Below are 144,179 nucleotides of genomic sequence, written 5' to 3'. Positions count from 1 at the left end.
ACTTTATAAATTAATCTAAAATGTCTGACACACAGTGAAAGTGTTTAAAAAAGTTGGACTAGCAAGTTAACATTCCATCCAAGTTATACATTAGAAAAGTTCCATGAACACCAGTTTTACATTCCATCCAGCAAATGTTTGCAAAACATTGAAAGTTATTTAAATATGTGCTCCAAAAATCTGTCTAAAGTTGGTACATGCTGGAAATAAAATAATAGCCAAGTGCAGCAGCTTGTCATCTTATTGGACCAATTTAGATTCCTGGCTTCATGTGCTCTTTGGAGCTCCGCTTGTTCTTAATTGTCTCTTCACACATTTGCACTCTCTCTATATTGGTCCAACAGCAAGTCTATTTTCATATTGGCCCCAGCTGGCATACGTGCTATTGTAATCATTATTGGGCCATTATAACAAGGTCTAAATTGTTTCAGTTTGTTTGGAAGTGTTTGAGTTGGAAGCCGGTCAGACAACTAAAGACAAACCTGTCACACCTTTTTTAAAAACAGTTACATTGCAATTTGCTGTGTAGTTTGTTTAAACTTGAAGACATGACATTTAAACCAAAAATACCTCACAATCTCTAACCATAGCCATCCTTTCATTTTCTGATGCAGTACAAGGTCATGAGGGCAGCAACCTTCTTCGAGCTGCCATCCATTTCCTAGCATATTCATGCACTGGACCAGTTTAGTGACTTGTTGTTGAAGAGTGTGTGCATATTGAAGTCCTCAGAGAACGCTAAAGTGAACAAAAGAGGAAAGGTGAAATGTAGTGTGACAGAGGACCTTGCCCCACCGGGACGCTTGGAGAAGCAAAGGTCTGGGAGAGGGGCAATTACTTCCCTGGGATGCAAGAGGACAACCCTCATGGATTGCATGGGGGCCACGGAGCTTGGAAGCTCAACCCTTTGGGGGTCCGTGGCCAACCGCCAGGAGGCACCTGGATGGTTCCGGAGCCATTGACTGCAGCACTTCTGCCACACCAGGAAGTGCTGCCGGAACAGGAACCAGGTACACCCGGATTGCTTCTGGGTGCCCACGCAGCACGTCCACCACACCAGGAAGTTCTGCGAAAAGGTCATCAGGGACCTGGTGCACAGCCGGGTGCATTATAAAAGCAGGCTGCCTTCGAGAAGCCAGAGTTGGGAGACAGAGGACAGATCTTGCTGGAGAGGAGTAGAGGTGGCAGAAGAGAAGATGAAAGGAAAAGAATAAAGAAGAAAAAAATGACTGTGAGCTGTTTATGGTGCATTGTGCTGTGTAAACTGTAAAATAAAAGCATGTGTTTTGATCAATGTGCCTCTGGTGTCTGTCTGTGTCGGGTTAAGCGCTGGTATAGTGCCATCTGTTGTCACAGTAGAACAGAGAAAATCTTAGCTGGCACTCAAATGGAGATGTGGTGGTAGGGAAGCATAATATTGTAAAAACCTGTCATTGCAATATTTTTTTTCTGTAATATACTGTATATTGTGATATTAAAAAAAATTCAAGAACTTTCACCAGATGACCTGAATAGCTCCATTTTCAAAGAATAAATCATGTTTAGGGTGATTTTGGAAGGGGAGTGCATGTGCTGTATACAAATTAAAAAAAATTACAAAATGAAAAATGACTCTTAAAGCATTTCATATGTGTGGCCCTCCAGCCTTTATCTCTAATCCTATATAACCTGAATATTTAGTGGAGTCAGAAAATACAGCTCCATTTGCCCACCACTAACCATCTGTCAATAAAGCAGGATGCTGTCTAGAAGGTATAAAGAAGATTACAGGAGGCTATATATCTGTACTCCTGGTTAAAATAGAGCATTAAATTAAGAGGCACAAAAGCTTCATTCTCACATAATGACTTAACATGAGTAATAAAATATGGTATTTAACATTTTATTTCAAAATGAAACCTCTTTTTATGGTAAACAGCAAAACAATAAATATATTTTAAACAAAATTATAGAAATACAATAGTAGCTATACACCAGTCCCCTGAGAGATTTTCAATAATACAACTTAAAATAAATATAATTTATAAAATGTTAAACTGAACTAATAAATATCAATATCAGTTCGTAATAACAAATATCAACACAGAACCATTTTGGCATACAAACTCTTTTTAAACTTTAATCTTAGCAAATGTGCCAAAGCTAAACAAAGTGTTTGTCATCATGGTTAAACAAGGTGAAATCTCAATTGTATGACATCTGGTTCCTTTCTTAACAGACTGCTTAGCTTACAGGTTTCTCTCCAAGAATACCAGCCTATCTACCATTGCTGGCTCAAGACAAGAACGTTGACAATTGAAATTGTTGCCACTTGCACTGAAAATCCTCTCTGATGGGGAGTTTGTAGCCTGAATACATGGATACTTGTGGGCAAGCTTGGCAAGTCATGGGAAGTTCACATTGTGTAACTTCCACCATAAAAGTGGGCCTTCTTCGTCTATTAATTCAGCTTCCTGATGTGTCAGAGAAGAATCAGCCTTTGCTGCAGCTCCGCTTTGTTTAAAGAAACTTCCCAAGGACATCTTGGCTTTCGTTGGCTAGGATGTGTCAGCAACTGTGGGCTCAACTTCAGTGCTGCAATTTGAGGACTCTTGGCATTCAATCATTTCTGATATCACTATAGCATTGAATTTGATCTTGCTGTCTGCACAGATGAAGTCCATTTTGAACCGGGGGTCCAAACAAGATGCCATATCTAGCATCCCCTGAATAGCTTCATCTTTGCATTTCTCATTAAGATAGCAAAACATCTATCTATCTCTTCAACTTCTTGGTCAGGTTTGTGTCTTCTTTTTGCATTAGTGACACCAAAGTGTTAAAGAGGTGAGGAACTGGCTTTACATAGGTGACACTAACATAGTCTTCTCCTGAAAGTGCATCTTGGACGTCATGACTTGTTGATAGCCTCCAAGAAATCTATATCTTGCCAGGTTGGAATTAGATGTTGCACCTTCTTGTCTGCAGACAGGACCTGAGTTCAAGCTTTCTGCTGCTGTAATATTCTGCTGATCATCACCTGTCTGGAACCCCATCTTGTTTGTTAATATGAGGGAATGTAATGTTAGATTGAGTTCCTTCTGGGCTTTCTCCAAAAAAACCTCTCGCCTTCCAGCTGTGAGAGAAGTGACCCACCAGAAACTTGCAGACCCCTGTTACACAAATGGTGCAATGCAATTTTTTTCAATGCAGGAAAAAAAAACCAAAGAAAACATTAAATAATATAAACATTGATTCTTAACTTTAACCTCCTTAGCGTTAGACCCGAGCGTCATTTGGGCTGTCAAAGTGCTGACAGTGTTAGTGCCGAGTGTTACTCGGGCATCGGTGTAGGCATGTCTTGTATATCCGTCAGGTCCGATCATTACCTGGTCAATGGTGAAGACAAGTCTTTTCCTAGCCTGCTAATGGCGTCTTGTCAGCAGTAATGACAAAGTGAATCTGTCTTCAGGCCATGAAATTGAAATGGATAATGAAGCTGAAACTGATTCTGGTGAATCTAACAGTGACACTGGCGCATCATTCACACATGTGCAGTGTGCTGTTCATATTATTATTATTATTTGTATCATTATTATACTTTCTACACTTCTGACTTTTTATTTTTAGTGGTTTGTACGTTTTAAAGTAAAAAGGTGAGTTTTAATAAAAATGTCATTTTTCAAGCCAAAAAATACAACGCTTTTTATGTTTTTTTTTTTTTTAAACTAATGCTAAGGAGGTTAAACAATATACTTATACTTACAAATAACTGTGTTTCTGCAATTGAATAAACTACAGGTTATTTAAAGATGAAATACATAGTGTGACAAGGAATACACTCCAGACATTATAAAGGTTTGGGGCAGCCACCCGTATATTATATCCTGGCTGCAAAAGTTTGAAAATAATTGAACAGAGATGTTCACAAAACTGAGTCCAAAACAAAACTGCCAGACTGGAGGTATGATGGCGGCTTTAAAGGCCCAGAGAGGAAGTGACGTTATCAGGGCCGGAACTGGAAGTGTCGTCATCGTGCCTGGAAGTGACTTCATCATCGGCCCTGGAAATGGAAGTGACATCATCGGAACCGGAAATGACGTTATTGAAGGTGCCGGAACCTCATGGGATTTCAGAATCAGAATATTAGAATATCTTTATTGTCATTGTAACAAATACAACGAAATTAGGTGCAGTTCCTGCGGTGTCAAAATATAAATAAAATATAATTAAAAAAAGCATAAAGGATAAGAAGAAATAAGGTAGAACACAAACATTCAGCATAAGACCTTAATTGCACGTGAACACTATTGCACAGATGTCATCTATTGCACTGCTGCATTGGAGGCGATTAGGTGGCATTCAGTGCCCTAATAGCAACAGGGTAGAAACTGTTATTCAGTCTGTTAGTCTTTGTGTTGAGGCTCCTGCATCTTTTGCCTGATGGCAACAGTTGAAACATGTACATGAGCGGGGTTGTGAGGAGTTTTTTAAGATATTTTCTGATTTCCAGAGGCAGCGAGAGCTGTGCAGTTCATCCAGAGAGGGTAAAGAGCAGCCGATGATCTGCTGGGCAGTCTTTACGATCCGCTGAAGTGTTTTCCTCTGTGTTGTTTTGCAGCTGGAAAACCACACGCAGAGGCAGTAGCACAGGATACTCTCGATAGAGCAGCGATAGAAAGACACCAGCAGTTTTTGGGGGATGTTATTTTTCCTGAGGACTCTCAGGAAATAAAGTCTTTGCTGAGCCTTCTTCACCAGCTCAGCTGTGTTCACATCCCAGGACAGGTCTTCCATGATGTGGACTCCCAGGAAGCGGAAGTCTGACACCCTCTCCACACAGAGTGGTTTGATGTCCGTTTTCTTTTTCCTGAAGTCCACAACGAGCTCCTTGGTTTTACTTGTGTTCAGGAGCAGGTTGTTATCAGTGCACCATGCTGCAAGCTGCTCCACTTTGACCCTGTAGGCAGATTCATCCTCCCCAGAGATGAGCCCCACCACATTTCCAGGGAATGGTCTGCAAGGAACTGAGAAAGACAGTCAGCACACGCTGCCGCACCCTGGTTTGATATGGTATTACCATTACTCAAGCCCTTTAGCTGCCTCCTATTCGCACATGTGTGACAATAGTTTCTGCCTGCTTTCTTCACATGTTTTAAAAATCTGTGAAAACCCAATCACTGTCAAAGAATACTACTGCCTTTTGAGTTTTACATTAGTGGTGTGAGCTCAATTTTCAATTTAATGTGTCTTTAAAAATTAATTGTTAATGAAACTAACATTTCAAATTTCACATTTTAAAGTCTGACTAGATCCAGATTGTGCTAATTAAAAGAGACGATTAACAAAAAAGGGAGTTACATTAAAATAATCTAGTTATTAAGCAAGTTAGAAGACAATGTCATTGTAAAAAAATATATTTTTACAATATGGCTAATATACTGTATGTGCAATTAGCAGTAGCAGAAGTATAATACTGTACATATATAAACATTGTGACAATACCGGTATGAAGCTGATACAACAATTTTATTATGTTTAATTTTAGGACAAGTTGTTTAGTAAAAGAGCTTAGTAAATATAGCAAACTTACAAACCGTGAGATGCAGTCTGTGGCCAAAGCAGCAGCCTGGTCCACTTGTTAAGAAATGCAACTTTCAGCACGTTCACCATGTTGTCTGTTGTTATACAGATTGGACGTCTTTCTTCTAGACCCCAAGTAGCGAATTCTTCTCTCAAACCTGTTGTGATGTTCTCGCTTGTATGATACTGTGTGAAAAATGCTGTTTGCAAACAGTGACTTTTTAGTTGAAAGTCCTCATTAATAAAGTGGATGGTCAGACTTGTTTAGGGCTCCGTTGGCCGGCTGGACCACAAATTCATTGTTGCTGCAAAATATTCCATTTTTGATAACTCTGATTGAACATATGCCTTGTATTTCTCATATAACTCTGTGATGGAGACATGACAAAAACAATTGCATGATGGTATTACATACCACTTATCAAGTGACTGAATCCTTTTTTTTAAACCCTCTTTGTTAACTGTGTTAATTGGCACCTTGTCTTTTGTGAGGTGAAATGTTATTGCGTCAGTGATTTCTCTCTGCTGTTTGGAACCCCTCTTCTATGGTGTAATACAGAGTTCTGTGGTGCCAACTTAAATAATCAAACAAATTAGCCCTGTTGCCTGATGTCGTGGCAATAATTGTAAGGCAATGTCAACAAAGTACTTGTTTTTGGTATGCATCATCCTTTTTGTAGCCAAAATAATGGCATATGACTAATGTTGCATTTCTTCTTGCAATCAAATCTTCCTTTACTATGTTCTTCTCATGTTTGTTGGTCATTTTTAGATCTGTTGTGAATTGTGATTGACGACATATGGGGCCGGCTTTATTTATTTGAGATAGAGGTCCTCACTGTGGGAAGTTATGATGAGGCAGAGACAGAGCTCAGGGAGGCGGGGTGCAGAGCTCAGGGGGGCGGGGCGTAGAGCTCAAAGGGGCGGGGTGCAGAGCTCAGAGGGGCATGCACATAAACAGACTGGTTTAGGATTTTAGTCCCACCCATGTAACGTTATCTGCATTTGCATAGTTAGATGTGGGCGGCTCAGAGTTTGTGACTCCATCCCATCCTGTTTGCTGCTACAGCTAGATTTACTTGATTTGCCAAAGCACTTCTTCATTTTCATTTTCCTTCTGAACTCATCAGTTCATAAAATGCTGTGTAAGCTTGAAAATATTAAGTAATTATACATTTTAGAATGAGTTTCCTTCTGTTATCCCCTGTTTAAATTAACTGTTAACGTGTCATTACATCATTGCAGCTCATGTGCTTTGAACCAGGGTAATACCTAACTAATAAAAAAAGCAGCAAAAAGGTTTTGCTTTGTTTTTAATTTTAATTTACTTTACTTTACAACACAGCTCTGTTATAAGTATCTGTATGTGGCTTGCGATTTATTCTTTCAATTCTGTTCATATATCTCATCCACTAGGCATTTTGTATGTACGTATGTGTCACTTGTTTGTACAAGTTATTCTTGAGAACTGGCTTTGCAAAAAATAAATAAATAACATTGCAGGCCATGCAATGTGACTACTGCGCATGCACACATTGCAATGACAATGCTGAAACAATATATTGTGCACCCCTATGTGGTAGCGTTGAACTTCTGTAACTCCTTAGCAATAATCATAACATTATTAAACTTGTTTAGTTAATTTTATTTTCACAGGGAGTTGGAGTCTTTCCCGGTAGCACTGGAAAAAGCAATAGTCTAATGCAAAACACATACAAAAACAGTACAAGGAAAACGTAATCGATTAACTTAAAATTCAAGTGTTTGGGAAGAAAGCCATAATAACTCCATTTATTACTCATCCCCTGGTAAGACTGCCTCAGCTTCCAGTTTGATTTACAATCATCTATACTTTTCTACTGTATACCTACAGCAAAATTAAGTTCAAACCACAAGAAATGTGCCAACACTCCGTAGGAGATAGTTTGGATCTTTTAATAGTGACCTTCTCTTTCTCTCTCTGTCTATGCCAAAGGCTGCCTCTTCAGCATTCTTTGCCCCAGTGTATCTTCTACCACGGGCAGGAATACTCTTGGGGAGGTAGTGCTCTGTCAGAATCAGAGTTACAGTCGCACGACCATAATGACTGGTGTTTGTTTCAGTTTCACCTGATGCTTTGAAGACACAATGCATAAACTTTACAAAGCAAAAAGGCCAATACAAAACACAAAGTAGAGCATTTTTTATTAACAGAAATATTATTTTTTTCCAACCATCTATTCATTAGTGAGTTTAATCCAGGGTTAGGGGTGTAGGTAGGAGAATTCACTGAACTGAGATCAAAACCAGTAATTTCTTAGATTTTTGGCATGAAAATTGCTAAACCTCTCTTGGAGTGCCTGATGCTATCAAAACAAAACAAAAAAAAAACTGTTAACAGCAATAACATCATTAATAAAGGTAAAAACAAAAAAGCTTCTAAATAGGTCTGTGGACTTTTTAGCAAAAGAGAATATTTTGAAATTCTGGAACGGAATTTTACCCAGATGTTCATTTTCAAGTGCCAGACACCTTCTCCGCTATGTTCTGCTGTCAATTTTGTGTGTATTTTTTTCTTTTTCTTTTATTATTCCTGTCTTCTGTTAGGTAAAATTCTCTGTAAATAAAGAATATTCAAGAGACACCGTTAGCAGATAAATTCAAGATAGATGTCCTTTGTTACATGAAGCTCAGTGCCGCACAACAAATCTGACTAAAATGACAAAGCAATGATCTTGCATAAATTAGGTTCATTTACATAAAACAGACAAAGAGGCAATAAATACATTACTGTGTCATTCAGTACTCATTACTTAGCTTTAGTTATGGGTTTGCATCCCATTTTAGTTTTGCTCTTTTGGTTTTGGGGTATTTTGACCATTTAGTGTTTTGCCTTTTAGGTGTTAAGTTTTGGTTTTGTATCTGTGTTTTGAAAGTAGGACTTTGGAATTCTTGTTAATTTCTTCTGTAGTTTTTACCCTATTTTAAATTTTTTGTCCTTTTTGTAGTATTTAATATTAGCTTGTGTTTCCTTATATTTGTTGTTCCCATTCACCTGTTTTTCCCTTCTGAATTTTGGTATGGTCTCCTTTTGGATTTCTGCCCATTTGTGAATTTTGTCTCTTTTGAAATTTTCAGAATTATTCTTGTATTTGTCTTTCAGTCTGTTCCCTTCCCTTTTTTATTTTGCTATTGTTATTGATTAGGTACATTTTCATAAAAGATCTCTTTGAGGAGTCAGGGTGTTTTGTTTTTTTGTTCTATGGTTTCCCATTCCTTTTTGAAATTTTTGAAGAAATCCTAACATTCTGTCCACAACTCTTTAGTAATGTGAATTGTATTCAGAGGCTACTGTGTCAGGAAAAGACAGAGAAGCACAAAGAAATAAAGATATTATGTACTGTTACAAAAGTTGATTTTTTTACACTGGCTGAACAAAAGGGCAACTAAAAAAGAGAAATAAGCAAAAGTATTGCTCTTAAAATATCTTTAGATTTTAAGCCCACCAAGGATACATTGTAAGCACAAGGCTCAAAGTCTAACAAAGGACAGTTGTCAATACGCATTCTTCTATCTAGATTTTAAATATGTACTGGAAGCCCTTTAATAGTCTCTACTTAATAAAATAACTCAAAGTATCAAAGGTTAACATATAAGGTCATTCATCTTAACAGCTTGGTTTCTGTCCCCCAATAAGCTCAATATCTAGCAGAAACAATTTTAAAGGACAATTTAGAGGTATTAAAGGTATTGAAATAATGATAAATTCAATGTGTATAATGCATGTGCCTGTGTCAGGTGTCACTAAATGCTGTAATGCATGATGGAGTGCCAGGTTAGCAGCGTTTGCAACAAACCTGTTACAGTCGTTTCACGGGGAAGTGAATCCAGCAGGAGGATAAGAGATGGAAATAATGGTGAGTCAGAAGAAGAGACAGAGAAGATAAAGATGACTTCACATTAGCAAAGATTAAATCATTAATGGCCACAAAAGTAAATAAACTTTCTGTTGCTGAGGTATTCTGCTTTAGTAGACTTATGAAAAAAATGAATGACAAAGTATTTAGAATTTGTGACAGAAAAATAATGTAAAGACACTGATATAAACTGATCTAAACCTGCCATCCCACCTTAGGTTTTCTTTTGTTTTAAAGAAGAAATTATTGGTTAAGATAATTACAAGGAGAATGGTTTAAGGGGATTTGTTGTGGCTAACAGTATAATACAAAGACTATAATTGTTCCAGGTGGTCAAGCACTGAGTTTCCCAGAGCTCTTTACTACCAGTCTAACACTTTTCCATTAAATGGTTCCTCCACTTTACAAACCTAATTCATTTTTGGAAACCCAATCAGGTCCTCCAACTTTCAGGGAACACTTGGGGTTTGATGGCAGGATTGGCACTCCAGCCACTGCAAAAAACCTCACAATGTTCCAGTGTGGTGCTGAGGTGTCACCCATTGCAAGGCTGCACTTGGATCTCAATCCAGGTAGTTTTCCGTGAGGTGGGTGCAGCAATGCGCTATAATCTGCTCCAAACCTCTCTAAAATAAACAAAATCATTACAATAAAAATAAATGAGTCTTTCAATAGACATATCAATTTAAGAATAACAAATTAAATATTATGCATGCCGTACTGCAGAATGATACGTAAATCAAAGAAATTTTGGCATCTGCTCAGAATAAAAGAAGTTGTGCGTGACACACACATTGGTGGATACTCTAAGAATACAGTAAAGTGGATTTGTATGTTTGGGGGGCGGTTAGCCTATTCTAAAATAATATCGGACATACAATTCTAATACATGTACGCATTCTCAAATAAAGCCAAACTACATTCATAAAATATGGGAATAACGCCAGAGGTATTGGAAGAAAACCCACATGCAGTTAGTAAATATTTTCACTATTGTTATTTTTTCGTGGTGACTTACAACATTTGATTTGATTTGAACTGATTACATTTCTTTTGCTTTTCCAATTGGAGCACAGTCAGGTCAAGTGACTTATTCATGGTCACACAGTGTCAGTAGCAGGATGTGAACCCACAACCTCAGGGTTTGAAGTCCATAACGTTAAGCACTACACCACACTGCTGCAGATGTCTTTATTCAAGGTGATGTATAAAGCAAGATATAAAACATACAGGAATGATTTGAAGGTGCAAGCATCAAAAGCAGCCAATAACAAGATAAAAACTGAACAAGAGAGAGTCGTAGTACTACAATATAAATATATCTGTAGGTAGATTAAGACACAAATCAGTATCCTAAACTCTTTGTCATCATAACAGCAGCTATCATGTAGAAGAGTCTCTAAGCAATTACAAAACATTTAATGAAAATGTGTGTTTTAAAAAGCCACCTAAACATACCGCAAGTAAAGTGGGTACAGTTCAGATAAACAAAGGTCAGATCATTCCACAGCTCTGGAGCAAGAATGGAAAAGCATTGTCCAGTTTTGGCATGTCTGACAAGAGGAGGGATGATCAGCAGACAGGCAGAATGGAGACTTCTTGATGGGACATATGGAGAAACCACAGACTGGAGGTATTGAGGAGCAGAACCATTCATAGAACTGTATGTCAACACAAGACATTTGAACTGGATTCTTGCAACAACAGGAAACCAGTGGATAGACTGAAGCAGAGGAGTAGTAGGAGTGAAATAAGGAACAAAGAACACCAGCTGAGCAGCTACATTTTGGAGGAATTACATAGGTTAGGCAGCAGTTGAGGGAAGCCCAACCAGGAGAGAGTTGCAAGAGTTCAGTTAAGAGAGAATCAGTTCCTGGTTAAGGTGTTATGTGGTAAAATTAGTGAAGAAGGATTGAATTCTCTGAATTTGTTGAAGAAAGAAACAACATCATTGGGTTATTGAAGAAATATATTTAATGAATGAAAGTATGGAGTCCAGAATCATATTGAGATTCCTGACCGTGACTGATGGGGAAATGGTGACATCTTCAAGAACAATGATCACAGACAAATCTGAAGAAGGAGAATAAGAAGGCAAATACATGATATATAACTTTGAAGGGTTTTAAGGTGATGAGCATTCATCCATGATGAAATGGCAGAGAATACAGCTGGAGATCTGGGCTGAAACCTGTAACTTATAAGAGGGAAATGAGAGGAAGATCTGTGTGTCATCAGCAAAGAGGTGGTAGCAGAAGTGATGAGAAGAAATAGATTTGCCTCAGGAGTGAATGTAGAGAAAAAAGAGAAGTGGACCTAACATTGATCATTGAGGCCTACCTATGGAGAGTTTCTGTGGAGAAGACAAGGAGTTAGACCTGAAGTCACAAGCGCATAGGTCACAAAAATAGGACTTGAATCAGTCCAAAGCAGAACTACAGATTCTGGGTTTATTAGGAAAAGAGATAAGGCTTAACAATATTGGAAGCTGATGAAAGATCAAGCAGGATAAGGACATAGGAGAGAGAAGCAGTGTGTGCAGATCCAAAAGCATTTGTGGCCAAAATTAGTGCATTCTCAGTAGATTGTAGAAGTTCTAGTAGATTGTTATCAGACAGAAAAGAGGAGAGTTTTTTGTGGACTTCACATTTTAAAGTCTTGGACAACAATGGCATAAGGGAGACAGGACGAAGGGGATTTAAACCCCAAGCCATAAGGTTTGAGGCAACAGTGCTAACCTCAGTACCACCATGAGGCAAAGATTCACACCATCAATATGACAGTGATTTATTTATTTTTTAGGTAGGGATCCCAGGGGCCTCATGTATAAACGGTGCGTATGCACAAATATTTTGCGTAAGTCCGTTTCCACGCTCACATCTCAATGTATAAAACCTAAACTTGGCATAAAGCCATGCACATTTTCATGCCAGCTAAATCCTTGGCGTAAGCAAGTTCTCTGCTCGGATTTGCAAACTGGCGGCACCCAGCGTCAAAGCAGTGCTTTTGTTCCAGTGTGGTTTCCCTTTCTTTTTTAGAGCCACATCCCTGATGTGGCTTTATAAATACACTGAAATTAACCACATATTCTTTATTAGTTTTAAGGCATCTGATTGTAATTAACCTGTAACAATAGATAGAAAATAGGAGCGTTTTTTTTGTGGACTAAACATTTTAAAGTCTTGGACAATAATGGCATAAGGGAGACCGGACGAAGAGGATTTAAACCCTAAACCATAAGGTTTAAGGCAGCAGTGTTAACCTCAGTACCACCATGAAAGCAAAGATTCACACCGTCGATATGATGGTGATTTATTTATTTTTTAGGTGGGGATCCCAGGAATGCACCTAGCCCTGGCCCAACTCAAACACACTCCCTCACAGGACAAAAAAGCAACCAGTAATCAAACAGAAATTAAAGAATGTATTAAATAATAATAAATGACATACATATATGAAACTACAATGATCCCACGCCAGTTCCCCTTATGGCAACATACAATAAACACAAACTCATCAATAACAAACCACTAACAAAAACCACACACTATGAAGTCCATGAAAACGGCAACTGATGTAATGAAATGATGGAGGCAGATAGTCCAGAGATCAGCTTGCTGTATGTGAATGTAAAGATCAGTCCTACTGGTATTTCCTAATGAGATGGTGACATGTGATGGAATCAGGAGCGCTCATTCCTTTGCAGGATGACAACAAATCCTCAGACATTCCTCATGCAGCAGGAAGACACCAGACAGTCAATACACTGACCAGGAGACAATTCAGGACTAAACAAGAACCACAGGTAGTAAAACAGGAAGGCAAACAGACAGGCAACTCCAGACATAAAACACAAAAGACTTCTTTATTTCTCTACAGAACTGGCCTCCTTTTAAATGTTGCATCAGCCTCCTTGTGCCCAGCAGCCCCTGCACCCTCGGCAGATGACCAATCAGAGCCACCGCAGGGACTGATGGGAGTTGAATTCCCCAGTAGCACTGCTACAAACCATGCTGCCCAAACTGTAAACTAATATAAAATTAGAAGCTAAATATTATAACCTGCCCACATTTGTAGGCTAACTTGCTTTAATTAGTGGAAGCACTAACATTTACTTGGAAATGCAATGAGGATGTGGTGTCACAAAATGAGAGGACACCGTGGGGTAAAAGGACATTGAGGTCTTAAGAGGTTATAATAAACCATTTTCTAAATTACAGGACCAGGAAATTTTTAAGGTACTATAGCTTGCTATGTGTAGTCAAAAGATACTCGATACATAATTGAGCTTTTAGCACATTTTGGGCACAAGCTGTACAAAACAAGACACATGGAATTTGTTGTTGTCTAAAGATGGTGAAACATTGGCATGATGAAGACATTTTAATAGATAGATACAGCATGCAACCTGCAGCAACCATTTAGCTTTGTGGATGGCCATCGGAAACTAAACGGATTTCAGGTTCGAAGAAGGTATTGCTCCTTAAATAAAACTATCATGCATTAGTAATGTGATAGATTGCATCCACATATCTAATTAGCTTTGAACTTGATTTCCTGCATTTAAAGGGAAGGAAACAAGCAATTAATTATAGTCCTAGGACCCAAACTGACGAAAATATCAATACTTTTGCTGCAATTTTAACAATAAATCTTCAGCCGTACCATTTGATGCATATATTCTAGTACTGCGACAGGCTTTATGTCCGTTTACATAGAGACACCACATTGATTACGGGGGGCTGTGGCTTTAATGAATGTACTCATCTGGCAGCATTTGTGGGAAGCTCACATTAAGAATGCTCTCGTCTTAATACATTTTGTCAATAAATCTTGGTGATTTAAATGTTACTTGTTTTTGTTTTCTTTACTTTGCAGTAGAAAGGATTTCTCCCCTTTTTTTTAAAAAAAAAAAGCTACTTGACAATGTTCTGACCTTGTAGTGACCCTCGTGCCCCAACATGGCTACAAAGACGCCACATTTTGTAACAAGCTAATTCTATTCTAGGAGTGTGACAAGAAGGATTAAACACAGGTGGCCTGTCTTTTTTGGGGGGTGCCCTCTCCTTCCGTGTCTCACTGTTCTCAAACTGCACTTTTTCATTTTCACTCCCAGCTTTTTCCCCCTGGCCACACTCTCAGATCCTGTGGATTCATGTCATAATAAAGCACAGAAATCATTTTAAGTCAACAAAATACCAACAGAAAATCTAGAAATGTCCTATTTTCAGGTCTGAGCCACCAAAACTGACACAAACTCCAACTCAACAGGCAGGCATCAGGCCTGTGTAGGCCCAAAATGGGGAACTGTTTTATGGAGTTCAAAAATACCTTAAAATATGATTAAGAAAGGAAAACACTGCAGCCACAATAATAGAACAAACACTTCTTTATAATTAATTTATTTTGAGAATTTATAATAAAGGAGAACAAAAGGCAAGTCAGGACGGAAGGAGCAAAAATAGGCAAACAAAAGTCCTAAAAGGTAAAAATTTGCAGCAAACAAATCCAATATCACAAACCAGACTATGCTCCTTTAATTTGGGAATTGACATCCTTTACACGTTCTACAAGTCTGTAATGGTGCTGAAGAAAATCGCACTTCGTTATCTTGGACTCTTGGGCTCACGAGGCATTGCTAACTGTGTTAAATAAAGAACCATTGCCCAAAGAGATGTACCTGTTGTCTAACTAACCCTTGAAAGGATGCCATAGGAATACCGTTACAACAAAGGCACTTTATACTGACTTTTGTTTATCTACTTTAAAGTATGCAGAGCTTCTCTAGGAAGCAGCATTTGATCTTAAGTGTCAGCACCATCAACATATTGCTTTCTTCATGTTTGTACCAACCTACGTTTCCTTTTTAAGTAAATGTACTTGCCTGAAATTTGCATGTTATCGGCTATATGCCAAACATAAACTTGTGTATCTATAGCTATAAAATGTTTGTCTGAACAAACAAACGGTAGCGTATCTGTGATTACAGAGAAAGAAAAACATGTTGCTTAGTTTGCTCCTGAGATGTCTTTCATGAATAAATTTCTTATATACTTGCTGGAGTCTTGGGAGCCTTTTATTCTATCAACGAAGTAAAAAAGGGGATCAAGCAAAACTGTCCACTAACATCACTTCAAGAGAGGCCAACCAAATCCATATGCTAAATAAGAAGGCAGGCTCATTTATGAAACACACTCTAACCTACTAGAGGTAATAGTAGTAGAGGAGAGCATGAAAACAAAATTGGGTGCCATAATGAAAAATGCTGCACATCCTCTCTCTGACACACTAACACTGGGGACTTTCAGCCAACAAATTATTCAGCAGAAGTGTGTCAAGCAATGTGACTGGAGCTCCTTTAACAGTAGAATTCCTGAAGCCTACAAAAAAAATCATTTTTTTATTATTCAGTTTTATTCTCTCAGTGATGTTTACATGATACAACGAACTTGCCTCTCCCTCTTTGAGTTAATGGCATTTATCTCCATTCTTTACATAAGAGCAGTGCTGTGGCTGATGCCTGCTCGCAACTGTTTGTTCAAAGATACAATGTCCCGTGACCACTATCAGACTGGACAAAGGCAGGACTGTAGCAAAGTAGTAGTTCATTGGCTAATAGACTGCTCTGCACCACAACACAACTCTGCTTGGCACCATAAGTAAAATGAGACTTCCACCTGCAACTAAAGTCACTTCAGTACGCGAGCAATTTACTACGCTAGTGTTTAGATCTGACAGTGCCGTGCTGACAGTGTATGCACTCAAGGCAAGTTCATTGTACCACATGAATGTCACTGACAGAATAAAACTGAATAATAAAAAAACAAGTGCTAACTTTTACAAGTAGACAAAATTTACACCGGGTGTTACAGATTCAAATCAAATGTATATTTTTATTATATTGTAGAAGTAATAATAATAATAGCAGCTCACTACTCAAAGCACAGAGTGCCCGGTCTCGAACCTGGGACCTTCGAGTAATAAGGCAGTGGTTCTTGCCTCTGCACCATTCCAGAATATGTGTAGATTCCTTGTCAATTGACATTTGAGCTTGAGTTTTTAACTCATTGACAGCCACATGTAAGTTGAATGGTTTTTTTTTTCCATTGGTTATATTCTTGAATAAAAGCACACATGTTTATTTGATATTTGGACTAAGTCTTCACAAATTATACACTTCATGTCATTATTAGTATAACATGGAAAACGTTTCTGCTTTAGGTATGTGTTCAGCATTTCTTGCATTTCCTTTCATCCTACACTTTCCAAGATCTTTGTAGACACGGAAAACACATGAAATGCATGTATTCCAAATAACGATATACTGTATTATTTACCGTATACAACTCCAGGCAAATCACACGCAGATAAAGAGCCTTGGCTTGAGCTGGGAGACCTTTTTGCCCGAGCTGGACTCCGTCAAGGCAGGGGATGGGACAGCAGGCTGCTTGCTGCTTGTGCTGATCAACACATTTACAAAACAAGACGTGATGGAGAGGTGTAAAGGGATTTAAGGTCGGCCGGGATTACAAGTTTTTTCGTAGGCTTCAGGAATTTTAGTGTTATACCAACACCAATGTGCATGAATAATGCCTCATTGGGGCAGCTCTTTTTATCTTTTTTTAGCAATTCTGGTGGGTATTTATTTATTTATTTATTCATCCATAAAGCTTCCCTTTTGGAACAAAGTAATTTTCAATCTGTATGTTTTTTGGAGTATGTTGTGACATGTGAGTCCCTGTCTTGCACGTTAAAACACGAGGCTGAGTCTCAGTGCTTTAATAAAACCAGCTTTATTCAGCTTGAAACAGGAACAGCATGGTTATTTATTGTAGTGGGATCTTCCACTCTCGTATACACAGACGCAGCAGTCAGGCAGGGTCGTGGCCAGGTCAGTGGCCAAGTAATACTGTTCCCTGCATTTTAATGTTCCTTGCATCACCCATTGACGACAGGCGCTTATAGCTTGAACACGGTCGGCTCGGATTTGCTTTCACTGCAAGCTGCTACAACGCTGGGAGCCTGTGGTCGTCCCGGCAATGGATAAGCTGTCTTCCACAGACACGACGATCGCGCTTTGGGACAATCTTCAACATGTTGTCCCTTTGGGGGAGACCCAAAAGAGTTTAGAAACCTTACAATGTAACATTTTCCTTGCACCTGTGCTGCAAGCCTGTTTCTATGTTGCTTGAGTATGCTGTTGGATCCTGCAGTGTTCCTCACATTTGTCTTACTCAGGTGTGTACCTTGGGAACTAAACAGAGGAATAGACATTAAGAGATTTTATGCTCAGACTATTTAACTCGCTAGCAAGATGTCATCTGGAGTATTGTAATCAGTTCTGGTCACAACACTACATGAAAGACATGGCAGCATTTGAAGTTGTGCAGAGGAGAGTGACCAAGTGCATCCCAGGACTTAAGGACATGTCGTACTCTGACAGACTTAGAGAATTAAACCTGTTTAGTCGAGCAGAGGAGACTGCATGAGGACCTAATCCAGATCTTCAGCATTGATACAGTAGATCCAGCAGATTTCTACCAACTTAACGGAGAATTATGTACTCAAGAACAACAGTTGAAATTAAGGGGAAGTGCATTTAGGATTGAAGCCAGGAAACAGGTCTTGTCTCAGAAATTTGTGACATAGAGTTGAAGCAGAAACCTTGACAACTTTTAAGAAGAATCTGGATGAGATATTGGGACAGCTTAGCTATTAGCTAAACACACAAGCCAGGTGGACTAAATGGTCTCCCCTTCTTCTTTTGGCTGCTCCCGTTAGGGGTTGCCACAGCGGATCATCTTCTTCCATATCTTTCTGTCATCTGCATCTTGTTCTGTTACACCCATCACCTGCATGTCCTCTCTCACCACATCCATAAACCTTCGCTTAGGCCTTCCTCTTTTCCTTTTCCCTGGCAGCTCTATCCTTAGCATCCTTCTCCCAATATACCCAGCATCTCTCATCTGCACATGTCCAAACCAACGCAATCTTGCCTATCTGACTTTGTCTCACAACCGTCCAACTTGAGCTGATCCTCTAATGTACTCATTTCTAATCCTATCCATCCTCGTCACACCCAGTGAAAATCTTAGCATCTTTAACTCTGCCATCTCCAGCTCTATCTTCTGCTTTCTGGTCAGTGCCACCATCTCCAACCCATATAACATAGCTAGTCTCACTACCATTCTGTAGGCCTTCCCTTTCACTCTTGCTGATACCCGTCTGTCACAAATTACTCCAGACACTCTTCTCCACCCATTCCACCCTGCCAGCACTCTCTTCTTCACCTCTCTTCCACAATCCCCATTACTCTGTACTGTTCCCAAATATTTAAACTCATCCACCTTCACCAACTCTACTCCCTGCATCCTCACCATTCCACTGACCTCCCTGACCTCCCTCTCATTTACACATATGTATTCTGTCTTGTTCCTACTGACTTTCATTCCTCTCCTCTCTAGAGCATATCTCCACCTCTCCAGGGTTTTCTCAACCTGCTCCCTACTATTGCTACAGATCACAATGTCATCAGCAAACATCATAGTCCATGGGGACTCCTGTCTAATCTCATCTGTCAACCTGTCCATCACCATTGCAAATAAGAAAGGGCTCAGAGCTGATCCCTGATGTAATCCCACCTCCACCTTGAATGCATCCGTCGCTCCTACCCAGACCTCACCACAGTCACACTTCCCTTGTATACAGTATATCCTGTACAACTCATAAGTACTTCTCTGTCACTCCTGAATTCCTCATACAATACCACAGCTCCTCTCGAGGCACCCTGTCATATGCTTTCTCCAGGTCCACAAAAACGCAAAACAACTCCTTCTGGCCTTCTCTATACTTCTCCATCAACACCATCAGAGCAAACATCGCATCTGTGGTGGTCTTTCTTGGCATGAAATCATACTGCTGCTCACTAATCATCACCTCACTTCTTAACCTAGCTTCCTGTACTCTTTCCCATAACTTCATGCTGTGGCTCATCAATTTTATTCCCCTGTAGTTACTGCAGTCCTCCACATCCCCCTTATTCTTAAATATCGGCACCAGTACACTTCTTCTCCACTCCTCAGGTATCCTGTCACTTTCCAAGATTCCATGAAACAATCTGGTTAAAAACTCCACTGCTATCTCTCCTAAACACCTCCATGCTTCCATAGGTATGTCATCTGGACCAACAGCCTTTCCATTTTTCATCTTCTTCATAGCTGTCCTTACTTCCTCCTTGCTAATCCATTGGACTTCCTGATTCACTATCTCCACATCATCCAATCTCTTCTCTCTCTTGTTCTCTTCATTCATCAGCCTCTCAAAATACTCTTTCCATCTGCTCAACACACTCTCCTCGCTTGTGAGTATGTTTCCGTCTTTATCCTTTATCACCCTAACCTGCTGCGCATCTTTCCCAGCTCAGTTCCTCTGTCTAGCCAATCGGTACAGGTCCTTTTCGCCCTCCTTCTTGTCCAACCTCTCATATAACTCATCATACACCTTTTATTTAGCCTTCACCACCTTTCTCTTCACCTTGCGCCTTATCTCCTTGTACTCTTGTCTACTTTCTGCATCTCTCTGACTATCCCAATTCTTCTTTGCCATCCTCTTCTTCTGTAAACTCTCCTGTATTTCCTCATTCCACCACCAGGTTTCCTTTTCCTCCTTCCTCTGTCCAGATGTCACGCCAAGCACCCTTCTTGCTGTCACCCTTACTACATCTGCTGTAGTTTCCCATCTGTCTGGTAACTCTTCACTGCCACCCAGTGCCTGTCTCACCTCCTCCCTAAACTAATCCTTGCAGTCTTCGTTTTTCAACTTCCACCATTTGATCCTTGGCTCTGCCGTCACTCTCTTCCTCTTGTTGATCTCCAACGTCATCCTATAGCACCACCATCCAATGCTGCTTAACTACACTTTCCCCTGCCACCACTTTGCAGTCTTCAATCTCCTTCAGATCAACTCTTCTGCATAGGATGTAATCTACCTGTGTGCATCTTCCTCCACTCTTGTACATAACCCAATGTTCCTCCTTCTTCTTAAAATACATATTCACAACAGCCATGCCCATCATTTTGGCAAATCCACTATCCTCTGATCTTCTTCATTCCTCTCCTTGACACCATACCTACCCATCACCTCCTTGTCTCCACTGTTCCCTTCACCAACATGCCCATTGAAATCCGCTCCAATCACCACTTTCTGTCCCTTGGGTACACTGTTCATCACTTCATCCAACTCACTCCAAAAATCTTCTTTCTCACCCATTGCACACCCAACTTGCGGTGCAAATGCACTAACAACATTCATCATCAAGAGTGGAGGAAGACTACACTACTTCCGGTTTGAGTGAACGCTGGCGGGACTGGTCGCCGCTGCTCACTGGTAACTAGACTATTGATTTTGCTATGACTAGTGATTTTGATGGTATTTTTTGCCATTTTTGCTGACATCTCTGTGTGGCTGTATATGCTCTGTATGCATTTAGCTTCAGCCTAACCCCCGTTTCGTTTGAAACTTACCAGTTTGTTCTCTGGATGCCTGAGCTGCCTGTGGCCTCCTCGCCTACAATGTGGACTGGTAGGATATTCACCTGGTTAATGTTTGTTTGGAGTCTTCTGTCACTCGCTATCCAACCTGCAACTGGCCTCCTCCAGTACCCAGCTGCTGAGCTTCTTCGACTGCGTCTTCTCCAGTCTGTGCCTCTGCTGTCGGTGCTGTATTTCAACCCAGACGTCATACTTCTCCCTCGTCGGAGATTCATTCATCGTGGGTCCCGCCGGAGATTCCGAACGGATGCCTCGAAAGGAATTAACTCTTTTTGGTCTGATTTTCGGCACCCTCTACATAACACAGATAGGAACGCTGACCATAGCGTGTTGGCCAGCTTAGTTCGGTCAACTAACACCACTGTCAAATGCGACAGCAACATTGTCAGCTTTGGTTTGACTCTCTCTGTTTAACTGAGACTTGGCAGCAACCTCAAGACTTTTCACAACTTAATGAATGCATGCCCCTGGGGTTTGTTTACACTTGTCAACCCCGTGCCTCTGGCTGTGGAGGAGGTGTCATGATAATTTATCGCGAGAAGTGGAAAGTCCTGCCGTTGTCTGCTCCTGCTGTTAGCTTTTTTGAATCAACTGTGTGTCAACTGTCTGGGCCAGTTCCAACCATCATTGAACTGTCTACCGTCCTCCTAAATCAAACAACGATTTTTTGAACGATCTTGCTACCTTCCTTACCCATTTATCTATAATTACTCCAAATATAATTCTGCTGGGAGATTTTAATATACATCTGGACAATATCAATATCCCTCTCTCTAGAGACTTTTTATCTTTCCTGGAGAGTTTTGGATACCAGCAGCACACTGATGTTCCTACCCATTGTAAAGGACATATCTTGGACCTGATCTGTTGCTCTGGTGTTGTTCCTCTCGATCTTACAGCAGATGAACTCACTATAACCGATCATTTTCTCCTTTCATTCAATGCCAAACTTACCTTTTCTGTTCCTAAGCTCCTACATCTAATAGCCTTTCATAACATTAAGAATATTAACTTGAATTTGCTGTCTTCAAGAATTGATTCCCAAATGGACTTTTATAATTTATCAACTCCCATAGAACTGGTCTCACATTATAACACTTGTCTTAATGGTATTCTTAATTCTGTTGTTCCGCTAAAAACTAGATCTGTTTCTGTTTCTTTTTTCTGCCCCCTGGTTTACGCCTGAACTTCGGTTTCTGAAAGCTAAGGGCAGGCAACTTGAAAGGTTATATAAAAAATCCGGACTCTTTGTCCACAAAGAGATGTATAAAAATCATGTACTCTATTACAAGGATTGTATAGCTCAAACCTAATTATTACACTCAGTTAATTACTTGTAATACAGGTAACACCAAGTCTTTGTTTTCTTTACTTAATAATGTTATACAACCTCCAGACTCTTTACCATCTCACCTTTACTCAACTGCTTTCTGTAATTCTCTTATGCCTTTTTTGAATGAGAAAATCCAAAAGATACATCAGCACCTTGGTCCAGATCCTCTCTGTATTCCTTCTGAACTACACCCGCCTGTTCACTCTTTCTTCTCTTTCCAGCTTCCCACTTCCTCTGAAATCTCAGATCTCATCTGCAAATCCAAGTCATCTACTTGTCAGCTGGACCCCCTGTGTATAGTTCTGGTTAAAGCCTGCCTCCCCTCTTTAGTCCCTCTCCTTTCTGCCATCATTCACTCTTCTCTTACTACTGGTATTATTCCCTCATCTTTTAAAACTGCTGCTATAACCCCAATACTAAAAAAACCTGGTGCTGATCCTACTAATTTCAATAATTTTCGTCCTATTTCTAACTTGCCTTTTATCTCCAAAATTCTTGAAAAAATAGTAGCTATCCAACTTCACACCCACTTATCTCACAATAATCTATATGAAAAGTTCCAGTCTGGTTTTCGCCCCCTTCATAGTACAGAAACGGCACTTGTTAAAATTGCCAATGACCTCCTTATGGCTGCTGCTTCTGGTCTAATCACTGTTCTCATCCTCCTTGATCTGAGTGCGGCCTTTGATACTATTTGTCATACCACTTTCCTTAATAGATTATCTTTGATTGGCATTACTCACACTCCACTTGATTGGTTTAGATCCTACCTCTCAGGCCACACTCAGTTCATACAGCTTAAAACCTTCACATCCCAACCCACCGCTGTTTCAGGTGTGCCCTAGGGCTCTGTCCTGGGGCCTCTTCTTTTTATTATTGACCTTCTTCCCCTTGGCAATATTTTTTGTAAATATAACATTAATTTTCACTTATTGACTGCATTGCTGAAATTAAATCCTGGTTTTCTTCGAATTTTCTTAAATTAAACAGTGATAAAACTGAGGTCCTCCTCATTGGTTCAAAATCATCATTATCCAAAACCAATAATCTTTCTCTTATTATTGATAACTCTGTTGTTTACCCATCATCTCAGGTCAAGAGTCTGGGTGTCATCCTCGACAGTACTCTATCTTTCCAATGAACACATCAATAACATCACCGGTCTGCTTACTTCCACCTATGTAATATTAATCGCATTCGCCCCTCCCTCACTCCTCATACCACTGCCATTCTTGTTCATAGTCTTGTCACTTCTCGGCTGGACTACTGCAATTCACTCATCCTTTGGTCTCCCTAATAAATCTCTTCATAAGCTTCAGTTAGTCCAGAATTCTGCAGCACGTATCATCACTCGAACCCCATCTATTCACCATAATACTCCGGTCTTGCAGCAGCTTCATTGCCTCCCGATCAAGTTTCGAACAGATGTTAAGATTCTGCTATTAACATTGAAAGGCCATTCATAACCTCACCCCTCCATATCTGTCTGACCTTCTTCATGTTGCCATTCCATCCCGTAACCTTAGATCCTCTTCCTCCACCCATCTGATCATCCCTCCCGCCCATCTAACCACCATGGGGAGCAAAGCTTTCAGCTGTTCTGCTCCCAAGCTCTGGAATTCATTACCTGTGGAGCTCAGAATCATCAAATCATATTCATTTTTCAAATGCAAACTTAAAACGCATCTGTTTAAAATGGCTTTTTCTTTTTCCTTATAATTACAATGGTTTTGTTTGATTTTAATTTTTAGATTTTCTGATGTTTTAAGTTGTTCATAATTGTGTCTTTTATTTACTTATTGTTTGTTTGGTGTCCTTGAGTTCTCTGAAAGGCGCCTTGTATAAATAAAATGTATTATTATTATTATTATTATTATTATCATCACACCCCGAATTTCCAGCTTCATAATCATTACTCTGCCTGACACTCTTTTCACCTCCAAATCCTCCCATCCACACCATGACAGAACAATTTGAATCCACCTCCGATCCACCTGGCCTTACTCCCCTTCCATTTAGTCTCTTGCACACACAATATATCAACCTTCCTTCTCTCCATCATATCTGCTAACTCTTTCCCCTTACCAGTCATACTGCCAACATTCAAAGCTTCTACCCTCAGTTCCCCTCTTTACTTTCCTCCTCTCCTCCTGCCTCCAGACACATCTCCGCCCTCTTCTTCTCCTTCTTCTTCTTCGGCCAACAGTAGCCCAGTTACCGCCAGCACCCTTTAGGCTAACAGTACTGGTGGTGGTCGTTGTTAACCCGGGGCTCGACCGATCCGGTATGGAAATTTGTATTGTTGTCCGCATATTGATTTGGCTAAATTGTACACTGGATGCCCTTCCTGACGTAACCTTCCCCATTTATCCAGGCTTGGGACCGGCACGAAGAAACACACTGGTTTGTGCATCCCCTGTGGCTGGGTTGCATCCCCTATGGCTGGGTTACTGAATGGTCTCCCCTCATTTATCAAATTTCTTATGTTGTAAAGATTAAAGTTCTTTTAAATGACCCATTGGTTGTTTTTTGTGACACAATTAATAGGATGTGTGAGCTTGCACATCTTGCTATTTTGGAGTAGTTTTCATCATTATCATAAACGAATGTTCTTACAGCATTATTTACCTGATGTTGTATCATCACAGGTGCTGATAGCCTAACACGTTGTGAAACACTGTGTCTTTTCTTCACCTGCTCCCAAGAGGTTTTTTTACTGGAGGTTATGTCCTTCCCCAGTTGCCCTCCAGTGCAGGTTCTGCTGCTGTAATCTTCCATGGCTCATTTCATGTGGCTTCAATGAACTTTTCTCTGCTGTGTCCATTGCTTGCACATTCATACTTCCAGCCTCACCTTACTCTGTTCCCTTGGGGTCAGAACCAACGCCATCTTCATCCATTGTCGTCGAAGTCCATGAGCCGATCTGGGCTAGCATCCTTCCCAAACCTTGTTAGTGACCTTGTACCCAGGCCAATGGATTAAAGCAGAAGCACATGTCTTGTGAATTCTACTCTTTAACTGTTTATTTAGTTCTTTCTGTCTCTCCATCACACACAAACACAAAACCTCTGCATGGCTTCTCAGGATGCCTCTGGCCTACCTGACAGCATCTTTCTTCCAGATCCTTGTGGTCCTGTGTATTCCAAAAATACAGTTCGATCAAAGAGATTCTTTTTACAGAGAAAGTTAGTTTCCAAGCCAATCTGCTAATTAACAAATTAGCCAAAACCAGTTGTTTTAACTGAAATAACAGCTTTCAAAGAACATTGCAGACTTGTTAAAATAAAAAAGACATACTGAATATAATTAATTTCTTTCATGTGGAGTGACAAGTGCAGTGCTGTGCTCTGTAGCTGTTTGTTTTTGCACCTTTAATGGTTGTCATGGTGAAATGTATTATTTATTTTTTGTCACAATATTTCATTTCACAAATAAAGAAATTCTGAAGGTGGCGAGGATGGCAGGGAGCTGTGTTGCTGTTGGTTTTACTTAATTTCAATAATAAGATGGCCAAAAACCTATCGAAATGTCATCCTTCTGTAAAATATATGACGTTTGCATTTGCATCTGCAGTGCATGGCAGTTCCGACAGTCAGACTCAAAGATATGGCGCCTGTCAAAAGTATTCACCCCCTTGGAAGTTTTCACATTTTATTATACAATATTGAATCACAGTGCATTTCATTTGGCTTTTTTTGACACTAATCAACAAAAAATGACTTTTTAACGTCAAAGTGAAAACAGATCTCTACAAAATGGTCTGAATTAATTACAAATATAAAACACAAAATCATTGACCACATAAGTATTCACCCACTACAAGACAGTATTTAGTGGTTGCATGACAGACAGCCATGACAGACTTCAATGTGCATGCACTCCATCGGCTTTGCACATTTGGGGCCTCATGCATAACGCCGTGCATAGAATTGTGTCACACTATAACATGGTGTAAGCACAAAAATCAGAAATGTGCTTACGCACAAAAAAATCCACATGCATAAATCGGTGCGAACACCAACTTCCACGTTCTTCCGCTATATAAATCCCAGTCAGCGTGAAAGTAATGCATGTTCACGCGCCTGCTGTCCCGCCCCAACTCCTCCCAGAATTACGCCTCTTTGAATATGCAAATCAATATAAATAGCCCTTAAGCTCAGCCTTCTGTGAAAAGACAATGGCAAAAGCAAGAGGGAAAATAGAAGAATTTCAGCAAATACCAAGTGGAGGCAAGGAAAAACTTACTATTTGATGGTTTAAACAGTGGTATAAACAACAAAAGGAAGTTGATCAAGTGACATAGAGCGTCGGAGAAACTCGAAAGCTCAAGTTCACAAAGTCGCACAGTGCCCGAAATAAAAAAGAAGTTGTCAGATATCAAAGTCGCCGTGAAAAGGCGAGTCGTAGCCCACCGTCTGAGTGTCACATGAAGGCTTATTAGGGTACAGAGAAAAAAAAAAGGCACACAGTGGGAAAAAAGCACAAAATGTCAACTTTAATCTCGAAATTTCCACTTTAATCACATAGTTTATTTTGTCATTAAAGTAAAACATCATAAACTTCATCCTAAATGGTTTAATTTACTAGTTTCTCAATCCCATCGTAACTAAAGTAGCATGTTAAATGCTTTGTTTTGTATTTGATCTTCTATGTACTCTATGTGCACTACGTGCTTTCGGGCTTTCTATTCCTCTGACAGGACACAGAATCCATTACATTCGTGATATTACAGCTCTCTGAATAATTAAAATACTGAGATGTATACGTGATATCATTTTCATGATGATAGGAGTTAAAGCATGTTATTAAACATGGGAACACAGTGGCGCAGTGATTAATAATAAAGAAGGTTAAGAAATTTAAAGGGTTGGAGGTGAAACCTAAAATGAATATTATTATAGGCAGATATAGTCATGTTGATCTACTATTGATCTGAATTGATGTATTGTTTACTGCCTGGCTCATCATGACAAATATTCCTGTTTATATTTGTGTTCAGAATCTGTGTCTAATGGGAAGGAAAAGAATAAAAGGTGAATGCTTTTAATGGAAGGATAACATGTTAGGCGATAATGCAGGATCTTCTATAATATTCCTTAAGACTGTTAAATTAGCCAAAACACTGTTTGAATATTAAAAATTGGTATGTATTCTAGTACATTTGAATATAGGTCACAACATTTGGGTACTACATTTGCATTTGTACTCTATGTACTACAAAGCATGATATGCCTATGACTTGTGCATCCGTGAGAACCCTAACTACAAAGAGGACTATTTTCATTTATGTTGGGTAGAATGCCCAGGTGGGACTGGGCGGTCTCGTGGCCTGGAACCCCTACAGATTTTATTTTTTTCTCCAGCCATCTGGAGTTTTGTTTTTTGTTTTTTCTGTCCACCCTGGCCATCGGACCTTACTCCTTTTCTATGTTAACTAATGTTATCTTATTTTAATTTTGTATTTTGTCTTTTATTTTTCTTTTCTTCATTATGTAAAGCACTTTGAGCTACTTTTTGTATGAAAATGTGCTATATAAATAAATGTTGTTGTTGTTGTTGTTGTTCATGTGTCACGCAAGATGCTTGCTGCGCCATGTGCGACCTTCGATGAAATACTTTATTGTAGCAGTACTGTCTCTTTCAAACGTATCTAACCCCCAATTCTTGTCCTTACTTTTCTTTCTCCAAATACCAAATCGCCACACAATCAGCTCTGTAATAGACGTTAAGCCATCTGTAAGCTTAGAACGCCGATTCTTCAAAACTTTTAAGGAACATCGAAATATCTTCGTAGTATGTGTTTAATTATTCTATCCATCTATCCTTCCAGTGTCGCGTCAGCACCAGAAAGAATACAGCGCGAGGCAGGAACAATCTGTGGACGGAGCACCAGCGGCTGCTAGCGCTGCGGCACCTTGTAGTTATCTGTATAAGTTTTATCTGTATAACATAATAAACACATTTTGCTGCATTTCATCTTAAAAATGATATTGTCGTCATATGTAAATATGGGCTTTATAAAGTGGCTCAGGTTGTGAAATATTATAACTGTATCGCAAGTTTACATTGAGGTAATTGTACTTATAAGTACAAACAGTTCTACAAGGCGCACTTGATGGACTGATTGAGTGTGTTTAGAGTTCTTGGGATGAAACTGTTTCTGAACTGTGAGGTCCATACAGGAAAGGCTCTGAAGCGTTTGTCATATGAGAGCAGTTCAATAGACAGCCTGGCTGAGGCAGCGTGTACTTGATGCTGTATAGCAATAATTCTCTTTCCGATCAGCTGCTGTACAGCTGTGATTCACACTCAGATACAGTGATATAAATACTCCGAGTGGTGCAGTGAGAGTAATACGAAAAAAGATGATTCAATGTGGCAACACCTAACGGAAGCAGCTGAAAGAAGAAGAAGAAGGTGCAGTGAGAGTACTGTAAGAACGCTAAAGCAGTTATGGTATTTGGAATAGTTTGACCATTCTGTGGACCATTATATTGTTACAGGTTAATTACAATCAGATGCATTAAACTAATAAACAATATGCGGTTAATTTCAGTGTATTTATAAAGCCGTGTCAGGGATGTGGATCTACAAAATAAAGGGTAACCACACAGGAACAGTAGCACTGCTTTGACGCTGTGTGCCGCCAGTCTGCAAAACCGAGCAGAGAACTTGCGTACGCCGGGGTATGAGGTACCGTGGAAATGTGCGTGGCTTTATGAAAAGTTTAGGTTTTATACATTGCAATTTGAACGTGGAATCGTTCTTACACAACATTTTTGTGCGTATGCACCGTTTATACATGAGGCCCCTGGACACTACCATTTCACAATACAATACAATTTATTTTTGTATAGCCCAAAATCACACAAGAAGTGCCGCAATGGGCTTTAACAGGCCCTGCCTCTTGACAGCCCCCCAGCCTTGACTGTCTAAGAAGAAAAGGAAAAACTTCCCAAAAAAAACCCTTGTGGGGAAAAAATGGAAGAAACCTTGGGAAAGGCAGTTCAAAAAGAGACCCCTTTTCAAGTAGGCTGGGTGTGCTGTGGGTGTCAAAAAGAAGGGGGCCAATACAATACAATTAACAGAACAGAACACAAGTAATCCTCAATACAGTATAAAAATAAAATTATTACAAGTAGGGAGCAGAATTTAACAGTAGATGATATCACATAATATGATTTGGATTTGTTTAGAGTCCTGGAGACCTCAGCCATCAAGCTACCTCCCCCAATTGGCCATTCCACAGCTGAGACAGCCAATCCGATGAAAGGATCCCTATACCTGATGATTCCTGTGATCCTTCATCAGAAATGACTTTACCTTAGGCAGGCAAAATAACTTGGCAGGTGGGCCGTGGCACCAAGAGCCACATTTGAGTACCAAGAAGAGAAACAGAATAGGTGAGGGTTAATAACAAATTCTAACTATCATGTTACTTATGTTTTAGTGCTACTGACCAACAACAGAGATGCAGTCTGTACAGTTATTCAACAGCTCTAGTCAGGATATGCTAAACTGAAGTAGTGAGTCTTCAGCTGGGATTTGAAAGCTGAGACCGAAGAGACATCCCTTATAGTAGCAGGCAGACCATTCCACAGTTTAGGGGCCCTGTAACTAAAAGCATGACCTCCCACTGTTATTTTATTAATTCTTGGAATCTTAATCAGACCGGCATCTTGAGATCTTAATATGTTAAAAGGAGGATTTTGAAATCTGCCCTAAACTTAACCGGGAGCCAGTGTAAGGATTTAAGAACTGGAGTGATGCTGTTCGTATTTTCTTTTTCTTGTAATAATTCTTGCCACAGCATTTTGGATTAACTGGAGGCTGTATAAAGAACAATTTGAACATCCAGTGAACAGCGCATTGCAGTAGACAATCCTACTAGAAATAAATGCATGAATTAATTGCTCAGAATCCTGTTTATTTAAAAAGCGCCTTAAAGCACCTAATTTCACCATATTTATCTTTGAAAAACTGCTGAAGCTCTGTTAGGTTGTGTATTGATTCTGAGTGAACAGCCTTTTTCAAGTCCTGCCACTAATTCTCCACTGGACTGAGGTCTGAACTCTGACTCAGCCATTCCAGGACATTTATATTGTAGTCTTAAGCCATTCCTGTGTAGCTGTGGTTTCACACTTAGAGTTGTTGTCTTACTGGCAAACGAATCTTCTCCCATGCCACAGATCTTTTGCAGACTGCCTCAATTTTTCCTCCACAATTCCTCTGTTTTTTGATGCATTCATTTTAACCTTACAAGCCTTCCAGAGCCTGCTGCAGATAAATATCCCTACAGCATGACACTGGCACCACCATGCTTCATGGTGGGGATGGTTTGCTTTTCATAATGTGCAGTGTTCAAACACAGCATTTAATCTCACGTCCATAACGCTCAATTTATGGTCTCTTCAGCCCATAGACCCCCTTCCAGATGACTTCAGAGTCTACCATGTGCCTCCCAATAAATGCTAGCTGGGCATTTTTTTAACAGTGACTTGTTGTTTGATCATGTTATCAGATCACCTGGAACCTGCTGCCAGCAGAAAGGCTACCAATCCAACCTGTTATGTTCTTTTCTGAAAGGGGGGTAGGAAGAAATGTCAAAACCAGGTAGGTACCTGTTACCTGTAACTTCTTACCTGTCTCACTGTCTGTATCGTACCCCGCATATTCAGCCCATGGGACCTTTAATGCCAAGCTGTCTTTTATTTTTATTCCTTTAATTCAACCCAGTTTACCACCAATAAGTGATTACACAAAGCATTCTTTGTGTCCTCAAGGGACCACAGCTAGACAAGAAATGATCAATACTCACAATGTTAGTAATCAATAATCAGACAGAAACACTGAGCTCACGGTTTCACTTTAAAATTATATTTATTTGCATAATAACCAATAGCAGCAATTGTAAGGAATATAAGGAATTAAACAAGACTGGGAGAGCCTTACACAATCTTCATACAGTCTCCATTCAGTCCCTTAGTTATTGATTTTATATTCTTAATCGAAAAGTGAAAAAAGAAAGAATTCTTGTTAGAGACAGAGCTCATTTTCAGTTCTGTAGCAGCTAAGCGGATAGAAAACTCCATTTAAAAATCCATGGTGTTTCTCAAAGTATCAGAAAGGCAGCAACCAAACACTTCATTCTTGAAACAAAGGACCAATTGAACTAAGGCTCTAACTGAAAAAAAATGTAATCAAAGGCATCCACTGTACTCCCACCTTCTCATCCAAATTAAACACACACACTTGGCTTATATGGACGCTATCTAGTGACCTGTAACAATGATTGTAGTCTTTCAGTACTGTGTCTCTTCAGAGAATCTTTGGGTACCACTGATTTGACTTTGTGTTGCTCATGGGGTCCCGAATGAGGCACATTGCCTGCATTGTACTTTTACACTTTTAATTTCATCTCGCCAATGTAGGTCATCTGATCAGATTTTCTTCGTAGTACAGAGCTCTCAACTACAACTTAAAGGTAGGCTCCTGGGCTTTGGAACAAACTATGTGCTACAACTGTGGCCATTTTTAAATCCTGGTCGAAAATGCTTCTTTTCATTTTGACTTTTAATTAGAATCAGTTCCTTTAATGTTTTTACCGTGTTTAATGTTTTTTTTAACTTTATCCTGTCTTTGGATGTAGTTCTTTTTCCTTATGTATTCTATTGTGCAGCATTTTGGTCAATGTTGGTTGTTTTAAATGTTCTTTCTGAATAAATTAAACTAAACTAAACAAACATTAACGCAGGAATCCATTCATCGTTTGAGTAATATCTATGAAAGCAATTTTAGCCATATTATATTGTAAAATGATATTAAAAACGTATTACATGTACACCTCTAGCGCATGTAAATACACTCTGTTATTAATGTTTTGTAGAATATAAGAAAAATCTAGATGAGAACAGGCCATTCAGCTCAACAACGCTCGTCAGTCCTATCCACTTAATTCCTCTAGTAAAACATCAAGTCGAGTTCTGAAAGTTCCTAAAGTCCAACTGCCTACCACACTACTTGGTCACTTATTCCAGGTGTCTGTGGTTCTTTGTGTAAAGAAAAACTTCCTAATGTTTGAGAGAAATGTACCATTAACAAGTTTTCAGGTGTGTCCCTGTGTTCTTGATGAACTCATTTTAAAATAACAGTCCACTGGAGTAATTTCTTTCATAATTTTAAACACTTCAGTCTTCTTTTGTTTGAAGTGATAAGGCTCTGCTCTTTTAATCTTTACTCATAATTCATCTCCTTTAACCCTGGAATCGGCCTTGTCGCTCTTCTGTGGACTTTCTCTAGTGCTGTTAAGTCCTTTTTGTAGCTTAGTGACCGCACATAGTACTCCAGACGAGGCCTCACCAGAACCTCCTGTGACTTGTACTCTACACATCAAGGCGCTATATAACCTGACATTCTGTTAGCCTTCTTAATTGCTTCTGAACACTGTCTGGCAGTTGATGGTGTCGAGTCCACTGTGACTCCTAAATCCTTCTCGTAAGCTGTACTTTCGATTTTTAGACCTCCCATTGTGTATTTAAACCTAACATTTTTACTTTCTACACGTACTACTTTACATTTACTGACATTAAATTTCATCTGCCACAAATCTGTCCAAGCTTGTACGCTGTTCAAGCACCTCTGTAATTATTAAATGTATTCTAGGTCATCTGCCAGTCTGCCTAGTTTGGTATCATCTGCAGACTTAACCAGCTTGTTACTTATAATCCTCTCCAAATCATTTATATATATTTATATATATATATATATATATATATATATATATATATATATATATATATATATATATTAAAAATACCAGTGGCTCTAGAAATGACCCCCGTGGAGCACCACTTTTAACATCAGCCAATTCTGATTGGGTCCTTCACATCATAACCCAAAACAGAATTTTTGAATATGACTCACTAATTCAAAAATAATAATGAAACGTAATAAACAGAATTGTAATAACAAACTATTGAATGAAGAGATTATCAAATTAAAAAATGCTCCAACTTTCAAACCAGCTCACCATACTTCTGAACGTTACGCAATGTACACATTTTCTTACTTGAGAAGTTAAACACAATGTGTGCCCTACGGTTTCTTTACAGCACCCATTACCAAAAATGCCCTCTATGCATAACCTCGATTTGTACCTTATATACTATTATTCTCAGAAATTACAACGGCAGCAACATTATTTCAGATTACCCAAAAGAAGCCAAATAAAAATAATCACATAGAATTTAAGAACATGAAACAAGTAGAGCAATTAGTACAGCTAGCTGCACCTTTTCTGTTTTTTTCCTGAAACTTTGCTAAGAAGATAAGATTCTGGATTGGATTTTTCTTGCCATCTGTGAGCTGCTTGTTAACAAGCGTTTGCCACAGTTTCAGCAGCTGCTTGCCAGAATGCTGTAGTTACATGTGAAAAGTGACCTTGCAGAAGATTTGACAGATTTCAGTTAGGAATCAAATGGTGAGGAGCTTTAATTAATAGCTACTTTTTTTTTACCTGACATTCTGTGTTAAACTGCTAAGGTAAACTTAAGGAGTCTGCAGAATCCATTTGCAGTGAGGTGTCAGCTTTGTGTTCCTGGAGCTACAAACAAAGTTTAAACAATTAAGGAGAAGGAAGACACAGCCATGCTTGACAGAGAAAGAAGGACTGTAATATCTGTTCTTTTTAGGTTGTGTCTATTTTAAGACAGTAACAGTTGGTCTAGATTCCTTGGATTATAATTAATCTATGAAAAGACTAAGATATTAAACCTCAAAGAGTGTTATAAAGGAGGCAGACAAAAATTGAAGTGTTATTGCAAGAGAAATGTAAATGCCAATTTGTTGTTAAATAGAAATAATGATCAGGCCCAAATAAATGTTGGGACTCCTTCTGGGTCATCCCATTTAATTCAATAAAGAAATTATAAACTAAGCAAACACGCAATGACATTAAAAATTAGAAATGCAGGCTATAGCCTTCTCTTAAGCTGCAAATGCTGCTCGGTTGAGGAGGCCTTGAGGAGCTCGGTCTTCCAGTCTGGCCTGAACCAAAGTGGGGTGCCTCCTTCTAGGGATGCCTGACTTTATAAGTCTTGGTTCGGAAGGACCGGAGTCAGTTGCCCTCACTGGATGTCTTATTGGTGACGTGGAGGAAAAAGGAGGTGATAATGTTCACGACAGCGCCCACTCTTGTCCCGGTGTGGTATTACATATCTCTAATGAGCTCAGAAGGTGATCCTCTAATGCACATGCCTGACACATGACTTTATCTAGTCACATTTTTCTTCATAGAGTTCTATCCAAAGAAAGAAAATAGTAAATATGTTATACTAAAAGTCAGCATTTTTAAATATTCATCCCCAGGGGTCATTATGTTGTTTAACCCCTCTGTCAACAATATTAGGCAGAAATGTTCTTCAGGAAGTCTGTGTGAACTTTTGCTCATCATGGTGAAGTAATACTTGACCATTCCTTTTTTAAAAGTCAGTATGGAATAGTTCCTCCAGGACTTCCATGTAAATTGCAGTTTAAATTTCACTCAATGTTTTATAATGCTTTAAAAGCAATAGTACTTGACAATAATACACAATCAAGTATAATAACTTATATAATGTTTATAATGTATACAAATAAATGTAGAAAATTTGGACTGAAAATTGAATCAAATGAAAACTTAAACAATATTTAATTGTTAGTTGGGGAATACTGGATGGAGTTAAGATTAGGACTAAGACTCTGAAAGTCTAGATCATTTTTTTTTTGTTTTTATTTCAAGCCATGGCACAATCGCTCATGCCGTTTACTTTTGATCACTGTCATGATGGAGAACATAATTCTTCCTCAGTTTGATATTTGTTGTGGAAGGGTTCTGTCATGTTTGAGCCAGGATATGTCCACTAGCTTATGTCTAATTTTCTTTTCTGCATCTTCTTTGTTTGTTGTAAAGCATTATACAGGGTGGCTCAGGGAAACGGGAAGTTACTGAACTAGGTGTGGCGACCCAGGGGCTTTGGCAGTTGTTTGGGACCAATGCAACCTCGTTTAGAACCCCTTGCCATTATTTAGAATGTAGCGTTGGAGTGGTGCGCAGCAAGCGTTCACTGTGAAAGCCTTTAATAAGAATGGTGATAGTGTAGAGAATTCACTTGAGCTCCATATGCGCAAAGCATACAATTATTCATCTCAAAATTATATATCAAACACATCTGTCTCGCTTAAAACTGTCCAAAATGTTTCCAGGGCAAGATCCAACCGCCGAATGCTGCAATCAAGTTCCAGCCTCACTGGGTCACATGTTTTGGGCCTGTCCCAATCCCTCCTAACCCATTAATAGTTGTGTTTGGTGGGCTCACATAGGGGCTTAAAGTGGAGAAGGACAAACAAACTGTGATTGCCTTCACTACACTATTGGCACGCAGACTTATTTTGCTAAACTGGAAGAATCTGGAACTCTCCTCTTTTAAGTCAGTGGGTAACTGATGTTTTATATTATTTGAAATTGGAAAAAATCTAATTCTCACTTAGAGGATCTGTGCAGAACTTTTTTCAAAACCTAGCAGGATCTAATCAATAATATTTTAGAATAATCTCTTAAAGCACAGAGGAAGCAGATTCTCTTCCCATTTCTTTTTCTTCCCCATTTATCTTTATCCACATATTAAATTAATCAATTTATTTATTTTTACTAGCTTGAAATTTTACTCTGTTGACTATGCTCTCTTTCTCAGGGGTGGGGGTTGATTTGTTTTCAATCCTAGTTTTTGTAAAAATTGATCTATGTGTATGGAATGATTATAATAAAATCAATAAAATAAAAAAAAAACAGAATGGTGATAGTATGACTGCTGCGCAAAGGGAATTTTGGCGCCATTACCAGTTAGGGCGTCATGATTGTGTCCTGTATGCTCATGCGATTACAATGTAGGTGTGTTCTTTCTCCGATGTAGAACTCTCGTCATCCTCTGAGATCACCTCTGTTATAGCGCGTCTTTATGTGAAAACAGCAGTGTCAGATGAGGGAGCGTAAACGTGACAGGGAGAATAAAACTGAATTAAAAAAAAACAAAACAAAGCTAACCTTTACAAATACCATAAATTTACACCGGCTGTTACTGACTCAAATCAAATGTATGTTTTTATTCTAAACATAGTAAGAATAAGAGCAGCTCACTTCTCAAAAGTGAGTTGTCCAGGGTCAGACCCGTGAACGTTTGATTACCAGTCGGTAGTTCTTACCATTATGCCACCAAAGCGGTCATATCAAAAGCGTGTCAATGTCGCACCCTAATGCGGGTTCTTTTTCTGCAGTTATATTCTTGAATAGAAGTGCACTTCTTTTGTTATACTTGTACCTTTTGTGAAAGTGTTTATTTGATATTTGGACTCCAGGCTTCACACATTATATGCTTCATGTCTACATTTTGTCATTTATTACTAAAACATGAAAACGTTTCTGTTTTAACCATGTGCTTACATAGATTTTTGTAGACACGGAACACACATGAAATGCATCTATTCCAAATAATGATATAGTATTTACTCTATACAACTTTAAGCAATTGATTCGCAGGTAAACAGACTTGAGCTGAGAAAACTTTGTGCCCATTCTGTGGCGGTGGAGGGATGTGGTAGCAGGCTGCTTGCTGCTTACTATCGACACATTTACAAGACAAAAGATGCTGACGGAGAGGTGCAAAGGGATTTAAGGTGGGACGGATTTATGAGTTTTTTCATAGGCTTTGGTAATTCTAGTGTTAAACAGATTTAACATAAGGCTGCAACATAACAAAATGTGTAAAAAGTGGCTGGATCTAACTACTTTCTGAAGGCACTTTATTGCAAAATTTATATTTCTCTGAAATTTCATGAGAGCTGACACTCTGCCTTGATTAACAACTATACTCTTAAAAATAAAGGTGCCAGAGCGGTTCTTCAGAGCGATGCCACAGGGGAAAAGTTTTTCATCCACACAAAAGTTCCAGAAAGAGCCTTTATTTATTTTGATTGTTTAACAATCTTCATACATTAAGTAACTCTGAATAGATAAAAGATTTCTCGGGTGGTACAGTGGTAGCGCTGCTACCTCACAGTAAGGAGACCTGCGTTCACTTCCTGGGTCCTCCTTACATGGAGTTTGCATGTTCTCCCCATGACTGTGTGGGTTTCCTCTGGGTGCTCTGGTTTCCTCCCACAGTCCAAGACATGCAGGTTAGGTAAAAAAATAAAAAAAGATTTCTGAAACATCAGTGGCTCATGATTTTAAAAGGCTTCTTGCGCATACAGTAACACAGGCCAGCTCCAAGTTTGTTTTTAATTTGTTAGTATCCTGCCTTCCCATGCATTAAATATTTCAGTTTTTTTTCATATACTAGGAAGTTTTTTAAAGAACCATCTTCATATGCAAAAAAAATTCTTAGAATAAAGTAGTGCTTTGTCAAGCAAACATTCTACTAAGAACCACACAACCCAGTAAAGAACCATAAAATGCTATTAAAGTGTGTATCTTGTTAAAGAAATCTTGAGATGAGTCGCAGCATATGGCTTTATGGCATCTCTGGTCTGTACCAGGAACTGAGAAGGACAGCTGTGAGGGCTCTGAGCGCAGATAAGGACATGTTTGTTAGAAGAATCTGTGAGCCAGTGACACACTATCTATGGTCTAGTGACCCACATCCTGCTTACAGAGGTATCAAAGCTTCTGTTTCTCAAAGAGGTGCAGTCAGGGCAGGTGATGGAGTGGTCCTTATGGATGATGCTGCAGTTGTGACCCACTGTTTAAAGCTGACCCTTCGACTAGAACATTGGACATCTCTGGGTTCATGGTTCTTGAGGATGATCCTCCAATTAGCTGTGAACCACCCAATATCAATAAAATTGTATGGGTAGTGAACCAATTGAGGGTAGGGAAGGCTGCAGGGATCTGTGGTATCTGTAGTGAACTTCTCCAGGCTGGTGCTAAGGCTCTCCTCCTGGCATTGCAAACAATCTTTGCTTCCATTTTGGAGACGGGAGTCAATCCCAACTGACTGGAAAACGGGACTTGTCATCCCTTTTTGGAAAGGGAAGGGTGATCGCCTGGATTGCGGTAACTACAGGAGGATAACACTGGTGTCAATGCTGGGTAAGGTCCTTGCTGGGGTCATCCTCAGATGGATCCACGATCACTTGCTCACCTACCAGCAACCGGAGCAGTCTGGTTTTTATGCCTAACAAGTCGACCATCGGCGGCAACCTGGCACTGAGGATTGAGTGCAAATGCAAATATCTTTGCAGCCTTTGTCAATTTTCATAAAGCGTTCAGCTCAGTTGATGGAGGTGCCCTGCTAGACATCCTGAGACTTTGCAGGATCCCCTTGAAGTTGCTGGATATCATGGCTGGCCTGTTCACTGGTACTGTGAGTGCTGTGCAGAGTGGATGAAGAACCTCTGCATTTTTTCCAGTTGATTCTGGGGTTCATCAGAGGTGTGTTGTTGTTCCTACACTGTTCAGTACTTGCATGGACTGGATGTTGGGCAGGGTGGTGAGGTCCAGTGGCTGTGAGCCATCTGTTGGTGAAGAGAGAATAACTGCTCTTGACTTTGCCGACAATACTGTGATCTTCGCAGAATCAATGGAAGCTCTGATCTGATTTGAGAGACTAAGGGAGGAGTTCAGGATGAAAACCAAGATTCAGACATTTAATGATTTCTTGGGCACAGATCAGCAGTGTGTCTGTCTGCAGAGAAAGAGGTTTACTTACCTCGGCAGTGACATTTGTGTCTCTGGTGACTCATCCTATGAAGTCAGTAGACAGATAGGGAAACCCTGGGAGGTCATGAGGTCACTAGAAAGGGGTGTGTGGCACTCATGATATCTCTGCAAAAGGATGAAGGTCCAAGTTTTTAGAGTCCTGGTGCTTCCTGTTTGTTATATGTGACAGTGGCTTGAGACGAAGACCGGACTCCTTTGGTACTGTGTCTCTTCAGAGAATACTTGGGTAGGGCTGGTTTGATTTTGTGTTGAACAGAGAGGTTGCTCATGGAGTCCCAAATGTGGCACATTACCTGTATTGTGAGGAAGCATCAGTTATGACACTATGGTCATGTGGTGCGATTCCCAGAGGGTGATCTGGCTCACAGCATCCTCATTGTTGAGGACCCGAGTGGCTGGACCAGGCCAAGGGGGACAACCATGTAACACCTGGCCGTGGCAGATAGATGGCCATTTCCGAAGGGTGGGACCGAACTGCATGTCTGCTGTGGTGTTGCCAACTGGTATCCCAAACTGTGTCATCGTGTGGTGGGTGCGGCAACGCAGTGTACCAGTGCATGTTCCCTGACCTGACCTGACCTTAGGACTTTGGGGACTTTCAAAACTCGACTTGATGTTAGTTTGGAAGACTTAAGTGGATGGGATGGGTGAGCCTTATTAGGCTGAATGGCCTCTTCTCATTTAAATTGTTGTAATGTTCTAATTTGTCAGGAATAGTGGCTGAGCTAGGGTTACATTTAATAAGATGTTATTTTTTTAAGCCCATCACGCTCTGTGCTACGGTAAGTTTAAAGAGGGTAATGCCTGCTTCTCTCTACTGATATGATCCTAAGTTCCTTCAAGAAATAAGAGATATCTTACCTCATTCATTCTCCCCATTAAGTGAAGGCTTTTTGTGATCCATGAAGCAATATTTTTTTACAAGGTTTTTGGCAGATCAGCGACACTCTCTCCACTTTGTCAACATGGTCAATTTTATTATATTTGAGGGGAAGTACTCCTGCATCATAACATATCTCCTTATGAACAAAGACTAAATTGACCCAAAATGTTTAAAACCATTGCTAATCTTGTTATTTTTTACTAAAGTTCTCTCCATACCACAGTTGCCATTTCATGACAGTGTTTACCTCACTCAGACCAATTTTTCAATTGTAAAAAATATAAAAATTTAAATCATGTTAATTATTATTGTCGTTATGGGAATTATTCAGTGATTACGAGCCCAGTTGGCTTGAAAACTAGCAGATACAATGTGTCATCAGGGCCTGAATTGAGAAAGCACTGTGTTAGGGGCTGAAAAGTTAATTTACATATGTAACCGTAGGGAAGCAAATGCCAAAGTCATTAACTCTAATAAGGTGTTACCACTGTGACCTACCTCTGAATTTAATAAGTGTTGTATTAAGTATCTCATTAGACACTACCAGAAATACTCGGTGTTGCCAAGGATTAACTTAGAACGCCTGTGAAAACATGGATAGAGGCATCTTGTGACTTTTTAACTTGCATTTGTCTTCGTTAAGTAGTACAGCCTAAAACGTATTTGTATAAGGGATCAGTGTTCCCGAGTGTAATTATTTGAATATCTGGTAAGAACTAAAGTTTAGTTTATTTTTTTTTTGCAAAAACATTTTATAACATATTTTAAAAACATGTAGAGCAGAAAATTGATTTAAATAATTTTGTTGGAGTTTTGTAAGGAGGCAACAAAAATCGTCTTATAGCAGAAGGGCATATGTGGTGGCTCTGTGGCTAAAGATCTGCGATGGTATCTGGAAGGTTGTCGGTTCAAATCCCATTATTTCCAGAAGGGATCCTACTTCTTTGGGCCCTAAACCTGAAAACTGTTCCAAGGGTGCTGTACAATGGCTGAACCTGATCTCTAAACCCCAAAGGTCATGTGAAAAGATGATTTCTCCTCAGGGATTAATAAGGATTATGATATTATCTACCCTTGATTTTTGATCAAGTGATTACAGTTAAATCAATAAAATACAAGCAGCAAGGATTTGTATTATACTTGTTTTTTATTGATCCCATACTTGTGACATGCACCTTACATGAAAGGTACCAACTAACTTCTTAGGTTCTTTTCTCAATAGAAGATAGGAAGAAATGTCAAAACCACATATGTAACTAATACCCGTAACCCCTTACCAGTCTTGCTGACTGTGTTGCATATCCCATGTATTTAACCCTAGGAACCTTAATGGCAGGTTTCTTCATTGGCTGCAGCTGTCTTTACTTTCAAACCTTTACTTTAACCCAGTTCACCAGCAGAAGAGGGCTTCACAAGAATTCAGTTGCACAAAGCTGCAGTGAGGTGGCCAAAAGACAAAATGATCACAAACAAGTGGGAAGACAAGAAGGATGATAGTTCCCTATGCACTGTTTACAATGCAGCAACTGTCAATGTCCGTGTCAGGGGAAATCTGGAATTCAGTAGGCCTTGCGCTGTGGTAGCCTACAATAACACAAGGGACGTGTTGAATGTGTGGATCAGGGAATGACATTTTACTCTCTCATGAACAAGCAACAGATAAAACATAAGAAACGTGTTCAAAGAAACTCACGTCTACTGTCTCGATTGTGACAATAGGCTGTGTGTTGGTGACTGCTTCAAAACATATCACATGAAGGACGTATACTAAATCTGCATCAGTACAGCAGCGGACGCTTAACATGCACTCCCTGCTGTCTCTGAAATCTTTGTTCTCCTTAAAAAATATAAATCTTCCACTTCTCAGTCCAATTCCTACTTATTTGGTAAAGACTTGTCTGCCTCCTATTGTTTCATTAATATCTGATATTGTACATTTATCGCTTTCTTCTGGTGTTTCCTCAGCTCTTCCAATGGTTGTTATAAACTCCCATTTTGAAGAAACCAGGTGCTGACCCTGATAATCTGAACAATTTCCAAACAATTTCAAATCTGCCATTTTTATCTAAAATACTAGGGGGATTTGCCCCCTGCTCGCTTTGCTCGACAACCCCTTCCCAACAACTAGCGCTACATGCCATTGTGAAAAGGGGGGCTGAACGCAATTGCTCCTCCAAAACGGTGATACAATAGGAAACAAATACATTTTTTTTTTACCTCCTCTTTACTCGATCAGCTGCTGGCTTGCTGCTATTGCCATGCCGTGTGATCTGCATCTCGCACGGCACTTCGAACATTTAAAAGCCTGCATAGCCCCTGCCCTTTTGTCTCACTGCCTTGTCTCTCTTCTCCCCCAGACATCCTCAAACACTATTCGATCTCTTTTCGCTCTTCCGTTATTTCACCGAGTAATATTTTCCATTTTTTTATGCTAATGCGATCTTTACTATCACTTTTTTGAGACTTTCGAATTTTCCTACTTCCATTACCTCTAACTAACATGTGTATCGAACCAATGTTTTTGAATTCGTTACGACGTTCTACTTTGTCTTTTTCTGGCCCCGGGCCTGGTTAAATCTCTTGGCAAAAAGTCTAGTGTCGCTTAAGAGCTGAGAGCACAGGAAGTGTGTCAGCCAAAAGCATTCCAACAACTGGAATGACGTGGTCTTGTTTGAAAATGGTTGTAAGTAGGGCATGACTTACAAAAGTCACCGTCTCACAGGACTTGCTTCCAAAGGTGGTAAGTATGACGTCTTTTAGGAGATGAAAGTGTCTCTCTGTCTCTCTTCAAAAGATTACGTCACGTCGCAGGACAAAAAGTCTCGTCTCGTCCCAAGATTTTTTTTTATAATAGAGAGACTTGAAAAAACAGTAGCAGCACACTAGCATCTCTAACTGATAATGATCTATCAGTCTGGTTTTTGCCCTTTCCATACCACAAGAGGCAGCTTTGGTTAAAATCATTAATGATTTGCTAATGGCTGCTGACACCGGGATTGTTGATCGCTTTGGTGTTGCAACATTTGATACAGACTCCCATAGTATGTTATTAGACAGATTAGTTTCCATTGGAGTCTGTGGTATTTCTTACACTTGGTTTGCATCACATCTCTCCAGTCGTACACAGTTTGTGCAACTCAAGAATTTTAGATCTCAGCCTACTCCAGTCACTAGTGGTGTTCCCAAAGGCTCTATTTTGGGCCCTGTTTTATTTATTATCTATCTTATACCACTTGGTGATATCTTTAGGAGATTTGGTATTCTGTTACGCTGATGACACCCAGCTGTATTTATCTACCAAGCCCAATAATATTCTGCTCTTCCTCCCCTCAGCCTTTCTGAAATAAAAACCTGGCTCTCTTCTAATTTTCTCAAACTATATAATCATAAAACTGAGGTTCTCCTCATTGACAATCTACTTGACAGTTTTTCCTTGACAATTGATGGTTCTATAGTTTCTCCTTCTTCTCAGGTTAAGAGCTTGAGTGTCATCCTCGACAACAATCTTTCAAAGCTCACATTAACAAAATCAACTTTCACCTTCGCCATATAAATCATCTCCGTCCATTCCTCACACCTAATAGTACTGCTGTTCTTGTACACCCTCTGGTTACATCACATATAGATTACTGTGATTCTACTGATGGATGGATTAAAAGCCAGAAGTCTGTATGACCATCAGCATCAAGTGACTCCGTGAGAACCCTAACTACAAAGAGGACTATTTTCATTTATGTTAGGTAGAATGCCCAGAGGGGACTGGGCGGTCTCATGGCCTGGAACCCCTACAGATTTTATTTTTTTCTCCAGCTTTCTGGAGTTTTTTTTTTGTTTTTTCTGTCCACCCTGGCCATCGGACCTTACTCCTTTTCTATGTTAACTAATGTTGCCTTATTTTAATTTCTTATTTTGTCTTTTATTTTTCTTTTCTTCATTATGTAAAGTACTTTGAGCTACTTTTTGTATGAAAATGTGCTATATAAATAAATGTTGGTTGTTGTTGTTGTACTGTATATTGGCTGGCCTCCCTCACAAGTTTCTGCATAGGCTTGAGCTGGTCCAGAATTCTGCTGCTCAAGTTATTGCCTGAAACCACCTTCGTAGAACACATTACCCCAGTTCTTTGTGAACTTCACTGGTTCCCTCTTAAATACCGTATTCATTTCAAGATTCTGCTACTAACATTCAAAGTTCTTCATAGCCTGGCACCTTCATGTCTTTCAGATCTTCTACATATTTAGACACCTGCTCATACTGTTCAATCTTCTTACTTATATCTCTTTGGCTATGCCCTGTGATCGTTTATCTACCATAGGGTCTCGATCCTTTAGCTTTGGTGCTACTCGTCTTTGGAACTCTCTTCCTCAACATTTCCGCAGCATTGATTCCTTTACCATCAAATCCAGACTTAAAACTTCTCTTTTTAAACTTGCCTACTCACTTTGATTTTGTCCCTTGCTTGTACAATGTTGCACTTTCATGATCACAGATATATAATGTTATTTTAATTGTATATCGTTATTTTTCATTGCATTGTTTTCTTTTTTATTTATTGTTTATTTCTTTTAGTGTTTATATTAATTCTTTGATTTAGCAAATTGTCTTTTGACTTTTTGTAAGGTGTTCTTGAGTGCCTTGAAAGGCGCCTTTAAATAAAATGAATTATTAATTATTACTATTATTATACCTTTCCTGCGTATTTATGTTCATGTTTTGGTACTTAGATGTTTCTGTTGCATATCATAACATTTTTTCTTCTTGAAAAATATTTTTGGCTCATTTTTGTTGGGGTTAACTTAACGCTAAGGAGGTTAATTTGTTCATTGATAGAAGACCCAGAACTGAAGAAGAATGAAGATGCTTTTGTTAACCAGAAGCAATCAGTTTCCATTAACACACAAGTCACCTCTGATGCCAAGATGAAACTGATAAACGTCACAGCTCGGTGGCTTGGGTCAACTCATTTATTTTGAGGTTATGATCATTCATTTATTTGATGATTCATTTCATGATTATGATGAGGTTATGATGATTCATTTATTTTGTAGGTTAGGGAGATGACTTGCTGATGGTGCTGTATGTGATGGCTGGCTTCTTCATAAGGTAACTGGCTGAACCCTCAGTTTCTCATATCGCTTCTACTATTCATTGTAACAGCAACCATGTCATTACATGTGCCAGGTGACAGTGGCTACCCACTCAGACACTATCACCTTATGCCTTTCCCTGGCCCCCAGAATGCAGAGGAAAAATGCTTCAGTGCTTTGCAGAGCACCCCATAGGATTCCGCAAATGCATGTGTCTGGGTACGTCAGGTGGGAGGCTGCTCAGCCAGCCAGTGAAGATCTGCAGCATTGTCATTGCATATGCATGAGGTTGATTCGCATAGTCCATATATGGTTGTTTCAGACATTTATGACACATTCACATACACACATTGATAAGATGATTATAATTTATAATGGGTAAACTGCATGCAAATGAGCATATGCCAGGTTTTGTAAATCAGATTTTTGGCATACGCATTTTGGGGTATGCATTCTTTCACCCTCAAATCCACACAAAGTTTTTAATTAAAACCCCTAGTCGTCTAGCTATGGTCACACTTGTAGGTGCAAGGAAACAAGGAAAGATATCCTGAATGGGATAAAGGAAGGAAAAATGCCCAGCCAGGAGGCCATAATGGAAGGATTGTGCAAACAGGCGCACTGAGAGTGCACTGGGAGTAGTTCATTCCCCCTTCAGCAGATGGCAGTGTCCCTCAGAGCTAAACCTGATCAGGACACCCACAGGGTGGCATGGTATTTGGAGTCCAGAAACACAGCCCTGTTGGGGTCTTTTGAGACCTCCAGAGGGCGCTGATGAAAATGCTTCAGAGGACTTGAACAGGAGACCAGAAGCAGTTCCTTAGTGTAGCTAAAAAGGAAACCCACTGCCTCACTTCAGCTGAGTCAGAGTCGGGAAGCAGTGGGCTATGCTCTCTTGGAGGAGGAAGAATTGCAGATGGTGTATTTTTGCTGGTGTTTGGTATAAAAGGTGTCTTTGTCAAATAAAAATCATTTATTTGAACCTGGAAATGTGTGGGGTATTGCATTTCAGTGACACCCCATAGTGGTTACATCCTCTTCTGCTGAAGTTTGTGATCAGAGTTCCTGTAAAAAATAAAACCACAAAGATGATTCTGACACAAGTATAGACAACATACTGATGCAGAATCGGCAAAAAAAAAAAAAAAAAATCTGAATCCAAAAACCAACGCTGATCAAAGTCAAAATATCTGAAAACACTAGGAAATATTTCTTGAGAAATAGCAAAAATGTCCTTCCAGGGTGACATTGTGAAACTCATTGGGACAATGATATTTCTAATGGGATATGACATGAAATCAAAGGGAAAATAGCAAAACCAAGGGCAGGAAAATTAAACTTGAAACTCTGTTAATAATGTTTTACTTATATATTTAATTAATTGTGTTAGTTTTTATGGGGTTGTATTAGTCTCGGTTGGGCCCTACCTTGTCCTTAATGCTACCTGAATAGACCCCAGCTCACTGTGACCCCAGACTGGATAAGTTGATTAGAAATGAAAACATAATTTTATAAACTTACATTTATTATTATTATTATTATTATTATTATTATTATTTCTATTTTCTTTTTAAATGTTTTCCTGGCAATCAGAAAAATAACTGAAGCTAACTTTGTTGAAGAAATTTAAATATGAATGCACTCATGCCCATGACTATTTAAGGCAATGATCCGAGACCTGAGGTCTGTGTGTGTTTAATTAGATCTCAACACCCTGTGGTTTCATATTATTTTAATTTTGTATTCACATCTCCAAAGTCATTTAAGGCCTAATTTGTAATTCTGGTCTCACCTTGGCTTACTTTAATGTTTCCGTAAATGAAGCTATCCCTATTTTCCTCAGTGCCATTCTTACTGATCCCAATCACAAAGCAATTCAGAGACCTTTGGTGAAGGATATAAAAAACAATTCAATGAACTTATCAGAGAAGAATGGAGGAACAGTACAATCAACATGATAGTGCAAAGCACAGATGAGAGAAAAGGAGGAACTCAAGTAACCACAGACAGCGATGTGCACTTTGATTCAGGGGTGCAGAATGTAATGCTGACGGGTGAGGCCTTTATAAAGAAATTGCAGATCATGAAGCTCTGTGAAAACAGAGAAACTAATATTATTATTTTAAGAAAATTTGTTCCACCAGACCTTTTCTATTTATATATACCTAAAAGTTTAATTAATGCCTGCGTCTGAGAAGCACGCTGAACAGAGGCATTGCTGTCATATTCTTAAAGCATTTTGTGATAAATCCATCCATCTATCCATTTTCTAACCTGCTTATACAAATCAAACCTGCTCAAAGCATTTCACAAGTATTCAAAGGAATACAAAAGGAATAAAAACAAATGAAAATCAAATCAATTACAAAAGATGAAGAGAAAAAAAGAAGAAAGGTATGAATGAATAATACATTTGTGTACACTTACATGTAGGAACATAAATGATGAGGTCTCAATCACCCATGACAATAAGGAACAATAAATAGGATACGAGTGGATTTTGTTATCAGTTTTAGAGCCTTTGGCCAGCAGGGGGCACACCAGTTCCCCAAATCTGACACAGATAGACATCAGGCACAAGTCTCTGCAACAGACACATTTTTTGATTCTGATGTGGGAAACGTTTCCCAAGTTTCCCACCTGCACAGCAAAGTACAAATGCACAATAAACACAATACAACACTATCCTTTCTCTCTCACACACACTTTTTCTTTCTTTCTTTCTTTCTTTCTTTCTTTCTTTCTTTCTTTCTTTCTTTCTTTCTTTCTTTCTTTCTTTCTTTCCTCCTCTAGCAAGCTTCTTCTTTCTTCCACCCGACTCTGAAGGTAGGTGGCTTCTTTTATGCTGCACCTGGGAGTATTCCAGGTGGCTCGTTAGCACGGTTTGGAAGCACTCCCAGGTTTGGTGGAAGCCCAAAAAAACAGGGCTTTGCAACTCCCCCGGTGGTCCTCATAGAACTCAAAAGGCCAGTGCCAAACTGCAACTCCCATGGAGCCCTGTGGGAATCCAAGGCGTCGCTGCAACCTAGGGGGACTGCCATCTTGCGCTCTGGGGGCGGCAGTGCCCATCTGCTCCTTGTGTACTGCTGCCCTAGCATGTCCCTCACAAGCCAAATGCTGGAAGGACTTGGGCCATTTCATTTGATGCTCAGTTTATATCTAACAAATCCAGCCAAACGACCGCCCTAACCTGAGCTGTGCGCTGCCTCACAATAAACAGACCTCATTTAGAGAGTCTTTGCCTGACATATTAAGATTACAATCTGCAATGAATCAGATAGTATGTTAAGCATGGCAATGTTAGATGATGAAAGTTCGCGCAGTTCCATCACTGGGGTCTGTTTCAATATGGAGCAAATTTGGTACATTGCTCTTTTTAAAATAAACTCAGAGCAGGACAGTGCACTTCATAATTAAGAGTACTAATGAGTTCCCAAGCACAGCCTGGTGACATCACAATCCACTTTTAAAAAAATTTGGCATATTGTGACATTCCAAGCATTTTAAGATTATTCCCGTCTGATCACTTGATATCAATTTAGCACTTAACATAGAGAAGATCATCACAACAGTATGTCAGCACTTGTGGAAATTAATTCCTTACTCAGGAAATAGCAACACTGACAAAGAGACAGAACACTGGGTCAGGACAGCATAGAAAGAAAAGGTTGAGCACACTCACACTAGGCCAGTTTACAGCCATTGCTGAGTAATTCACATCTTTGAGGGTGTGGCAGAAAAATTGAAGAAGCTGCAAATAAGGGTAGGATGTACAAACTCCACAGAAATGGTAACCCAGCCTGGAGCGAGGAGGCAGCTGCACAAAGCATTGCACTGCTAGGCCACTCATTTATGCTAGTTAGTATTAAAATACATAAAATGCCTATAATAATAATCTTAAAACACTTAAAGGGTGATGCTGTAATATTGAAAATAGAAGTTTTGACCATGCTTTATATTCTTCCTTTAAATTGTGTTGGTTTATTTTTCCAAGAATACCTTACATTACATTTCTCTAATTACAGTTTATCTGTACTGTAACTACTTAGTAAGGAGCTGCTTTGGCACAGTGTTGCAATACAGATGGTCTTTACATTACAGTATAACATATTCTTTTTTTATTTTTATTTTTTTATAATATGTCTACCTGTTCTGCATTAAAAAGAAAACCTGATTGGATTGTTTTGGTATTCTAAGACTACAAAGACTGATCGAGTTCTCCAGTCAAACAGTTTTTATTTTGTTTTTTGTTCACCTTCATTAACTTTATAAAATGACTTTCCATTAGAGGGAAGAAGTTTCAGAGTGATAGTCTTCATCATGGCACACTCATATATGTGCCCAGGTCACTTCACATACAGTGGATTCAGAAAGCGTTCCCTTTTTCTACACTTTGTGTTGCAGATTTAATTTTAAATGGATACATTTTCCATTTTTGCTCATCAATCTGAACTCAATCACCTATAACAACAAAGTGAAAGAATGTTTTCAGAAAGGTTTGCAGAAATTTTTAAAAACTAGCTGTCCCTCCGCGGCTCTACCCACATAGTAGTGAAACAGGACAAACTTTAAAAATCAATAAAAACATTTTTTAAAAAATGTAATAATTTGTATCTCTCTCTCAAAAGCATCAAACGTTACTCTTTAATAGTCTCTAGATGATAATGTCTGCTGAACAAACAGGTATTGCTAGCTAAGCAGAGGCAAGGTACGCTCCAACACGTGGCGAGAGGAGCAACTCGAAAGGGAGGCTGGCATGTGAGTGAGGAGGGCCCCGCCCCTCTCCCCTTCGCTCGCAGCCGCTCTCTCAGATTTGTGCAAATAAATCGGTGCCACAACCAAACTTTAATACTTAACCCGATGAGAGAAGTCGCAAAATCAACCGGAATGTTCAAGCAAATTATAGAAAAAAACCCAATCTAAATCTGTTAAGCAGTTCTCTCATGAAAAGCGGACAGACACACAGACAGATTAAAAACTATAATCTCATATTCATAGACATATGCAGACCATTAATTTGGTACTTTGTAAATCTTCTTGGGTATGTTTGTACAAGATTTAAACAACTGGATTTGGACAGTTTATCCAATTTTTCCTGGCACATCCTTTGGATGATAAATTAGACTGGACTGCCAATACTGATGCTCTGTGTAAGAAAGGACAGAGCTGGTTATACTTCCTTAGAAGGCTGGCGTCCTTCAACATCTGCGAATAAGATGCTGCAGATGTTCTATCAGACGGTTGTGGCGAGCGCCCTCTTCTATGCGGTGGTGTGCTGGGGAGGCAGCATTAAGAAGAAGGACGTCTCACACCAGGACAAACTGGTGAGGAAGGCAGGCTCTATTGTTGGCTTGGAGCTGGACAGTTTGACATCCATGGCAGAGAGACGGGCGCTGAGCAGGCTCCTATCAATTATGGAGAATCCTCTGCATCCACTTACCAGTGTCATCTCCAGACAGAAGAGCAGCTTCACTGACAGACTGCTGTCACTGTCCTGCTCCACTGAGAAGATCGTTCCTCCCCCAAATTATGCGACTCTTCAATTCCACCCGGGGGGGTAAAGGTTAACATTATTCAAAGTTATTGCCTGTTTTTACCTGCATTTTTATTACTCTTTAATTTAATATTGTTTTTTTTTGTATCAGTATGCTGCTGCTGGAGTATGTGAATTTCCCCTTGGGATTAATAAAGTATCTATCTATCTATCTATCTATCTATCTATCTATCTATCTATCTATCTATCTATCTATCTATCTATCTATCTATCTATCTATCTATCTATCTATCTATCTAGCTTCGTTAGATTGGATGGGAGACATCTGTAAACTGCCATCTTCGGATCTCTTCATAGATGATCCATGAGGTTTACCGTTTATACTTGCATATAAGTCGGGTCTTGAAACCTGAAAAATTGATCATAAAATCAGACCCTTACTTCATACTCCCATTCAAAATACGACACTTACATTTTTTTTTACATCTTCTTGCTTCGTCCAATCTCGCACCAATTTCTCAGACACATCGAATTTTGTTGCACCGGCACATTTATCAATTTTTTTCCCTACTTCAATGAAATTTAATTTAAATCCAGCTCCATATTTTCTTCGGATCGAATGCTCCATCATAGATAAGGGATGCTCTTACGATAAAGGTGTATGAGGGTGTGAGATACAAAAAACACAAATCAGTGCAAATGTCACTTTAGAATAGTTTGGGTATTATCGTTTGGTCACGTAGGCACAATACATAGAAAATAATGCAGTGTGCTCTGTGGTTACTCTCTCAGGTGGGCATTAGCATATCGTAACCTCTTGGACCAATAGCATCAGTTTTCCACATTCGACTTTTACAACCGACATTATAAAATACCGGAAATTATGCATAAAATCAAGCCCCGACTTATCCTCGGGAGAACTTAAACGCGAGTATATATGGTAAGTGTGTGCTTTGGCTGAGCCACCCAAGGGCAAGAGAGACTTGTCCTGAAGCCACTCCAGCATTGTCTTGGCTGTATGCTTCATGTTCATTGTCATGCTGAAAGCTGAATCGTTACTCCAATCTGGGGATGCATGAATTTTGGAGCAAGTTTTCATCAAGGAGCTCTCTGCCTTCTGACAATTCTGACCAATCTCCCTGTCCCTGTCACAGAGAAGCTCCCTCATAACCTCCAACCTGTTTCACCATAGGGATGGTATTGGGCAGATGATGAGCTGTACCTGCTCTTTTTGTCCACAGAAGTTCAATTCTTGTTTCATTAGACCACAGAATCTTTCTCCTCGTGCTCTTAGTGTCCTTTAAGCTGTCATATGCCTTTCAATCAAGAATGACTTCCGCTTATCCACTCTACCATTAATGTCATTACATTTATATTCATGTCCACAATGAGTATCTCGGGATTATTTAGTGACAGGTTGTCAAATTGCAGAGGTGAACTGAACCTCCATTTTTTTAAAGCATCTCAGCTATGCACAAGCTCAAGGCATATTCGCTTCTTGACAAAATTTTCACATTCACAACACTTTCTATTTTCTTTAACTTTTCATCTTTAGTTGTACACGTCTCTCAGTGAAATTTGCACTGTCGGTATCACACGAAATGCAACATTTGGCATTGAATAAGAGTTTACTGGGCTGGATACCTGACCGATGAATGAGGTGAGGAGGCAGACCTTCAATTCAAATGCTAGTTAGCATCTTAGCGCCTTTCATTTTAGTTCACGAGAGCGTTTTCCAAAAGTTGTTTATTTAACAATATTTTAAGAAAATCCATTTGTTTGGGATATGACGGGATCAGTTGACATGTTAGGTTTATGCAACATGAGTTATGTGAGATTTTTTCATTAACATTTTGATATCATTTGTTGTTGTCCAGCATTGGTCACTACTGACTTATATCATATCGGAAATTTTTTTTATTTTCACATGAAAACATAAAATTTAAAATATTTCTCAGCCATCATTACAAGCTACAGTACATGGGGCAAGTAACATATAAAACATATATAATTTTTGAGTGGAGTTTCTTATATTTTGGGTTGAATGGCTTGTTTTGTGGGTTGAATGGCCTCTTCTCGTCTAGAATGTTCATTTTGGTGTGAAGGGTTTTGAGAAAGAGTTATATTAAATGCTCTTTGTACTTTATTTTCTAAACTAATTTTGATTTAGAAATGCAGTACTTGGGGTTTATTCCCATCCTCATTCCATGCTCTTACTCTGACTATTTCAAGTTGCGCAATTGTAGCGCTGCTGCCTTGTAGTAAGGAGATCATGGGTTCGCTTCCCTGTGTGAGTAGTGAGGAAAGTGCTATTTAAATGTGAAGAATTACTCTTGTTAAACACAGAAGTAATTTAGACTTCCACAGTATACCTGCACACTTTTTGTTATTTTTGACCATTCCCGTAAAGGATGACTTTAAACCCCAAAATGTTCATCCTGTACCCTCCACCTTCTTGAAGATAGGTGCTTGAAACTACAAAAAACAAATACACTGAAGACACCACAGGAAAAAGTTTGATTGTACCCGGCTATAGTCATCTTATTAAACCTTAGCACCGCATATGATGAGCTACAGACGCTTTCATTAGAGATGAAAATATCTTTCCAGACATACATAAAAAACCTGTCATGTGAAATCCCCTTTTGTCATCAACAATAAATCATTTTGTCACAGTGAAAGTGTAAATGAATATTGAGTTGTTTCAATCTTTATTCTCATTTAATATCTTTTAACAAGAAATAAATCTCACATTTTATTAAAACTACAAATACCCACCATACTTTTTTTTCTAAATAGGATAATTTAATAAAACTTTCCATCTTAGCATTGTTACTGATAAATATGCACTTTAGCAGAAGCAATATTATGCTTTGCTCTATCCATAAGTCATCTGTTTGAAGGCTGCCACGTATATTTATTATTATAGTGGCAAACCTTATTTGATATTTGTTGAACACACCGCCTCACCTGCTGAGCGATGTAATGAGATTCTGGCTGGAGTTTAATGTGCAGACGGCTCAAAGGACGTTATTTGTTTTAGCTGCTTTTTCCCCCCTAATACCAAAACTTTTGTTTTTTTTTTCTCATTTTTCTTTATATATGCTGTGACCTCACATATATTGTTTTAAAGCAATCACATACTATATGAATCATTTGTGTCTTGGTGGTTTCCAGCAGTGAGTCACATTGAACAGCATTAATTTTGAAATGGACGATGGCTTAACCTTTAATAAGGAACAATGCAGAGATTTGTATTGTACTTTCACAAAGCTTGGGTTTATAATATAGGAAGACCACTTGGCAAAGTACCATCCAATTGTACAAATAAATGAGTTTGGAATGTGGTACATAAACATGTTTTTTTTTTTTTTAAACAAGAAAGAAAAAAATTATACAATGCAGAGACAAAACCAATCTCATTACACAATAGCATCGACTCTTTTTCATATTCAGCTATAAACAAAGACATGTCAGTAATCCTCTGCTCTGCATAACTAATAGACTCGTCAATTTCATATACTGAATGGACTATCTATCAATTCAAGGTCATCAGCCATTGTGTACAGATGTTTAGGCTGGCCAGAGTCCTTCAGCAGCCCTATAAGAAGAGACTTAGAGGACTGGGTGGTGGGGGAGTGACGTGTGGCCATGTGTGTACTGTGACTTTTCAAGGCTAACCAGTATTGTAGCTCTTTCAACTTTATTTTTAAGTTATGGTAGCAATGGTGTAGATGGCAGGATCTCAACCAAAGCATTATACCAATATGTAGTGTCACACACGAGAGCATCGGTAGTGCCTTGTGGATGTGGCTTCAAATTGTCTTTATATATAATATGCTGCCGTGGCTGTTCGTTTGTCTGTCCAACATCACCTGTAGCTCACAAAACGTTTGACCTATTGACCTAAAAGTTGGTACACATTGTGGTGGAGTGGGTCCACAGCTCAAGTCAAAAAGGCCACTTTTTAAATAAATAGTCGCCAAAACTCGCGGTTTAGAGAGGGGGCGTGGTAGTGTGGCCGGAGCAGGTTCCCGGGTGAATTCATGATGTGGATGGTCCTCACTTAAGTGCACAGTTGAGGAGTTGTCCACATCCGGAATTGATGCCGGGAGCTGCAAATTGCCACACCTGATCCACGTCCCCGTGATAAATAATATAAGCAGCTAGGAAGGAAGAAGAAAAAAGACAAACACAGGTTACAGGAGAAGAAGAATGCAGGAAGCAGGGTGGAGAAAGCCGGTGCGTGATTGAGTGAATGCTCGCTCACTGTATAGAGTGGTTGGCAGCTGGACAGTGAGCCCTCGTGGGGTGTTTGGCCGGCACCCAGGGGCAGTCAGTAGTGGTCGCTCCTGCTGAGCATTAGTGAGGAGCGGGAGTGACCGGAAGGAGGATGGCTCGCCGCATAAGGCCAAAAAGGCAGTGGGAGTCGGGACTTGGGAAGTGAAAGCCACAGCGTGAGCGCCCTGGTCGCTGGGGAGCCCAAGTCACGGTCTGATGATGCCCAATGGAGCCAGGGGTCGGAAAGGCGAAGCAGGCCAGCAGTAGAAGGCAGAAAGAAGGTCAGCTGCAGGTAGGGTGGCTCCCCTGGTGCATAGCCTGGACGGGAGAAGCAGGGGAGTCACCAGTAGAAAGAAGGCACCGGGCTTAGTTTTTAAAAGGATGACTTCCAGCCATTATTTTAACCTCGGGTTTTTAAAGGATTTTTTTTTCTATTGTGTTTTTAACCTCCACTGTTCACTCATTTTTATTGGATTATTTGTTTATTTATTTATTGAAACATTTTTGAAGCACTGCACTTTGGACACTATTTGGTTTTGTTTGTTGATTTTAATAAAAGCACTTTTGCACTTCTTGCACCATCCCCTTGCTTCATTGTTGTGCCTTACTGTCCAGCTCATTGGTGACATTACCGACGTTGTCGCGTTCGAGAGCTCCCCGAAGCTGGATGGGAGCATGGAGCAGAACCCGCATCGTCACACACATATACTACGTAATGTCAACTATCCACTTTCAGAGTGATGATTAACCTCCAAGGTTATTCCTCTTTCTATTTTAATTTTATTTTATTGTAGAATCAACTCTCAGCAGCGGCCAGCAGGGTGGCCATGCGGCGCATGCGTACGGGCGCTGTTCTCATTCCTACCACCTTCACCGTCACTTCCCCTACCTCATATCTTAAATAATTCTTGGGGCAGATTGAAGACTTAAGTGTCAGCTTAAGTGAAAAATTAAAGAAAACATACTAAGTAATTGCAACACAAACACAGACTTAATAAGTTTTAACGAGAAAAGATGCAGACAAAAGAAGACAACAAGCAGGCCACTAGAATGGAGAAAGAAGAGCTGCTCAGGAAGCAGCAAGCGCATCAACCTCTGAGCAAACGAATGCTAAACGGACAGAGAAAGAGGATGAAAACTAGGAATGCTCAAGTCAAGTGTATTGACGGCACGTTATCATGCAGTGCGCCGTTACTGGTAATATGATAAGACTCAATAAAGGATTGGGGCACCGGGATGAGCCTGTTTAATATCCATTGGAAAAATAAAATCAATGTGACAATTATGCTCTTTCTAGCCATTTAAGGTTGACTTCCTTCCATTGCATTACACGGGGCACTCAGCTGGTCCCCAACCCTTTGCCATACCGCCATTGTCACATTCATTACGTTTGTTTTGTTTGTAAATGCACAGTAAGGGTACATTGCATAATAAGGTGCTGTAAAACGAAGACCAAAAAACAAATAAAGGTTTGAGGCACCAGGGTAATGCCCATTGGAAAAATACAGTAAATGTGATGATTATGCTCTTTGTAGACATTTAAGGTGGACCTTCTTCCGTTGCATTAAATGGGGTACTCTGCCGGTGCCCAACCCTTTGCCATACCTCTATTATCACATCCATTACAAGATATTTTGTTTTGTTTGTAAACACACCTTAAGGGTACATTGCATAATAAGGTACTGTAAAAATGAAGACCAAAAAACAGTTTTGGGGCACCAGGTTGACCCCGGTTAATGTCATAGAACGTGAGTGGGCAATGTCAGTCCTGGAGAGCCACAGTGGCTGCAGGTTTTTGGTCCAGCGCAGTCTTTTAATGAGAAGTCAGTTACTGCTAATGAATCACTTATTGCTTAAGTGACATTTTGGTGCTTCATTTTAGTGGTCTCACTTGTTAAGGTTCCCCACCCTTAATTGCTTATTTCAGTCTTAAACATCTGAATTCACTGTTTTAATGGCTCCTTATTAACAATAAGATGTAAATGACAAAGCAGACAGCAGTTCTCCATCTAACTTGTTTCCATTTACATCTGTGTGTGTTCATCATGCACTGTTTGATTTAATAAAATGCTTAATATAAAATGTGACAGACTGATAATTATCCTTTTTAGGCTTCAAATCATTTGGATGATATCCTACGATATAAGACCTTACACTGCAGAGCAATAAGCCATAAAATTAAATAAGGTCTGAGATTGACAAGGATTGGTTTCTAATTAAGCAATTGGGTTGAAATTTAAACCTGTAGCCACTGCAGCTCTTCGGGACCGACATTGCCCACCCCTGTCATTGCATGTCATTTTCTAACCTACTTAACCCAGACAAGGGTTGCTTGGCTGCTGGAGAATATCCAAGATCCCAAAGGGTACAAGAAAGGAATAAACCCTGGACAGGGTGCCAGTCCATTGCAGTTGTTTAATGTCCAAAGGAAAAGTATAGAAAATGTGACGATTAGGCTCTTTGTAGACATTTAAGGTTGACCTCCTTCCGTTACATTAAATGGGTTACTCAGCCAGTCCCCAAACCTTTGCCATACTTTAAATTTTCACATTCATTACAAGATATTTTGTTTTGTTTGTAAACACACAGTAAGGGTACATTCCATAATAAGGTACTGTAAAAATTAAGACCAAAAAACAGATAAAGGTTTGGGGCAACGGGTTTGACCCCAGTTAATGTCATTGCATGTCATTTTCTAACCTACTTAATCCAGACAAGTGTTACTTGGCTGCTGGAGAATATCCAAGCTCCCAAAGGGTACAAGAAAGGAATAAATTCTGGACAGGGTGCCAGTCCATTGCAGTTGTTTAACGTCCAAAGGAAAAGTATAGGAAATGTGACGATTTGGTTCTTTGTAGCCATCGAAGGTCGACTTCCTTCTGGGAGCAGATCCTTCTCGGTCACAAGTCTATGGTCCAGTTGGACATTCAGCTTCCTGTGCTTGCAGTATTTGTTAGAGGAGGAAATTGAAGAGGTGGGGTTGATGACCTGGGAGAGGAAGTGACATCAGTGATCTTCCAACGCATACTCCTCCATTCTAAGGAAGACAGAAATTGCTTTAGAGGTTGTGTCACACTCACATCCTTCCCTGTAAGTAATTTAGACGGACTTAAAATTGGGCAACACACCCAGTGTTCTCGTGCTCGACAGTATTCACGAATGAGCTGAATGAGAGTGGGTAAACAGCCATTAAAGTAGGGAAAGGCGTGATTAGCGTATGCTTTGATAACTTCTTTTAAATTTTGGCGATTGTGATTATTTGAATGGAATTTAATGTTATTTTAGGAAAAATTGGATTTAGAAATGCAGGCTTTAATTTAATTGAAATCGATAGTGATCCAGTTACAATGGTCTGTCTTATTAGAAGGTTTGAAGAAATGCATTATTTTTCATATAAAGGGGAAAGCCTGAGCTTAAAGGAAAATGTCACATGGAATCAACATGAACATTTCATACTGGTAATGAAAAGGTAAAGGAATTGAACCCTGGATACTAAATCTGTCAGGCATCAGTGCTAACCAAAATGCAACCCTGCTGCCTTTTCACTTTTCGGTATCTATAAAGCAATTTCCATCCATCCATTTCTAAGTGAAATACAGAGTCTTGTAGACTGTGTGGTCATATCTGCAATTACAACCTCTGGATGGGATGTCCACTCCATTGCTAGGCACTCTCACTCACAACACACCAGTTTATCTTCACCAATCAACCCTTACCTGCAGGTCTCAAACCCTGTGGTGTTGTGGGTCCACAGCTCTCTCCGCAAAGGCCGTTTTAAATAAATAATCACTGCGTTCGCGGCTTAGTGAGGGAGCTTGGTACGATCTGCGGTGTGGGCACAGGTGAGAGACTGCCCACATCTGTGCTTGTTCCTGGGGATGCTAATGTGCTGTAGCTGCTATGCCCTCTTGGCATATATAGAAGCGCGAGTCGGCTAGATGGAGAAAACAAAATGAGGAAAGGAAAGAAAGACGGAGGTTGCTGGAGTGCACGGAGCAGGAGAAAGCTGGTGAGAGAAGGAGAGAGAGTGCGAAGGTGAATGAGCGAGAGCAGGCTCGAGTGCAGCTGGACTGTGGGCCCTAGCGAGGTGTGTAGCTAACACCTAGGGCAGTTGATTGTAGTTGCTCCTGCTGAGCATTTGGAGAAGAGCGGGAGTGACTAATGAGGAAGGTGACTCGCCGCGTGAGTCATGAGACTTGGTCTTATAATCTCCAGCGTGGGAGTGCTGGCCGTTGGAGAGAAGCTAAGTCTCGGTCTGGGATGAGTGCGCGACCGAAGCTAGGATCGGGAGACCTCCAGACCTGTGTGAGTGTATGAAGGTCAGCTGCAGAGAAAGCGTCTCGCCTGCTGTAGGGCCCAAACGGGAGAAGCAGGTGAGACGCTAGTGTAAAAGAAGCACTGGGCTAGTCATTGTTTTAAAGGACTGCTTTCACAAACGTTTTAACTTCGTTTTTAAAGGGTTGTTTTTCAATTGTTTTAAACCTCCACGTTTGTTTTTTATGGAATTATTTATTTAATGAAGAAGATTTTGGAAGCACTGCACTTTCTTTAATTTGAACATTGTTTTGTTGGATTTTTTAAATAAAAGCACTTTGCACTTTTATGTACCATCCCCTTGCTCCATTGCTATTGTTGCCTCACTGTCTAGCTCATCTCGGTAACATTATTGACGGTGTAGGGTTCAAGGGCTCCCTAACAGCAGATGGGAGCATGGAGCCGAACCTGCATCGTCACAAACCCACAAAGACACAGGAAGAACTAACAAACATCACACAAAAAGTGCAGGATTTGAACAGTGGCCTCTGGAGTCAAGCATTTTGTTTAATAAAACATTGTTTCAAAAATGGAATTATTAAATTTGCCTGCAACTGAGTTTGAAATGGATACACAGATTGTGAGAGAGAGGTACAGTAAGTCTCAGGAACACATTTTAATAAGTCGATAAGCTTTTATAAAGCAAGCCTTTTTACGGAGTAGAAGGATGATTGTCTGGTAGAACCGAAAGCAGAGATGATTCTTCTGTGTCCTTAATTAGTTAACTGAGCTGCTGAAAAGGTAAAGTGAAAAGATCAAAAGCCGATGTTATCAAGATTAATGACTGTGCCACGTAAACTGAATTAGGGATGATTTAGGGCTAAAAATATCACTTTTAGCACACCATAACCAGATAAATAAATATGCTGAGTTTGTGAAGAAAGTCAAATTGCACAGTTTGCACTACCTGAAAGTTTTTTTTTTAGGTTAAGTGACTTTTTTATTTGGAACAAACATCAAAGTTGCTTTTAGTGTTTACACCTGACCCAATATTCGGCCTCCTTAGTAGCTCAATCACCTGCAGAGCTACAAAGGCCTTTGTGCTGAATGCTCTTGGTGAAAATGATGACAAACGGGGCCCATATTTGCAAAAATAATCTCTTAAGAGAACAAATAAATTAACACAGTGTTTGGGGAACCACGTCAGGATCAGAAATGCTCAAAGCTATAGGTGGTATGAGACAAAGGCAGGGTTTCCCAAGTAATATCAATGCAACATCAAGGAGATTTCTGGCCTTATGGAAAGGAAATGACAATAGTGACAGCACCTCCTGGCCACTAGAAGGCTCTCAATTCTTGATTAAAACATTCAAGAGCATGCTCTCTTTTTAATCCACTAATACAGTCTTTCTTAAACTGTGAGTTACGTGATGTCTAAAGTTGGGTTGCACCGTGTCATGAATTGCAATTGTAATGTGTTCTGTCCTCTGTTAAAATGTGTTCATAGGGGACCTCTAGTGGCTAAATTAGGTATTGTTTTTTATTGTTATTAAGAGTCCATCTTGAAGCAAGCAGCACATGGAGAAGCAGGTGGCAGACATCCATTTCCATCCTCTGTTTATTTGCCCTTGTAAAGGCATAATCTGTAGGTATTTTGTTTCTTTATTAGTATATACACTGTTTGAGTTTTAGTTGTTCCTTTTACAATTTTGCAAATGTTTAGTGTGCATGTAAATATATATGTACTGTACATAGACAGCAATGGTACTTTTTAAAGATTCCTCAGAGAGGGCACCACTTATGTAACGGCTGACCCCTTACCCGGCTGGCAGCTACACCTCCAAGCCCCGTGGCCTGGATAAATTACTGAGCTGAATCTAAATAACAAGCCGTACCTCTAACAAATGAAAATTTTCCCCACAATCGACGGTTTAATCAAGCACGCAAAAAACAGATGATATGTAAAAATAGGTGATTAATTATATTAAATGAGCAATAACAAGAAAAAAAATGCACAATAAATATATATATATATCCCTCCACCAAAGCAACAACACCATATATATATATATATATATATATATATATATATATATATATATATATATATTATGTACACACAATAAACCCTCCCTTGCCCTTGTAACATATAACAAACAACACGAATAACAAAAATGAATGAGATAAAGAAATGAATGGTCGTGAACTTCAGTCCGCATATATACAGTAATTGTCCTGAAATGCAGCTGACTGGCTTAACCGATACGTGGAGTGTTTGTATTTCCCGGAACAAAATGGAGCAGCCTCACCGTGAATCCTCGGCGCGTGTTGGATGATGAAGTCCGACCCCGGGGTCTCTCGTGATGAGGGTATTGAAGTAAGTCCGGCGGATTGAAAAACAAACTGGATGAAAATGCGCAACGTGGAATGCAGCAGGTACAGATGGCTCGTGGTCGTGAAAATGAAAAGTCTCCTTTTCTTCTCTCCTTCCTCCTTTTTCTGTTCCCTCCTGATTACTTAAATAGTCCTGTGATGGATGTATATTGATTAATAGCAAACAGGTGTTTTCCAGGATTGAGGTTGCGGTCTCCTCCCATCATCCGTCCTTCTTTATGGGGATGACATTCACTGACACAAAAACAGCAAACGGGACGATGGAACAAGACGCACGTGGTACTAACACTGACAACACTATTACTACTATGTAGCCCCGCTACATCCCCCCCCAACCTTGGACAAGGGAGGGCCGACGTACGGCTTGATATTGGCCACATGAATAGTGTCAAGCTTGGAGTTAGTGCCGATACCCCTTTGAATTTGGAAATTAACTGGACCAGTTTGTTTCATGATGACTGCTGGACATAACCATTTAGGAGCAAGCTTGGCGGAGAACCACTTGCTGGCATCCGAGAGGTGGTGGGCTCTAGTTCATACCAAGTCTCCCGGCTTGAAGTGCGCTTATATAACATGCCCAGTTATATAATGCCCGGCGGAAGGAATGTCGTCCCCTTAAAGAAGGACGGATGATGGGAGGAGACCGCAACCTCAATCCTGGAAAACACCTGTTTGCTATTAATCAATTACATCCATCACAGGACTATTTAAGTAATCAGGAGGGAACAGAAAAAGGAGGAAGGAGAGGAGAGAAGGAGACTTATCATTTTCACGACCACGAGCCATCTGTACCTGCTGCATTCCATGTCGCGCATTTTCATCCAGTTTGTTTTTCAATCCGCCGGACTTACTTCAATACCCTCATCACGAGAGACCCCGGGGTCGGACTTCATCATCCACCACGCGCCGAGGATTCACGGTGAGGCTGCTCCATTTTGTTCCGGGAAATACAAACACTCCACATATCGGTTAACCAGTCAGCTGCATTTCAGGACAATTATATATTCGGACTGAAGTTCACGACCATTCATTTCCGTATCTCATTCATTTTTGTTATTCGTGTTGTTTGTTATATGTTACAAAGGCAAGGGAGGGTTTATTGTGTGTATATAATATATATATATATATATATATATATATATATATGGTGTTGTTGCTTTGGTGGAGGGATATAGATATATTTATTGTGCATTTTTTTTCTTGTTATTGCTCATTTAATATAATTAATCACCTATTTTTACATATCATCTGTTTTTCGAATGCTTGATTAAACCATCGATGGTGGGGAAATTTTCATTTGTTAGAGGTACGGCTTGTTATTTAGATTGTACCACTTTGGAAGTTGCCTTTAACATGCTTATCTATCATTTTCTATCTGGATGGAGAATGATGCCCAACCTGTCTTTTCCGATCTAAGGGAGGAGTGGTGGCTTTGAGGCTAAGGATCTGCGCTGGTATCCAGAAGGTTGCTGGTTCAAATGCCCGTCACTGCCAAAAGAGATCCTACTCTGCTGGGCCCTTGAGCAAGACCCTTAACCTGTAATTGCTCCAGGGGCGCTGTACGATGGCTGACCCTGCGCTCTGACCCCAAGGGGTATGAGAAAACTAAAAAATTTGTAATATAAGAAATTGTATAAGGCACAATAAAAAAAAAAAAATGTTCTGTTGGGTTGAGGTCTGGTGACATGTTTAATCACTGAATCACTTTCACTCTGTTCTTCATCAGAAATGCAGCCATGGCCTTGGATGTATGCTTTGGGTCATTATCATGTGGAAAGAGTGCCCAGCGACCAAGGGCACGGATGGTAGCATCTTCTCCTTTAGTATTTTGCAGTACATCTGTGAAATTTATGATGCTATCAATGAAGTGCAATTCCCTAACATCACTCATAAAACCCCACAGAAGAAAACTGCCACCAACATGGTTTACTGAGGGTACCGTTCCTTTTTATTGAACTTCACACCCTTGCAACACCATATAGTTTGGATGCCATCAGTTCCAAAAGATAATGGCAACCAATATTCCTCATCGTTTTTATCATGGGCTCCGGCAAATGCTAAATGGACTTTTTGTGCCTGGTTTTTAGCAGTGTATGACAACCTTGCATGACGCTCCTCTGCAGTGCACATCATGTTGTGTCACAGGAAGCAGTTGTCCCATTTTACATTTCAACTGCTTTAGCTGTCTGTGATGAACTTGCATGGCGATTTTCCTCAGATCTTTGTATCACAAAACACTCATGTCGTGGTGTTAGCTTCCGTGGACAGCCTTGATGTCTCAGAGCACTTGCCATGAGTCCATCCTTTTTGAATTTCGGAATCGCTTTTGCTACTGTATTCTGACTGATTAGTGATACTTTACTAATTTTTCTGGTAGCCCTGACGTTTTTTGTGAAAAGAAATTACTTTCTTTTTCAAGTCTTGTGACAGTTTTCTTCCTTTGGGCTCCATTATTGCCAGCATTGAATGGATAGGGATTTTACTTGTTAAATACCCCCCTTAATTGCCAGTTATCTGGTGGTCACCTGTGTGATGATTGATTAGACTCATCTATTGGTAAATTCCTGCTAATTAACATTTTAGCAAGTGTTATTCCCAAGATCTTCATTGGGGTGGGCTCATTTTTGCACCATGGTCTTAAATCATTTTGTTAAAAAACTTTTTTGTACTGACAAATCTCATTTGCAACCAGTAAAGCAGATTTGCTGGACTGTTTTGTGATACATTATCCCATTCTAATGGGAGACCAATGATTTTCTGAAAAATCTTTTGGGGTTGTCACACACGTGCACATGGAAGAGAGTTTAAAGTCCTGAATAAGTGTTATTATCCACCGGACCTGTGGTTGGCGCTCTCAGCTAACACTTTCTATCCTTCCTCATCTGCAGTCCTACAGAAGGAAATCCTGCCTGATGACCTCACTTCCTGTCCCGGCTCTCCTGATTTCACTTCCTGTCCTGGCCCTGTATAACCACCTTCCTGTTCCATTGTACTTCGGTTCTGTATTGAGCTCAGTCTGAAAAGACACCATTCTTTCATTTTTGATTGCAGATTTTTAAGTATACAGGGTGGCTACCCCAAACCTTTATCTTTGAGTTTGTGAGTCTTTCATAGGATGTAATCATTTATGCTGAGTACTATAATCTGAATTTTCACTGTTTTCATGGGATAAAGATGCTCAGACTGTCTAAATACAGCTGATGCTAACACGATGCACTGCTCCTCATGCAAGCAGGTCTAATTTGAGGTTAAATTTATTGCCATGTGCACAGTGTATAGTGCAGTTTATACTAGCATATTTGACCACCATTCAAAATATTCACACTCTCAGACCCCCTGTTCATCAAGTATAACTAATCAAACGTGAATCGTATCTTTAAGCCTCTGAAATCTTCTTTTCCTATAATCTTAGGTAAGCCATAAAATTAAAAAGGCGTAAAGGCTGCCTCTTTGACATCTGTGCCTCCCTTGGCAGTGTTCCTGCTGGAAATGGATGACAAGGATCCAACAAAGAGTGAAGATTGCTTCTTAAAGGCTATCCATCCATCTATTCATTTTCACAACTAGCTGTGCTGTCTGTCTAAGAAATCTAAGTAATCAATATAGACATCAGTGTTAACATTTGCAGTGCACCATGAAATGCATATATGTCTGCTACATGCCATTTGGTGTGGGATTCATAAAAGCAGGGTAAATATCTGTGATGTGTCATGTGTTGGAATGACAAATGGATTGGATTTTATTACTAAAAATGTTTGTGATGCATAATCTGTTGGAATGACAAAAAAATAGCAACTAGCCAGACACAGGCACTTATCCATATTTTATTAAAGTGGATGTTATAGGAAAGTGAAGGTTACTCCGGTGGAACAAAATGCAATGCAGGAAGTCATTATCTTTGGCTTGACTTCTTCTGCTAATGAAGGTTGGTCTCGTCCATTTCAAGAGATGCACGTCTGAGACAGGACTCTGCTCGCAGCTGCGTTATTTTTCCTTCTTTTTTAAAAAGAAACAAGGTATCCTGTATTTACTCCACCCAAGGGGCTTCATTACAGCATTTGCAAGGATATATAAACAAGACTGGTAGGAGAAAGTGGGAAAGACAGCTGAAGCTTCATCTAAGTCTAAACAGGCCTCAAGTTCAAGATATGGCCTGGCAGAGACTGACCTGGATCAGATAGACAAAACAATGTATCTCCTGACGAGAGTGAAAATGGGAGCGAAAATGCAAGTGAGTCAGGCCAGGAGACCTTGTCGATTCCAGAAGTTTTCTTGGAACTGAAAATGGCCTTATTTTCCACACTGTCAACTACCCACCGCGAGCCAGCTCCACAGTTTCCGACTGGGCTTGCTACTTCACCTGCGGAGCTCGGAGAAGGCCGAACAAGCAGTCCAAGCCGAAGATAACGATTGCCTCGATGATCACAACCATGACTACCACAATAACTACCACACTTGAGGAAGACATAAATGAGATAAAGAGCGATATAAAGAAGAATACAAAGGATACAAATGATATAAGGAAAGATATGAAGGACATAAACATGGCAAATGAGAAGCTGTTTCAGGATATTAAAGACTCTGAGAAACGTTTAAGTAATCGCTTTGAGGCAACCTTTAAAGCTATGCTAGAAAAAATAGAGGAAAATGTGAGTAAGTCTGAAAATAAATTTACAGCACTTGATGCTCAGCTTGAAGATGTTAAGCAAGCCTTCACAACACATATTGAAATAGTCTTCAATTGGCACTCATTTAGGCTCATTGATGGCAAAGATTCATAATGATTTTAAGAATCTGGGTGTCATCCTTGATTCATCTTGGTGCTTTGACAAACAAATCTCTGAAGTGACAAAATCCAGCTTTTACAAAATGAGGCAAATTTCAAAATTAAGATCCTTCCTTTCACAGGGGAATTTGACAACAGTGATTCATGCTTTTATTACGTCTCAGCTTGATTATTGCAATTCCCTATATGTGGGATTGCCCAAATCTGCCATGTTGCACCTTCAGTTGGTTCAGAATGCAGCAGCTAGAATTCTGACCAGCACTAGTTAAAAGAGAGTATATCTCACCCTGTATTGGCCTCCCTTCATTGGTTTCTGGTGAGATTTCGGATTGACTTCAAAGTTTTATTGTTTGTTTATAAGGCCTTGCACGGCACCGCTCCTAAATACATCTGTGATCTCCTTCATCTCCTTTCAGGAACAACAGTTTGGAGGTCATCTGCTCAAGTACTTATTGCAGTTCCTAGGTGACAGGACTTTTTCAGTTTTTGCTCCAAGACTTTGGAAAAATATGCTGCTCCATATCAGATCATCTCCGTCTATTGTGTCAAAAAATCCATATTTCCTCCTCTGCCTTTTACGGTGGGTGAGGTCGTCAGGAGGGAGAGGATAGTCTTTCAATAGTTTTTACTTACTGTTTTATTTAACTGGCTGTTTTTATAGTAGCCTTACATGTTTCTTTGTATGGCACTTTGGTACAACTTCTGTTGTTTTTAAATGTCCTTAATAAATAAATTTGATTGATTGATTGATTGTGGAACCAGACTTGAATGGTATATCCAAGTATGTATTTATTCTCACAGTATCACTGGGAGCTGGAGTCTGTCCCTGTGGAATAAAGTAAAAAGCAGGAACAAATACTGGTTGGGATGCTAGCCCCAAGCGTTTATTCCTTTGTTATATGAAAGAGCCTATGCAACTAAAATGGAATCTGCTGTGAACACTAGTGACAAATTCAAGTTTGAAAAATGTCAAAGAAAGTGTTTTTCCTGCATTAAATTAATTAGGATAAAAACAGAACTGCTACTCTCCACTGATGCCTGCTGTTTCAGACTGCATTTTACAAATGCTTTTCGAGTAAATGAAGGTGATAATGAAACATGAGCAAATTCCTACTTGTATTGACAGCTCATTTCAGCTAATTAAGTGAACTGAGAAGAATAGCAAAGGAATGAACAGTACCTGGCTGCTATATCATTAATGCACAATGATCACATTCACTTCTGTGTTGGCTTTCTTTATTTAATGTCAAGTAGCTGTCCTAATTGCTTCCCCAAGCTAAGGTAAAGTTCATTGTGTTTCTTTTGATCTACACGACTTAACCATGGAACTGGGGCACAATTAGTTTCTCTTTAAAATATTCACAAAAAATGTTTTGTCAAGGATGTTAAAAATATAATGAGTAAAAAGGTAAGGTGACATGGTGGCAAAAGAGGCATCATTGATGATGACATTTGTTGTTTAAGTGTTGTCTGTGTGACCGTTCCATGTTTGAGATGGATCCAGATATTGCTGTTCTCTGCCATGACTCAAAGGGTGTGAAGCCTTTAAAAGTCCCATAAAACAGGCCTCACCCCTGGCTGTCTAACCCTAAACTCCACTGGTAGGTTTTGGCCTGCATAGGCAAAAAATGGGTCCCTGACTTTAAAAGTTAAAAAAATAATTTAAATCTACTAAATTATCTCAAACATACTCCTCAACGAAGATGAACCAAAAAAGGACAAGGCCGAGCCAGAATCCTAAATAAGGATATTTATTTTAAAGTCAGAGGCAATATAAAGTAAACAAGACCCAATATATAATCCAACAATCAAAATACACAAAACAGATGTAAACTCCAAAAACCAAACAAATGAACACCTGCAAAATGAAAATTCTTAAAATGTCAATGAACCACTGAAGGATCCACTCCGCAACCTTACAGTATTTATAGGCTGAGGGTGGTCCTTTAGCCCTGACATCAGGGTGTCCCCTCCTCTTTGGGGTTCCACCCACAAAATACAGGGAATGTAAGATGCCATCAAAGTGCAGTACTAACAAATTAAATAAATAAAGAAAAAAGAAAATCTTGGTTATACCTAATAAAAAAGGAAGCTTAAAACCACAAATGCAATCAGCAACATAAAAAAGCACATGATATTTTAAATAGAGAGAGAATATACTTGATCTAGGGATAAAGCCCTGGCTAAACCTTTCAATACCCAATCCACTAGTCATCTAGGGCCTCATGCATAACGCTGTGCGTAGAATTCACACTAAAACATGGCATATGGACAAAAATGGAAATGTGCGTATGCACAAAATAATCCAGATGCATAAATCTGTGCATACGGCAGCTTCAACATTCTTCTGCTACATAAAATCTGGTTTGCATGAAATGTAATGCTCGTTCACGTGCCTGCTGCCCCTCCCAGACTCCACCCAGAATTATGCCTCTTTGAATATGCAAATCAATATAAATAGCCCCTTATGTTTTGTGTTTGCAGTGGGTAGCGCTGCTGCCTCGCAGTTGGGAGACCTGGGGACCTGGGTTCGCTTCCCGGGTCCTCCCTGCGTGGAGTTTGCATGTTCTCCCGTGTCTGCGTGGGTTTCCTCCGGGCGCTCCGGTTTCCTCCCACAGTCCAAAGACAAGCAGGTTAGGTGGATTGGCGATTCTAAATTGGCCCTAGTGTGTGCTTGGTGTGTGGGTGTGTTTGTGTGTGTTCTGCGGTGGGTTGGCACCCTGCCCGGGATTGGTTCCTGCCTTGTGCCCTGTGTTGGCTGGGATTGGCTCCAGCAGACCCCCGTGACCCTGTGTTCGGATTCAACGGGTTGGAAAATGGATGGATGGATGGATGTTTTGTGTTCTGTGAAAAGACAATAGCAAATAAATTGAGAAAAGGCAAGTCGTAGCCCACCGTCTGAGTGTCATATGGAAGCGTATTAGAGTACAGAGAATAGAAAAACAAAATAGGGACACAGTTAAAAAAAAATGTCCAAATGTCAACTTTAATCTCGAAATTTCCACTTTAATCATCTACTTTATTTTTTCATCAAAGTAAAATGTCATAAACTTCATCTTAAAATCGTTTAATTTACTAATTTCTCTGAGCCCATCGTAACTAAAGTAGCACGTTAAATGCTTCTTTCTATTTGTTCTTTTTTGTGCTCTATGTTTGTGAATCACTACGTGCTCTTCTCTCTTCCACCGACAGGACACAGAATACATAACATTCACGATATTACAGCTCTCTGAACAATTTAAATATTAAGATGTATACTTGATATAATTTTCATAATGATAGGAATTAAAGCATGTGTTAAACATGGGGACAAGGTGGTGCAGTATTAGCGATGAGCTGGCGCCCTGTCCTGAGATTGTTCCTGCTTCCTACAAGATGCTTGCTGCGCCATGCGCGACCTGCGACTAAATAATTTACTGCAGCAGTACTGTCTGTCTCAAACGTACTAAACTCCTATTTCTGTCCTTCCTTTTCTTTCTCCAAGTAACCAATCCCCACAAGATCAGCTCTGTAATAGATGCCAAGCCATCTGTAAGCTTAGAACACCGATTCTTCAAAACTTTTATGAAACATTGAAATATCTTCGTAGTACATGTTTAATTATTCTATCCATCTATCCATCCAGGGTCGCGCCAATCCCAGCAAACATATAGCGCGAGGCAGGAACAATCCCTGAATGGGCGCCAGCTTATCGCTGTCGCTGTCCACCATGTCCTCACTTGTTTAATTATTAACAATATACATTATTTTAATGAAGTTTAAAACTTATCTGTATAATGTAATAAACATGCTTTACTGCATTTCATCTTAAAAATGATATCAAGCGCTCCAAGAAGATAGCGCTTGGAAATCTAAATCGACTTAGAAGCCAGTCGTCTTCATATGTAAATACTCGCTTTATAAAGTGGCTCAGGTTATGTAATATTATAACTGTAGTGCAATTTTACAGTGAGGTGATTGTACTTATAAGTACAAACAGTTCTACCAGGAACATTTGATGGACTGATTGAGTGTGTCTAGAGCACTTGGGATGAAACTGTTTCTGAACCGCGAGGTCCCTTCAGGAGAGGCTCTGAAGCGTCTGTCGTACTGTATGAGAGAAGTTCACATAGACTGTTCACATGGCTGAGACAGTGTGTGCTTGATGCTGTATTCCGATAATCTAATCAGCTGCTGTAGAGCTGTGATTCCACACTCAGATACAGCGGATTAAATACTCAATGGTGCAATGAGAGTAACAACGCTAAAGCAACTGTGGTATTTGGAATAGTTTGACCATTCTGTGCACTATTATATGGTTATGGGTTGATTACAATCAGATGCCTTAAATCAATAAACGATATGCAGTTAATTTCAGTGCATTTGATAAAGCCAAGTCAGGGATATGAATCTAAAAAATAAAGGGAAAAAACACAGGAACATAACACTGCTTTGACGCTGAGTGTTGCCAGTTTGCAAAACTGAGCGGAGAACTTGCATGAGGCCCCTGGTGATTCAAGTGATTGGGTGAGGAGGTTATGATTTGGGGTCATTTTAAATTTTTAGTTTCCATCAAAGGTTTTTTTGGAGACACTTATTCAATTTATAACATTTATTTTTTGTTCTGAAGTTGTTTTAATGGTGTTGCAAAGCATTGGCAATTTTCATGGACACCACCATTTTATGGATTCTTTGCATATTGTTGCGAGAATGGACCACTGATGTAATCTGGTCAGCAGTATCAAGGTCGTTACCACACACTTCTTGGTCATTTGAGATTGCAGATTCCATTAAAGACTTTTTAATTTGTGTTTCTTTTCCCAGTTTAGACCATTTTATTTTGTTCTCCATTACATTTCTAGTTTAGCCTTTTGGCTTCTTTATGTAGTGTGGCCACCAGGTGGCACACCAGCTCTCCAAACCTGACACCGACAGACACCTGACACAAGTCCAGCAACACATACATTTTATTTTCTACCCTAGAAACCCTTTACTTTGTTCCCCAGCACACAGCACAGTATAAAGCACCAATAAACAGCACACTACAGCACTTCCTCTTCTTCTCTCTTGGTGTCTCTGTCTCTCTCTACCTTTTGTCTCCACTCCTCCTCCTCCAACAAGCCTCGTCCCTCTTCCTCCCAACTCTGGCTGTTCGAGTGAAGTGAGGCGGTCCTTTTTATGCTGCACCTGGGAGAACTTCAGGTGGCCCATCAGCATTATCCTGAAACAATCCCAAGTTTGGTGGAAACCCAAAGTAGAGCTCTCTTTCCCCCTGCCAGCCCCCATAGAACCCAACAGGGCTGTGCCAAACTCCAACTCCCATGGAACCCAATGGGAATCTGAGGTGTCTGCTGCACCCTAGGTATGCTGCCATCTAGTGCTCTGGGGGAGGTATCTGCTCTCCAGGTCCTTCCTTTACGATGGCCTCCTGGCTGGGAAAAGACCCCAACCATCTGTCACACTAGCTTAAATTGACTTCCTAGTTTCAACTTTGCCTGGCACAAAAACAGCAATGGCAGCAGAAGGACATTGTAGTTACCTTGGTGGAATGACTGGAGATGCTGTGTTTTGAGAGTGGTGCATGCCCCCACTGATCCAAAGTGCATTCGTGTGACATAACTGACAGGAAAAGAAACACCACGTCAACTGCTCATGACAAAATCTATTGCACAGGCCACCTGATCATATTCATAGGATTTGTAAGTCAGATGCTCTGAAAGCAAAACAAAGTCCTGGATGCCATTTGGTAATGAAAAAAGTGACAACACCCTTACTGCAGTGCACAGGCCGATCATATGAATAACAAGAAGAATAGCAGCACCATCTGCTAACCATCATCTACGAGATTAGCACTTCAACTCAAACGAAAGTAACACGCCACAGTTTGCCACGAAGACCACTGCTTGGTGTCAAGTCAACCAGAGGAAACACTTCAGTGACAAACAACGAGACACCATAAGACACTGCTTCACTTGCCAACACAAAAGATATATAGCTATTGTACAGTGTTCTGGCATTCTGGCCCATGAGCATGGCAGACTCACCCTGCACGCAACAACCCCAGACACACGTCTGCTGACAAACTAATAAATTTTCAAATTTTCAAAACTCCAACTCAACATGGGTTATTATTCTGTATTTTGTCACTGCTGGAGGAGTGAACACAGAACGAGCTACTCATTTGTGACAGAAACCATTAGCAGATGTGGTGTTGATATTGAAGAAAATGAAAATGAAGAACGGCTAAAAGGAGAAAAATGGACAGATGTGTATGGATAAGTCTCAAATTGCAATGTACAGTATGCCTGACATGTAAAAGAGATCACGAATAAGACGTCAGACTAAACTAAATGTTTCATTAAATACAGGAACAGATCCAGCCAGCCATTTTCTGAACCTACTTATTTTATTTGGGAGTCTAAGAGGCTAGAAACTGTTCTGACAACATCAGGAGCAAGACAGCAACCAACACTAGAAGTGACACCAGCTCATTACAGAATACACTGAACAGCTGGGCTTCTGGTTTTTTTTTTTTTTCTTTATGAGATGGGAATGAAAAGTACAACAGCCAGTGAACTCTATTAGAACAGTATACTGCTACATAGATTTAATATTTTTATCCTTTGCATCTTTTAAACACATTTTTCTACACAGTGACACGCAGAAGCCTTTGGTCTAGGACATGTCTGGTGAATTTTCATTTTTCCCTGACATTTGTTTGTAACATTCTCATTCCGTTCAGTTCATTCCTAACATGACAATCAAAGTCAATGCTGTCACTTTTAAATGGCTGCTCATTACTGTCTGTAACAGCTTTCTCACAGCCTGGGGCAGGGTGAAAGCACAAATCAGGTTTGGGATAGAAGAGCTGCTGGACACCTGATGCCTTTGATGCTATTTATTGGATAAAGTCCAAAAAGATTCTTTGATAGAAGTCACAGTTGAGAGATGAAATAAAGTATATTCAGTATATAGCTGCAGTAAAAAGCAAATCAAATGTTCAAAACCTTGGCTAAAAAAATAATTTTATATTAACATTAAAATACATAAATTTGGCAAAATACAACAAAAAGCATTAATTATGAAAACATTCACACATTTAAGGGCTGAAAGATTTTATTTTATGTGAAATGTTAATATTTTTACCTAGTTACATGTGGATCTCAAGGAAAAGTCAACTCATCCTAATATTTTGATTTTTGTAAATGCCACTTCTAATGGGAAAGAGGTTGCCAGGGGCAAGGACAGCACCAGGACAACTAGAAGACGCATGGGCAGTGTCAGTAGAGGACCTGCTAATGCCAGACAGAGGGCACAGGTACACTGTATGTGTGCTGAGTGTGGGAAGAAGACATGAATTTCTAATTCTGTGCCCAGTCTTTTCATAGTGTGTTGTGTTCTATGTTTTATTCATTGATAGGTGGCAGCACAATGGCACAGTGGTAGTGCTGCTGTCTCTCAGTAAGGAGACTTGGGTTTATGTCCTGGGTCCTCCCTGCATGGAGCTGGCATGTTTTTCCCCATGTCTGAGTAGGTTTCCTCCCACCATCAAAGTTTAGGTTGGGTTAGATTGGCAATACTAAATTGGCCTTAGTGTGTGTGTGCTTGTACGTGTGTGTTTGCCCTGCGATGGGCTGCCAACCTCTCCAGGGTTTGTTCCTTTCTGGCACCCAATTGCTGGCTGGGGATAGGCTCCAGTACCCCCTCGTAACCCTGTTCAGGACTAAGTGGGTGTGATGGAAACCAGGCATCAGCGAGCCCCAAACACGAACACACAATTACAGTCCCAGGTTCAAATAAAGGTTGGTTTATTGACCAGACTCAAAAGCACAAAAAACATAAGGTTTCTATCTCCATAATTCAATTCACCACTACAATTTCTCTCACCACTTTACTGCCATCCTCCAGTCGAGTGTTGCCTCCCTACCTCCCAGCTCCGACTCGCCTGACCAAGGGAGTGCAGTCCCTTTTATTAAGGTCGTGGGAGTACTTCCCAATGGAAGCATTTCCAGGTCATACAGAAGTCCAATACATCTACCTGTATGCCCTGCTGGCTTTCCACTGGGTACCAATATCCAGTGCTGCTGCCATCTAGTGTGCTGGGGGAATAACAAACCCCCAGTGATATCTTTTCTTTTCAACGGGCAGTCCGTCCATCCTTTCCGATTCTTCCTTTCAGGTCTGCTCCTTCTTTCCTCCCTGGCTGGGATGCTAATCTACCTATTGGGAGTCTCTCATCCGGGCAGGGAATCATCCTCTCTCCTGGCCGGGATGCCCGTCCAGCCCATGTGGCATCTACATGGGTTAGAAAATGACTGACTGATTTATTGATAAGATTTAATGCAGTGGTTCTCAACCTTGCGACTCAGTTTTATCTATTTTTGTGGAGTGAAACTTAATTAGCAGAAATTGTAACATTTTCCCCTGAATGGTGCACTTTAACAAATAACAGTAAATTCCTTGTAATGCTGTTGGAAAATTGTGCTTTTACAGAATCTTAAATATGGCTAGTAATAATTGACATGTGTGTTTTATTTTAGTGGGTTTTTATTTTAGAATTATTTTAGATAATGGCTCTTAAGCTGAGTATCCAAGACTATAACTATGTTTTAGAGCTTATAAACTGACATTTTTGCAATCAAAATGTTCTGTAACTGAACTAGCAAGCAGTTACAGAAGATCTCATTAGATCATTAATATTCATAAGGTAAGAGTGTTGAATTTGGGAAGCAGATAAAATTCTAGGGCGTATGCAAAATAGATATACATAGGAATTCTGGGAAAATAAGGATAAATTGGTAAAGAGTGGCTACGCTTATTAGAATGTATATGTTTAAGCTTAGATTAAGTAACCAGTGTGTATATGCCTGTAAGAATATGGGAAATGGAGTCTTGTGGCTTTAAGATTAACATGTTTCATGTCTAGCCAAAAGTAACTTAATTAACAATCATCTAGACCAGGGGTAGGCAACGTCGGTCCTGGAGTGCCACAGTATGTGCAGGTTTTTGTTCCAACCCAGTTCCTTAACGAGAACTCAATTATTGCTGATGAAGCACATATTGCTTAAGTGACATTTTAATGCTTCATTTTAGTGGTCTCGCTTGTTAAGGTTCTCCAACCTTAATTGCTTATTTCAATCTTAAACTGCTGCATTCAGTGTTTTAATTGCTCCTTATTAGCAATAAGATTAAAAACAGGGGTAGACAATGTCGGTCCTGGTGAGCCGCAGTGGCTACAGGTTTTCATTCAACCCAATTGCTTAATTAGAAACCAATCATTGCCAATCTCAGACCTTATTTAATTTTATGGCTTGTTAGTCTGTGCAATGTAAGGCTTTTATATCGTAGATTTTTTTTCTTTCCAAGGATATCATCCAAATGATTTGAAGCCTAAAACAGATCATTTTCAGTCTGTCACATTTTTCTATTAAGTGTTTTATTAAATCAAACCGTGCATGATGAACACACACAGATGTAATTGGAAAAAAGCGACCTGGAGAACCGCTGGCTGCTTTGTCTTTTACATCTTATTGCTAATAAGGAGCAATTAAAACACTGAATGCAGCAGTTTAAGATTGAAATAAGCAATTAAGGTTGGAGAACCTTAACAAGCGAGACCACTAAAATGAAGCATTAAAATGTCACTTAAGCAATATGTGCTTCATCAGCAATAATTGAGTTCTCGTTAAGGAACTGGGTTGGAACAAAAACCTGCACATACTGTGGCACTCCAGGACTGACGTTGCCTACCCCTGATCTAGACCATGGGAACTTATCAGTTGTCCCACATTTTTGACTGATGCCACATAATTAAACAATCTCTTACTTTGATATCATCATGTGTTGTGATTCCGTAACAGAAAATGGCAAAAAGGTGAACAGTCCTCAAAATTAACACAAAAATCAGACCCAGGACTTTCTTTAAATTCCTTGGAAATGGGTCTCACTCCAGACAGTCTGGCCCCAAACTCAAAAGGCAGATTCAAAATGGAGTTCAGGTTTTTAAAACTTAAACTTTTAAACTACTCAAAGTATACAAAAAAGCTCTTCAAAGATGTGGATGACCATATACCTTCTAGTTTGAAGGATAACACAAAACAGTGCTCCTTAATTGGTTAAAGAATTTATTAAAAAAAAAAAAAGCTGCTAAACAAGCACATTTTCAAAAATAACACAAAAAACAGACTAATAAGTGCAATCCACAATCCACAAACAGAAACCATAAAATCAGAAGCAAAATTCAATAACAAGAAAAATCCAAACAACACTTACAGAGAAAGAAGCTCTTAACTCCACAAACTATAATGAACCTCTGAGGGACCATCTTCTTTTCTACTTCTAATTTGCGTTTATGGCAGTTCATGTCCCGCTTGAAGGTGCACTACTGCCACCAATTGTACCGGAGTATGAAGTAAAGGCAAATTTAGATTCTCCCATCAAAACCTGATTTGACTAAAAATTTAATTAACACACTACATAATACCTTATTTAACCCATTTATACTCCTTAAATTGGTCTCATTCAAATCCTTTTGTATTTCCCACTATTTTGTTAAAGTTTTTCTTTGATCTATACTGTATATGAGATAAACAATCATCACATGTTGTACCATTTCATGTCACATACATAATTCACAGATACCATTATCACGTTTCCAAGTGAGCACTAATGTTGCTCTCAGGGATCAACAGTGCAACCTGAAACATAAAGGCTGAGGGATCTATAGGTCTTGGTTTGATAGCCTCAGCTGAGACAGTATTCAGTCATTGGTCAATTCAGTCATTTTCTTTGGTTTGTCTTTTATATAATTTGTCTTCATGTTCATTAACAGGTTCTGAAAGGAAATATTAAAGTCTATTTGGGCTTGCTTGTTTTTTTGTCCAATGGGGAACCAGACGAATTAAGAAGAATAACTCTTTGAATGCTTAACTTTTATTGTCATTCTTGTTTGATTACATTCACATATTTTCCAAGATTCTGTGTTTCTAAAGTCATGTGCTATATATTGTCATGCTTGGGTTACACAATTGCACAGATTCTTTCAAGGTTTTCAAGAAACATAAACTTTATTCGTAAACAGCATAATAAAGCATAATGCAGAGGATGTCTTGAGGAGAAGTGAGGCAAGTCAATCAGCAAAAAGGACAGGTGCTGTGCAGGCTTTTAAATATACAAAATGCTGTGCGAGAAGCATATCACATGACACAGCAGCAGCAGCATCTTCTTCTTCTAACGGAGCAAAGAGGAGGAAAACTGTATTTGTTCCCATTGCAATAGCGTTCAAGAGGGGGCCTTGGAGGAGCAACCCCATCCTCCAGGGTTGTGCAGAGCCCCCTTCTAAATGTAATGAAACAAGAATTACAATAAAAGTTAAGCATTCAAAGAGTTATTACTCCTACTTCCTCTGGTTTATTTAATTCTTCTTCAGGTCTTCTTATTTTGTTATTTTGCACAGTACAGATGTTTTGGAATTATTTCAGCTAATTAAAATGGTTCTTATGAAAAGAAAGATTACAGTAGAACTTAAACCGTTAACCTATAAATATGAGTCAACAGAGGCACCTATCCTGGAATAAATCTGAAAAGTTTATACAGTACACATAGTTTATACTGTGATATATACCGTAACTGGGATCATTTTTGATTATATCATGTGTGACCGCTATTGGTGACCACCCCAAACCCCAGATTCAATAGCATGGACAGAAATCCCAGGTTTAAAGGAAAGGCTAATTCACAAATATAATATCTTACAAAGGCTTCCTCTCAATAGTTGCCCAATCACAAATATTCTCTTCTCTCTTTCTTTTCTGCACTCTTCCCCGACAAGCTTTGTCATCTTCCACCCAACTCCAACTTGACTGGGTGGCACAGAGCTGCTTCCTTTATGCAGGACCTAGGAGTACTTATGGTGTGCTAGAGCATGTCCCATAGGAAGTACCTCGGGTCAAATTTCCAGAAAGTAGGGACCACAATGCCCATCAGTTTTCCCTGACGACACCGAAGGAAGGAACACGACTGGCCCATGGGACAACAGTTCTCAGTATGCCCTGAGGGTGTTTGAACGTATTCAGAAACCTGTGAACACTGCCGTCTAGCATATGGAGGAGAATGTTCTCTTGATGTATGATCTCCTGCGGATTGTCCATTATATTGGTCTCCCTGCCAATTAAGGTTCTGTGATTCATCCCGTGCTTTCCATTACACATGATATCAAATTGCTGCCATACTGCCCACCTCTAACTTATATTTTATTTGTTTGAGCCGTAAGTGAAAAAGTAAGTCTTCTTGTTTTGCTGTATTCTTCTTAAGTTTACTAATTTAAGAAACATTTGGCTAAAACTTAGAACAGGGATTGCTTGCCCTTAAAAATGGACCCCTGTTTGGCCATTTGGTTATTGATACTCATCTTTTTTCCTATTTGGCTAGCCTTGCATTTCAAGGTCTCTTTTGCACCTCTATGAACCAAAATATTAGCAAAATAATTTACACTCTTTTAAAGATGAGTAATCCTGTCCGTGATGGCTGCATAACTACAAATAGCCGTTATTCCAATAAAGTATACCATTAATTCTAAACACTGATAAAGAAAATTATCCCTGGGTTTTGTTTTGTTCTGTTTATTGCTAAAAGAAATGTAATCTGTTTATCATTTTTTTAAATGTTTCTTTGCTTACTATTGGCTTTTGTGGTGAACTATTTATCTGTCTGGTACAAATTATAAATGCTGCATTGCAAAATAAAGTACAGGATGAAATGTAATGTTTTTGTATTATTTAAAAAAGTAATGTGCATTCAAATATTCTCATGACAAATCATTGAGCATTTTTTATTACCATTATAGAGAAGAGTAAGATCAAACTCATGATGTAAAATGTGTGTGTTAAAACAATATTGAAAACCATGAATAACCACCACTTTTGTTCATATTTACAATCAATGGAATATTGAGACATGCTTTCTTCTTTTTCTCTATTCTATTGTTCTTACCTTCCTAATGTTCCATTTCTCTGTTTTACTGACTGCAAAGCAGACAAGTAACAAGTTGTGAAAAGCACCATTTATAAAAGCTGCATACACGCAAAAAGAGGCATTTTTAATTATATCATGTGTTTTCACTAGGGGTGACCGTCCCAAACCCCAAACACTAGAATTTGAATCAAATACATGATCCATCCATCCATCCATTTTCCAACCCGCTGAATCCGAACACAGGGTCACGGGGTTCTGTGGGAGCCAATCCCAGCCAACACAGGGCACAAGGCAGGAACCAATCCTGGGCAGGGTGCCAACCCACCGCAGGACACACACAAACACACCCACACACCAAGCACACACTAGGGCCAATTTAGAATCGCCAGTCCACCTAACCTGCATGTCTTTGGACTGTGGGAGAAAACTGGAGTGCCCGGAGGAAACCCATGCAGACACAGGGAGAACATGCAAACTCCACGCAGGGAGGACCCGGGAAGCGAACCCTGGTCCCCAGATCTCCCAACTGCGAGGCAGCAGCGCTACCCACTGTGCCACCGTGCCGCCCTCAAATACATGATAATGTTTACAATTTAATACAAGCATACAGTATATTTAAATGATAAAAGCATTAGGAAAAGGACTGAAAGTAACTAAAGGGTTAACTAAACGCAGCTTAAAGCACGTGAGGCTTTTGCCTCATCTAGAGGAGCCACCAAGATCATTGCTAAGGTTAAAATGAAGTAGATGGGTAATGAACACCCCCTTAAACAGCAGGAACAAACTAATGAGAAAGTCAGTCATAAGATAAATGGGAGATCCCGTAAGGGACACACTTATTAATGATGCGATGTTTAGAATAATGGATGAATCGACATGTATACAACGTTACTGGTGGGTGTTGTCAATTGGCTAAGCTGATTGAATTCAACATATTAAGAGTCAGATGAGGTGATGTATTAGATAAGGCAATAATGATAGAAAAGTGTAAAAGGGAATTAATTATATTAATGAATGTTCACTACATGGACTGAGACAATTGTGCATATCTATGTGCAAATGTAGAATGGTTCTGTATTTTCATCTGGTCTGTGTCAATGACTTCTTTGAAAACAGAGGAAACACAGTTGTGGTGATGACGCCACACATCACACAGTACTGGTCGTCTTACCTAACAACCTCCTGACATCCAAGAACGCACAAAATGGAATCATTCATTTTAAGAAAATCCATAAAGGTGAGAAACAAATGTCATGACAATATGTTGTTTGTGTCAGTGTAACAGAGGTTAATTAGTATTCAGTTTACGGCCATCCAGTATATCCATCCATCCATCCATTTTCCAACCCGCTGAATCCGAACACAGGGTCACGGGGGTCTGCTGGAGCCAATCCCAGCCAACACAGGGCACAAGGCAGGGAACCAACCCCGGGCAGGGTGCCAACCCACCGCAGCATCCAGTATATATAGTTTTTAATTTTATTAGATTGTAAGGGCTAATCAAAACCCAGGGATATATTTCTTTAAGTCTTTATGTTTTATTTTAGTGGTAAATATTGCCATTGCAGAACTGAGACGTGATTAGCATCAACATCCCTGCCTTGTATAAAGAGAATTATGACGTGTGAGTCCCTGTCTTGCACCCCAAAACACAAGGCTGAGTCTCAGTACTTTAGCAAAGCCAGCTTTATTCCAATTGAAACAGGAACAGCACGGTTATTTATTGTAGCGGGATCTACCGCTCTCCTATACACAGACACAGCAATCTGGCAGGGTCGTGACCAAGTTAGTGGCCAATATTGTTCCCTGCATTTATAATGTTCCTTACATCACCCATCGACGACAGGCACTTATAGTGCGAACATGTTCGGCTTGGATTTGCTTTTGCTGTGAGCCGCTACAGCGCTGGGAGCTTGTGGTTGCCCTTCCACAGACGCGGTGGTCGCACTTCGGGACGCACTTTGGCATGTCGTCCCATTGGGGGAAGTCCCAAAAGAGTTTAGAAACCTTATAGAATGAAAGACCAGGTTAAATTGGGAGCGCTCTCAGTTCTGTAATGGCCACGGTAATGTGAGAGTTTTTCTTTTGGTTTCTTGTGACGTTTCATTTGTTAATTGACTAATAATTCTTGTTTAAATATTTGAATGTAAATATATTTTGAATTACAGATCATGCAGGTTATGAGAACCTTTATCACATTTTATATGTTAGTTATTTTGTTTAAAACTTTATACATTTCTTTACAATGATGTTTCAATTCTGTAATGGCCGCTATAAGATCATGCAGGTGATGAGACCCTTTTTCACATTTTATGTTACAGCAGAATAAAGTCATTGGAGAGAAGGACAAATTATTAGGTAGCCTCTGTCTCACATCCAAAATAAAGAGAGAGGGGTGCCTGAGATGGAGGTGACATCAGCATTAATGGCTTTCTCCAAAAAGTTTCTGTACTATGATTTGATCTAATGCCTGACTGTTACTTATTCAGAATGGGGTTTTTGTTCATTAAACTGCTGAAAAGCAACTTTTAAATTTATGCTAAATGGGCAGGTTATGGAGTTAGGTGTGCAATTTTATAAGACTAAACAATCATTAGAACAATCTTGACAAGAACAGACCATTCAGCCCAGCCCTATGCACTTAATTCTATTTAAAAAACATCAAGTTGAGTTTTGAAGGTTCCTGAAGTCCTACTGTCTACCACACTATTTGGTCACTTATTCCAAATGTCTGTGGTTCTCTGTGTAAAGAAAAACATCCTAATGTTTGTGTGAAATTTAACTGTGTACCCATGTTTTTGATAAACTCATTTTAAAATAACAGTCTCAATCCACTGGACTAATTCCTTTAATAATTTTAAATACTTCAATCATGTCTCCTCATGATCTTCATTTACTTAAACTTTTAATCTTTCTTTGTAATTCATCCCCTTTAGCCCTGGAATCAGCCTAGTCACTCTTTTCTTAACTTTTTCTAGTGCTGCTATGTCCTTTTTGTAGCCTGGAGACTAAAACTGCACACAGTACTCCAGATGAGGCCTCACCAGTGTGTTATAAAGGTTGAGCAGAACCTTCTTGGACTTGTACTCCACACATCTCACTATATAACCTGACACTCTGCTAGCTTTCTTAATGGCTTCTGAACATTGCCTGGAAGTCGATAGCTTAGAGTTCACTATGACTCCTAAATCCTTCTCATAAGGTGTCCTCTCAATTTTCCAACCTCCCATTCTGTATTCAAACCTAACATTTTTACTTCCTATGTGTAATACTTTATATCTACTGACATTAAATTTCATCTGCCACAAATCTGCCCAAGCCTGTTTGCTGTCCAAGTCACTCTGTGATGATTCAATGGATTCCAGATTATCTGCCAATCCACCTATTTTGGTATCATCTGCAAACTTAACCAGCTTGTTACTTATATTCCTATCCAAATCATTTATATATATAAAAAACAGCAGTGACCCTAGCACTGACCCCTGTGGAACACCACTCTTAACATCGGCCAATTCTGAAGAGGTTCCTTGCACCATCACCCTCTTCTTCCTGTGTCTGAGCCAATTCTGCACCCATCTAAAAACATCACCCTGAAATCCCACTTCTTTTAGTTTGATGCCCAACCTCTCATGTGGCACCTTATCAAATGCTTTCTGAAAGTCAAGATAAATAATATCATATGCCCCAATTTGATCGTATCCTTTCATTGCCTCCTCATAGAAGTCCAGAACGTTAGTTAAACACGACCTCCCTCTTCTGAACCCATGCTGACTGTTCCGAATAACTCCTGTCCTTGCCATGTGTTGCTCAATCTTATCCTTAATAATCCCTTTCATTAATTTTGCTGTGTTGCACATTAAGCTTACTGGCCTATAGTTGCTTGAATCTGCCCGGTCACCCTTTTTATATAATGAGATAATATTTGCCATTTTCCAGTCCTTCGTAATCTCCTGAGTGTTCAGTGACTTCTTAAAAATATGTGTCAGGGGTTTATGTGTCAAGGGAAGTGGGTCTCACTCACTCCAGACCCCTTTCCAAATCTTGACCTCTGTGCATTTGCCTTGGGCTTTTACCAGATACCCCTTCAGCTCACATTACTTGACATACGGAATCTTACGCATTTTTATCTTACACAGACTGCTATGAATTTGTTTCACTTGTATTGCTTAATTATAAATGTTACTCATTATTATGCCTGTTGCTTTTCTTTGCACGCACATTTTAAAAAATATAAATTTGTGACCCCTGTCTTAGATCTTTAGGAACGCTTTGAACTTATTATTGAGAGCTCTGTGACTTGAAAATAAGAACATATTTTATATTTTGACACAGCGCACAGGCATACGATCAATGCTGTGTGATTCATCCATCATGTTTTTATTTTTGGCCAGTAGCACAAGCTGAAATTAATTTATAGAAAATCTGCATTGATTTCAGGTTTTAATTTATGTAACATTAAATCGCATCTTCAGCGATTTAGACAAGAAGTAGAAATTTGAAAACACCTTTGAACCCTCGTTAATTAAATTTCTGACAGAAAAGCTGAGTGACACAAGTTATTTATGGAAAGCTATTGGTAAACTCTTACAAACATGCAGAACATAAGCCTCTGTGTTTCTATGTCATTTCTGATTTGCAATGTATGCCTGGGTGCCTGTATGCTTTTTACATGTTTAAAATTCAGCCAAACTTTACAGGAAGTGCAGATGTGGTGTGGCAGGTGACCGGGGCCCATTCCCAGCCAGGATGCCCCTGCAGCATATTTTCCAGGGGAGCAAGGATGGGAAACCCAGTATCTTCCTCTGGATGCTAGATGGCAGCCTCTCTGGGTTGCAGCGGTGCCTCGGACTCCTGCAGGGCTTCATGGGAGTTGGAGTGTTGTGCAGCCCTGTTGGGTTCCACAGGCACTGCCAGGGGGTGCTGCAGCAGGAGCTGCTGGACCCTTCTGGGCACTGGTTTCGCCACACCTGGAAGTGCAGCTCGGTGATCAAGCACCTGGAGCACTTCCAGGTGCCCAATAAAAGGAGCCAGAAACCTCCACTCAGCAGCCAGAGTCAGGTGGAGGAGGACGAGGTTGCCTGGGAGAAGTGGTAGTATAGGAGAAGAAAGTGTGTGGTGTGTTGGTGCTTTGGGGACTGTGTTGTGGCTGGGGGACACGGAGAAGACTTACCCTCCAGCTGAAGAAAAATAAAAGTTTATTAATTTTATACGTGTCTCCAGTGTGAATCTGTGTCGGGTTGGGCGCATATATAGCGCCTTTTTACAATGGGTACAGATAAAGGTAATTCTGTATGCAAGATATTATTCTGATGCATTGTAGAAGGAAAATAAAGTATGGCTTTAAATAAAGGATCAAGTACTAAGTGGCAATGTTGTATAACGTACCAAACAACCAAGCCTGAGCAAAATTAGAGATACCTTTCAGCAAAGTGACTCAAGTAAAAATAAAATTTGCTCATAAGAAAACTACTCAAAGCAGAAGCTTTAAAGTATCAGTTGTTAATTGTACTTAAAATTCAAAACTACAAGTAAACGTCCGATTTCAAAAAGGTTTTGACATGGAAACTTCCCTCCATCTTTAAAGAAAGCAGTTACAAAGCCCAAATGAGAATGCAGAACACAAAGTTATGCACAAATGTCTCAGTTCATGCAATTTGTTATATCTTATATATAAATGTCTACGTGTGGAAGTGTGTGTTTGACTGTCTGGCCCGAAAGTTGAGAGGTGGAGCCGGGGTAAGGGCAACAGAAAACTTGCTTAGCTGCTAATAACACAAGCGAGGCCAGCACGGCAGCAAAATGAAAACTCCGAAGAAAGATAAAGTCGCTTAGATGCTATCAGTAAAACTGTATCCCTTTTACTTTTCCTCCCGCCTCTAATACACAAGCGAGGCGAGCACATCGGCAAAATGAATCTTCCTAGGAGAGAGATGCCCTGAGTAGTTCCTTTCAATTATCTGACATCTCTACATTTTAATTTTTTTCTGACATTTTCAATAGATTCTAGGACCCCGGGCTTTTTACAGCATGGGCTTACACAGTTAGTATCAGTTAAGTGTGTATTTCAGTTCAGCTACTGATGCCTGATTGTAAGTTGATGAATTGTGATATGATTGGTAATGCCTTTCACATTTTGTTAGGTGGTGCTGTTCATGAAAGAGCAAAAAAAAAAAAAAGGCACACACTGTCTGCTAGTCCATTCATGTCAATAAGTATGATAGTGTACTGCATTATGAATACACGACACAACTCATCTGCCTTTATATTTCTTTTTCTGGTTATATCACCTCATCTAATACATCACATCATTTGACTCTTAATATGCATTTATTATCTCCTCCAATCAACTAAAGTCACCAGATATTTCTGACTTATGTAGATTCCCCCCCATATTCTGATCACTGCTACATTAAGAGTGGTGTGTTGCGGATTTTAGTAAGAGGACCTGGGTCTCATTAATATAACTTTGCATTGATTCAAACATGAAAATTTGTGAACGGCAAAAAAAAAAAAAGGAAAATACATATCCCCAAAAAATCTACCGTACACTCATTTCTATACAATTTACCTTTATAAACTGCAATCATTTTTTAAATGTGTGTGTGTGAAAGTTCCTTAAAACTTGGCACAACCATATATGGAGCATGCTAATCAACCTCATACATATGCAATCACAATGCTGCAGAAGTTCATTGGTTGCTAGAACAATCTCCCACCTGACGCATTGAGGCTCTTCCACCTTCATTCAAGATTATCTGACTGTGCTCTGCAACTGAGCGCTCCAGATTATGTGCAGCATTATAACACCTGTAATGTGTGCTCTGGGGATTGGAAAAAGGAGTAAGCCGCTGTTACCTGGCACATGTAATGGCCTGATTGCTGTTACAGTTAATAGTACTGGCCATGTGAAAAACTGAGGCTTCAGTAGTTTACCTTACCGACCTTGCCATTCACCACGTACAGCACCATCACGTCTGCCAAAGCTACTTTGCATCAAAATAAATGAATTGCTGGTTGATCCACACCAATGATCCATGACGTTTGTCTGGCATCACAGATGACTTGTGTATTAATGGAATACAACAGCTTACGGTTAACAAAAGCAGGTGAATGTCCTTATTGCAATGTAAGTGAAGTAAATTGCTCCAATTACATTAGAAAAACTGGACACTACTGCAAATTGCCCTTTTATGCTGGCAAAAACATGTTGTGTTTTTTTATAAGTGCACTCACACCATACGAAAACTGAATGTAGTGCCCTGCCAGTCAGTTAATAGCTCCCAGCACAGCAGGCATGATAGACAGAAGCTTGGCTGAGATATTTCTGACATGACCTGTGGGCCAGATCCCTGAGAAGTGACAAAAGGCATCCAATATAAACTAATGAAAAACCAAAAAAGTTCTTCAGTGCAAATATCCAGTATTGGCCATCTTAAAAGGGAATTAAAGTACACTATGTATATCGTCTTCATCACTTTTGAGTTGTAATATGTTTCTCACATCAACACATCTAACAACGGCTTATGAAAAGATTAATATTTGCCTGCACTATCCTACTTGATCAAGGGTGTCACAATTTCCCACTTTTTCTGAAATGTTGCATGGGTCACAGTTGCTGTAAATATATCCAAATTCTACCGCTAAGTTTTCTTTTATAAATTCTGATTTCTGGTTGGAAAGCAGCGTTAATAAAAAAAAAAAACTTGCAGTATTTTTATTTGAGGGGTACATTAGCTCAGTGTTTCTTAACCACTGGGTTGTGACCCGCTTTTGGTTGCCATTATTTATTCGTGTGGGGGTCACTTAAGCAATCAGCAGAACTACGCAATATGCTTCTCCATTTTTAAATGAGCTTGTTTTACAAAGTGAGGGGTCCTCCTTCTTCTGATAATGCCCTTTTCTCTAAGTGGGTGATTTGCATTGGCTGCTAGTGGGTTGTCAATGAATTTAAAAAGGCAAAACTGGCTTGCAGGATTATAAAGGCTGTTCCCTATGAACTGGTAGCCAGCACTGCATAGCTAGTGTGCATGCATAATTAGCCATGTGCTCAACTACACTCTCAGAATAAGCTTTAACAGATCCCTGGTTCTTCCCCCTTCTTGTGTCAAAATGAGACCCTGTTAAATAATAATTATAAAAAAAGATTTATTACTATTTATGAATAGTTTGTTTCTTCTTCATGGAAGGAAAAAGTGTGAAGCATCTGCATCAGCGTCAGGAGCTGTGATTTCAAACAATGGGATAAGACAGTCCAATGACACCACTTCGTAGCACAGCCAACAAGTGCCCCAGGATTAAAACTCTGTGAGTGCAGTGATCTGTATTTATTGTATTCACTTATTGCTATTTTGTGGTTGTTTGTTGTATTTTGTTTGTGGTATTCATTCCATCTGCGGTGGGTTGTCACCCTGCCTGGGATTGGTTACTGCCTTGTGCCCTGTGTTGGCTGGGATTGGCTCCAGCAGACCCCCGTGACCCTGTGTTCGGATTCAGCAGGTTGGAAAATGGATGGATGGATGGATTCATTCCATTTACATCCTTTGTTGTTTGAGCCACGGTCGCACAGTACTTAGCACTACTGCCTCACTGCTCAGGCCACATTTTTGGTAACAATATTTGGCCCAGCATGTTTTACAGATGCTTCAAAATCCCTCAAGAACAATTAAAACACCAGTGACCGATTATAAATACTAAAACTATAACTCAGTTCCTCCTTCCCCACTGACTTCAATGCAGAGTTCAACAAAGTTCCAAATATTTCCATGACTTTGCCAAACTCATGGTTAAATGAACTGCACTGAGTTCAGTCAGCACTACTCAGGACTCAGGAGAATGATGACAGGAAGGAAATGGCATCACTCGTACATAAAAAAATATTTGATAGAACTGGACAATGAAGATTTTGCTTTCTGAACATTTTTGGGTGTATCTTCTTTTGGCCTACTGATCATTAAAATCCCCTTTGAATTTTCCTGTCATGTACTGTGTTATAGCAATTGCCTATTTTTATAATTTTCTCAAATTATAAATATTCATATATAGTATAACTACAACTGGAACATCTGTGGTGGTCTAAAAGCAGTGGCATTGGTGCTAGGAACAAGGCTCAGATATACCAGGGCCTGTTGTTTCAGAATGGTATAGCCATGCTAAAGAGTTTCATTACGTTAAGAAGAACTGACTGCACAGTAAGGGCACAGACGTGTGGCACATAAAAGACTTGTCAACCCAACAGAGATGTTTTTCCTCCTATTCGTATAAAACATGAGCTAATGAAAAAATGTATGAAATTCATGAACTAGGAAGGCAAGGGATTTTTGATTCTTCCGACAGATGTCTCCACAAATAGCTGATACCAATGAATAATGAAGACATTTTTTGTTGATCACATATCAGGCATGTCATCAATGGCAAGCAACTTGAATATCAGCTAGTGGAGACAAAGGCATTCAAAGATGTTGTTGAGAATGTTCTTGCCAACTACAGAGCACCAAACTACATCCTGCTGCTTGACAACATGCTTCAAGCGTACAAAACCATGAAGTGCAACATGTCGCTAAAAAATAGTTTTCGCCATTCACACTTGGACTTCTTCCCTGCTAATCTTGGAGCAGTCAGGGATAAATATGGTTAAAGGTTTCACCAGGACGTTACAATAATGGAAAAGCGGAAACAGAACAGGACAACTACTGGATGCTGAAACGATAAGCATCAGACGCTAAGTACAAGGGAAAATCAGTAGCAATGTGTCAGCATCATTAAGCGATTAAATCGATTATTTATTTTGCCAATTTCTTTTGTGACACAATCAGTCTGAAATTATAGTTATATTTAAATTGAAGGTGTCTATTATAATCACGAAAACCTTTGAATGAAATTGTTGTTCAGTGATAGCATAAAAGAAACGGTGTTCAGGACTTAGAGATCAGTGTATCATGTATATACTTTCAGTCAAGGGTCTCTACTAATTCATAAATAATATTTATTAGAAAATGTTAAAGAAGAAGAAATGGTAATAAAGTGCATTGTGGGTGAGAAGCATCTGTCACTATAGCACTATGGGGCTCTCATAGTGAGATGCAACACTGCCTAAGATAACAATCTACTTTCACCTCGATTTGATTACATCTTGCCTGAAGAAGGGGCCTGAGTTGCCTCAAAAGCTTGAATATTGTGTGGGAAGCGGTTGGGGGTGGTACCAGACCACGAGGGGGCGACTGCCCTGGTGGCTATGGGGACCACGGGAAAGGAGCTTGAAAGCTCTGGCCTTCAGGACTTCCGCCACACCCGGAAGTGCTGGGGGGAAGAAGACCAGAGACACCCGGAGTGCTTTCGGTGCACAGCCGGCACTTCCGCAACACTTGTGATTGCCAGCAGGCACTCATTGGGAGGCACCTGCAGCACATCCGGGTGGGTTTAAAAGGGGCTGCCTCCCTCCATTCGATGGCTAGAGTCGGGAGAGTAGAAGGACAGAGCTCGGAGGAGAGGAGTGGAGGCAGACCTGAGGAAAGGCATTGAGGAAGAAGGCCTGGACTTTGGGGGAGTATTGGGTTGTGTGCTGTGTTTTCACTGTAAATTATGAATAAACGTGTGTTGGTGCTTGAATCATCGGTGTCCTCCTGTCTGTGTCCGGGCTGTTCCCCACAATTGTAATCTTTTTAGTTAGCCAATAAAAGGTGTCATTTTGCTTGACTTCTCACCTCGATTGACAAAGACTGTAGAAAGAACCAAAAAGGAAAATAAAATTGTTTTAAGTATTGTTTAAAGTAAGTGTAAATAGGTTTAAGCCAAACAAAATTGACAACGTCAGGAACAATGGCAAAAAAAAAGAACTCAGGTTCTAACTCACCAGCATGATCAGGGCAGCCGTCAGTGCTGATAGAAACCCAATGGGATCATCTCTAAAAGTTACATAAAGAACAATTACAAGATGAAGGACAACTGAGTGGCACTGAAGAAAGTAAGTGTCTTCTGAATCACTGCTGATTTTCTTTTCTACTCAATGCCTAATACTTCTCGTTTCAGTGTCCAATAGTTGTCCAGCATTGACAGATTCCACAGGGCAGTGGCGGATCAGGCATGTACAAATTAAACAGTGGCAGGAGGTCTGGCAGACGTGGAAAAGGAAGCGGAAAGGGATGGAGGAATGGGAGCAAACATAGGAGAAAGTCCAGGCAGGAGAAGATGGTGTAACGGGTGACGCAGATGGGATGGATGTTGGGCCCAAGAGGAGAACTCTGAAACGTAAGAGGAAAAAAGTCAATTCCAGCACCTGCAAGTAAAAGAGGACGTGGATGGGCAGGTGAAAGGCGAGGTCCAGGAAAAGATCAGGAAAGAATTAATTAAGGCAAATAATTACAGATTTGAGGTCTTATTACTGAATATGGTGGCATTTGCTTTGTGGACTCTAGTGTTCTGTTTTCTTTATAGACTTTTTGTGCATATTCCACTGGAACATGAGGCGTTCTATCCAGCGTTGTATCGTGGGCTTAAGCTGCCTTGCCTACCAAAAAAAAGAAAAGAAAAACAAGAAAATGTTAAAGAAATACAATAAGCCCAAATTCCCAAATTATAGAACAATTACCTGACTAGGGTTGACACAGAGGTAATGCTGCTTTGCAGTAAGGAGACTGAAGTTCGTGTACCGGGTCCTCCCTGTGTGGAGTTTGCATGTTGTTCCTGTGTCTGTGTAGGTTTTCAAAAGACATGCAGGTTAGGTGAATTGGCAATGCTAAACTGGCCTTGGTGTGTGTGTGTGTTTGTCCTCCGATGGACTGGCACCCAGTCCAGGATTTGTTCCTGCCATGTGCCCTATACTGGCTTGGATTTGCCCCAGCAGCCCCTTCGCAATCCTGCTCTGGATTAAGCGGTTTAGAACGTGACTTGACAATTACTTGACTAGATATTGTTAAGTTTACAAAGATACAAACAAAATGGAGATGCCACTGATTACTTCACAACACACACTGTCCATGAATAACAGTCTATAGTACAATTAAACAGGTACAATAAGAAAAAAATAAAAGTAACACAAATGGAAAAATCTGAGGGAAAAAAAAATTACAGGAGAAATCCTTCTTGGGGGTTGAAAAGGTCATTCCAGCTTTCTTCCCTGCAGGCAAACTACCTACAAGCAGAAAATACTGATTACACTGTAATGACCTTTTACTTACAGAGCAATTACACTTCATTGACCGCTTAAATTCTGCATAATTACTGAAAAATTATCTGTATACTTCATGTAATTAATTGAAGAGCAGTTTATTCCAAAGTAATTCCTGCGTAGCTGTTCTGTTCTTTCAAAATGAACCCCTGTACTGCAAGTCTACAAGTCAATTTCAATGATGTAGCAGCCTAGATGTTTCCTGCTGCAGGCTAATTATTAAAAAGAACGGGATGCCTTATTATTTAAAATATGAAGGTTAATATGTTCAATAATTGAACATATAAAATATACTGTGTAAAAATTCTCTTTTCAATTGCAGTACATTTGTAATTAAGGAATAATAGTAATAAGGCAGCAAGGAAATAAGAAAAAAGAGAAAGTTCGCCAACCAAGCTGACATGTTTTATTCTTGCTGAGAATATTGATTATACACATTATGTGGTTATTGCTGCCACAGAAATTTTAAAGAATTAAGCCCTTTAGGTGTTCCTCATTTAAGTAATCTCTCTTTTTTGTTGTTTTATTCAACTTAGAAGGAAACTGGTGTAACCATGGGGTTTAGTGCCTTTCTATGCAAGTATCAGAGTATTAGACAAAAAAACAAAAGTCATTATAAAATGCCAATGCTCAAAGATAAAGTTACATGTCTTTAATTTGGTTTGGTTCAGTAGTTCTCAAAGTATGGTCCATGGACCACCAAAGGTCCCTAAGTGTGAGGCAAGTGTTGCGGAAGCTGACAGGGAAAAGTGACCTTTAAATCACTCAGGTACTGTATATTAATTTGTTATGTAATTACGTAAGAAATTCATTTGAAACAATCAAGGCTGTGTGGCCAGGTGCGGTGCAGGAATGACAGGTCACGAAAGTATAGAAGTTGTGATGCCAACCGGGTTGACCTGTTTAATCAACCAAAAAAATTCCAACAAAGGAAACGTCAAACTCTTGCTGTTATACTTCCAGCACTTAGGCAAAAATATAAACAAAACTGTTTATAGCATGTGGTGTGCTGGCGCCCTGCCCGGGATTTGTTCCTGCCTTGCGCCCTGTGTTGGCTGGGATTGGCTCCAGCAGACCCCCATGACAATGTGTTAGGATATAGCGGGTTGGATAATGACTGACTGACTGACTGTTTATACCCGGTTTATGAATTAGGGATCAGTCACAGGAGCTCTAGTCATAAAAGACGCCTCCTTCCGGGCAATTAGGTTTCTTTAGGCTGATAAACTAGAAGGGGTGGGGCTAACTGGGGTTGGTTACTTGGAGAAAAGGAGAAGAGAATGTTGGAGACAGCACACCCTCTCCTCCCAGCGGGTTATTACATACCTCGACTGAGCCAGTGAGGAGATCCTCATGTGACAGCTCTTTTACAACTGAACACCAGCAAAACCAAGGAGCTGGTGGTGGATTTCAGGAGGCCCAGGCCCCTCACAGACCCTGTAATCATCAGAGGTGACTCTGTGCAGAGGGTTCAGACCTATAAATACCTGGGAGTGCAGCTGGATAATAAATTGGACTGGACTGCCAATACTGATGCTCTGTGCAAGAGAGGACAGAGCCGACTATACTTCCTTAGAAGGCTGGCGTCTTTCAACATCTGCAATAAGATGCTGCAGATGTTCTATCAGACGGTTGTGGCGAGTGCCCTCTTCTATGTGGTGGTGTGCTGGGGAGGCAGCATAAAGAAGAGGGACGCCTCACGCCTGGACAAACTGGTGAGGAAGGCAGGCTCTATTGTAGGCACGGAGCTGGACAGTTTGACATCCGTGGCAGAGCGATGGGCGCTGAGCAGACTCCTGTCAATCATGGAGAATCCACTGCATCCACTTAACAGGATCATCTCCAGACAGAGGAGCAGCTTCAGCGACAGACTGCTGTCACCGTCCTGCTCCACTGACAGACTGAGGAGATCGTTCCTCCCCCACACTATGCGACTCTTCAGTTCCACTGGGGGGAGTAAACGGTAACATTATACAAAGTTACTGTCTGTTATACCTGCATTTTTATTACTCTTTAATTTAATATTGTTTTTTATCAGTATTCTGCAGCTGGAGTATGTGAATTTCCCCTTGGGATTAATAAAGTATCTATCTATCTATCTATCTATCTATCTATCTATCTATCTATCTATCTATCTATCTATCTATCTATCTATCTATCTATCTATCTATCTATCTATCTATCTATCTATCTATCTATCTATCTATCTATCTATCTATCTATCTATTAGTGACACTTATCCAATATACTAAGAGAAATGGCTTTAAAACTACTATCATGAAGCACACCCTCTAACTTTCTTCTGAATATTTCCAAGTTTTGCTTCTATTCCACGCCTTCCTGTTCTGCTCTCTTCTCTCACAATTTCTCTGTCTTACATGGAATACCTCCTTATCCTCAGTCTCTCTCTGGCCCAGTCGATCTCACTCAGTGCACAGGATTCTCTTTGATGTCAGCCTGGAAAACCAACATCTGGTCAATATAGTCTTTTAATTCCATGTTTTCAGTGATGTGCGCAGCCTTGCAACACTTCGCTTGTTTTTATTAGATCTTCATGACTAAGGCATTATTATGGATCTTTGGTTGAAGTTTAGGACTTTGAAATGCAATGGTGGATTTGAGTCTTTGTATTTTTCAGATACATGCCTTTTGTAAAATAAATTTAGGAAATACAATACAGACTTTTGCTTATAGATGACTTTCATACTCAAGAGGTCTGTGGTTACATTTCACTTTAGCAAAGTGGTCCTTAATCCAAAACACTTTGAGTACCACTGGTGTATTCGAAAGTTTTCATTTATAGTTAGGATTCTTTCTATGTGATGATTGTAGGCTATTACTGCACATAGATAGGTTTTCCCCTTTACTCTGGGTAGGTGGGAATGTCACAGTGAGGGTTATGTCTTTTGATTTCTCCCAGTGCCTTCAATACCATCCAGCCATCCCTGACAATAGACTATCTGTCGGGCAGAATGCAGTTTGTGAGACTTAAGAACTGTGTTTCTGAAAAGGATGTGAGCAACACTGGAGCACTATGAGGATCAGTCCTGTCTCCTTTCTCTTCAACCTGTACATCTCTGACTATAAATATAACACCAGGTCAGGTCACCTGCAAAAATTCTCAGATGATTCTGCACTCATGGGGTGTACTGATAAAGGGGATGAGGCAGAAGAGAGGAGAACTTTGTTTCATGGTGCAAAAATAATTGTCTGCAATGTAACATCAGCAAAACCAAGGAACAGGTTATGACTTTTGCTGCACCAAAGAGCCTCTATGTCCGGTCATTATTCAAGGACTGGATTAAAAGGTGTGGTACACTTCTAGACGTGTTTGGCGGTCCACTTCAATAACAGGTTGAACTGGTCTCAAAACACAGAAGAACTATAGAAGAAAAGGCAGTGAAGGCTGTTTCTACTTAGGAGACTGTATTCCTTTAACGTGGGAAGTGACATCCTTCATATCTTTTACAACTCTGTGATGGCCAGAGTGATTTTCTACACTGTGGTGTGCTGGGCTGTTAACATTCCTTTAAGAGAGAACCACCAAATTAACAAGCTAGTTAAATTAAAAGGGTAGGCTCAGTTATAGGATGCACTCTGGACACCCTGGAGGTTGTAGCAAAGGAGACAATTATTACAAAACTGAGTGGCATTATGAACGATGCTGCAGATCTTCTCTCTGACACACTGTATAATGCAATATGCAATACACCTGCATAATGTCTTACTGTGATGGTGACAGCCCAGTTAGAAGTGTTCTTTTCTTTCTTTATACTCATTCTGGTGTGTGTTCAGACTAAAGTGTATATATATATATATATATATATATATATATATATGCCAGCTTTCCTCCTGGGGATAAATTAAGCTCTATCTATTGTGAAAGAAACAGCCGTATACACAACGAAGGTTTGGGGCAGCCACCCGTACAGTTTCCCTGGCTGCAAAAGGCTTTAACGTAGAGTACAATGTATACTGATTAGAGTCCAAAACAGAACTGTTTAAGTATGGAGGATGAGGGTTTTTTATAGCTGGTTCACAGGAAGTGACGTCCTTGGGTCGGGGCAGGAAGTGACGTCCTTGTGGCCGGGACAGGATGGATTTCTTGTGTTTGGTCTGTGGAGAGAAAAGAGAGAGGTTCAGTGCACCCCACCACCTCCTGGCCTGGCATGGAATTGTCGTTTCCTGGTCCCTTTGGTTGACTCCCAAGCGCACGTGTGTGATATGGCCCCCTCTCAGCCCAGACCCATCAGGTCGGGAGTCCCTGGCCGAGAGATCGTGACACCTGGAAAGGGCATTGGCATTGGCCTGTAGGTTACCCCGGTGGTAAAGGACCAAAAACTTGTACGGCTGGTGGTCCAAGAACCACCTCGTGACCCATGGATTCAACTCCTTGTGCAAAGCCGTCCACTACAGTGGTGCATGGTCAGTCACCAGGGTGAACTCACTGCCCAAGAGGTAGTACCTCAGCTGGGTGATCGCCCTTTTAACCACCAGTGCTTCCCGCTCCACTGCCACATACCTGGTTTCGCGGTCCAGCAGTTTCCGGCTGAGGTACAGGATGAGATGTTCAGCTCTATCGACGCTTTGGTTCAACACAGCACCAAGACCTGTGTCCAAAAGGTTCATCTGGAGGATAAAAGGTAAAGAAAAGTCAGGGGTTTTCAAAACTGAAGTTGACGTAAGGGCCTGTTTCAAGTCACTAAATGCAGTTTCCGATTTAGTATCCCATACCACATGATTTCGGCACCTCTTCTTTGTGAGGTTCATCAAGGGCGCTGGTCTCTCGGAAAAACTGGGCACAAACCGGTGATGGTAGCCCGCTAGTCCAAGAAAGGCTTGGACTTGCCGCTTGGTCCTTGGACGGGGCCATTTCAATATGGCGTCAACTTTTGAGCACTGTAGTCGTACAGTACCTCGGCCCACTAGGTAGCCTAAATATTTGGCCTTGGTTAACCTGAAGAAAAATTTCTTTGGGTTAATTCGTAGGCTGGCTTCGCTCAGTGTCCGCAATACCACTTGTACCTGCTGTACGTGTTCCGTCCATATGCTGGAATAGATAATAACATCATCCAGGTAGCCAGCACTGTATGAGTTATGGGGCCAAAGCACTTTGTCCACCAGACACTGAAAGGGTGCTGGGGCCCCAAATGGAAGGACACAATACTGCCAATGTCTGCTAGGGATGCTTAACGTGGTGTTCTTCTTTGTGGAATCTGTTAAGGGAATCTGCCAGTACCCCTTTGTCATATTGAGGGTGGTCAAGAATTTGGCGTGTCCTAGCTGTTCGAGGAGATCGTCCACGTGAGGCATTGGATAAGCATTGAATCAGGAGACCTGGTTAAGCTGACGGAAGTCATTGCAAAACCTTCGACTTCCGTCCGGCTTTCCAACCAATATGACAGGACTGGACCAGGGACTATGACTCTGTCACACCTAGTTCCAGCTTCCATTTGATCTCCAGCTCCACTTCAGTTCTTTTTGCCTCTAGAAGGCGAAATGGGCATTCTCGGACTATTACCCCAGGTTCGGTCACTATGTCATGCACAACCAGTGACGTCTGCCCTGGGTTTTTGTTCACTACCTCAGGAATAGCCAAGGTGGCTGCTTCCAGCTCTCGGTGTTGAAAGGTGGTCAAATCAGGACTAAAGATTTGTGAGCAAAGACTGAGCGGGGCTGTCCGGAGGAGGGATCGGGATTCCTATCCTTCCACGGTTTCAGCAAGTTAACATGGTATATCCGCTCGCCCGGTCGAAGATTTTGCTGTTTAACCAAATAGTCTACGAGCCCCTTCCTCTCCTTAACCTCATAAGGGCCTTGCCAATGGGCCAGGTGTTTAGAATGGGAGGTAGGAACAAGTACCAAGACATGATCACCTGGTCAGAACTCCCATAGAGATGTGCCGTTGTTGTAACAGCGGGCTTGAGCTGCTTGCACTTTTTCCAAGTGACTTTTGAGAATAGGCTTAATTTTAGCGAATCTATCCCGTAACTGCATGATATATTGAAATATGTTTGTGGAAGGGAGGGGCTCTTCCTCCCAACTTTATTTTAGAATTTCTAATATGCCCTGGGATTGTCGTCCGTACAATAACTGAAATGGTGAGAAACCCGTAGAGGCTTGTGGGACTTCCCGGTATGCAAAAGGAATGAGGGGGAGGAGCTGATCCCAGTTCCTTCCGTTCTCACAGACCACTTTACAAAGCGTCTGCTAAACCTCTCCACTAAACCATCGGTTTGAGGATGATACACCAAGGTTTTTAAATGTTTAATTCTCACTAACTTAGCTATATCCCTGAATGTTTCCAAGGTGACGGGCATCCCTTGATCCATAAGAATTTCTTTAGGGATGCCAACATGCGAGAAGACCCGTACTAATTCCCGTGCGATAGCCTTAGTAGCTGAGTGCAATGGAAGAGCTTCAGGATATCGGGTGGCATAATCCACCAGGACCATTATATATTTATGGCCCTGGGCCAAGGGTTCCAGGGGTCCCACTAGGTCAACCCCGACACGTTTGAGCAGGACATCAAGTACAGGTAGAGGAACAAAAGGAGCACGGTCCCTTTTTGGAATCTGACATTCCAGGCAGGACATGCAAAATTGGCGGACCTCCTTATTGATTCTTGGCCAAAAAAATCGGAGCTTGATATACTCAAGAATCTTTTGGGGCCCCAAAAGGGCTCTGAGGAGATGGCTATGTGCTAGCTCACAGACTTGCCGATAAGTCCGTTGGACTAGCAACAGGGAGCGCAATTCCCCCTGATGTTCAGCCAGCCGATATAGGAGGTCGTTATTTAGCACAAAGTGAGGACCCTGTGGCATAGAATGCTGGGTGCAATGGCCGTTTATCAGAACGACTGCATTCTTTATAAACTTAAGGGAGTCATCATTCCATTGCTCCCTTTTAAAATAAGCCGGTGTCTGCCTGAATTGGAAGTGCAGCCGAGAAAGAAGGTTGGAGGCAACCTCAATGGGTGTGTCCCACTGCCCCCTGGCCTGGTGTGGAATTGTCATATCCTGGTCCCTTTCCCAAGCGCACTATCTATCTATCTATCTATCTATCTATCTATCTATCTATCTATCTATCTATCTATCTATCTATCTATTGGAATAAAATGTATTATTATTATTATTATATTATTATTATTATTATTATTATTATTATTATTATTATTATATCTGTATGTGTTTCCACCAAGCATATGTATTATGTTAGGTTGGTTAGTTTACGGTAGCGCCATACTTGTGCCCAATGGTGCTAGGGTAGGCTTTAGCTTTCTGTGGTTCTGTGGTAAATAACTGGGTTCAGAAAACAGGTTACTGGATTGGAGTTGTGTCTCTCTGACAGAAAAAATCTTCCAGAAGCATTGAAACTGCGTAAATGACAGAGTACAGACAAGGAATAACTCCAAGGTCAAAGCAAAATCAGCTTTTTATTCCAACCTGCTCTTGTAAGCTGTGTTGAATCAATGTACCATAAACTAATGATATTAGGACATAGTATTATGTTATAGGGTCCACTTAATGACCCCAATGGGCTGATTTTCTTCACTTGTTTGTTAAACCTTTTAATTTCTATTTATTGGTCCAATGAAAAATCACACCTCAAGGTCATTGAGTCATTAGCATTGGATAAAATCTCCATGGTTGGCTTTACTACATGACTGGTGTCATAACCGTGTAACCCCAGTCAAGAAATGACTTTGGCACAACACTTAGAAGAAATAAACTGGTGGCCAGAAGAGAGAGAGCAGTATAAATTGGGGAAACACATAGCAAGCACAATGAGTTTTGCCCTAAAAAAGAGTTTATAGGTGGGTAGCCACCCTACAAATGAGTTAGGGGTGAACGTGTTTAGAAAAGTCTAGAGGGTTCATAGGCTTTGTTTTTGCTAATTTTTATGATTATTCTGTACTCTTCCATTTATAATTATTTTGTTAACAATCATTTACATTTATTTTTTTTTTGTCTTCTTGGAATTATGTAAGGGCACCATTACAGTATGTCTACAGCACCTCCTTTTATCCACATTCCAGAATTAAAATGTGGTTGATCTATACCAACTAGTCATTCTCTGTCTCTCGGACACTTCACAGAATATTATGAAACGTGTTACTGTATGTAGGTGGCACGGAGGTGCAATAATTCCGTTGGTTCCTCGCAGTAAGGCCACCAGGGCATGTTCTCCCCAGTTCCACGTGGGTTTCCTCCGGGTGCTCGTGTTTCTTCCCAGCGTCCAATGACATGCATGTTTATGAATTGGCAATGCTAAATTTTCCTTAGAGTGTGTTGGCCCTGTGATGGACTGATGCTCTGTCCAGGCTTTGTTCCTTGCTTATGCTATCTGGGGTAGGTTCCATTACCCCAGTGTGACCCTAGTCTGGATGAAGTGGGTTCAAGAATGACATAACATGTTACTATAAGGTCATAATATGGTGGTCTGTGTATCATAATATATGCAATTAAGCCCTAAATGGTGTGATTTCAACCTTCAGTTTGCTAAATTAAACATGCAAACAAGGAAGGCTAATAGACATGAAAGTGTTGGGGCTCCAGACAGAGACCCTGATAATTGACAAGTTGTAAAAACCAAAGGGATCACAACATAGACTACCTTTCTGGGTCTTGACACTCTCTGGAGTAAGAAAGTAGTAATCAAGCTACAAGGAGTTCCATCTTTTTTTCTATTGTGTTTTCTGGTTAACTGACCCCACTGGTTAGACCATGTCGGTTTTTGTTCTTGTTGATGGTAGGGGCAGAGCTGAGAATGAAGGCAGAAGCGCTATATAAATGCAAAGAATTATTATTATTATTAAATGACATAAAACTTCTTACTATTTGTTCTTCCATATTCTAGACCAGCAAATGGAAGGTGAGGGAACAAACATTCCACTGCTTGCATGTGCCCTTAACATGGTCCTCATAAGAGACTAAAGAGAAGTGTCAGATTTTGGATTGCATTGATATTGTTCACTTAATTAATAAAATAATATACACTGTAAACTGGACTATTGACACCCATGCACCATTTACTGGTAGCTGTGAAATATACAATATATAAAAAGGGGAAAAAAAGGCAGGACCTTGGGTGGCTCGGGTACCAAAAAATCTGAACATGAAACTCTACACTTATGCTTCAAAAGCCTCTCATAGGCTGTATCTGCACATCTGCATTTGCAAACAGGATCACCAAAAAATTAAATTAAGCAAAAGCCATTTCAAATAAAATAAAAATAATAACTGTTAAGTTCATGCATAGGTTTTGCATTGCCAAGCATCTGCTGTATGTATGACCGATGGTGGCACCAAATAAAAGCACAAAACTGGCAGGCTTCAGCTTTGGGCAAGCATATGCTGCGTGATTTTCTTAAGAGTTATAATATCCTCACATTTAATGACTCCTTTGCATTGATAATTGATTAGTGGTGCTCATTGTGACGAGGTGTACAATGGAACAGCAATGTGATTTTTAACTTTGTTTTTACTTTAAAGAGATGTGCATCACACTGGAGACCTGATGCCCCTGCCAGTCTCAGTTTAATTGGGCAGTGACTGTGGGATGGTAATCAGTAGCCTGTAAGTGGGGCTGGTAGGGGTAATGAGGGACGCAATGCTTGTTAAGTGCAGGTGGGTCGGTCAGTTTTTGGAAAGTGAAGGCAGTTCTAATGAGAACCTTGGAAAGAAACCATCGCTCTGCATAAGAGAAGGAGAGAAGAAGTTTGTCTTTATTCAAACTTTAAAGTACAAAGTGAAGGAGAGTGAGTGGGTGTGTGGCAGCAGGTCCCCGACAGAAATACATTGGAGTAGTCATGAGGTGGGATGTATAGAAAGAGGAATATGACAGGCAAGGCATAAGCCGGGTACGTTCAGCGTGAGCTGGTGTTGCTGTGAATGGAAGCTGCTCTGAATTCCGTTTATCGGCAGAACATGGCGAATACACTGCTGCTGCAGAAAAGGGGTGAATGAGGCTGCTGGGAATAACTTGAGGTGTATGGAAGTGCTGTAGCAGAGGTTAACGAAGGACAACTAGATTAGGGGGGGAGCTAATCTTTTGACAATGACACTGGATAAAGTCCTAGTAGAATTATTATGGGTTGCCTGTTCAGGTGTCAGTGTTCCTGAGAGTGATGGTGTAACAGCTCTCCTGTATTGGTCTGGATCATTTTTAAAGAACCCCCTTTTAAAGAGGAATTTTTATGGAATAATAATGTATTTTAATAGTATCCTTTTGCCTGATCAATACTTTGGAAATATCTGAACATTTTAGTGACTGATTTAACTATTTAACTTATTTATTTGCCCTTTTGCACAATAAACTTCTATATATTTTTGCATCTTACCTATTTTATGCCCCTAACACATCGTTGTGTCCATCCTTTGTTTTAAGAACTACTAGGGGGTCACCGTTGTATTTGAGTGCAGGGCATGCCCTTGTATGATGACCCCTGACACTCATGTTCTGGGAAAGTATAGAGTCTTAATCCAGCCCTGAATAATGGCCAGATGCTAGTCAGGACAGGTCAGGTTGGGGAGCATGCACTGGTACAGCGTGTTGTCTGTCGCACCCATCACACGACAAAACAGCTCGGGTTGAAACAGCTGGTTGGCAACCTCCAGGTAGACACGTGATCCAATCTCACACTCCAGGAATGACCATCTATCTGTCACAGCCAGGTGTTACGTATGCATCCCCTTGGTCTGATACAGCCACCCGGGTCCTCAACAATGAGGATCCTGTATGTTGGACCACCCTCAAGGAATCGCACCACATGGACGCAGTGCCGTAACTGACACTACCTCACAATGCATGTAATGTGCTTCATTTGGGACTCCATGAGCAACCGCTCAATCGACACAAAGTCAAATCAGTGGTACCCAAGGATTTTCCAAAGAGACACAGTATCGAAGGAGTCCAGTCTTCGTCTCAGGTCACTGGATAGTGTCCATGTCTCACAACCGTACAGCAAGACAGGAAGCACCAACTAGTGCTAGTGCTATCAAAAATTAAGATTGGAATTTATAAGTATTTAAATATATTCTGAAGTACACTAAAAGTTTTAATATTGTACTTTACATACAATTTTATGTTTCATTTTGATTAATTTATCAGACACAAATCTAAGTATCTCAGACACTGAACATTTCATAAAATAGTTGTATCCACAGTGAATTTCAAAATAAGAGTTTTCATGGGTAATATAACACAGGCTGAAGGTTTAGCATTGTTCTATGGCGAGGAGTAGCACTTTCATCAAGGTGCCAAAGCAAGATACCAAGAACAAAAGGAGAATAAAAATGGCTAACCAAAGTCTGTGAAACAATTCCTCCAGAGATACGAGGGGGAGTCAAGCTAAAGTTAGAAAATGGGATTTATTAGTAAATGTAACGAGCCTTAACAAAACTGATAATGTCATTTCTCAATGTCGTCTCTACCCTTCTCAATACACTTGTGCCAGCAGAATAAAAGGTTTTGCCTCATCCTCACAGCCACTCATGCACCCGAGTTATTGTCGAACACTACATGGGGGTACTACAGTCACTACTGCAAGTTACTGTGACTTGCTGGAGACCAATGTGAACCAGCTATTCCATTAAAGTGGTGGGGACTGCTGTCTCAAGGAGTTCTTTAGCTGCAAGACACTGACACACACTGCTAAGAACACCAAGACTTGTCTGGAGAAACTGAAGTTTGAGGTATTGCCACAACTTCCTTATTCGCCAGATCTGGCACTGTGTGATTTCCACCTTTTTAGACTGCTAAAAGTGGTCATCAATTCAAGACAGATTATGATGTGAAGAAAGCGGTGCACGAGTGGCTGCAGGGACAAGACAAAACCTTTTATTCTGCTGGAATCTGGGCACTTCCACGAGATGGCACAAGTGCATTGAGAAGGGTGGAGAAGACATTGTCAGTTTTGTTAAGGTTCGTTCCATTTTCTAATAAATCCCATTTTCTAACTTTAGCTTGACTCCCCCTCGTATAATGATCAGTAGAGAGTGTCTAGTGGAATGTAGTTGGTATCCTGGAAAGTCCTTCATAGTCTCTCTAAAGGATAAAACTGAAGACTGAAGAAGTCTATAGGGTTCAATAGTACTCTTCTGAAAAATGGTACCTGGCAGACTTTCCATAATAAGATTCATGACATGAGCACTTCAGAATATGACTTCATGGCAAAACTGCTCTTAGCAAACAGCAGTGATAGCCAGCTATTACAGACAATATCAACCTATGCCATTACAACTACTGTTCAACAATTCAAGAATGTTGTTTGGATTTTCTTGTTGTCTATGTTATCATCATTTGTAAAACTGGCCGTCATTGTTGAAAAATATCTCAAAGCTGATGATGGTTTGATGACTTAAACAACCCTCTAGATATCCTTGGTGGTAACACAAGTGTATGCTTTAATAGTCAAGTCAAGTTGGGGCGCATGCACTGGTACAGTGCGTTGCCACATCCACTACACAATGAAACAACTCGGGATCCTGGTTTGCAACCTCCCAGGCAGACACGTGGTCCAGTCCCACACTTTGGAAATGACCCGCTATCTGCCACAGCCAGGTGTTATGTGGGCGACCCCTTGGTCTGGTCCAGTCACTCGGGTCCCCAACAATGAGGATCTTACAAGCTGGATCACCCTCGGGGAAACGTGCCACATGGTCGTAGTGCTGTAACTGACATTCCCACATAGTGCAGGTGATGTGCCTCATTCGGGACTCCATGAGCAACTGCTTATTCGACACAAAGTCAAACCAACGGTACCCAAGGGTTTTCTGGAGAGACACAGTACCAAAGGAGTCCAGTCTTCATCTCAGGTCTCTGGATAGTGTCCATGTCTCACAACCATATAGCAAGACAGGAAGCACCAGGACTCTAAAGACTTGGACCTTTGTCCTTTTGCATAGATATCGGGAGCACCACACAGCCCTTTCCAGCGACATCATGACCCCCCATGATCTCCCAATCCGTCTACTGACTTCATAGAAAGAGTCACTAGAGACATGAATGTCACTGCTGAGGTAAGTAAACCTCTCAACAAGGTCAACACTCTCTCCACAGACAGACACACTGCTGCTGGCTGTGCCCAAGAGGTCATTAAAGGCCTGTAATAGATGCTATAAATATTAAATTAGATATAGTCCCACCTGTGTGTCATCGGTACATTTTCTGATACTTTCCCTGGCTATTCATGGAGGACGCAACATCTCTGTAGACAATGGTAATGACACATTCTGCTGGAAGTTCTCCAGAGTTTGTCCTTAAGGTTTTTGAATGCCTTCAGGGCAGGAGTGAGAGCCTTCCTGCAATCAGCATCAACATTTTCACTTTCGTCTATAGACAACATGCTGAGGAATTCACTCAGGAAGTTGGGCTCCCCTCAAACATCTACCTCCAAGACAGTGACAGTGACGATCAAACTTGGGCCATTAAGGTTACAGCTAACCACTGCTCTCTGTTAGCATAGCAATAGAACTCACTGCTAGTAATCCCATCAACCTGAGTTTGCATCCCACTACTTCCATCTAAGGGAGGATGAACAGCTGTGAGTGGGAGTCAATTCCTTAGAAGTAACAAATGTGCTAAAATATGTCTGGCTGAGACACAGAGCCACAAGGTCTAATGACCTGACCACTATCAAACTCTCTCATTTGCTCATATAACTGACATTCTTCATTTCCTTTACACATAGTACTAGTACTCGGAGTTTTAGATTCTGTCCAGTTATCACTTTTTTATGACAACCAAAATGTACAGTCTTTGAGTGTAAAATGTAAGATTTATGAAAAAATCCTCATGCATCCCTTAATCTCCTTCTTCAGTTATATTTAAGTGAAAAGTCTCCTTTTCTGAAATGCACTTATTCCACTTAAGGAATTAAGTCCTTGGTTTAATCCGTTATTTTGATTTCAACTGGAGTTTTCAATTATGCAATGTTCAATTAAATCCAAATATTCCCCCGTGCACTGGGCTACACACTGTCTGAAAAGTTGAAAATGTAAGCATGGAGCAGGAAGAAATTAAGAAGATTAAATTACTTTTCAGGATTTTTTTTTCCTATGGAGTATCAAGTTCTTAAATTTAAATCCTCATTCATTAGATGTTAATTTCGAAAATAAGCACATTCTTAAATTCAGCTGTTTCATAAAGGGCCAGTTCAATACATTTCTTTTTAGTGTGTCCCACTGTTAAAGCTCAATTATGTTAAGTCTCTGTAATCCTTTATGAAATGGTGTTAAGGTCAACAGAAGGAGGAAAAAAAATCAGTGAAAAATATACGGGATGCTCTTGATATAGATGCCATATGTGTCCGTGACAAATAAACATGTAGTTTACCAGAGTCTCACAGTGAGTGATGCCAGATGATTGTTTTTCCTTTTCAGCTTTCTCTACAATGTGGCACTCTCCCCTACCAGTTTGTAGCCTGTCATTATGCTCTCCAAGTCAAAGTGTCTCCTGTCTTTTTCACCTCAATGAAGCAAATTGACAGTCTATTCAGTTGTAATCAGTTACACAAAGCAAGTTATGCCCTCATCCTAGGTGTTTTTTCTCTTATATATATATATATATATATATATATATATATATATATATATATATATATATATATATATATATATATATATATATATATTGTAGGAGGCACACGGGATAAACAGGCATTCTGGAAGGAAGTCGGGAAGATCCCTTACCAGAACAAGATGCTCCAAAAATACAGAAAGGCACCCTGGCCAATAGAAGGAAGGAGGTCAGACCAGGACAAGGCTGCACTAGGGAATGGATAACAATCCCAGTCAGACATGACTCCAGTACCTTCCCAGGATAGGAAATAAGAAAAGGACAGTGAAAGACTGTCAAAGAGGGATATCTAGTTCCCCCTGGCGCTAGATGGCAGCAGCCCTCCATGACGGTGCTCATTTGGGAACCAGCAGGGAATGCTGGGAGATGTAGTCCAGCAATACAGCCCTGCTGTAGACCATGGGTGCTGCAAGGGGGCACTGTAGGGAGATGCACTCTGCAATTTATGGGTCTTCGGTATGACCTGGAAGTACTTCAGTTGGGCCCTGGCACAGGAAGTACCCCAATGTCTTTAATAAAAGGGGCCATACTCCCTTATCCAGGTGAGTCAGAGCTGGGAGGATGCGACACTCGGCTGGAGGAGGGCAGTGTGGTGGTCTAAGGAGAGGTGATTGAGAGAATATTTGTATAGAGAGACAACCTGTGTTTGTACTTTGTGCTTGAGCTACTTTGTTGAGGTACTTTTTGGATATTAAAACCATTGTCACACACATGTGCATGGGAGGCAGCTAAAGGGCTTGGATGAAAATAATACCTTGCCAGACCAGGGCGGTGGGGAGCAATGTGCTCTGACCCTATCTCTTGCTTCTCTGCAGACCAGTTATGGGGAATTCCGCCTGCCATTGGTAACGCCACTTCCGGTTATGGCCCTCCGGGATGAGGTCACTTCCTGTTCCAGCCCCACAGATGACCTCACTTCCGTTTCTGACTCCAATTATGTCATTTCCTCTGGTCTGCCTTAAAATCGCCATCTTTTCCACACCGAATCAGTTCTGTTTTGGACTCGACACTGTACACATCAGTGTGCTTACAAATCCATTTGCAGCCAGGAACAATATATGGGTGGCTGCCCCAAACCTTTTTTGTGACTCCTTGTCTTGTCTTTGACACCATACATTATTTGAAACCGAAACTTTGTGTATGTTTTTGTTGGTGTTTGGGGTTCGCTTCAGCAATAGGTGAAAATCCGTGATATAGAAAGACCATATAAATAAACATTTTTGTTTATATTTTAAGCCTTAAAATACCCCTCCCACATGCTTTAAATACATGTAAACTTATTAAAACACACATTGTAAACACATATAATATGTGGATGTCAGGCTAAGGATATGAGTAACATCTCTCTATTATTATAAAACATTTTAACATCATGCAAGACAAGGCAGTGAGACAGAAGGACAGCTGCTGTACAGGCTTTTAAATGATCAACGCGCAGAGCAACAAGCAGAACAGGCATCTTGGCAGAAGCAGCACAAAGCCAGTAGCTGATCCATCCACTACTGCTTAGCATGTGTTCAGCTCCCCCCTTCAAAACACAAGCATAAGAGATGCGAAGTGGCAGGAGCATAGCACGCCTTCGGCGGGGTAGAGCAAAGCGATTGAGACCAGATCATCTTGGAGAGACACTTTGACGACACGCAAGACTAGACATTACAACCTTAGGAAGCAAAACCCGTGAGAAGGTGACTTTTGCACGTCACGCCCTACTTACAAACAATTTAAAACAAGTTCACAGACATCAAACCTAGCAGTTGTTGGAATGCTTTTGGCAGACACACTTCAGGTGCTCTCAGCTCTTAAAACAACGACAAGCAGAACATGGAGCTTGCCAGCAGCAGCAAGCCAGCAGATGATCCAAGCACTTCTCCTTAGCGTGCGTTAAGCCCTCCCCCCCTTCAGAACACTAGCAGCAGAGACACAAAGTGGCAAAAGGACGGTTGCTGTATAGGCTTTTAAGTGATTGAAGCAAAGTGAGACATGCAGATCATGTAGCTGGCCAGCAGCAGCAGCAAGACACCAGCTGAACCGATCGCATCTCTTTAGCGCGAGCAGCATTATAAATCCCGCAAGAAAGAGATTTAACCACGCCCGGGGCAGGAAATAAAGAACAAATATTGTTTTTACAAAAGTTTTAAAGAAAAAATGAAAATAATGCATATGTAACAATTCCCAAGAAAATAACAATCTCTTTAAATTGTTTATCCGGTAAACCAAACCCGGGGGTGGAGAGAGAAGTGAGCAGGGGGCGGAGCCCCCTAGTAATAATAATAATATTAATAAATCCACGCTGTAGCGGGGGCGTGATAGCTGAACTGCGATATAGTGGGGGAATCACTGTATATACTGTATATATATATATATATATATATTGTCATTGTTTTACACATGGCATTATTCCATTGTGAAGCCAGGGACACTCAAGTTCTGAACAAAGGACTGTAAATCAAGAGTGAGCAACATTGATGATCCAGTGGTCAATCCAAGAGGATGGGTGTATGTGCACTTAAGAAGCCAATGACGAGACCCTTCTATTCCTCCTTATAAAACATTAACTAACTAATTGCTCTTTTCTTACCAAGCTGCAGTTCAACTTTGGCTGCCCATAGCCAGAACCCATAGCTGATAGCATGTGGTCGCAACAGAAGTTGAAGCAATCTCTTCACTCTAAAGGGCATCTGTGCTGGACTGGAATGGTGAAATACGAGTCAGTATTGGAGTTTGGACAAGGCTCCCATTAGTCTAACCTTTCTGAGGAAGAGAAAGTGCTAAAGCTAAAGAGAGAGAGAGAGAGAGAGAGAGACTCTCTATATATAAACCACAAGTTCATCTGAAACAGCTGGAACATCACATGACTGATCACCAGTTGATCACAAGACATCATTTTTGCTAGCATCCAAGTACACAAAATGTAAAACCCTCGAAGAGAAACTGCAGCACTGCCTGCAAACCAGAAGGTGCAACCAGAGGTGAAGAAGGAGACTTCCTGAACAAAGAAAAGAAAGCATGCTGAAAATTCTTCCACATGTCTGGAGAAAGCTGACGAGGAAAGAAACAAAGTATCTCTCCCCTCAAACCATATGTACAAATGACTTTGATTCTGAGTATCATTAATTGGAATTCAATACATAACAAAGCCCGCCAAAAATGGTTCCCCTATGGCATCTCTCTGAACCACTCTGGCACATTTATTTTTAAGAGTGCACAGGCACACACAACATAACTAGTTTTTACAAATGTAGAAAAAGAAAACTACAAGTATATTTTGTTATTGAAGTTGTACACTTGTTAATTTATGATATTAGGCTTTATTAGCAAAGTGCAACTAATTTTTTGTTTACTCAGAATCCATTTCTTCCCTTACATGTAGACATTAACATTAAATAATTTGTCCACTGTGTGAATGTGTTAGCCCTGGGGATCCACTCAATGGCATTGAATGACACATAATGTCCTATGCCAAGACTCTTAAGTCCCAGGCCCCAAATGTCATCACAGGATCCAACATCCTGCATAATCCCATTTGGGGTAGTGGTTAAGGCTTTGGACTTCAAGCCCTGAGGTTGTGGGTTCAAATCCTGACACTGTATGACCCTGACCTGACTTGACCTGCCTGTGCTCCAACTGGAAAAGGAACAGAAATGTAATCAATTGTGTCATAAATATTGTTGTTTAAGGGCGTCAGCTAAATAAATAAATTTAAGTGTTCATCTGGAGCAGCCACACTGGAGGTCTGCAACCGGACCCTTCTCGAGATTTTAGATTCCTTTAAAAAAAAGTTTCTATTTTTTTTTGTCCCCTGGTGTGTATTAACTGTTTTATGGATGTTTTGGTTAGTTGTGGATTACAGTAATCCCTCCTCCATCGCGGGGGTTGCGTTCCAGAGCCACCCACGATATAAGAAAATCCGCGAAGTAGAAACCATATGTTTATAAGGTTATTTTTATATTGTCATGCTTGGGTCACAGATTTGCGCAGAAACACAGGAGGTTGTAGAGAGACAGGAACGTTATTCAAACACTGCAAACAAACATTTGTCTCTTTTTCAAAAGTTTAAACTGTGCTCCATGACAAGACAGAGATCACAGTTCTGTCTCACAATTAAAAGAATGAAAACATATCTTCCTCTTCAAAGGAGTGCATGTCAGGAGCACAGGCTGTCAGAGAGATAGAGACAAAAGCAAACAAATCAATAGGGCTGCTTTTAAGTATGCGAAGCACCGTGGCACAAAGCTGTTGAAGGCGGCAGCTCACACCCCCTCCGTCAAGAGCAGAGAAAGAGAGAGAGAGAGAGAGATAGAGAGAGACAGAGTTTGTTTTTCAAGCAAAAATCAATACGTGCCCTTTGAGCTTTTAAGTATGCGAAGCACCGTGCAGCATGTCGTTTCAGGAAGCAGCTGCACAAAAGATAGCAACGTGAAGATAATCTTTCAGCATTTTTAGACGAGCGTACGTATCGTCTAGGTGTGTGAACAGCCCCCCTGCTCAATCCCCCTACGTCAGGATCAGAGAAAGTCAGCGCAAAAGAAAGAGAAAAGTAAGCTGGGTAGCTTCTCAGCCATCTGCCAATAGCGTCCCTTGTATGAAATCAACTGGGCAAACCAACTGAGGAAGCATGTACCAGAAATTAAAAGACCGATTGTCCGCAGAAACCCGCGAAGCAGCGAAAAATCCGCGATATATATTTAAATATGCTTACATATAAAATCCGCGATGGAGTGAAGCCGCGAAAGGCGAAGCGCAATATAGCGAGGGATTACTGTATTATTTTTCATGTTATTTTTGTATTATTTCTTCATTGCATACTACAGGGAAATGGAGAGAAACTACAGGGTCCGGATATACAAAGTTGATAGAGACTCAAGGCCGTCATGGCTGCCTGAGGCACGTCTACTAAACACTGACTAGAAGTGGGTGAATGCTTACCTGATCAGTTATTTAATGCTTCATTTTTATAATTAATTTAGATTACTTCGTAGAGTTCTGTTTCCACTTTGACATTAAAAAGCATTTTTCTGTTCATCAGTGTTGAAAAACTCAAAATAATTTCCACTGTGGTTCAATGTTGTTTAATAATCTTCTTCTTCTTGCGGCTGCTTCCGTTAGGGGTTGCCACAGTGGATCATCTTCTCCCATAACTTTCTGTCCTCTGCATCTCGCTCTGTTACACCCATCACCTGCATGTCCTCTCTCACCACATCCATAAACCTTCTCTTAGGCCTTCCTCTTTTCCTCTTGCCTGACAGCTCTATCCTTAGCATCCTTCTCCCAATATACCCAGCATCTGTTCTCTGCACATGTCCAAACCAACACAATCTCGCCTCTCTGACTTTGTCTCTCAACCTTCCAACTTGAGCTGACCCTAATGTCCTCATTTTTAATCATGTCCATCCTCATCACACTCAATGCAAATCTTAGCATCTTTAACTCTGCCACCTCCAGCTGTCTCTCCTGCTTTCTGGTCAGTGCCACCGTCTCCAACCCATGTAACATAGCTGGTCTCACTACTGTCCTGTAGACCTTCCCTTTCACTCTTGCTGATCTTCTTCTTCTTCTTTCGGCTGCTCCCATTAGGGGTTGCCACAGCGGATCATCTTCTTCCATATCTTTCTGTCCTCTGCATCTTGCTCTGTTACACCCACCACATGCATATCCTCTCTCACCACATCCATAAATTTTCTCGTAGGCCTTCCTCTTTTCCTCTTGCCTGGCAGCTCTATCATTAACATCCTTTTCCCAATATACCCAGCATCTCCCCTCTGCACATGTCCAAACCAACGCAATCTTGCCTCTCTGATGCTGTCTCACAACCGTCCAACCTGAGCTGACCCTCTAATGTCTTCATTTCTAATCCCATCCATCCTCGTCACACCCAAAGCAAATTTTAGCATCTTTAACTCTGCCACCTCCAGCTCTGTCTCCTGCTTTCTGGTCAGTGCCACCATCTCCAACCCATATAACATAGCTGGTCACACTACCGCCTTTAGACCTTCCCTTCCACTCTTGCTGATACCCGTCTGTCACAAATCACTCCTGACACTCTTCTCCACCCATTCCACCCTGCCTGCACTCTCTTTTTCACCTCTCTTCCACAATCCTACATTACTCTGTACTGTTGATCCCAAGTATTTAAACTCATCCACCTTCGCCAACTCTACTCCCTGCATCCTCACCATTCCACTGACCTCCCTCTCATTTACACACATGTATTCTGTCTTGTTCCTCTCCTCTCTAGAGCATATCTCCACCTCTCCAGGGTCTCCTCAACCTGCTCCCTACTATCGCTACAGATCGCAATGTCATCAGTAAACATCATAGTCCAAGGGGACTCCTGTCTAATCTCGTCTGTCAACCTGTCCATCACCATTGCAAATTTCCATCCATCCATCCATTTTCCAACCCGCTGAATCCGAACACAGGGTCACGGGGGTCTGCTGGAGCCAATCCCAGCCAACACAGGGCACAAGGCAGGAACCAATCCCGGGCAGGGTGCCAACCCACCGCAGGACACACACAAACACACCCACACACCAAGCACACACTAGGGCCAATTTAGAATCGCCAGTCCACCTAACCTGCATGTCTTTGGACTGTGGGAGGAAACCGGAGCGCCCGGAGGAAACCCACGCAGACACGGGGAGAACATGCAAACTCCACGCAGGGAGGACCCGGGAAGCGAACCCAGGTCCCCAGATCTCCCAACTGCGAGGCAGCAGCGCTACCCACTGTGCCACCGTGCCGCCCCATTGCAAATTTAATGTTGTTTAATAATAAAATGTGAAAAACTTCCAAAGGGGTGAATACTTTTTATAGGTACCTTATAATGGGTAAAAAAGCTAATAGATAAATTGTATTCAATGATATTTTGGCGGACATTTTGCATTTTTCTTTCATTTGACACATACTTGTCTGTGTTTCTCAGGCTGCAGCTTCAAAGGCAAAATAAAACTAAGAAGATTGTCTTGTTATTCCCATTGATTTTTAGTTGAAGTTGTAGCAGCTTAATTAAAGCTGCTTTTTTTATTCATGTATTTTGCTTTGGTACTATTGTCTCTATAAATAGAGTCATCTGAATTAAAGAAATAGCATAGCCAGTTTTACACATTTGCAAAAGGTAAACAATGCTATCAGAGTTTGCTTACAAAGGTTTCAGAATTTCTTATCAGCGGTGTGCAGCCTTCAAAGCTTTCTCCTTTGAAGCCCTTGGTACCATCTCACCTACAGCTTTTAAACTAGATTAATGAAAACTGAAGCTCTACGTTGGGAAATAAAAAAACTCTCTTTTTTAGTTAACAGCATTCATTTGAATGTCCACCTCTGGAAATTATGTGACAGGTGTCTGGTCACACTTATAGGTAATCTAACTTAGATACCATTAAAATATCTGACGACGCCACCCAGTTTTTAATAAGAGACTGGGAACTCTAGAGACTTACAGATAACAGCACACCGATTTCTTTAAACTGGGCGGTGAGTAAAAACACAATGAAAGACACGGCAGCAATTTGAGGAAAAGCAACAGTATTACACAAGACAATATGAAGTACACCAAAAAGATAAAAGAACATAAGAATCTAACAATATAAGAAACAAAAACCCTTTTTTCAAAAAAGAAAAGGGCACAGTCCACACTCTAAAAGTCTGTTAAAAACATAAAGTGGAGGATTTAGTGGTGCGGAGTCCAGTTTGCATGCTGTGTTACCCCAACAATTAATTGTCCAACTGTCCATGGATGCTCACTATTCACTGGATGCTTGTTTCCCAACAGAGGTTTTGCCAAATTGTCAAATTCCTATCAACGTCTCTTCCTCGTGGAGTGAGAGTTCTCTGTTTTTTCACTCTGTGCTCCCTGTGCTGACCTAGGGACACCTCGCTTCATGTCTTGTCAGCTTCACTCGGTCCTTTCACGAGTCTTCTCTTTCTCGCTGGGCTCTCTCTCTGGTGGAACCATCTCTTCATCCCTGGAGGAAGGCGCTGCCGTCTGTGTGCCTCACATCTTGCCAACATTGTACCCTAGTCTGCCTGCAAGCCCCTGGGCTCTGTGAGAGTGGTCTTGGCAGCGTTCTTAGTGGACCGTCCATCACCCTATGCCTTCTACTGCCCAGAAGTATAAATCTCCTTCAGTTCCTGCCTAGATCAACATGACAATGGATTAAATAATGGCACACATCAACTTCCTGAGCTTGACAAATAATTGTGTGTAAAATGTAAATAAAAACAGAATACAATGATTTGCAAATCCTTTTCAACCTATATTCAATTGAATACACTACAAAGACAAGATATTGAATGTTCAAACTGATAAACTTTATTGTTGTTTTGCAAATCTTCACTCATTTTGAATTTGATGACTGCAACACGTTCCAAAAAAGCTGGGACAGGGGCATGTTTACCACTGTGTTATATCACCTTTCCTTTTAAAAACACTCAATAAGCGTTTGGGAACTGAGGACACTAATTGTTGAAGCTGTGTAGGTGGAATTCTTTCCCATTCTTGTACAACTTCAGTTACTCAACAGGCCGGGGTCTCCGTTGTCGTATTTTGTGCTTCATGATGTGCCACACATTTTCAAGGGGAGACAGGTCTGGAATGCAGGCAGGCCAGTCTCGTACCCGCACTCTTTTACTACAAAGCCACGCTGTTGTAACACATTCAGAATGTGGCTTTGCATTGTCCTGCTGAAATAAGCAGGGACGTCCCTGAAAAAGACGTTGCTTGGATGGCAGCATATGTTGCTCCAAAATCTGTATGTACCTTTCAGCATTAATGGTGCAAGTTACCTTTGCCATGGGCACTAACACACCCCCATACCATCACAGATGCTGGCTTTTGAACTTTGCGCTGATAACAATCCGGATGGTCTTTTTCCTCTTTGGCCCGGAGGACACGATGTCCATGATTTCCAAAAACAATTTGAAATGTGGACTCGTCAGACCAGAACGCACTTTTCCACTTTGTGTCAGCCGGTGGCGTTTCTGGGTGTTGTTGATATATGGCTTTCGCTTTGCATGGTAGAGTTTTAACTTGCACTTGTAGATGTAGCGACGGACTGTGTTAACTGACAATGGTTTTCTGAAGTATTCCTGAGCCCACATGGTAATATCCTTTACAGAATGATGTCGGTTTTTAATGTAGTGCCGCCTGAGGGATCGAAGGTCACGGCCATCCAGTGTTGGAATTCGGCCTTGTCGAAGTCATCTGACACGCCCCTTAGAAATGTCCACTCAGGTCCTAGCAACGGGGCATCAAAATGGTGGCAGCCACAAAAACAAACTGGCATCAGGGTAAAAAATAAAGAAATAAAATAACTAATTTTCAGGTACCAGAAAAGAACTTTAAATCAAGTAATAACATTATTTGTGGAGTACCAAATGTTTAAACCACAAAGCTGCCCTAAAGAAATTAGTTAGAGACATTTATTAAGCTCAGACAAAATACATCCATCCATCCATTTTCCAACCCGCTGAATCCGAACACAGGGTCACGGGGGTCTGCTGGAGCCAATCCCAGCCAACACAGCGCACAAGGCAGGAACCAATCCCGGGCAGGGTGCCAACCCACCGCAGGACACACACAAACACACCCACACACCAAGCACACACTAGGGCCAATTTAGAATCGCCAATCCACCTAACCTGCATGTCTTTGGACTGTGGGAGGAAACCGGAGCGCCCGGAGGAAACAGACAAAATACAGATGTAGCAAAATAATAACTAAATCACATTCGGTCCAAGATTCTGAATACTGAAAATACAAATCAGTTGTGATGCCAGTGTGCACATTTTGGTCATATCTGACCCAATCACATCACAATGTGCTTAAAATCAAAAACGTGCACAGTATTAGCAATAACATTTGTTTCCCTTTTTGAAATCAATTTTTGAAATAATTTCGCTCACATCTGACCCAGACACATCTCAAAGTGCATACAATCAAAAATAGAGCTTAGTATTAGCAATAACATTAGTTTCCCTTTTGAAATAAATATTTTGGTTATAGAATAATAACATTCTTTATATTTACAGTACATGGCATTTTTCTCACTTCTTAAAACAATTTCCACCCCATGACGGACACAAACCCAGTATCTTTTTAATGCAATTGCGCCACTGCATAAATATGAACCAAGTCTATCACAAAGTATATTTAACAAAATAAAACAACTATCAGCGCTCTCTAAGCTGTCAGTGCATAAACCCATAACGAGTAATAACAGAAACTAACACACATGAATAAAATGTCTACAGCACACTGAAAGAATTTTGGTTTGTTTTAAATCACCACATGTGTGGATATTGAGAAGTGTCTCGCTACTGCGTGGGCTCTAGAGGTGTAGACATGGGAGAAAGCACTTTGTGCGGTTCAGGGCAACCCCCCCCCCCCCCCCCCCCCCCCTCCAAAAAAGAGCTGAGTGACAGGATCGGGGTGAGAGTGGAAGTAGCAAATGGTAAAAGAGCAGGAAGAGATTCCCCCAGGGGAGCGGCCCCTTGGACAGGTCGTCACAGTGTCATAGACTTCTACCACCTCTTTTAGACAAACAACAACATGCTGCATTGTGGGTTGAATGTTGCTAGGCTACGCGGAGTATTGTATTCATGGGCTGTACCACTGTAGGAATTTTGGAAGGCTTGTGAAATGAGTTTTTCTGGTAGGATCACGGGCTGGGCCACTCATTGGCTGCTTCTGGGCCACATGTGGCCCACTGGACCACCATTTGAATAGGCCAGCTCTAGACCTTCAACCTGGATACTGGAAACTAATGTATGAGGAAGACAGTGTAATGAATAACTCTTGAGGGCTTGTTCTAGTTCAGGGTTATACCACTGGGTTGAAATAATGCATAATGCCTAATGCGGCCCTAGGGGGCCACAGTGGCTGCAGGTTTTCTTTCCAATCCAATTGCTGAATTAGAAACCAATCCCTGTCAATCTCAGACCTTATTTAATTTCATGGCTTGTAGGTCTTCAGTGTTAGGTTCTTATATCAGAGATGGTTTCCTTCCAAGGATATCATCCAAATATTCAAGTCATTTAAATCCTAAAACAGATACTTTTCAGTGTGTCACATTTCAGTGCCAGATGAACCCACACAGATGTAAATGGAAAGAAGTTAGATGGAGAACTGCTGGCTCCTTTGTCAGTTACTGTACATCTCATTGCTAATAAGGATTCATTAAAAAGTGAATGCAGCTGTTTAGGACTGAAATAAGCAATTAAGGGTGGAGAATTTCAGCAAGCGAGACCACTAAAATGAAGCGTCAGAATGTCACTTCACTAATAAATGCTTCATCAGCAATAATTGACTTCTCATTAAGAAACTGAGTTGGAACAAAAACCTGCAGCCACCGTGGGCCCTTCCAGGACTGACATTGCCCACCACTGGCCTGATGATACAAGTGCTGATGTGGTCGATATATAAAGGCATGCTTCGTCTAAATGTGATAATAATATTGTCTTCTCCCTATCAGTCAAACAAAACCTCTAGGACCTTATTAGCACCTTTCATCAACTTTGACAGACTCACATCAACTTAAATTTTGCCAAGTGTTTCTTCTTACAGTCTTAGCTCTTTTTCATGGGACATGCGGTGTTAGCTGAGGGTGTGGAGGTTGAACTTGAGAAGACTGATGCCATTGTGTACTGTCCTGCAAATGAAAGGAACTCCTGCAGAGTAAAGACTTACAGTTGTCAAAACAATGAAAAAAGAGCCACAAAAAGACGTCAGGCAGCCTCCTGTGTACTTGAACCCGGCTGCAAAACTGGTAAATGAAATGTACAGTAGTGTACAGACTGGAGTCCAAAACAGAACTGACTGGGTGAAGTAAAGATGGTGATTTTAAAGCAAGGCAGAGGAAGTGATGTCATCAGGGTTGGAACTGGAAGTGATGTCATCTGGACCGGATATGACTTCATTAGGGGCATGGCCGGAAGTGGCATCCTCATTGGGGGGCCAGAAATGGCGTCCTCTGGGCTGGGGGTTAGAAGCGGAATCATCAGGGTAGTGACCAGAAGTGATGTCATCAGGGCCAGACAGAAATCTCCCAAAACTGGTCTGCACTGAAAAGAGAGAAGAGATTAGTGCACTCCGCCAGCCCCTGACCTGGTGTGGAATTACCCTCATTTGAGCCCTTTAGCTGCTTCCAATGCGCACATGTGTGACACAGTAAGACATATAAGACATTTCTGTGTGTTGCAATGCACACTTGCTATTCATTTCTTCAGTTCCATAGATTAGAAAAATAAATGTGAGTGTGACACGTAGAAATTCAGAGAAATATGACCAGGGATGGCCAAATTTTCATAGAACTGTAATTGTTATTTAACTGATTAGTTTATTAATTACCTTATACAGCACTGCAACACTATCAAATACTTTTAATCTGCAGTTCAATAATACAGCTGATTGGGTTTTCTTTGCCATCCGTAACATTTTATCAGAACCTATTGGCAATAAAAGGGCAATTTATGAAAAGAGTGTCTTTAGCATAAGATTTTGTTTGATGTTAATTCCTCAGTGATAGGCATATGGATGTTGTTTAGGATAAAGTTTGACATTTTAATGCAACGATCACAGTATAATGAAATAGGCTTTTGCTCTATTAAAAGGCCAGATATTAATCTTGCATATGGCTGCCTAAAACTTGTATTTATTCCCATATCTAGGAGCATTTAAGCTATAAAGGCTACTTTATTTGTACTGCATTTTTTTGAATTTGAGGCCTTTAGATGATGCCTTCTTTTGTTCCTCTTCATTACAGTTTCTGTTCGCTTTCAGGCATGCTAGCATTTATCCAGCTTCTATCACTGCTGTTGATAGAAGCCATGGGGGTCAATGAAAATTCCACAGTATGGCTGCAGAACCTTTTCATTTCAGGTAAACGCCGACGATTTCAGATGGCAATAATTTAATGGGGATTAGAATTATCTGCCTGTTTGTATTGAGGAGGCATCATGGGGAACGGAAAAAATACGAGGTTGGTCCAAGCCATTATATTATTAATTCGATGCTTCCCAGGGGCTCTGAATCTGTTCATTCAGTGCCAACCATCAGCACCGTCAACCCCACAGGTATTGTTTAAGTGAGGGCGAGGATTTGAGTCACAATATACATTAAAGTAAGCAGCAAATCCATAACAGCCATTTCAAAAAGCCTATGGCTTTGTCTTGGGTTGATATTTATGCCGGTTTGACCATTGTTAATCCCAGCTGGTCATTAAAGATCCCCAATTTCGGTGCCAGCAGGAGCAGTTGCAAAATGCAGCAACCTGCTAAAGAAATGAGGTCAGAACTCTCTCAGTGGTATCTTTAGATTCTGTAAAATGAATTTGATATGGCTTTTATGCCGCAATAATACAGCATGACGCAGAGGTCTATCTGCACAACACCAAACTGAATTTATGGATTATGTTTGAACCTTCAATGAAGGGTTGTTAGCTTATTTCAGTATAAATGCATTACACTGCCCATGTTGTTGACTGCTCCTTTTCCTACTTTTCCCAAAGGCAGTTTCACAAATATGTTTACAAGCAGCTTGCCTTGCTAAAACCCGTTCTGCTGTACCTGTGAGGGCCTACAGGGTATAGCAGCAGGAGCTTATAAATCTCAACTCAGACAATGCAGAAAAATACACATACTGTAATGCCAGACTTCTCTCCTACCTGATATGCAGCCACGTAAAATAATCGAATAAATATCAAGTAATATGTTATTCATTTGAAACACATGCTTTATTATGAGATAACTGTTATTCAAGCCCCCCTCTAAACATTTTTATTTTGAATGCTTTTTTACTTATATTTGTTTTTGGCAAAATAAAGTGACACTACAGAGGCACTGATATATACACAATCTTTCATTTACTGTTCAACCCTGGCACTTAAATTATTTGAATGTTGTACTTTATGCTGCATAATATGCTGAGTGGGAAGTATACATCATATCTTTCGTTCTTATGCATCATATTCATGTGTGCTCTGCTCCAATAAATGCCAAAGGTTGAATTCATTAACTGTAAGTTTTCCACTGGAATATGTTGGGAAAGAAGTTTTAATAATGGCACACTTTTCGACAACAGTAGTCCTCATTTATGCCTTCACAGGTTCAGTCATACTAACAGAATAAAATGGAAAAGGTGTGGACCACCAGGGGGCACACCAGCTGCCCCATCCCCAACACAGACAGACGTGGGGCACAAGTGCAAACACACCCTTTTATTTTTTTATTTTCCCCATATAAGCATAAGTTTAATATGTCACTGTGCTCTGTGCAAATCTATCTTATAAAGCTCCTTTTCTCTGCTCACATGCACAGCTGACACATAGCCAGATTAAGCACAGGGAGGGGCTCACACAGAACTGCTAGGCAAGCAATATGACAAAAGATGGATTGGGAGAAATGGACAGAGTACAGTCAGACTGTGAGATGCTGTAACCGTGTGCTATTTTTATGTGTTCACCTAAGGGGGGCCTTTCATGTGGAGAAAACAGTATAAAGCCTTGGGACATTGCCCGGCACACCTTGAAGCCGACAGACGGATGGGAGATACCATCATCCGTTCCTGAAAATGCCTTCCACTGCACTGAAGACACTGACAGACTCTAAACCTCGGGCCCCCACTCCTGGACAGGGTTTTGTCGTTGGCTTCCTTCGTCTGATATGCAGCGTAAGCCGACATTAAGCTAAGCTAAGTTATTTCTCCTAAGTGATTTCTTACCGCCGATTCACTAGGGAGGGGTATCACCTTTTATATTATATCTATATAGATTTGGGTTATGTAACATGCTGTAATTAGAAAAGAACTTATTCCCAGGGAGCTAGTACCCCCTGCTGGACACACCCTGTGTGAAACACCTTCCCCCGTTTCCCACGTGTACAGCTCAGTTCCAGCACAGCACCAAAACACACTTCCCTTCTTTCTTTTTCTTTCTCTTCTTTCTCTCTCTTCGCCTTCAAGCTTCGTCTTCTCCCACCTGACTCTGGCTCCCGGAGTATAGGCTGCTGGCTCCTTTTATCAGGCACCCAGAAGTGCTCCAGGTGCTCGTTGTTGTACTTCCAGCAGTACTTTTGGGTGTAACGGGAGTGCTGCAACCAAGGTCTCAGCAGCAGCTGAGTGAAACCCAACAGGGCTACACCAAACTCCAGCTCCCAAGGAGCCATACGGGAGTCCGAGGCACTGCTGCAACCCAGTTGGGGCTGCCAAATGGGCGCTCCAGGGGAGATAAGGCTCTGGATAAGCTCCCTTCCCCAGTCCTCCTAGCGTAGAGGAAAACTGGCCGGGTATGCCACACTGGTCAATATATTTCACACTTAAGTCATAAAAAAGGGAATGGCACAGAACAGGGGAAAACTCAGAATGTCCACCCATTCAATTTTCTTAAAAAGGTGTGTTCACCAACATCTTCAATCTCTCCCTGATGCAGTCAGTGGTCCCCACTTCCTTCAAGGCATCCACCATCATTCCTGTCCCAAAGAAACCAGTGGTCTCCTGTCTGAATGACTATCGCCCGGTTGCACTGACATCGGTGATTATGAAGTGCTTCGAGCAACTGGTCAAAGGTTATATCTGCTCCTCCCTCCCCGACACGCTGGATCCTCTCCAATTTGCTTACAGAGCAAACAGATCTACAGAGGATGCCATTGCGCTAACAATAAACACTGCCTTCACCCACCTGGAAAGAGGAAATACATATGTAAGAATGCAGTTCATAGATTACAGCTTGGCATTCAACACCATCATCCTCTCAAAACTCGTCTTGATGCTTGACGACCTTGGGTTAGGGATGACCATCTGCAGATGGATTTTCTCTTTCCTCAAAAACAGGCCCCAGGTGGTGCGAGTTGGCAAACACACGTCCTCATCATTCATTTTAAACACAGGAGCGCCGCAGGGCTGTGTGCTTAGCCCCCTCTTGTATTCCTTGTTCACCCACGACTGTGTTGCAAAACACGGCACAAACACCATCATCAAGTTGGCATACGACCCAACCATCATAGGCCTTATCACTGACAACGATGAGACGGCCTACAGAGAGGAGGTGCTGGCATTGAGCAATTGGTGCCTGGATAACAACTTGTCTCTTAACGTCAGCAAAACCAAGGAGATGATTGTGGACTATCGGAAACAGCAAGGCAGAGAACACCAGGCCATCTACATCAGCGGCGTAGAAGTTGAAAGAGTTAACAGCTTCAAGTTCCTTGGAATAAACATCACCGAGGATCTCTCGTGAACCCTTCACATAGACACTGTGGTTAAGAAAGCTCGCCAGCGGCTCTACTTCCTGAGGAGGCTGAGGAAATTTGGCATGAATGCCAACATCACCTCAAACCATTACAGGAGTGTGGTCGAGAGTCTGCTGACGGGCTGCATTATCATCTGGTATGGGAGCTGCTCTGCCAGTAGCTGGAAATCACTACACAGTAGTGGTGAAGGCAGCAGAGCACATCACGGGCAAGAGTCTCCCTGCCATTGAAGACATTTACCTCCATCGGTGCTTGCGTAAGACAAGCAGCATCATAAAGGACCACAGCCATCCATCACACCAGCTGTTCTCCTTGTTACCGTCTGGCAGACAATACAGGAGTCTGGCTGCTCGGACTACAAGACTTAAGAACAGTTTTTACCACCAGGCCATTCGACTCCTCAACAGCAGCACCTGAACACTTACATACACTTACATTACACCTAAATTGCATTACATCTATATTGCACTACTCACACACAAACTGTACCTGCACACACTCTGAATACTGACTGGAACATGCATCTGCACTTTATGGAATATGCATCTGTACTTATAAAACATTATCTGTGCAATAACTGTCATTTGTACTTGCTGCTCATTCAACTCATATTGCTCTATAACTTCTTTTAAAACGTACATATTTTATTTTATATGGCTTGCCTATTTTTAACTTGTAATTTTTTTAAATTATTTTTTAGCTTTATTGGATCTAGGCTGAGTGACTTGTTTTTCTCATCATACACATTTCATTTTATGTTGACTCTGTGTTAACCTATATATGACAAATAAACCTAAACCTAACCTAAACCTAAACCTAAAGGACTCTTCCATTTACAATACAACAGCATTAAACACATTTATAACATACTGAGTCCAGTACACAGAATTCATATCTACCATGCTCACCACTCTGCTGCCATACTGCCCCCTTGATGTAGTTACATCGATTTATTTAGCTATTACTTTTATCCAAAGCAGAGTATTGGTATTTGAGTTTGTACATGTGTAGCACTGGAGAATCAAGGGATGTTTTCTATATTAAACACTGAGTCACAGCTGTGGACTGAAATATGTACCATTAACATTCTTGTGTTATTACCACAAGGTTACATTGTGTTATTCAAATAAAAGTTAATGTAATAATGTGAATTAAACAGGAATTATTCAAGTAACTACTTCAGAGGTGAGATTTATTATGTAAAAGCTGCTGTTAGTGTTTTCTTTGTGCGTGTGTATGATAAGAAGAGGATGCCAATCTCGGATAAAGTCAGTTTATGGATTCCTGACCTTAAGACACCAAAAGACCATGTCAATCTACTGCAGGGTCTGCTGCCAACAAAGAGGGGCACAAGTGTGGCACCAACACTTGATCGATTATTATTTCCCAGCCTTTTCAAAAAGCATCGATTGTGTTAACTTTCTGTCTTTCCTTTTCCAGTCACATATCTCCATATCTACCATACTGACTTTAGAAATAGTTAATTCTTTGGGGATTATATTATTTAACTTCTGGCCATCTGTTTTAGTTGGCTCAGACTGTATAGTGTGGGGATGTTGTACAGCATATCATTAGTAAGAGCGTTTTATGAATTCCCATTTTGTATACGTGCTTCCACAATCTTTATTTTACCCTGGTGAAGCAGTGGGATGATTATTTCTGCCTGCCTTATGTTGACGAACTTTGACACCAATCATTATTTCGCAGTGTTGGAATTGGAAATGCATAGTTTTAAGTGATAAGTTGTTTGTGATGTTCCACATAGTATTTATTGTCTTTTGTACTGTGATGGACTAGAATGATTATTTCTTACTGCCCTTATGTTGATGACTTTGACAACAACCACTTATTTGTCAGATTGAGAATTTTATTAGGGGCTGTTATAGACTGTATTTAGTGTATTCTATGGGCTGAGTGGTTGGCAGGAGATACTGACATGGCACAAAAGCAGGGAACAAACAGCCAGCACTTGACAGCAGGACAAAGGCGCTTTGTCCTGATGGCTACGACATTGGAATTTAAGTCATAAGGTTTAAACTTTGGTCCATCCTCCAACTCACCTGAAGCCGCCTGAATGGCCTGAGCTGCCATTCTGAAAAACAACTGTTCTAGAACTGGCTCCAGAAAAGGCCCTACACAAAATACAGGTTGTTTTATTCATTTAACAATGTTCCATTAAATATCAATGTGACTTCCTCTGTCTCATTTTGTTTAATGCCATGCTAGACCCCATTGTTGTAATGGAAAGTCATTGCTCTGTTGATCCAGAATATCTGATGATTAACTGTAGACCTTTTTACTTACCCCAAAATTTCATATCTATTATTTTAATTGCCATACCACTGGATACCATCGCTGAGCTTGCAATGAAAGAACTGCATGCTGCTGTTAGTGGACAACAAACGGCACAGCCAGATGGGGCTTTCATTACTGTGGACGATTTCAATCATTGCAACTTTAGAACTATATTCCCTCAAAACATCTCCTGTCCCTGCTGAGTAGACAGAATCTTAAATCATGTATATACAAACATTGCTGTTGTCTACCAGGCCTTTCTGCTCCCCCATCTTGGACAATCAGATCACCTATCCCTCCTCCTCCTTCCTAAATACATGCCACTTATTGGATGTGTGAGACCTACAGTGAGGAAGAGGCAGAGTCTGCTTTACAGTAGAAGTTTCAGTATACTAATTGGAGCTTGTTTGCCACTAATGCCACTCGGGACTTGGATGTGGACATTGAAAGGTACACCTCTCCTGTTCTAGATTACATCAATACAAGTATTAAATAAATCACAACGCACAAGCAGATTAAGATGTTCCAAAATCAGAAGCCTTGGATGAATAGAGAGGTCCTGCTGAACACTCGCGACTCTGCTTTCAGATCTGGTGACACTGAGAGCTACAGCACATCCAGGGCCAAACTGGGGAGTCAAACATAATTACAAGCAAAAAATTGAGGATCATTTCACAAATTCTGACCCCAAGGCAAGGTATCCGGACAATCACAGAATAGAAAGGTAAACACAACCTCAATATCAAATAATATCTCCCTTCATGACGAGCTTAACAACTTGTATGCTCGTTTTGATAGGGTCAATAAACCACTTGCAGCCAAAACTGCCCCTTCCCCAGGTGACCAGCCCCTCAGACTTACCAACCTCTGCTGCGCAATCTGCACTGAGCCAAGTGAATGCACGCAGGACATCTGCTTAGGGCCTGTGCTGGGCAATTGTCAGATTTCATCAGTGACATCTTCAATCTGTCTTTGGCTCAGACTGTCGTCTTAAGTCCACAACAATTGTACCGGTGCCTAAACTAACATCTCCAGGGAGCCTGAATGACTACCGCCCTATTGCACTCACCATCATCAGCAAGTGCTTTGAGAGACTGGTTCTGGCCCACCTTAAATCCAGTCTACTTCCCACACTAGATCTTTACCAGTTTGTCTATCATCCCAATAGGTCAGCGGAGGATGCCATATCCTCGGATCTTTGCTCTGCCCTGACACCTGGATAACAACAATACCTACTGCACGGTGTTATTTGTTGATTTTAGCTCCGCATTTAACACCATCATCCACTCCAATCTGGTAAATAAACTCTGCAACCTCAGCATCAGCACCTCCCTTTGTGATTGTACTTTGACTTTCTTACCACAGGTTAAACATCTACACATCCTCAACCCTGATCCTAAATACTGGCTGTGTATTCAGTCCACTTCTCTACTACCTCTTCATCCATGACTGCATCCCTTTATTTTGCTCCAACTCCTTCATAAAGATTGTAGATGACACCAATATAATAGGAGTGATGAGTGACAATGATGAGTCACCCTACAGAGAGGAGGTTCAACATCTAGCAACATGGTGCGCTGACAATAACCTTGTCTGCAACACCAAGAAGACCAAGTAGCTAATTGTGTATTACCGGAAAACTAAAGACAGCAGACATGCTTCCATCCATATAAATGGGGCTCAGGTGGAGTGTGTTTCCAGCTGCAAATTTCTGGCTGTTAACATCTCTAAGGACCTTTCTTGGACAATAAACACTTCCAGTTTGGTTAAAATGATGCAGCAGTGACTTTACTTTCTGCAAAGGCTGAAGAAATCCTGGTGGTCTCCTTAGATTCTGTTGAACTTTTACTGCTGCAATGTTGAGAGCATATTGACTAACTGCATTACGGTGTGGTATGGCAACTGCTCTGCAACAGACAGGAAGGCCCTGCAACGTGTGGTGAAAACTGTCCAGCACATCATTGGCATCCCGCTGCGGACTACCGCTGACCTGCAGCGTACATGGTGTTTGCAACGGGCACACAACTTCATGAAGGATGTCTCACACCCCATCTATGGCCTGTTTACCATCCTTCCATCAGGGAGGCAGTACAGGAGCCTTCAGTCCCGCACCAGTAGGCTCAGGAACAGCTTCTTTCATAATACCATAACCATTCTCAACTCTCAACCCTTGACCTTTCTAAATATGAATAACTTCTGACTGTATTCTATGTATATTTTCACCAGTTTACATATATTTATTATGTATATAAAAATATTTCTTATATCTATATTTATTCATATCTTATATCTGTACTTACAGATTGGTATTCATATTCATTTAGTCTTCCTTATATATACTACTACCTGTAAATTCAAATATCATACAGATATATATTCTCATTTGTATGCTGCCTTATTGCACCTTACTCTCTATTGCACTTTAATGTACTATTTGCACCCACTGTCTATTTGCTCCTTACTCTACTATTTGCACTTTCTGGTTAAATGCTAAACTGCATTTTGATTTACCTGTACAATGACAATAAAGTTGAATCTAATCTAATCGTCACCTGAGAGTAAATAAGTATAACAGCAGGTCATGTTACTTGCACAAATTCACAGATGATTCTGCACTAATGGGGTGTACTGATAAGAGGGATGAGATAGAGGAGAGGAGTCAGGCGTGTTTTGGTGCAAAGAGAATTGTCTGCATCTTAACATCAGCTAAACCAAGGAACTGCTTATTGACTTTTACCACACCAAAGATTTTCTGTATTTGGTCACTATTCAGGGAGTGGGTGAGTACACTATTCATGTAGAGGTGGTGCACTCCTGTAAGTACTCTACGTCTTGACAGGTTAGACTGTTCTCGTAACACAGAGGAACTATTTAGGAAAAGGCAGAGCAGACTGTGTTCCTTTAATAGGAGAAGTGACATCCTTCATATCTTCTACAACTCTGTGATTGCCAGTGTGATTTTTTACATTGTGGTGTGGTGAGCTGGTAACATCACTTCAAGAGAGGCCCATCAAAGCAACAAGCTAATTAAAAAGGCAAGCTCAGTTATGGGACACACTTTGGATCACCTGAAGGTTGTAGCAAATGCGAGAATTAAAACAAAAATGAGTGTCATTATGAACAATGCTGCACATCCTCCCTCTGACACACTAACACTGAGGACTTTCAGCCAACAAATTATTCAGCATAAGTGTGTGAAGAAACGTGACTGGGGGTCCTTTATACCAACAGAAACATGCCTACATAATGCCCAGCTGTGACTGTAACTGTCAGGTCAGAAGTTTTCTTTCTTTCTTTGTGATTTTCTTCCTTTTTAGACATTCATATTTTAATTTATTTGTTTATCTATCTATTTGTTTAAAGAGCTTTGGTAAAAAAAGCCATATGTCCCCCATGGACAAATAAAGTTCTATCACACCTTGTCCCATCTTATCTTATCTTATCTTATCTTATCTTATCTTATCTTATCTTATCTTATCTTATCTTGTCTTGTCTTGTCTTGTCTTGTCTTGTCTTGTCTTGTCTTTCCTTACTTTTCTTGTTTTTCCTTTGTATTTACTTCAGGCAACCCCTAACGGGAGCAGCCGAAAGAAGAAGAAGAATTAATACCAATCATGCATGCGCTGGTTTCATTTTTATTGTTCTGTTATATTTATACTACATTATTATATTTTTTGCACCAAAATATACATTGTAGTTAATAACTTGCAGGCCTACTGTTCTGCAGTCAGGGCTCATCTCAGCAACATAGAACATACACATACAACAGGAAGAAGGTCATCAGCCCTTTGGAGACCATACACAGACTCACTTAGGTGTATTGCAACAATTTTATATTATTATTATTTTATAAACATGACATATCTAACATCCAGTCCTCATTTCCTTTAAACATGCCCTCTATCCCTCAAACAACCTGGTCTTGGGTTCTTAATTCTCTTAATGGTGTCTCCACCACAATAGTTGAAATGCACTGGTTCTATTCTTTCATGTAACATTAAACACTATTAAATGACTTTTTCATGATTCCTCCCCGACTCATTTTTTTCTTTGTGTTTTTTTCTTCATTTACATATGTATATTTTTTACTGAAACAGATTGTTTTTTCTTACCTGCAGTTGTCAGCACAGCTGTTTCATGTGTGCAGTTGGCATATAGAGCGTAGATTGATCCTAGAGGTTGAACAAATTACATCATAAACTATAAACTATAAAAAAAAAATGGCACCATGCAAATGTAATTATCCAGATTTGATAGATTCCAATTAATCACTTTGTATGCTTTCTTTCATTAATAGCCTATACCGGTTACTGATTTTTGCCTTACCTTTTTCAATGCTAGTTTTTGGGTTTGATGATCTCTTTATTAGTCTTCTGGTTCTGCTCTCTGGCTTGTTGAATGGCTCTTCTCCTGGTCATCCAATTCCTTTTGGTTGCACTTCAGTGTTAGCCTTATCAGAGTCATTATTTTTCAGGCAATACCTCCATCAGTAGAAGTTTTGCAAGCAGAATGCACCTTTTCTCTTCTAAAATAAAACCTCACACTTTTTTATAAATATATCCAATATTAAATCCTCTCAATTATTGATGTGTAGCAGTCACAACAATTAAATAGTTAACCCTTCCTACCCCTTACGGCGATAACAAATAATAACACAACTCAACAACAATAAACACTAACAACAAAGTCCAAATGCAGTGGCAAACTACTCACACGACAGGCAGGCACAAGACATTCTATACATCCATACAGGTGCGATAATCCAGGACAATACAGTAATCCAGAAGCGGTAATATTGCTGACAAGAAAGATGTGCAATCAGGGTCATAGCAGGGACTGCTGGGAATTGTAGTTCTTAAATTCATCATAGCACCACTACAGATTAACTTAAATAATATTTAAATGACAGGATCCACTCTCCATTAGATGCTAGACCAGACTTTTTCTTACCCAGTTAACTAAACATATGCACCCCCAAAAATTATTCTATTTTAATTTATATATACAGATGTATTCAAACCCCTTTAATTTCTGCATATTTTATGTTATTGTATATTTCATTTTAACTTGAAAAATTTGACATTTTTGCACATTTTGTCACTCTTTAAAGTAGGTGACACGTTGTTTACATTCTACAGACATTTAAAGTGAGCGTTGCACAAAATGGAAAAAAATGAGTTCCCTAGAAGGATAAAACATTTTTATTTAAAGAAGCGGACAGCCCTCCAGATCAAAGCGGAGGTGGATAAAGTTCATGGGGACTCTGCCTCAGCGACTGTTTATTTCTGGACAAATGAGTTTAAACATGGCCGAATGTGCACTGAAGATAAAACGTGCTCAGGATGCCCAGTGTAGGTCACCATAATGGATATCTTTTAAAAAATCCATGGTAGTTATGGAAGACCACTGAGTGAAAGTGCACAAAATTGCTGAGACTGTAGGCATCTCAAATGAGTGAGTGGAAAAATTTCACATGAAAAGGCTATGTGCTTGATGGGTGCCATGATTGTTGACTGTCAACCAAAAATGGACTCAAAAGGACATTTCAACGCAGTGTTTGGTGATGTTTAACTACAATCCGCACAACTTTTTGCACCAATTTCATGACCAAGAGTTAAACATGGATCCATCACTACACACCTGAGTTGAACCAGCAGTCTAAGCATTGGGTAATTAATGGTGACCGTGCTCCAAGACCATTGTATCAGCTAGGAAGATTATGGCCACTGTTTTTTGGGATTCCCAAGGAATCATCCTGGTTGACTACTTGTAGAAGGGAAAAACAATAATAGTAGCCCATTATGCAACATTATTGGACTGTTTGAAAGAAGAGATGAAATAAAAACGGACAGGATTAGCACGCAGAAAAGTGTTCCTTCACCAAGACAACGTGCCATCCCACAAATCGACCATCACAATGGCAAAATTGCACAAATTATGTTTTGAATTGAATCCTTGTCCACCTTATTCTCCAGACGTGACCCATTGTGACTTCTTCCTGTTCCTAAACTTGAACATTTGGCTCAGTGGGAAGAAATTCTCATCGAATGAGGATTTAATTGCCTTCATCAATGCATATTTTGCAGCCGTTGAGAAAACCTACTTTTCCACCATGTTGCTAAAATTGGGAACTTGCTGTATAGCCCTCAATGGAAACTATGCTGAGAAATAAAATCAATTTTTTCCAAAAAATGGTGTTTAACTTTCTTTTTAACCATACTTATCAAATGACCCTCATATATATATATATATATATCTCTATATATATTCTTCATTTGGATCTTGATCTTTGTTTGTCCGCGAATGAATTAGAAGAAGAAGCACTAGATGGCAGTAGAGAGACAGCTAAAACATAGGCATTGCATTAAGAATCTCCTCCAGGCTTATACTACTGAAGACTGTAGTACTCCAGTCACACCTCAAAACACAGACATTCAAACTAAACAAATTGTTGTGCTTTAAATTAACTAATCTTTATATATAATATTCATTTGGATCTTGATCTTTGTTTGTCCGCGAATTCCACACATGCAGTTTAGTACGTTATTGTTACTCACGGATGTCAACAATGTGCCAGAATAACGAAAGGGGTGGTGGACAGTGTTATGCTGGTTAGCTCCTGACGCCTGGTTAGAGAATGAGATTGCCGAAGATAAAAGGTACGTGCCTACGTAACATATGAATGAAAGAAAGACAGTGGGTAAAATGAATGACAACGTAACAGCACGTTCCGGAAATTATTATTGTTACGTTGTAGCCGGCGAGTGCTGCACGTCTCACAGTTGTACCGTGGCTTGCTCACATGTCAGTGAAGTGATCCCTATTTATGCTTTAAAGAGCCTGGATACCTATGTGTACCCCTTTTATAACCATTGCTCCGTGTATATTGCCTTACTCTTTGGATTGCCACAAAGCAACCTGCGAGATTGGAGAAAGGTTGAGAAGAGATTGTGAGAGGAAATGACAGCGTTGTGAAAACGAGATACACTGTGAACGGAGAGAAGCAGAAATGCTCCTACACCACCACATAATTACTATTCGGACAGTGATTCCGAGTAGACCGTTCCTATCGAATCAATGTCCAAGGGTTTTGTTTTATAATTTTGTTTCCCTTATAAAAAATCATAATGCTGTGCGACAAAGGGCCCAGTTCACGACTGGCAGCCGTGTTTAAACAGGGAGCCCTTCACAGACAACTTTAACACGCGCAACGTAGTTGGGCGCACATGGCTAGTTTTTATATATATGTGAAAACTATTTACATGCAATTTAGTAAAATTTGGCTTTAGACACACATGCAGAACAATATAACAAGTGTGTTATGGCCCTTCTACTTGTATATCAAAAGCAAACAAAAAACTAATAAATACAAGCATTAATAAATGAACAATGCCAAATGCCTTTTGCAGTTCCTCACAGCTTCTTTAGATCTGTTATTCTGTGTCTCCTTGACAAGCTGATGACAATTTCAGCCTTGTGCAGCACCAGGCTGACAGGATGCAGGTTTCTCCAACCAATCCAACACAGAAATGACTTTACAGCAAATGCTCAGGCTGACTTTCTAGAGTAAGTACAAGCACATTCACTAACAAGCTTTTGTCTGTGTCTGGCACATTGTGTATTCCTGCCAACATGCATGATAAGAATGCTAACACACCATTAAGTGTTGCGTGACACTTTTCTTTTTATGTATTTGCTATTTCAATGACTTGGTCACAATTTTTGTTGACCTCATTTATTAAGCTTCAGGCATTTTTTCTTTCTTTGTCTTCTACTCTTCTACATCCTTTCTCCTTCTACCTGACTCCTCACTTCCTATTCAGAGCTTGTTCTTCTCCTTCCACCCTCTACATAACAGTCACTATGTAGAACCCTATTTGATCAGGTTGCTCACCTAACAGTGTGGGTAAATATTTATCAGCTACCAGCATTACAGAGTCTCTTCTTTGATGTACATGCCAACAAACACTCTAAGCATATATCAGTTAGACATGCAGTACCCCTGTACATCTTTAACAGATAAGATCAGATACCTTCTCCCCTCCCCAGCTGAACAGCAGAAAGAGAAGAAACTCTCAAATGGAGTAATCTTTCAAAGACTGTGAATATCCAAAGGGTTTGCGATAATTCAGCATGTTTAATTAATTAAGTACAACATTGATACATTTGTTTTTACATTTTTTTCTTGTAAAGTGAATTTTTAGATTCAGAAAGCCTCCATTATATTCCAGTTTTAAGCAATTTGACAGGAAGGGCTACATGTGCAGCCTCCTGATGGTGGAAGCAAGCAGGTATGCAGAGTGAGTGAAGGGGGAGTAGGATACACACCCAGAGTCACTGCAGTCTATCTAATCAATTCTCTTCAGAAAGAAAACTTCTAAGCACTCAGAGCAAACCTTACTCGATGCAGAAAGACGTTTTGATCGATGCTGCAGTGCATCTCTCAAGAATCTGAAAAAAGCCATCTCCATTCACTGATGCTGATTATTGTGTGTTTCTCTGTACTGATATCAATGATATACATTGCTGTCATTAGATACTAGAAATAAGAACAAAACAAAACCAGTGAAAATGAGAGTAAATGACACAAATCTAAATGCTGCCTCTGCTATTTACAGTTCATAACACATTTATTTTTTTGCTTCTATCAAAATTTTTAGGTATTCTTTATAGATTTCAGGGTGCCAAATCCAAATCTGACAACAGAATTAACTGTTCTGTCACTTCCAGTTTTTGAGAAATGAAGGTTCAAAATAAAAAAAAACACTATTTTAGTAAAAAAACATAATATATACATTTTAAATTAATTGTTTACACTTGGAAAAAATAAAAATCACACACTTAATTGTTCTAAATATAATAATTCCTTACAGAAAGCAAAAAAGTCACTCGGTAGTTTTTTTGTCCAATAATCCTCAGAAGGTGTTTATCGCGGTTTAATGACCAACCGATGTCTGCTAACATGGACTCATTCCACTTTCCCCTCTAACGTCTTTCCATTTGAGCGGTGTCCTGGTGGAATTGAAGATGTGAGTTCCAAAATCTGCTAATTACACCTTTTGGTAAAATTTAGTGAACACGTGATTGTGACTTTTCATGCAGTTGGTCATGCGCCGAAAATATGTTTGAGCTTCAAAACCTGCTAATTGTAACAATGTAGCTCTAAAGTTTTAAGGATTTAGTTTCAAAATCTGCTTACGGACCCTGATTTTCCTATTTATCTCCAAAATTTATCTTTTGTACTTAGCTGATTTTGGAACTGAGCTCTTAAATTTCTCCCCATGTTCTATGTTCTTTGGAAAAAAATCCAAACAAGAGTGTATGAAATGGAGTTTTAAAGATATGTTGCACCCAAGTGCTAGGCAGAAAGAGAGAAGTTCCTCAACTAGTTCCGTGCAGTTTTCCATCTTTGTATTTCCAAAAAAAAATTTGGCTGTGTATTTTATTACCATTTGTTTACCTATTAGATTAGATTAGAAGATTAAATTAGATATACTTTGTCAATCCTGGGTGGGGTGTGTGTGTGTGTGGGGGGGGGGATTCAAGTACATAAATCAGCAATACTTAAAGTACACTTATACCAGCTAAAGCACAAAATAAGACAATAGAATAAAATATATAATATAATACATTCTGTGCTAAAAATAACTGTAGTATATTGTAGTCTGTACTATCTTCATATGCCCCCTGGCTAGAAGTGAAGGAAGGGACATCGGGAGGAAGCACTGAATTGCTTGATGGCAACAGGCAGCAAAGATCCCAAGATGTGTTTCTTATTGCATCATGAAGGAATGAGCCTATGGCTAAAAGTACTCCAAGAAAGCACCAACCTTTTTTCCGCAACAGCCATCCAGAGTGTTCAGAGTCAGTCCTGTCATGGATCTGGCATTACTGATAAGTTTGTTGAGGCGCTTAGCTTCACCTGAACTGAAGCTGCTTCTCCAGGAGACCACAGTATAGAACAACACACTGACTACAACAGACTTGTAAAACATTTCCAGAAGACTGCTGCACACATCTTCAGGAAGTACAATCTGCTCTGACTCTTCTTATCAAGTACCACTGTGTTTAGTTTGCTGTTCATTTGGACTTCCAGCACCACCTCCATGGCCTCCCTCTGGATTGTGACTGGTCTCAGGAGCGCCTTAACATGCCAGAAGTCCATCACCAAATCTTTTGTCTTGGTGATGATGATCTGCAGGTGGTTCCTCCTGCAAAACAAGACAAAGTTCTCATCCACCCTCCTGTACTCCAACTTGTCTCTATTGTCAATACAGCCAATGATAGAAGAGTCGTCTGAGAATTTCTGCAGGTGGCAAAAGCTGATATAATCCTGGAAATCTTTTGTGTAGAGAATGAACAGTAAGGGAGACAGGACAGTTCCCTGAGATGCCCCAGTATTACACACCATCATCTCTGACACACAGCCCTTAGGCTTCACAGGCTGCTGTCCATTGGTCAGGTAGTCCATGATCCAGAAGACAAAGGCAGCATCGAAATTTTTCATCTCGGATTTCGGAAATAACAGACTTTGCTCCCTTTGTCTAATTCCGGGCCACATAGATTATATAGGGAGAGTGTCGATGGGACACACCAACATGGGCTGGTCTCTATGGGGGAAGCAAAGGGGACTTATTATGCTCTCTTGGAGGAGAGAGCTGTCCTCCCTGCAGAGGCCAAGGCCTCAGAGCAAAATGGGGATATCCCAGACCAGCATGTGAAGAGATTACAGGCATGGAAGCTAGACCCTGAGCGGTCTACCCAAGAGCAGCTTGATGTTCTATGGGAAACGGTGGAGGCTTGGTTAAAGCCCATTGAGTGCACCACCTTCTAAATCATGAACAAGGTAGCCTGTTTCCTATTAATAAGTAATTTGCCGGCAGATTTCACCCATCCAGTCTGGGGAGACTTTTCAACTGTGAACAAGCTCATCGAGCTCATTGAAACATCTAAGGCAGACTCGCAATTTGGGAGAGCAGAATGGTCCTCTAGCAGACACCGTGGAGATTACGTCCCTCCTAATCTGCCCTTTCGGCATAAATCGGAGTTTGCACTGGAGTCCCCGATTCAAGGGGCGCGGCCCTCCCTTGGGAGCGAGGCAGAATGTAAATGGAGAAAGGGGGCTGGGTTGTGTGCTCCTTCAAACCCCTTATCAATGACTCATACGAGAGAGGTAATTGTAAATGGATTTAAAGTGGAAGCTCTCTTTGATTCTAGCAGCAACATTTCCATTGTTGATCGCCGGTATGTACTACCGTGACAGTGGCTAAAACTAAAGACCAGTATAACCTGTGTGCACGGAGATATCCGATTCTATAAATACGCCCGATGTTTCATCACCAAGGGAGGATTAGTTAAAGGAATCACCGTAGCGGTCCTCCCAAATCCACCTTTTGCTGTGATTCTCGGGTGGGACTGGTCTAATAATAAAAGCAGTGAAGTACTGACCTCGCCTAAACCTAATTTAGGCCTAGTAACAGACGGGAATCCTCCATCGCAGGTTGTCTGCACACCGTGTTCTCAGAGACATATGGGAGGCCAAGAGGAGGATGGGGACCTGCCTGGGCTGTCGCAGACTATTACGTCATCTGTCTGCGTCTCGGTGGAGTGGGATGACTCCCCACCCCTTGAAGTCCCCTCTCTCAGATTTAAGCTTTCAATTTAGACAAACACCAGCTTCGTTTAAAAGGGAACAATGGAATGATGATTCCCTTAAATTTGCAAAGAATGCAGTGGTTCTCGTCAATGGCCAAAGCACCCATCTGCCCATGCCACAGGGGCCTCACTTTGTCATAGAAAATAATTTATTATATCGGGTTAGTGAGCACGATGGGGGGGGGGGGGGTGTGTAAGTTGTTGCTAATTCCGCAAACTTTCCGGCAGCAGGTTTGTGAATTAGCACACGCCCACCTCCTAAGAGGCCACCTGGGCACCGAGAAAACATTAGAGCGTATCAAACTCCGATTTTATTGGCCTGGAATTAATGAGGAAGTTCGCCGCGTCTGTGTCTCTTGTCCAGAGTGTCAGCTGCGGCAAATTCCTAGGAGTTTGTTCCTCTTCCCTTGATTGATGTCCCATTTGAAAGAATAGGGGTCGATATAGTGGGACCCCTGGAACCCTTGGCCCGAGGATATAAATACTGTATATATTAGTCCTCGTGGATTATGCAACCCGATATTCAGAAGCTGTTCCATTGCGCTCAGTTAATTCAAAAGCCATCGCACGGGAGCTAGTAGAGGTCTTTGCATGAGTTGGAATTCCTAAAGAAGTTCTTACGGACCAAGGGACGCCGTTTACCTCAGAGACGTTCAGAGAAACAGCTAAGTTACTTAAAATAAAGCACTTAAAGACCACGGTATATCACCCTCAAACTGATGGTCTAGTGGAGAGGTTTAATCAAACTCTCAAACAGATGCTTCGCAAGGTGGTCAGCGGGGACGGGAGGAATTGGGATCAGCTCCTCCCTGTCTCCTCCCATCTATTCCAGCACCTGGAAGGAACACCTACAGCACGTCTGAGCGGTATTACGAATGCTTGGTGAAGCCGGTCTTCGAATCAATCTGAAAAAATGTTTCTTTGGATTGATAGAAGCCAAATATTTGGGCTACCTGGTGGGTCGTGGTACTGTGAAGCCAGAGTGCTCTAAAATAGATGCCATTCTGAAATGGCCTCGTCCGCGAACCAAGCGGCAGATCCAGGCATTTCTCGGCTTAGCAGGTTACTACCGCCGGTTTGTGCCACGCTTTTCGGAGAGAGCTGTGCCCTTGACTGATTTAACAAAGAAGAGGGCTCCTAACGTTGTGGTATGGACTGATGCGACAGAAGCTGCATTCAGTGACTTAAAAAGGGCCCTGACGTCAGCACCTGTTTTGAAGGCACCTGACTTTTCACTTCCTTTTATCCTCCAGACAGACGCTTCGGACACAAGCCTAGGAGCAGTGCTGAGCCAAAGTGTCAATGGTGCTGAACACTCCGTCATGTGCCTGAGCCGGAAACTGCTGGATCGGGAGACTAGGTATGCGTCAGTGGAAAGAGAGGCTCTTGCGATTAAGTGGTCGATTACAGAATTGAGGTACTACCTCTTGGGTCGGGAGTTCACACTTGTCACGGACCATGCACCTTTACAGTGGATGGCCCTGCATAAGGAGTCTAACCCCCAAGTCAATAGGTGGTTCCTTGATCTGCAACCTTATAAGTTCTCGCTCATTCATCGGAAGGGTTCTCTTCACACCAACGCAGATGCTCTCTCCCGCATTCACGACCTCTCGTTGCAGAACACCCGACCCAACGGGTCTGGGCTGAGGGGGAAGGGGGGGGGCCCTGTCACACACGCGTGTTTAGGAGACAACTAAAGGGCTTGAGTACATGTGATTACATGCCGGACCAGGGGGTGGCGAAGTGCACTAATTCTCCCTCTCTATCTTTTGCAGACCATTCTAGGGAAATCCTGCCCAGCACTGGGGCAGCCAATGATGTCACTGATGGTTCTGGTCCTGATGACATCACTTCCTCCACTGGCATTGAAAGCTGCCATCTTGTGTATAGAGAATCAGTTCTGTTTTGGACTCGATTGTGAACATGGCACTGTTTTTGCAACTGTTTTGCAGCTGGGAACAATTATACGGGTGGCTGCCCCAAACCTTCGCAACGTATAAGGGTCATTCTTTTTAAACGTATTACTTTTCTCCACACCTCCCAGCAAGCTCTGTCACACTCCCTCCCAACTCCTGTTCTCTTGCTGGGTTCCCATCAGTTCTTTAAATAGTCTTTGACCTGGAAGTGCTTCTGTCCTTCTGACCACGTGACTGGCTGGCACTTCTGGATCTAATAAAGAACAGGGATTCTCGTCAGCCCAGAAGTACTTCGGGACTTCCGTCCTCGTGACTACCTCGTACTTCTGAGCCACAATGAAAATAAATGTTCCCAGGTCCTTTGACAGCTCCTCCTGGCAGCACCCACTATACCCAGCAGGGCTGTGTGTCCGAACTCCATGTACCATAGTGCCCTGCGGGAATCCGGGGTCCCACTGCACTCCAGGGAATCTGCCATCTAGTGTTTTGGGGGAAGCAATGTTGGCAAATAGCTGCCTTCCCCCATCCTTCTAGTCCAGGAGCATCGCAGCCGGGTTGAGCTGCCGGCCGTCTATCACGATAGATAGATAGATAGATAGATAGATAGATAGATAGATAGATAGATAGATAGATAGATAGATAGATAGATAGATAGATAGATAGATAGATAGATAGATAGATAGATAGATAGATAGATCTATATTTACCTGATCAAGACATTATATGGATCCCCTCAACCTGTCATATTTCTGTGTAAAACATTTAAACCACAACTTTCTGTTATGTAGACAATAAAAAAGGCATCTATCTAATCTTCTAAATATAAATCTCTGGCCATTCTGAAGGAACAAGAAGAGCAGGGAAAAAAAATACATATATATATATATATATATATATATATATATATACCTGTAAAATCCAAATTCTATCTGTCTGTCTATATGTCTATCCGCTTTTCACAAGAGAACTACTTAACAGATTTAGATCAGAGTTTTTCTATAATTTGCTTGAACATTCCGTTTGATTTATCATAGTTCGCTTGCAGTACCGATTTATTTGCATGAATCTGAAAGAGCTGCAGTGGGCCAAGGGGAGGGGGCAGGGCCACTTCACTCACGCGCCAGCCTCAAGGTATATCTTACATTCACTTAGCTAGCTTATGAGAGAATTACTTAACGGATTTAGATCGGGTTATTTTTCTAGAATTTGCTTGAACGGTTGATTTTGCGACTTCTCTCATTGCACTAAGAATCATTTTTCACTTGCAGGAGTGATAAAATTCACGCTAATCCGAGACAGAGGCTGCTACCTGAGGGGAGTGGGAAGCGTGACGTCAGGAGTGGGGAGTCGGTCTACCTCTGCATTTTGGAGTGTGCCTTGCCTCCACTTAGCTAACGATACCTTTTTGTTTATTGATTTTTAAAGTTTGTCCTGTTTCACTGCTATGTGGGCAGAGCCGTGGGAAACCTCTAGTACACATATATATACAAGTATAATGATTAACACCACAAAATTTTAGCAAATATTTGGTTTTAGGTTGTTTCCACCTCAGATAATGTTAAGAATGAAATTGATATTTTTAGCTCAAATTATACTTCAAATAATAGTCTAAGCATGAAAAATGTGTGTATGTCTATATAGGCATTTATGTTTCTATCTATTTATGTATTTTTCTTAAAGAGCTTCTGTAAAACATGAAAATTTACCCCGGGGACAAATAAAGTTCTATTCACACGCAACCCATTTGTAGGACATCAATCATTTGGATATAATTAATTATATCCAATTAATTATAATTGGATACTAACCCTCACTTATTCTGTTTTTCTTCTCGGTACTCAAATGTGGCACTTGGTGCCACGGCCCACCTGCCAAGTTGTTTTGCCTGCCTAAGGAAAAGTCATCCCAGATGGAGGATCGCAGGAATCGTGGGAGAAAGGGGTCCTTTCATCGGATTGGCTGGCCCAGCACTGTTTCAGCTGTGGAATGGCCAAATGGGGGAGGCAGCTTGAAGGATGAGGTCTCCAGGACTCTATACAAATACAAATCTTATTATGGGATATATCATCTACTGTTAAATTCTGCTCTGTACTTCTAAAATTTATATATATATATTTTTTTTTATTTCTTACTATATTGAGAAATTGTTCTGTGTACTGTACTGTATTGTATTGACCCCCTTCTTTTGACACCCACTGCACGCCCAATCTACCTGGAAAGGGGTCTCTCTCTGAACTGCCTTTCCCAAGGTTTCTTCCATTTTTCCCTACTAGGTTTTTTTGGGAGTTTTTCCTTGTCTTCTTAGAGAGTCAAGGCTGGGGGGCTGTCAAGAGGCAGGGCCTGTTAAAGCCCATTGCGGCATTTCCTGTGTGATTTTGGGCTATACAAAAATAAACTGTATTGTATTGTATTGTGTATTTTCTTTTTTCAAAACGCTGTTTTTCGCTGAATCAGATATCTTGTGGAAACAGTTTGTGGTAGAGAAATTACACACATAAATGTATAAAGTACACCAATTTTTTATGCAGGTTGGATTTTGGTGCAGACCATTGGTACAGGTGAAATGGACGAAATGACCATTTTAGAAAAGAGTTGAGGAAAAATAAATACATAATGTCAGATATGGAGGTATGGAGGCTAGTGAATTGAAGGTATTAAATGTTTATATTAGAGCAAGTAAGAAATTTGGTTAAAATCTAATGGAATGAAAAAGAAAAACAATGATGTAATATTTAAGATTTGCTGCATGATGTGCTGAAAATAAGATGTACTGCATGTTTCAGCTGTGTAAACAGGATATGAGAAACACTGTGAGGATTCATTTAAATTCCTGCTAACTGGACACATACTGGCCATGACTCAATTGTGAAAGTTCTCAAATTTAGTTGACTATACTGAAATTATTTCTGGTTCACTTTCTCACGTCAAACTCGGATATGTTTTCTAGCAAGGATACAAATGTAAGCTTTTGTTCCATCATTTGCTCTGTCGTGATTTTTTTATATTAATGTAATGTTATGTGTGTATTTTTTGTCCTAACAATTCAGTGTTTCTTATATATTATTTTGATTTCATTTGACCAAGTTTATTTTTGCTGATGCCTTTCGCTCACACAAGCACAACCACTGTTCTGATGAAGTCACAGATGTGACAGTATTTATAGCTATGACCACAGCATATACTGTATTATCTCTTGATGGATTAGTGTAAAAGAAAACAGCTTTCTTTAGCGGTAGTTCATTTTGATTTCAAGTAGGATCAAGTGCTAGGTTTGTACTTCTGGTTCAACTTCTTTGTGCCCTAGATGTTTGATCCTTGTCTTGCTCCTTGCTTTCTTTTTCCAGTTTTTGATCTAATAGTTTTGACCCCTTGCATAGTTTCTTGTCTTTTTCACCATCTCTTGCTCCTTTTTTTATTCCCACAATAATTCTTTGGCACGTCTTATTTATGCTAGACTAAAATGAATCGTCTTGTTCGTTATGAATTCAATTGCTTCCACAAACAGGCTGAGATAAGCTGGGATCTACTTAAAATCACCCGCATGGTCCAACATAGGCTTCTTAGGGTTAGAGATGTTAACTAATGTCTGGCCTATTAAATAGAATTTGTGCAGGAGTTACCTAAGTGCTGATTCTGCATTACAGCTTCAGTTGTCTTGAGATAAGACCTGACCTGAATCATATGAAGAAAACGTAATTAATCAGGTTATTCCCACCAGAAAAGAAACCTTTGCTATGAGGTAAGATAATTTACCTAGAGTTGTATAAAAGTGAGCACTTTATCACAGAGAATGCATTTTTTAGGTTAGACAAGACATGCTAGTGTTTGGCTTGTCCTGTGTGTCTTATGTTGTGTGTCTTGTGTGTTTTATTCCATTAATCATTCTTCAGTGTCCTCCTGGGCTGACACATATATTATTGAATATTAAATGGGATGTATGTTTGAAGAATACAGTATAAGGGAAGTCCATTATTCTATTTGGTGCTTTATGTAATAAACTAAATTAACTTGAGTTTCAGCAAGACTACTGTAGTATGAAATATTTACTTGATAAAAAGTAAACATAGCAAATAAAATGAGGATGATATATAGTGACCACCACTAGAGAAAAGCTATACACATGTGTATTGACCAATGTGGCAGTTACTTAATGTTCCATATTTGCTGACCTAAGTAATCCAATTAGTCATTGAAGCAGGAAAAATAAACCTGACATTCGGGAGTTTTAAAACATTGTAGCAGCCCGAGTCCAATTCAAACACACACTATGCCAGCGTCCATTGCAAAGTACGTAGATGGTGTCAGGGGAAAGCTGCAAACAGATTGCTGTAACTTTACCTTTTAATTGGTTTATCCAACAGATTGTGTGCACATATGCTCCATGTGTGGGCTGAATGGTTGTCTTGACGAAAGGAGAATTAAGGGAACAGAAGTTGAAATTTAAAAATATTTCAAGATTTTTAAACACTGTATTTATTAATTTTTATATGAAGTATCAGGAGATGAGTTTTTAAAACCGACATCTTCTCTGAAAACATATATGTGATTCATTTTTTTGTACTGTGAAGATTTAAATACAGGAAAAATAGTTTTATTTGGAAAAGTTTTCACAGGTGGCTTCTGACTGAAATATAAATACAAAATGATAAGAAATTTGACAAATGATAGGAGACCATTTAGTCCATCAAATGTGATTGTTTAGCTAATAGCTGAGCTGTTCCAATATCTCACTGTGATTCTTCTTAAAGGTTGTCAGGGTTTCTTCTTCAACTCCATGTTTCGGTAGTTTGTTCCAGAGTCCCACAAATCTTTGTGTAAAGAGCTTCGGTACTAAATGCATTTCCACTTAAATTTCCACTGCTGTCCTCACTTACATGATTCACATTTCAGTTTAAAGCATTTGGCTGGATCTACTTTATCAATGCCTCTGAGGATTTTAAAAACATGGATTTGGTCCCCACGCTGTCTCCTCTGCTTGAGACTAAACAGGTTTAATTCTCTGAGCCTGTCAGAGTAGGACATGTCCTTAAGCAAGGAACCTCATCAGAATTGTTCCACAGGGGTCAGTGCTAAGGCTGCTGCTATTTTTAATATATATAAATGATTTAGATAGGAATATAAGTAACAACTGCAGTGGGCTGGTGCCCTGCTTGGGGTTTGTTTCCTGCCTTGTGCCCTGTGTTGGCTGGGATTGGCTCCAGCAGACCCCCGTGACCCTGTAGTTAGGATATAGCGGGTTGGATAATGGATATAAGTAACAAGCTGGTTAAGTTTGCAGATGATGCCCAGATGGGTGGATTGTCAGATAATCTGGAATCTGTTAAATCATTACAGAGGGACTTGAACAGCATACAGGTTTGGACAGATTTGTGGTAGATGAAATTTAATGTCAGTAAATGTAAAGTATTACAGATAGGAAGTAAAAATGTTAGGTTTGAATACACAATGAGAGGTCTGAAAATTGAAAGTACAACTTACGAGAAGGATTTAGGAGTCGTAGTGGACTCTAAGCTATCAACTTCCCGACAGTGTTCAGAAGCCATTAAGAAGGCAAACAGGATGTTAGATTATATAGTGCCTTGATGTGTGGAGTACAAGTCAAAGGAGGTTCTGCTCAAGCTTTATAACACACTGGTGAGGCCTCATCTGGAGTACTGTGTGCAGTTTTGGTCTCCAGGCTACAAAAAGGACATAGCAGCACTAGAGAAGGTCCAGAGAAAAGTGACTGCGCTGATTCCAGGGTTACAGGAAATGAATTATGAGGAAAGATTAAAAGAGCTGAACCTTTTAAGTTTAAGCAAAAGAAGATTAAGAAGTTTTTAAAATTATGAGGGGAATTAGTCCAGTGGATTGAGACTGTGACTTTAAAATGAGTTCATCAAGAACACGCATACACAGTTGGAAATTTGTTAAGGGTAAATTTCGCACAAACATTAGGAAGTTTTTCTGTACACAGAGAACCACAGACACTTGGAATAAGCTACCAAGTAGTGTGGTAGACAGTAAGACTTTAGTGACTTTCAAAACTCAACTTGATGGGTTTTTTTTGAAGAATTAAGTGGATAGGACTGGCGAGCTTTGTTAGGATGAATGGCCTGTTCTCATCCAGAT

The sequence above is a fragment of the Erpetoichthys calabaricus genome, chromosome 10 (genome assembly GCF_900747795.2).
Source record: "Erpetoichthys calabaricus chromosome 10, fErpCal1.3, whole genome shotgun sequence".
In the NCBI taxonomy this organism is placed as follows: Eukaryota; Metazoa; Chordata; class Cladistia; order Polypteriformes; family Polypteridae; genus Erpetoichthys; species Erpetoichthys calabaricus.
This window is presented reverse-complemented; position numbering follows the sequence as displayed.